Source organism: Sminthopsis crassicaudata, chromosome 1, assembly GCF_048593235.1.
Source record: "Sminthopsis crassicaudata isolate SCR6 chromosome 1, ASM4859323v1, whole genome shotgun sequence".
NCBI lineage: Eukaryota > Metazoa > Chordata > Mammalia > Dasyuromorphia > Dasyuridae > Sminthopsis > Sminthopsis crassicaudata.
This window is the reverse complement of record NC_133617.1, coordinates 23,077,305-23,221,483: the sequence shown is the minus strand read 5'-3', so window position 1 is coordinate 23,221,483 and position 144,179 is coordinate 23,077,305. Positions and strand designations below refer to the sequence as shown.

Sequence of the window (144,179 nt, the reverse complement as noted above, 5' to 3'; positions counted from 1 at the left end):
CTAGCACCCACAGGACCTCGCAATCCACAGGGAATCCCCTTGGATTCTGGACTGGATTTCCTCCATCCCCATGATAAAATATTTTGGTGAATACGTCTCCTTGCTTTATGCCTTCTCTGATATTTATGATCAGTGAGTCACTCAACAGAGTTATTTTTGGAACTACATCTTGTAAGAAATCTTTAATGATTTTAATGTATGGATGGGAGATGCCTTGCTGGAAAAGAGCCTTTAAGATGGTACTTTACACTACCAAATCAAATGCCTTTTTATAATCAACAAGCAATAAGCACAATGGGTTCTTGTATTCTCACTCTATTTGCATCAATTGTGAAAGGGTAAACATGTGTTCCACAATAGACCATCAATTGTGAAAGCCTGCCTCTTTCCTCAGACCCTCATTAATGATGTCTTCAATGAGTGTATAGATTATTCTCAATTTTTGTTAAATAACTGAGCTAGCAAGTACATAGGTGGGTAGTTACTGATGTTTTCATGACAATGTTTGGAGTATTAATAAGATCTGAGATCTGTTTTTCCCCACTTTGGCAAAAACCTTCTTCAAATACCTTGTGAACTGATTCCTCAAAACCCTCAAAATCATTTCACTGTAGCACAGTTATCCTTTAGATACATTTGTTTTTCACAAAATTGTTCTCATTTGTCCCATCCCTCTCTCCTATAAATATATCTGGGACTGCCAATGTTAGAATCCAAGTGTGGTCATTCTAGTGTGGATGATGAAAACAAATGTTATAAAAATCTTCACAGATCTTTTCCATTTTTCCTTAGTCTGTTGTCCTTCCATTTTCTTTTTTAAATACTTTTTGGAAGCTTTAACTGTAATAATCTTTCTTTAAACTGATTTCACTATGTACTGCTTTCCTCTATTATTATTATCATCAAATGAATATGCATTATCCAAACCTATTTCTCATTTGTAGGATACTGGAAAATTATTCAGAAATATAAAAACATTACTAATCTTCACCAAAAAAAATTTCCCTCCCCTTTGAAGCTACAAAATGCCTTTTAAAAAGTATTATTTTTCCATCCTCATCTATTCATAGAACCATAAAAATCATCATACCTGAAAATAAATGTAGAAATTGTTTATCAGGGGCAGCTAGGTGGCGCAGTGGATAGAGCACCAGCCTTGAATTCAGGAGGACCGGAGGAGGAGGAGGAGGAGGAGGAGGAGGAGGAGGAGGAGGAGGAGGAGAAGGAGGAAGAAGGAAGAAGAAGAAGAAGAAGAAGAAGAAGAAGAAGAAGAAGAAGAAGAAGAAGAAGAAGAAGAAGAAGAAGAAGAAGAAGAAGAAGAAGAAGAAGAAGAAGAAGAAGAAGAAGAAGAAGAAGAAGAAGAAGAAGAAGAAGAAGAAGAAGAAGAAGAAGAAGAAAGAAGAAGAAAAGGAACTATTCAGAGAAGCTACAGCAGAGGTTTCTAAACTTTTTTGTGCCCTGGACCTCTCTGAAAATCTGATAAAAATCCATTTTTGGATTCATGTTGTCTAGTAAAATCAAATAAAACCTGTGAGATTGCAAAAGAAATCAATTACACTGAAATGCAATAATAAAGTTTTTTTAAAAGTTAATAGATCCAAGATTAAGAACTCCTCATCTAGTCCAACCCTTACACATTACATGTAAGGAAACTGAGATCTAGAGTGGTTAGAAAATGATGACCAAAGTCATACAGGTGACAGTAAATAGCAGAATCAGGAGAGAAACTTACATCCTCTGTCTCCCAATCTACTAATTTCCACCAGTTCACAGTGCTCCTTTCTAAGAAAAGCTTACCTCCTTGTTTGTCCAGCTGTGATCACTGTCAAAGGGCTAAGATCATCATAGGTACCTACAGAAACTGCAGAGAAACAGCCATGCTTGAATTTGGATTGAAAAACTCCAGGAAGGAAATAGAAGAAAAGAAAATATCTTGCTAGCTTATGAGAAGAAGGCAGACAGTCTGAGGTATGGTGTGCTCTGCCTCCCTATCACTTTCAGTAGAGTGGTTGTGAGCTGAGAAAAGGCTCTCCTTCCTTCATAGTAGTGAGGAGGGAAACTGAGGCACAGCCGACAAGAGCTGCTGTTTCCCATACCACACCATGACCACCCCACTTCTGCCTTTTCTTGCTCCAAGCTCAGTAAATAGTGAGGCAATTTCTTCTCTCCTTCCAAGAAAAGTCTATCTCTAACCACTCTCTCCACCCTCATACATTTAAGGAGTTGACTTTTATTCCAACAAACCTGTTCCCTGCTTGTTTATTATATTTTTGATTACCTATCTATTTATTCCCTCCTGATAGAAAGAAATTTGGCAGCTGCCAAATCTGGCTCCTTTGGTCAAAAGGGGGAGGAGGAGAGAGTATTGGAGGATAAGAGATTCTTTTGCCCTGCAAGAAATAAACTACTTACTCCACTGAGAGCTAAGGTGAGAAAGAGAAAACAGAAGTTTTGCCATTCTTTAACAGGAAAAGAGATAATATTCCTTATCAGTATGAACTGGTAGTGGGGATAAATAAGGAGACCCCAGGGACACCCACAAGAAAGACACTGAATATAAATAAAGATCATTCCTAGACTAATAAAAGAAATCATTAACACACCGAAACAGAGGTAAAGTGCTAGCACAGTGGGTGGAACGCTGTGCTAGATGCAGGAACATGAGTTCAAATCCAGCCTCAGATACTTTGGAGTCACTTCATTTCTATTTGTCCAAATTTCCCCATATGTAAAATGGGGATAATAATAGCAATTGCCTCCTAGGGTTTTTATAAGGATAAAAATGAGATAATATTCATAAAGCGCTCTGTAAATCATAAGGTGCTATATAAGTTGTGTTTTTTTTTATGTACTCAATGTTATCCTTAGAATGCAATGCTCTATATTGGATTGCTTCCTGTCTAGGGGAGACAGTGGGGGGAAAGGAGGGAGAAAAAAATTGGAACACAAGGTTTAGCAAGAGTGAATGTTGAAAATTATCTTTGCATGTATTTTTAAAATAAAAATCTATTTTTTTAAAAAAAGAACGTAATACTCTTTGAGTAGAGGGTCTGTTTTTGCCTTTCTTTGTATTGCCAACATTTAGCACAGTTCCTGGCACATAGAAGGTACAGAAAAAAAAATGTCCATAATCACCATGAGATTCCATAGTTCAGGTCCTCATCTTCTCTGCCTTAGATTACTATAATTGCCTCCCAACGGGTCCCCCTGTTTCCATTCCCCACCCCCTTCAATTCATCTACCACCTAACACAGTCTCCCTAAGGCAGAAGTTTGACCCTATCCTTCCACAGTTCAAATACAATCAATGGTTACCTAGTGACTTGAAGATAAAATATGAACTGGGCGGTCCCTCCAAAATTTGGCTCTAGTGTACTTTCCCAAGCTTATTCAACAATACTCTCCCGCAGATACTTTAGACACAGTGGATTGTCACTTATTTCCTAAAATTCATATTCCATCTCTGACTGTGCATTTTCACAAACCATCTCCCAATATGTGAAACCCTTCTCCTCCGCATCTTCCTTCAAGGTTAGACTCAGGTATTACATGGTCTATGAAACTTTTTTTGCTGCCTCAATTGCTAATCATCTCATCCTCTACTAATTATCTTGTATTAACACATCTGTATATATGACAGTCAGTCAAATATTTATTATGTGTCAGATATTGTGCTAAGCATTGGGGATACAAAAAGAGACAAAAGGAGTTCACAATTTAATGGGGAAGACTGCATGCAACTACTGTGTTGTTGTTACTATGTTGTTCGTTTTCAAAGAGTAACAAAATGACATCACTATGTTAAAATCTAGTTACAGTGTGTCTGATCAGACCAGTACCAGCTCAAAATGCTCGACCACGGGTTGGATACAAATAGTCCATACGAACCTTTGGAGCAGTTTCTCTAATTTTGCCTATTTTGTGTTTCCTTTGAGCTAATTTAATTCTGCTTTGCTCATAGAATACAGCCCCTTCTCTGATAAAGGCACACGATGTAATAGGGAAACACTAAAAGGTTTCCCAACAAATATAGAAGTAAAACAAGGAGGGTATCTTTCCCCACTGTTACCTGTCAGTTCTAGAGAGATAAATAAGCAGTAAGAGAAATCAGTCATAAGCTTGGGTTAAAAAAAAAAGAAAAAGAAAAAAATTAACCCCATTTGCTGAGCTCACAATGATTAACTTGGATAATAGACAAAGCAATTAAGACCAAAGGATAAGTAAAATAAAGTCACAAAAATCAACAGCATTTCTTTTTAGCCATAAATTAAATTCAGAAGAAAATAACAGAAAAGGAAGTTCCATTCAAAATAACTAAAAACATCCATAAATATTTGCAGATGAGTCCATCATGGCACACTCAATAGTTGTAATTTAAAATGTTTTTCAAAGAATATTGACATAATTGGAGTGATATTTATTGCCTGTGGCTAAGCCACATCAATATTATAAAAAGTGATGCTATCTAAATTAATATACAAATTTAATATTATAATAAGATTCCCAAGAGACATTTTAGGAGCAAGACAAAATTTTTTAAATTGTTTAGTGGAATAAAATGTCTAGAAGCTCAGTGAAATGATTGGAAAAAGTAGGATAAAGAAAGACTAACACTGCCAGATTTTAAATTATACAATGAAGCATAATCATCAAAACTACTTGGAACTGGTTAAAAATAGACAAGGAAATCATAAAAGAGACTAGGTAAGGAAGAAACACAATTTAACTTAATATCCCAATGTTTAATCATCTTAAGGAAGCAAATTATTTAAGGGGAAAACTTCCTTTTTTAAAAGAAGTACTGGGAAAACTAGAGCGTAATTTGGTATGTTAGATTTAGACCAATACCTCACACCATATGCCACAATAAACTTAAATTAGATATGTGACCTGAATATTAAAAATTATATCATAAAAAAGAAACCAGATCAGATATGTTTCACACCTATGACTAAGGAAAAGAGGTCTATCACAAAAGATAGAATAGTTTCCCTTACATGAAAAGTTTGTGCACAAACAAAATCAAAGCCACTAGGATGAGGAGGGAAGTTGCCAAATGGGATAGGGAAAGGGGCAATTTTACACAATATCTATAATAAGGGCCTACAAGATATATAGGGAGCTAACAGAAATATGGGAGACAAATAGTGATTCCCAATGAAGTAATCAAATGATATTAATAAACAGTTCTCAAAAGAATTTTTGTTGTTGTCCAGTCATTTTAATCATGTCTGACTTCATTTTCTTGGCAAAGGTAATGAAGTAGTTTGCCATTTCCTTGTCCAGTTCTTTTTACAATTGAGGAAACTGAGGCAAATAGGATGAAGTGACTTGTAGAGAGTCACATACCTAGTAAGTGTCTGAGGCCAGATTTGAACTCAGGAAGATGAGAATTCCTGACTCCAGACCTGGCATTCTATCTACTGTGCCACATAATTTCCCCCTCAAAAAAATTATAAATTATTAAGAACCACCTGAAAGAACATTTCTTATCACTAATTACAAGAGAAATGAACATCAAAGCAACTCTGATATTTCACTTAACACCCAGCAAACTAACAAAGATGACAAAAAATTAGAAGTCAGTATTGGAGGGGCTACAAAAAAATATACCCGCTAATACTGTTGGTGGAGCTTCAACTGATCCAATTATTATGTTATGCTTTTTTTTAATTTTTCAAATTTAAATTTTTTAAAATTCCCATACCTTATGATCCTGAGATAAGTGTATACCCCAAGGAAGACAAAGATAGGCAGTTCCCATTACACCAAAATATTCACAGAAAAAAATATATAATAGTAAAGTATTAGACAAAAAAGCTGAAACAGTTGATAAGTTTTTCTGAATGGCTTTTTCCTCTCTTTCTTTTTTATCCTTTGTCACAAAGGATCACACTATGTGAAGGGAGGAGGAATGATATAGTTGGAAATGAAGATAATATAAAAACAAAGGATGGTAAAACCTACTTTTTTTTCATTTAAAACTCTGAATTCGCCATTTTACAATTCCCACATACTGTCCCCAGTTCTGCTGTCTCAGGCCAAAAATAATAAGAATCCCTCCTTCACAGGACAGCTATTCAATTATACAAAAACACCCATCATGTCTCTCCTGAGGTTTCTCTTTTCTAAGCCTGATATCTAGATTCCTTAAACAGATTTCCTTATAGGGTACAAATTTAAGGTTCTTCACCTCCGTAGTGATCCCCATCAGCGTTCCTTGCAGCTTGTTCAATATTCCTAAAATGTATCACCCAGAAATTAACATAATACTCCAGATTTCATCTGATGAGAGCAAAACAGAGCAAGACTATCACCTTTTTCCTGGAAGTTATTCATTCTTTAATAAAACCCAAGACCACTTTAGTTTAATTGGCTCCCTTGGATCACTGCTGACTCATTATGAGTTTGTAATACACTAAAACCCAAAGACTTTTGTCAGATGTACCAATTCCTAGATATTATTTTACCATATTATGCTCAGGAGTTGATTTTTTAACATCAAGTCTAGGCTTTACCTTTATCCACAGTAAATTTAATCTTATTACATTTGGTCTAATGCCATAGGCCATTAAACTTCTTTGGATCCAGTCTATCTTACATCGTTAGCTGATCCTCCAAGTTTGAAGTCACCTGAAATGTGCATGACGTCTATCCCTCATCTGAGTAACTGATTAATTACTGAAGATGCAGACTCCTAAAACACTGGAACCTAACCTCCTGCCATGTTGGCACTGAACCATTAACAACTACTCTTCCAAACTGGCCATCCAACTAGTTCTGAATCCAACAAATTGCATTGTCATCTGGTCCACAAGAATAAGACATTTCATGAAAATCTTAGTTAAAATCTAGGTAGACTATATCTATAACTATACCTAAACCTTGCCTTTTGGTTTAGTAATCCTGTTTAAAAAAAAAAAAGGTAATGAGATTAGTCTGGCATGACTCATCCTTAGTGAAGTCATGTTGGTTCACTGTTATTGCCTTTCTCTAGATGTTTTCCAATCATCTCTTTAATGATCTGTTCTAATATTTTCCAAGGCATCAAAGTCAAGTTTCCTGTCCTATGATTTGTAGAGTCTGTTTTCTTCACATTTTTCCAAAAATAGGGGCAATTTGTACCTTCCCTAATCTTGTGGAACATCTCCCAATTTCTATAATCTTTCAAATATCAGCTATCATCTCTGTCAGTTCTTTCCTATTGGAAAATGCAGTTCATTTGGACAAGGTAACTTAAATTCATCCTGACAATCTCTCCTTATTTATTTTGGGAACCCAACTCCCTCAGTCATTTGTATTCTATCATTCCCAGTACAAAAAACCATTCACAGTAAGAGTCAGAAAAAGAAGTAAAATAAAAATTAAACATCTCTGCCTTTTCTCTATGCTCATCATCTCATCTAACTCTTCTTTGACATTCCTTGTTCTTACGGTATCACTTCTAAAAATCATTTTCATTGTCCTTGGCTTTCCTTGCTAACTTCAACTCATTCTGAAACATTAGCACTCCTTGAATTATTGGTACATAGTCTTATAGTCATCCTCTCTTTTATCTGACCTTGCCTCCAATTTTATACATTTCTTTTAAAAATCTATTTGTTTCCCAATACTAATGCAAATAAGATTAGAAGGGAAGTAACAAATTGGGAAAATATTTTTAAAAGTAAAGGTTCTGACAAAGGTCTCATTTCCAAAATATATAGAGAACTGACCCTAATTTATAAGAAACCAAACCATTCTCCAATTGATAAATGGTCAAAGGATATGAACAGACAATTCTCAGATGATGAAATTGAAATTATATCCACTCATATGAAAGTGTTCCAAATCACTACTGATCAGAGAAATGCAAATTAAGACAACTCTGAGATACCACTACACACCTGTCAGATTGGCTAAGATGACAGGAACAAATAATGATGAATGTTGGAGGGGATGGGGAAAACTGGGACACTGATACATTGTTAGTGGAGTTGTGAAAGAATCCAGCCATTCTGGAGAGCAATTTGGAACTATGCCCAAAAGTTATCAAACTGTGCATACCCTTTGACCCAGCAGTACTACTACTGGGCTTATATCCCAAAGAAATACTAAAGAGCGGAAAGAGACCTGTATGTGCCAAAATGTTTGTGGCAGCTCTTTTTGTTGTAGCTAGAAACTGGAAGATGAATGGATGTCCATCAGTTGGAGAATGGTTGGGTAAATTATGGTATATGAATGTTATGGAATATTATTGCTCTGTAAGAAATGACCAGCAGGAGGAATACAGAGAGGCTTGGAGAGACTTACATCAACTGATGCTGAGTGAAATGAGCAGAACCAGAAGATCACTATGCACTTCAACAACAATACTGTATGAGGATGTATTCTGAAGGAAGTGGAAATCTTCAACATAAAGAAGATCCAACTCACTTCCAGTTGATCAATGATGGACAGAAATAACTATACCCAGAGAAGGAACACTGGGAAGTGAATGTAAATTGTTAGCACTAATGTCTGTCTGCCCAGGTTACATGTACCTTCAGAATCTAATGCTTATTGTGCAACAAGAAAATGGTATTTACACACATGTATTGTATCTAGGTTATATTGTAACACAAGTAAAATGTATGGGATTGCCTGTCATCGGGGGGAGGGAGTAGAGGGAGGGGGGATAATTTGGAAAAATGAATACAAGGGATAATATTATTTAAAAATATATAATAATAAAAAATAATTAAAAAATCTATTTGTTTCCTATTCTTCTAGTTTGTTAACATCACATAAATCTCATTTTTTCTCCTTGTTAGACTTGTTTTATTTTGAGTCTTCAGAATTCCATTCTTCAGCACCTTCTATTTCTATAAGAAACTGTAAAATGATGGTGTCACTTCCCCTCAAAATTCCCATCATTTTGATTCCAACAAATTCCTTTTCCCAATTAGTTAGAATCAGATCCACAGGAGAATTTGTCATTGTTTATCCCTCCTTCTTTTCAAAGATAAGTCAAGAAGTTATTGAGTGCATTGTTTTTGGCATAGACAGCTCCAGTATGACTGAATCCAACATGATATCATAGTTTTTTTGTCAGGCTAGTGATCTGTTTTTCAAATTATTCAACTATTTCCTCTAGCCAAAGTGATCTACAGTAATTTTTTTTTAAAAATTTAAAGGAAAGACTTTTTCTAAGAAGATGGGATTTATTTAGTTTTTGAAGAGCCAGAAGGGCTCTTCCATCAACCTTCAACTGAATGTTCCCCACCATGTTTCTTTCCTCTGGCTCTTGGATTTCTTCAAATGGCTATGTCTTCTTAATATACAAAACTGCGTGTTCCATTTTTACCTATCTTTTGTCACCTTTTGAATAAAGTCTACCTATCCAGAGCCATGAAACTCATGGCTAGCATGGCTAACTCATCCTATCAAGCCTCAATGGCACTGATGAGATTCCTAGTTTCTGGCATTAGGACCTCTACTGTTTCTTGCTCATTGCTTAAACTTGGGGTATTTGTGTACAAACATAGATCAGGCCTTTACTATTAGCTTCTTTCTTGTATTTTGCTTCCTATAAACTTCAAAAAATACAGAATCCCATGTGCTAACTTTCCTTTATTGTAGCTACTCTTCTTGGTATGTGTGTGTAATTTGAGCTATTATTATCATTTATTATTAATCTTACAGTACCTATATGACCTAGCAGATGGAACTCTGGCCTTGGAATAAAGAATTCAAATCTGGACTCAAACACTGTTTGCTGTGTGATACCAGAGAAGTCACTTTACCTCTCAACCTCAGTTTCCTCATATGCAAGACAGGCACAGTAGTACCACTAACTTTTTGATGTGGCTGTCAGGATAAAAATGAAGTGATATTTGTCATATATTTTGCAAATCTTAAAATACTATATAAAGGCAAGATTACTAGTAGTGATGGTGATGATGGTGGTAGGAGCAGTGACAGAAATGTTTTTTGTCCTTTGTTCTTGACATCAAGGAGGTGATGCCATGACATGCAAATGAATTTGGATAATACTAAAAGTAGTGGTAGTAGTAGTGGTGGTGGAAGTAATAATAATAGAAGAGTAAAAAGAAGAACAAGAAAAAGAACAAGAACAAGAGGAGGAGGAAGAAAGGAAGGAAGGAAGGAAGGAAGGAAGGAAGGAAGGAAGGAAGGAAGGAAGGAAGGAAGGAAGGAAGGAAGGAAGGAAGGAAGGAAGGAAGGAAGGAAGGAAGGGAGAAAGAAAGAAAGAAAGAAAGAAAGAAAGAAAGAAAGAAAGAAAGAAAGAAAGAAAGAAAGAAAGAAAGAAAGAAAGAAAGAAAGAAAGAAAGAAAGAAAGAAAGAAAGAAAGAAAGAAAGAAAGAAAGAAAGAAAGAAAGAAAGAAAGAAAGAAAGAAAGAAAGAGAGTAAGAAAGAGAGAGTAAGAAAGAGAGAGTAAGAAAGAGAGAGTAACAAAGAGAGAAAGAGAAAGAGAAAAAGAAAGAGAGAAAGAAAGAAAGAAAGAAAGAGTAAGAAAGAGAGAAAGAGGGAAAGAGAGAAAGAGAGAAAGAGAGAAAGAAAGAAAGAAAGGAAGGAAGGAAGGAAGGAAGGAAGGAAGGAAGGAAGAAAGAAAGAAAGAAAGAAAGAAAGAAAGAAAGAAAGAAAGAAAGAAAGAAAGAAAGAAAGAAAGAAAGAAAGAAAGAAAGAAAGAAAGAAAGAAAGAAAGAAAGAAAGAAAGAAAGAAAGAAAGAAAGAAAGAGAGAGAGAGAGAGAGTAAGAAAGAGAGAGAGAGAGTAAGAAAGAGAGAAAGAAAGAGAGAAAGAAAGAAAAAAGAAAGAAAGAGAGGAAGAAGAAGAGGAGGAGGAGGTACTAGTAATTATAGCTGTAGTACAAGTAGTAGTACTAGTAATAGTATTAGTCATAGTAGTAGTAGTAGTAGCAGTGATGGTGGTCATGGTTATCATGGTAGTGGTGGTGTTATAGCAGTAGTGGTAAAGATTGCTCTTTAGGACTCACATTTAGTGTCCAAAATTCTTCAGGACATTATTTATTATTTCTTTCTAAAAACTTATTTTTTCTTCAGCCAAGAATTACCTGAAGCCATTATATGTTGTGAATCATTTTTGAGCCATCAGATAATTTAGTCCAACCTCCATTCAGAGAAGAGAAGACTGAGAACCAGAGAAATTAAAGCATTGATTTGTCCAAAGTCACACAGGTAGTAAGAAGAGCCAAGTTTCAAAGCCAGATGCTCCAAATCTCAGTCCCATCTCTTTTTCCACTACCCCATATTGCTTACAGTGACTTTCCTAAGGCACCATAACCAATAAGTATTAGGCCCAGAATTCAAACCAGATCTCCAGGGTCCCCAAAACAAATATTCTGTTTCTCCATGCTGAAAACCCATAGGATTCTTTCCAACATAATTATAAATAACTAATAATCCCAGCATCACAGAACTAGAAAGCATCAAACCCCTTCATTTTACAAAGAATGAAATTGTAGACTAGAGAGATTGACCCACCCAAGAGCTGGGGTTTAAGCCCAGATTTTCTATCTATTCTATTCTATTCAGTATTCTATCTACTTTGCTACACAAATATTTAATATAAGTCCAATGATTTGAAGCCCCTTAGAGTTTATTTGGAATAATCCTGCTCATTTAACCAAACAGGAAAGCCAGAGAAATGAAGTGATTTGCTGAAAATTACAATAGCAAAACTAGAATCCAACTCAATGGTTTATTTCACTCTACTATCTGTCCCCAACTTGAGTTTACAATGAGCCCATCTAAGAGATGGTAGAAGATACATTCATCCACGTATAATACCCTTGGTTTCCTTTTACCCATGTGAAGATCTCTGCTCATTTGGGCACTTAGCAAAAATATCAACAAACTGCCAACACACATAATACAGCAGAACCATAAAGGCTTTCTTTTTCCTATGATCTTTTATGGGGATATTAGCTTTTCTTTTTGAAAAGCCAATACCATGGACAGTGCCTTCCAAAATCATTCAGCTTCTTTACAATAAGGGCACAGTCAGCTGATCCAACCACATTGTGTATGAATACTTGGGAGACCTGACATAGAAAGGCCTCCTGTCCTCCATTCCATCTCTCTCTCTCTCTCTCTCTCTCTCTCTCTCTCTCTCTCTCTCTCTCTCTCTCTCTCTCTCTCTCTCTCTCTCTCTCTCTCTCTCTCTCTCTCTCTCCACTGCACTAGAAAAACTTGAGCCATCTTTCCTTGGAATGCTTCCATCTGCTTTTAATCTGTAAGATAAGCATTCTTCTCCCTCTAGAAAAGAGGTCTATGAACTTGGTGGGGATTTTTAAAAAATATTTTGACAACTGTTTTTCAATAGAATTGTTTCCTTTGCAATCCTATGGATTTTATTTTATGCATTTAAAAACATTCATTTGAGAAGGCTCATACTGCCAAATGTGTCCATGATAAAAAAAAATTAGGAACTCCTGTCTAGAATCTTGGTATATCTATCTGTCCTCTCCTTCCCCAAATTCTTGAAATCTTCTTTTTGGTTCCCAAAATATTTATTTTTCTTTTATGATATTTCATCTATGATCATTGCTAAGGACAGCATTTTAGTAATGTAGAGGCATGTATTAGGATGTGAATTAGATGAGGCAATACACAGAACATCGGACTGAAACAAGAAGATCTTAGTTCAAATACTGCTTCAAGCACTGTCTAGCTATTCAACTCTGGCCAAATTACTTCATGCCTCTCGGCCTCAGTTTCCTCAACTGTAAAATAATAATCACACCTACCACCCAGGGTTGTTGTGAGTATCTAATCTCTCTGCCTGTGTTTGCTCATCTGTAAAATGGGGATAATAATAGCACATGTCTCCCAGGAGCAAACATAAAATGAGATAAAATTTATAAAATGCTTTATGCTAAATAAATGTTAACTATCACTACTATTATTACCAACAAGTAGCAATCAATCAACAATCATTCATATATGCAAAGCACTGTCCAATGGCCATTGACCATCTCATCATTATTTGGTTAGTTTGTGTTGTTTTGGTCTTGATTTCCTCATACTTTCTCTTCATTTTTATTTTGCAACCCATAGTAGCTTCCAGGAATAGTCAGGCTGCACATATATTCCTGCTTTTACAGCTGAATGACTAGGTGATTTGGGGCAAAGCAGTCATTCTGACCCTCTGTTCCTTCAATTGTAAAATACAGAATGACTGCTCATTGGTCACTACCCACTTGAGAGAAACTGAAAGGCCCAGACACACCAAGTTCACACACAGCTCAGGCCCTCTCAGAATAAAGCTGCCATCAGAACACAAAACAACATTACAATGCAAGGAGGCAGAGAGAAAAGAATCCTGGCCCTGGACTCAGAAGTTCAGAGTTCAAATCTTGCCTGAGACACAGATCATTTGGGTGACTGTGGGCAAGGTATTTCCCCTTCTGTTTCCTTAACTACAAAACAGAAAGAATACTAATAATTGCACTGCCTATTTTTCGTGGATATCATAAGCAAAATGCTTTATTGGCCTTAAAGTGCTTTAGTTTTGTCTTTCTCACATTTTATTTCACTCACTCCTAGCTATAGGAACAAAACTGTTCACCTATGGCAAGAACAACTGGGAGTGAAGTGGAACTGGGAGGAACAAAGCTATCCAGAGGGGCATCTAGAAAGTAGAAATGAATCTTAAAAGAAGGAGCCTTAGCTGGTTAGTGCAGTGTATAGAACATTCGGCTTTGTGTCAGAAAGATGAATTCAAATCTAGTTTCAAATACTTATTATCTGTTTGATTATGGGCAAAGTACTTGACCTTTCCCTGCTTCTGTTTCCTCAACAGTAAAATGGGATAATAAATGCACTTATCTCCTAAGGTTATCATAAGCATCAAAAGAGATCATACTTGCAAAATGTTCAGTATAGGACCTGGCATATTATAGGAAGAAGAAGGAGGAGGAAGTTAGGAGAGCCCTTGGCAGACAGTCACTGTGGGGAAGAAGTGCACCTACCCATGTCAGTATCCTGGGACAAAGTCCCATTCACTCCTCCCTAGTTATAGTTTGTCATCTTTCCTTTTTTTTTTCTTTTTCTTCTCTTTCTTCCTTTCCGATTTCTATATGCCTCCTCAAGTTGCTTCCCTTGCCCTGGAACTAGACTAGAAGGTAAAGGTTGGTTTGATCAATCCACCAACCAATAATCATTTATTAAATACTTAGTTGGAGTCAGGGACTATGTTAAGTTCTAGGGATAGGGAGCTTACAATCTAAAGGGGGGAGACAATATGCAAACAAACAAATGCAAAGCAAGAATAAATCAGAAGTAATTAACAAGGGGAAGGCATTGAAATTAAGGGAAGTTACTGGAAGTCTTCTTGTAGAAGGTGGGATTTTAGATAGGATTTTAAGGAAGCCAGAGAGGTCAGTGGACATGCAGAGGAGGCATGGGAGACAGCCAAAGAGAAAGCCAGAGTCCAGAAATGGAGTGTCTTGTTTGTGGAGCAGCCTAGATCTAAAGAACGTTTTGGTTATTTAGGTACCACTCTGGTAACCACTTAGGTTACCAAAAAAAGGTAAAAGATAGGACTAAGGCTGGCAAGATCTGGCACCAAGAAAGTGAGTGGTAGCCCTAGGCGGTCACAAATAATTAAGGAAGAATTAGCCTAGTTTTCTCTCCTGTGGATTTGGGAGAGCAGCTCTCAGGTGGCGTTTACTCTATAACATAGATAATGAAGGAGAAACCTCCATGGCCCATGACCCCCACTTTCACACTGACCAGAGCAAAGGATCCCAGTAGCTCCAAAAACAGGGAAAGAGGAAGCAGTCAAGACACAAAGTAAGAGTAGATGGCATTTCTATGCATGTAACATTTTGCAGAGCACTTCACAGACACTATCTCATACAATCACCATTTGAAATAGCAACTGTGATCCCTCTTTACAGAAAATATTAGGGATTTACTCATGATCCCATGGCTTGCAAAATGTCAATAATGGGATCTGAACCCAAGTCTCCCCTAACTCACTCTTTGTAGTATAGCAGATTGCCTTTGGGAAGGCAACTGAAAGATCACTGGACTCAATTGGAATCAGACTTAGATTCACATCCTGGTTCTGATGCTTATTAGATGTAGAAACATAAAGAAAAACGTACTTGTCCTTTCCAAGCCTCAGTTTCCTCCTCTATGAAATGGAGATAATGATACTTATACAGTCCATCTAAAGGAGTTCTATAAGACTTCAAAAGTGCCACTGAAATGACGATCTTAGTCTATATAAATTCCCTCAAGAAACTGGGGGCAAAAAGAGGATTTGACTACCTTCTCTATGCTTTCTCTGGAAGTTTTCAGCTCCCACGTCCCCAGCCCACTATCCCTTCCTTACAGAAAGGAAAGAAGCAAATATTTATTAAGTATTTCTTATACACCAAAGGGGCAGCTAGGTGCCATAGAAAATAGAGCACTAGGCTTGGAATAAGGAAGACCCATTTTCCTAAATTCAAATCTGGCTGTGACACTTACTGTTTGTGTGATCTTGGACAAGTCACTTAACCCAATTAGCATCATCTGGAAAATGATGTGGAAAAGGAAATGACAAAGCATTCTAGTATCCTTGCCAAGAAAACCCAAAATGGGCTAATGAAGAGTTGGACATGACTGAAATGAATCAACAATGATGACAACAACAACAACAACAACAACAACAACAACAACAACAACAACACAACAAGAAAATACAAGCGCCATACTAGGTGATTTGCAAATATTCTCTTTTGAGCCTCATCACAACTTTGAGAGATAAGTGCAATTATTATCCCATTTTCCAGTTGAGGAAACTGAGGTAGGCAGAGTTAAAGTGACTTCCCCAGGCTCACATAGCTAGAGAATTTCTAAGGTCAAATTTGAACTCATGAAGCTGCCTTTCTGATTCCAAGTATAGTGCTCTATTCACTTCCCCACCTATCTGTCCTTGCTTAAGATATAGTAAGCACTTAATAAATATTCATGAGAATATGTATTATTACCTGAGACTGAATTTGAACTCCAGTCTTCCTGAGTCATCAGCCAGTGTTCTATCTACTCTACTTCCTAGCAGCCTCTACAACTGCAGACTTTAAACTAAGGTACAACAGAATTATTGGCCCTTATCTATCACAATAATAAATAACTGGCATTTATATAGCACTTTACAGTTTGTAAAGAGCTTTATAAACATTATCACATTAGCTGACCCCCAAAGGGCACTTCAGAGTTTACAAAGAGCTTGACAGATATTACCACATTTGATGTTCTCCACAACCCTGGCAGACAGGTAGTCAGAGGTAGAATTTATCTCCTTTTACAGAGAGAGGAAATGAAGCCCAGGGAGATGACATGATTTGACCAAGATCATATAGCTCGGGTTGGACCAGGATCTCCTATGTTAAAGAGTGGGCTCCAAATTTAAGATCCCAGGATTCCTCCTTTGGCTTCCTATCTTAGGATAATGCCTTGTCAGATTGAATTTAAAATAGATAAAATATTTATTAAGTATTTATATACTTAATTATATTATACAATTATATGGTAAATAAAAAGTTCACCTGTCAGAGCTGAGGGACCCAGGGGTGGAGTCCAGGTAATATTAGATATGAATGCAAAAGGAAATAATCATAGGATCCTGGATTTAGACCTGGAAGAGATCTCTGGGGTCATGGGGTCCAAATCCTTTTACAAAGAAGAAAACTGAGACCCAGAGAAATAGCATGACTTACATAAGATTCCTCAGAGATTATCTAATCAAATGTTATCATTTTAAAAAGGGGAAACTGAGGCCCAGGAGAAAGAAAAAAAGTTGGCCAAGATCTTACAGACTATAAGGGGCAGAATCTGGATTTAATCCCATGTCCTCTGACACAAATTTAACACTCCAAATTCACCCCTGTTCCCTCTGATGCTATCAAGAGACTGAACTTCTGCTGAAAGTTAGAGTGTATAGACAAATGAGTATGTATGATTTTATAAATATAATTTATAAATAATATATGATTATTATATACTATAATAAATAATATAAATAAGTTTGTAAATATAATTTTAGGAGGTAACAAGCAATGAGAAGACTGGAAAAAGAAGATACTTAGAAGAAGGCACCTGAATAGAGTCTTGGAGAAGAGCTCCAAAACATTAGCAAGAGCTGAGAAAACACAGAACCATTAAACGGTGGGTCACACACGTGATCCAATAAGTCTGAAAACATCAGTCCTCTCTCTGCTCTACATTCGTTACTAGCTCCCAGTAGCCTCGTTGAGGATAAGGAACTCACCAGAACTCAGTCCACCATTCTGGATCTTCCATCACCTCCCTTCATATATTCTGCGTCGCAGACAGATCAGCTTTCCTATTATTACCCAAAATAGAAACTCCATATCATCTCACTTATCTTTACATATAGACTTCCTCCTCCTAAAATGTCTGTCTTCTATGACTCCAAATAGATGCCTTTCTCTACAGAAAGCCTTTCCTGGTGCATCAAGACTTTGAACTCTCTCCCTTCACATGCATTGTCATCCCCATTAGAATGTGAGTCCAGAAAGCAAGAACTGTCTTACTTTTTTATTGATTTCATCAGTTCTTAGCATAGCACATTGCATAGAATAAGCACTTAATAAATGTTTCATTCATTCATTTTCTCCTCAAATTATTTTGCAGATGCAACTTCTCTGTTTCATATGTTCCATTCAGCCCCAGCCCTACTACCAACTAAAGAACTTCTTTTTGTTATCACATCTCCAGCACCTGATTTGGTAAATGAATGAATGAAACACTTGTTAAGTGTTTCTTTCGTGCAAATCACATGGAAGGGGGATTCTTTAAGATTGTAACAAATCTCACTTAAAAACCATCTGGCAACTACTGGATTACAGTAGATCCTTCCCCTGTACTCATTTCTTAGAAAGAATACACAGAGAAGTGGAGGAAAGTGCTCCTGGATTCTCTATATGATTTAAGATCAACTCTCTCTTTGGACTCTAACAGCTCATGACTATAAGACCTGATTTAGAATGATACTTGCCATTTTTTACAGAAAAACAGAAAATTAATAATTTTTAAAATAGGGATTTTCTCCCAAATAGAGTAAACATAGTACTAATTACTTGATGACATTGTTATATGGCTTCACCAAAAAATACATTAAGCAGCTTCTTCATTTAATAAAAGAACTTTCTTCAATATATCAAAATGTCATTTAGAAAATAAGTATAAATTTTTATAGCATCCACCACTGTATTTACACCATATATGTTGTTACCACTTCTCTCTCTCACTTCTCAGCCCTCATTACTCAACTAAAAGTGCTCCCTCCAAAGTTATCTGTGCTTTCTTTTGGTTGGGGAAGGGAGAGGAATTGGAGTTAAATGACTTGCCCAGGTTCACACAGCTAGAAAGTGTCAAGTATCTGAGCCTTGATTTTAATTCAGGTCCTCTTGACTCCAGGGCAGTCATATCCACTTCACCCCTTAGGTGACTCCACCAGGGCTCTCTTAATTGCCAACTTGTAATTATTCCACAGTTTTCATTTCTCTTAATTTCTATGCTGTCCATGACACTGTTAACTGCCCTCATCTCCTAGATGCCATCTCTTTGACTTTTCATGGAATGATTCTCACCTGGTTCTTCTCCTACCTGTCTCTCTCACCTGGTTTCTTACCTGTCTGGCTAATCCTTCCCATTCATCAATCCTACACGTGATTGTCCCCCAAAGTTCTTTCCTTGGCCGCCTTCTTTCATGATATACTTTCTAACTGACTTCATCAGTCACTCATCAGCACTCCTAAATTCAATGATAACTTCTGGTCAGGTGGCTCACATATTTATATACTCAGCTCCATTCTCTTTCTTTAGTTCTAGTTCTCCATATCACCAATTACCTATTAGATAGTTCCAACTAGACACCCTCGAGATATTTCAAGTTCAATATGCCCAAGAGAATTCATTACCTTTTCCCCAAAACCTACCACTGAACTTTCCTATTTTTAAAAACTTTCCTATTTTTATTTTTAAAAAGACACTATCATTCTTCTGGTCTCCATAACTGAAAAAAAAGAAATTAGTAATTTTTTAAATTGAGTTCTTCCAAATATAGTAAACATAGTACTAATCACTTGATGCACAATGAATGATGATATCAAATTATATGACCACCAAAAAATACATTATTGATATTGGTGTTATCTTTGACTCTTTTCAATGTCTCATTTTTCTACATAACCAATAAATTATCTATCTTGCTATTTCCATATCCATAGAATATCTGTCTCTTTCTCTTCACACAGCTATCACTTATACAAACCACCATCACCTCACATCTACCTATTATAATATACCACCATATTCTCTTAATTGGTCTCCTTCCACCTAGTCTCTACCTAATCTATGGCACTCCCTTACTCAATAAACTGAGTTGGCTCCCTGTTGCCTCTACAATTAAAGAAAACTTTCTCTCTTTGGATTTCAAAGTCTTTCATAGCCTGGCTTCATTCTATCTTCCAGTGTTATTATACATTATTTTCCTTCTCACATTCTATGGTCCAACCAAGCCAGCCTGCAGTACTCCATTTCCTATCACTATGCCTGTGTATTAGTGGACTCCCATGCCTGAAATGTGTTTCCCCTCACTTTTAACTCATAGAAGCCATCATTTCAGCTAAAATATCACCTTCAACTTGAAAATTTTACTGATTTCTGTAACTATTTGAACCCTCCCTAACTATCTTGTATTCATTTTGTATTTCATTTGTATGTTCTTCTATATGCATGCAATTATCTCCTCTACTAAAATATGATTTCTTTAAGAATTAGGATTCCTTTGTTATTGCTGTTGTTGTTTTTATATCTCCAGCACAGTGCTTAGTATATAGAAGGTGATTAACAATGCCTGATTGATCAAATCTAGAAATCAAATACCTTAGTCTTCTCCAAGCAACACATATCAGGCATTAAGTTTTCAAGGAGAAAGCTATGTTAAGAGACATGCTAGCATCCTGAAATCAAAATTCATTAGGAAGGACACATTTAAAGTAATTAAGACCTTCACAAAACCAATACACTTTGAGGACAATAAAACAAACAACAATGGATTTAGAAAATATCCAAACAAAAAAGTGTCATATAGTAACTAATCATTCATGTGGAAGCTATAAAAAGATAAAGACTAGCAAATGCTCTCAGATAACATAATAAATAAGTTGAAAATTTACAAAAGCAAACAAACATCTGCAACAGACAGTATTTCCCAGAGTAGAGTAAAAGCTGATAATACTTTATGCCACTGAATTTATCAAATGTGATCAATGTTTACCTCCCATAGAGCCTACAAAACAGTTAAGATAGAGTGAAACCAAAAGGCTTTACATGGGAGATATCTTCTTTAAATGCTCAAGTAACAATGTGTGGACAAAGAAGGAAACAAAAGTAGATTTGCTTAGGCATCTAGGAAGTGCAGTGTTCAGAAATCCGAACCTAGATACAAGAATATCCAAGTTCAAATCCTGCCTCAGATACTTCGTAAATCACTTAATCTCTTTCTGATTCAATTTTTCTTCCTTAAAATAAGAATAATAGCAGCCCTCCATCCCAGCATTGTGAGGATTAGATGATACAATATTTATAAAGTGCTTTATAAACTTTAAAGTTCTGTATATACATATATATGTATACATACATATATATATTAGCTATTATTTATTTGTAGAAAATAAATATCAATTTGCACATATTTAACCTACATTAGATTGTTTGCTGTCTTGGGGTAAAGAAAGGAGGGACAAAAATTTGGAACACAAAGTCTTAAAAAAATAAATGTTGAAAACTATCTTTACATGTATTTGGAAAAATAAAATACTATTCAAAATAAAAAAGAATTATATCAGCTCCCCTTAGTGCTAAGTGAAATTACAGAAAAGTCATCCTCAAAGAGTTAATATATGGTGATCAAGCCAGAGTTTGTAAGCAAATGATAGAACCTCTGCAATATATGATTGCAGGTCACAAAATTTTATTATCTACTGAATTCCTGAAGTGGCCAGAATTATACCCCAAAGACTTGTTATAAACAGATAAACAATCTTAAAGTTATGAACACAGACTCCAAAATATACCTTGGGGATTCAGAAAATAAATTATATTGGAAATCAGGGATCATCATAGACAAAACAATTGCCTACATTCCCTATGACGTAACAGTAAGCCATAAAAGTTTAAGAACACTGTTTTTAAAATATATTCCCATATGAAATACTCAAAACCAACAAGCTACATGAATTGCAAAGCTTTCAAAATATGGAGATCTAGAGAAAGAACGCAAAACACGTAGGAAGAATGCAAAACACGTGGGAAGAAGATGAAGTACAAGTTCTTCCCATCACCCTCTCTGACACTGAAGTTGTACTAACTAGGCTTTGATGGATTCTCTAAAAACATGAGCTTACATCCCTCCCAAACCTTCCATACAATTATAAAAAACAACATTCTATCCTCAAGCACAGTGGTCTACCAAACATTGAACATGTAAGACTATCAATATTAGGAAAGTAACTTGTCCCACAATAATTTCTATCTGAATGAAGAGCAATAACAATAATAATGAAATATAAGCTCATTAAAGATGACCTGTCTCAATTTTATATTTATAGTCCTACTATCTTACAAAGTACTTAGTAGGTACTTAATAAATGCTCATCGATTGACTAGTTGAATATAGGGATGGATATATTTTTGCTTTTGTATCCTCATCACCTAGCACAGAGGAAGGACTTAACAAATGCTTGCTGATTGATTAAATAACCCCCAAAATAGAAATCTCAGCAGATCTCAATGCAATGCCAAGCTATGTCATGGTTAATTTCCCCCAGAGGTCCTGAGGCTTCTGATAGAAGTAATGAGAAAGTTGCAAAATGCCAACTGTGGGAGACTCTGCAGTGTTTGTTACCTGCCTTTCATTTAGGATCTTTGAATCATATTGATCACTCAACAAACATTTAATAAATGTCTATTTTAAAGTCAGAGAGAGTGCTAGGCAGGAGAGATACAAAGACAAAAATGGAATAATCCCTGCCCTCAAAAAGCTTAGATTCTGTCATCAGGGAAGACAATCAATCAGAAAGAGTTTGAAGTCTCTCAAGTTGCCTACACTCTCTATTTGCAGGCAGGACCAAGGTCAAATCTTATAGCTCCTGGTGTGAAGGAAAGGACAAGATTGGATCTCCTAACATCCCTCTATAGAATGTGGATTTTTATATTGTTCAATATCACTTCCATCATTTTTTGCAGGAGAAGGGGCAGACAGGGAGGGTACACAGGGCTGTAATTTTAGCCATGTAGAGAACTTTCAGTGTGAAAACTTTCTCCTGAAAGAAATGGATAACAAATCTTTAAGCTATCATCTGAGAATCCTGCCTATAGCATTGAAAGGTTAGGCGATTTGCCCAGAGTCACATAATTAGTGTATGTCACAAGCAGAACTCAAACTCACAGCTTCCTGACTTCCCCATGCTCAGTTGCTATTCCATTCTACTACTACTAAAAATAATAATAGCTATTTATTGCATTCATATAGCACTTTAAGGTTTCCAAAGTACTTCAGATAAATCAACCATAATGAGAGCAGCTTACATAGGGGATAGGGATATGGACCAGTGAGTTCATTAGTACAGAGAACTCCCAAAAGAGAAAGTCTCTCTACAAGTGCAGGCCACTTCCCTCTCTGCAACTTACCACTAGAGAGAGAGTTGCATGAAAACTGAGAGACACAATGACTCTTCTAAGACCACAGATATTATGTGTGAGTAACAAGATTTGAACTCAATCTTTAGGCTCCAAAGCCTGCTTTCTATTTGTTATGCCACAACTTCTCAGAGCATCCTCAAAGAACACTTTGCAAAGTGCTTTACAAGCATTATCTCCCTGGAGCTTCGAAGCAACCCTGTGAGGTAAGGATTATTATAACCTCTATTTAACAGAAGAGAACAATGATCCTCAAACTTTTTAAATAGGGAACCAGTTCACTGTCCCTCAGACTGTTGGAGGGCCGGACTATAGTAAAAACAAAACTCACACTCTGTCTCTGCCCCTTGACCCATTTGCCATAACCTGGGGGGCCACATCTGGCCCAAAGACCATAGTTTGAAAACCCCTGGATTAGAACATAGGTGAAGAGATTTATTTGGGGTCACCTAAGCATTAAGCATTGGAGGTTGGATTCAAACTCCCAGCCCACCATCTTTCTGTGATTTTTCCATCTTTTCCACTCCCTCATCTGAACTGCCTTGAGTTGGTTCATTAATGAAGGCCTCTTTTCCAGACAACAGGAGCAAAACAAGAGTCATCCTACAGAGACAAACAGTTGATTCCATCACCATCCTCTCCAACACTCCCAAAATGTTTTTTTTAAACTAGTAAGTCTTGACACACAGAGAACACCTCACCCCTCCAAGGCCAAGTTTGAGCCTCTGGACGTATCCCAGCCTGGACAGGAGGCTGGACACGAAGCTTGGGTCAGTAGCCAAGCTAAGGCTGCTTGAATCACTGGGGAGTTCAGGCCTCAGAAACTAGGAATTTCCAAACTCCAAGGCCAGAGATGGAGGACAGAGTCCCAGCATGTCTTTGCCTTCCTACCACATCAGCCAGAGGGAATGAGGGGAGGGAGCATTTGAAGCCCCTAGCCTTTGCTTCCAGATACCCTCCTGCAAACACCAGTCAAATCTTCCCAAGTTCCACATATATGGATGCTGATGGGAGGCTGGGAGAGTGGAGAATGGGGGTGTGGGGGAGGTCCATTCTGCAGCATCTTCAACTGCATCCTGAACTAAGCCCAAGGATGGTAGAGAGATATTTTTATCTTCCTCTGAATCTCCCCACCCCAAAGGCCTTCTGAAACTGCTTCCCTAACCCTCTCTTATACTCTTTTCTAAGACTATTTCCTTAAGTAAGGCCACTTTCCCCTTCTTTATCATTCCCTAAACCTCTTGGAGAGAGGGTTGCAAAATACTTATAGAGATGATCCCCCTCCTCTCATACACACATAGTTCCGCACCCCAAGGGGAGATCCCCCCACACCACCTGTATTTAGTGGTATGGTTAGGATTCTATTTTCCTTTTCCATATTTTTAAGCATGAAATAAAATCATTTGAGCAGAGATGTATGATGAATGAGGAGAAAATTCATACCTGCCTCCTGCCACAGAACAGAAAGCAAGCAGAGGATGGGGGAAGGTGGGGGAAGGTGGTTAAGAGAAGAGGAGAAAAGAGTGGGGGGGGGGGGAAGCTCTATATTTATAGATGGCCACATTTTGCTATCCAAAAAAACACCTTCCGACCACCTGCAGAATGCGCAGGCTCACATAGACTCACTGCAGCTCCTTAATTTATTACACTGCACACAAGCCCCCATTGTATATAAACAAATCCACAGCTAGAAAGAGAGAGGACTCCCTAGGAGGAGGAGGGGGGCGCACAATGACCAAGCCGAGCAGAGAAATCAACACAAGCAAGGTGTAGAGAAGAGCCACTTTATAAGGTGATAAATCACAGAACCAGAAACCAGCCACGAGCGTTTCACTCCTCCAGCTCCCTGAGACCTTGCCTCCCCCCCAGCCCCCACCCCAAGCCGGTTGATTGGGAATTCAGAGAATAGGGAGGGGGGAGGAATTTTTTTTTTTTTTTTTTGCATAGGCAAGCCTACCTCCAGGGTCCTGATTTCCTTCTGGGTCAGGTCGTTGGAGGTGGCACATTTCGTTCGGAGCCCCTCTAGGTTCGAGATGCTGATGTCGATCATATTTTGGACCAGCTCGCACTGCTGCAGGGCTTTCTGCAAACTCAGATGCTCTTCGCTTTTCGTCATGTTTTCCTCATCCATCGCTTGCCCTGCAAAACCCCCTCCCGTCTCTCCCCCCACTCCTCCTCCTCCCAGGGCCAAAAAGAGAGAGAGAGAGAGAGAAAAAGAAAGGGGTGGTGGTATGCTTGCACACACACACACACACACACACACACACACACACACACACACACACACCTCCGCCCCTCCAGCCACTTCTCAACCAGTCAACCTGAAGAAAAAAGCTCACATCTCACACAGGGTGGGGGGTGGGGGAAGATTTTTTTTTTTTTAAAGAAAGCGAGAATTTATTGTTTTATTGGGCATCCAGTCAGCTCCATCACAGGGTCTCTCCTCTCAGTAGCTGGCTCCAGAGGAGATGCTTAATGTAGCTCAGGAGCCAGCCAGGTAGTGGGTAGGGTGATGCTGTGCACTTAGGGAGGAGGAGGAGGAGGAGGAGGAGGAGGAGGAGGAGGAGGAGGAGGAGGAGGAGGAGGAGGAGGAGGAGGAGGAGGAGGAGGAGGAGGAGGAGGAGGAGGAGGAGGAGGAGGAGGAGGATGGAGAAGATTGGAGGAGGAGGAGGAGGAGGAGGAGGAGGATGGAGAAGATTGGAGGAGGAGGAGGAGGAGGAGGCTGATCGAGGCTCACTCTTTACCCCCCGGCTCCATGCAGGAGAGCCCAAGCTGGAGTAGCCTTGGTTGGCTGGAGGTCAGAGAACGAGCTGCCCGTCCTCCCAGCAGTGGCCTGGACGGGATGGCATGGTCCGCGGGGCCGGGGCGCCGGCTCAAGATGCTGTCTGCCTCGCTCCCGCCGCCGCCGCTGCCGCTCGCTGTGCCCTGGCTCGGGCGCCGGCTGCTGCATCCCCTTCTCCCTCGCACCACACCGACATCTTGCCTGTCAATCAAAGGGCGGGCGGGCGAGAGATACAGCGGGAGGGAGGGAAAGAGGGAGGGAGGGAGGGAAGGAGAGATGGATGGAGAGCGGGGGCGCGCGCGCGTGCCTGGAGCCAGCCCCTGCAGGGGCGCGCTAGTATGCATGCATGCGCCTGTAGGGCCAGCGTGTGCTACAAACCAGGAGTTGGGGGTGGGGTCAGGGGAGAGGGGAGTGCAAAGGGGGGAAGGCGGGGGGCTTGCAGAAATTACTACAGTGCATGTGCGTGCGTGTCTGTGCGCGAGCTTCGCTGGGGGGGGGTGGGGGGTGGATGGTGGGAGGGGGCGGGCCAAGCGTCAGTACCGAGGACTAGAAAAGGGAATGGGGGGGGGGGGTGAGAAAGCTACTATTTGCACGAGTCTCGCGAGACGAGGCAGGACTGTTCAGCAGGTGCATGCTACTGGCCGGGAGCAGGTGTCTGCCTGCCTTAACTTGGGAGTTCTGGGTGCTCGTTCTAGGGATGTGCCAGAGGAAAACCGAGATGCTGCCTGGCTGCTTCTCTTCATTATCATCATCATCATCTTAATTATTCATATTCATATTGCTCGTTATTAGTATTATAGTTTTTTTGGGTTTTTTTGTTTGTTTGTTTTTCAAAAGGTTGCATTCCCTTCGAGAAATATTCTGCAGAATGTAGGGAAGGGATGTATTCCTCATATGTTGTCAGATTGCTCTGACAGGCTGCTGAGAATTTGGAGTGTCCCTTACTTTTACTCTGGGTTTGGGGTTAGTTTTATTTCTGTCTTTCCACTCGTTGGAAGGCTGAATTATATATTAATAATATCTGGCATTTCATTAGTTCTTCAGTCCTTAGATTCATATATATATATATATATATATATATATATATATATATATATATATATATATATATATATATATATATAATATTATATTCACATATATTGTTCTTAGGGTCTGGGATACATAGGAGATCACTTCTTTCAGGAGAAGAAGGTAGCCAGCCTCCTATGGGAACATTGGGCTTAGAGAAATCTGGATTCACTTGCAGGCTCTACCACTTGTAACTTTAAGTAAGTCATCTAATCATGCTGGAGTTCAGTTTTCACCCAGAAAATTAGGTGATTGTACTAAATAATATGGAAGAGCTCTATCTGTAAATCTAGGCTACTAAGGGATATTTTGCTTTGCATCTTGTCCTAGCCCTCCTGCTGGACTGTAAATCCCTTGAGTTAAATACCTTGTATTATCTGAACTTAAAGGTCTGTACATAATAGCTCAAATGGTTGTTGAATCAACAAAATTCACCAAGGAACTATCCACGTTTCATTAAGTTCCCCTTGTAAATTTCCAAGAATGCTATATATTGACTGCAGATCCTCCTCCAGGATCCTGAAACAGAAGGAAGATGACTGATTTCCTTCTGGTACAGTTTTTTTTTTCCTCAGGCTCTTCAAGTAGTGAAGAGAGGGCCTCAAAACTGATTTTATTAACGTGGAATCTACCAATGCAGGTCAGTACCTTTCTCTGCAATTTAAAAGTTGTAGAGTTTTCCAGGGGCATTGGGATGTTAAAGGCCTCACATCGGGAGATGGAAGTTGAACACAATAAGATAAGCTCTCTATTCAACGCACCACTAGTAATAACAGCTCACATCTCTTTTCCATAACATTTAATAGCATGTAAATAAAAGTTTTAACATTCATTTTTTGAAAATTTGAGTTCCAAATTTTCCCCCTCTCTTTCTCTCCTCTTCCTCCCTAATATGGTAAACAATTTGATATAGGTCATATATGTGCAATCATATAAAACATATCTCCATATTAGTCATGTGTTAGAATTCTTATTACAGTTTCATTGTAAAACAGTCACATTCCCTTCGAGAAATATTGTAAGAATAGCAGCTTGCTGCTGAAAGAAATAACAAAAGAAAAAGAAAAAACATGAAAAAATAGAGAAAGTAAAATATTGTAAAAATAGCAGCTTGCTGCTGAAAGAAGTAATAAAAGAAAAAGAAAAAACATGAAAAATAGAGAAAGTAAAAATCAATATGCTTCAATCTATATCCAGACTCCATCCAGTCTTTCTCCAAAGGCAGATAGCATTTTCCATCATGAGTCCTTTGGAATTATTTTGAATCATTGTATTACTGAGAAGAACAAAGTAATTCATAGTTGATCTTTGCACAATGTTGCAATTGCTGTGTATAGTGGTCTCCTGTTTCTGTTTAGTTCACTTTGTATCAATTCATGTAAATCCTTCTAGGTTTTTTCTGAAATCCACCTGCTCATCATTTCTTATAGCATAATAGTATTCCATTGCATTCATATACCACATTTTGTTTAGCCATTCCCTAATTGATGGTCATCCCCTCAATTTCCAGTTCTTTGCTACACAAAAAGTGTAGCTAACATTTCTAGAGCTTTTTCTTCACTACGACTCTCTAATTTAGGAATTATGTGTATTATTATGCCCATTTTTCATAGTAGATAATACATAGGATTTATTTTATTTTTATTATAGCTTTTTATTTACCAGATATACGCATGAGTAATTTTTCAGCATTGACAATTGCCAAACCTTTTGTTCCAACTTTTCCCCTCTCTCCCCCCATCACTTCTCCCTTATGGCAGGTTGACCAATACATGTTACATATGTTAAAGTATAAGTTAAATATAATATACGTATACTTGTCCATACAGTTATTTTGCTGTACAAAAAGAATCGGACTTTGAAATAGTAATACATAGGATTTAAATCCAGAGCTCCTACTCTATTCCTCTCTCTCTCTCTTCCAAGTCACTAAATACATGATTACAGACATGGAATGGAAGTTACATTAGAGATCAAGACTTCTTATTTTAAGTCAACTAGCATTATTAAATACCTACTATTTATCTGGCACTGTGCTAAGCACCAGAGAAATACAAATAAAGGCCAAAAAAAAATCAGTCTCTCCTCTTAAGGAGCTAATGGTGTAACAGGGAGACAACATATAAACAATTATATACAAAAGATAAATTGGATAAATTAGGGATAGTTTCAGAGAGAAGATACTAAGATTAAGGAGAAGTGGGAAAAGCTTCTTATACATCAAAACTTCTTACCCTGTAGGTCTTAAACTGAATGTGAGAGGTCATAAAGAAATTTGGTAACAGTAAAAAGTGTCAAATATTCCACAAGACTTAATTCTTTATGTAAAAACAAACAAGGAAATCCATCTCATTGATATGCAAATTTGCGTTTGTCTTTAATGAATAGTAAAATTACATGTATACCAAAGAATTGTTTTAAAATAAATTTTCTTATTTATTTTTATTATTTTTATTTATATTTATTTATATTATATTTATTATTATCAGTAAATATTTGATTTGTATATGGATAGCCAAAAGAGGTAAGGACAGTGGTAGTGAACACATGGGTCTTCTGACCAGGTGTTCACTAGGGAACCAACAAGTCAGGGCATCAGTCAGGGCATCATGTGAGTAGGTATAATAAAGGCTTTTAAGATTACACGTGGCTGTTCTTGAGTGCGCTACCGGTTGTTAAGCTATAGATTCAAGAGATTGTGGCCAGAGACCTTTGAAGGTCTCAGAGGAGGCGAGCCGGGTAGAGTTCACACTGCTAAGGACAGTGGTCAAAGGTACTCTGGTGGGTCTAGAACAGACTAATAATTGTAACTGCCAGGAGAGCACGTTAGGATCAAGTAAAAATTTCTTGGGCAATTTCATGAGCAGAAAACGTTTAAAAAGTTCTGGAGATCAATTTGGAACTATGCTCAAAAAGTTATTGAACTGTGCATACCCTTTGACCCAGCAGTGTTACTACTGGGCTTATATCCCAAAGGGAAATTAAAGAAGGGGAAGGAACCTGTATATGCCAAAATGTTTGTGGCAGCTCTCTTTGTAGTGACCAGAAACTGGAAACTGAGTGGATGCCCATCAGTTGGAGAATGGCTGAATAAACTGTGGTATATGAATATTATGGAATATTATTGTTCTGTAAGAAATGACCAGCAGGAGGAATACAGAGAGGCTTGGAGAGACTTACATGAACTGATGTTGAGTGAAATGAGCAGGACCAGGAGATCATTATACACTTCAACAACAATACTGTATGAAGATATATTCTGATGGAAGTGGATATCTTCAACAAAGAGAAGATGTAATTCAGTTCCAATTGATCAACTATGGACAGAATCAGCTACACCCAGAGAAGGAACACTGGGAAATGAATGTGGACTACTTGCATCTTTGTTTTTCTTCCCAGGTTATTTTTTACCTTCGGAATCCAATGTTTCTTGTATAGCAAGAGAATTGTGCAGATCTGCACACATATATTGTATCTAAGATATACTTTAACATGTTTAACATGTATGAGACTGCCTGCCATCTAGGAGAGGGGTGGAGGGAGGGAAGGGAAAAGTTGGAACAGAAGTGAGTGCAAGGGACAATGTTGAAAAATTACCCATGCAATGTTCTGTCAATAAAAAGCTATAATTAATTTAAAAAGAAGAAGAAGCCCTGTTATAGATGGTAGAACTTTAGCTGAGACTTTGAGACTTGAAGATCATGGGAGCTAGAAGGTTGCTCTGAGAAAATAAAGAGGTGACAACCAGGAAAAATGTACAGATTCAGAAGGAATAGCAAAGAATATCAGTGGGTCACAAAGTACATGGTTGAGAGTAAGCTGTAAGAAGACTGGAAGAGTTCTGTGGGGCAGGGTATAAAAAACATTAAAAGTCCAACAGAATTTGAATGTGATCCTGAACATAACAGGAAGCCACTGGAACTCAGCATGGTCAAACTTTGACTTTAGGAACATCATCTTGACATCCTGAGCCCACAATGGATTACAGAGGCAAGTAGACCCACCAGTAGCTATTATGATTGATCTGTAGTGAGATGTTTTAAAAGGAACTGAACTCCACAAAGGTAAAGTGGGCTCTCTTAGGTATCACAGAAAGTGTTAGGGCTGGAAATTAAACCCAGGACCTTCCACTCCAGATCCTTTGTTTAATTTAATTTCTTTAGAGAAATCCCCTTTAAAGAAGTAACATAGATAAGAGCAAGATGATCATTCACCTGCTTTTATTTCTGCCTTTCAGCTTTATTCCTTTATTCAACACACAAAACAAACATTGGAATTCCACTTTGATGTTCTCATGATTTCTCCTTTAACCTCTTTATTCCTGCAAAACCATAAGCAAAGCCATAAGCCTGTTGCTTCCCAAAATTCCAAGCCTGTCGACTCATGTCTGTCAGCTCTTTGGATATACAAATGTCCTCAGGCATTAGCATCTGAGTTTCTGATGTTACACATCATTCAAGCCCTATGCCAAGGGACAATTTGGCCCAGCTATTTGATCTAGCTTTGCAAATTAAACACCCCTAAAATCCCTGGCTTTCTACATGAGAGTCTGAAACAGCCTATTTGAGCATTCAAATGCTCTTAACGTGCCATCTAAGAATTTTAGGATCCAAAACTGATGGTATCATTGAAAATGTGTCATTTGGTGGTAACCAATTTATTTATTCAACTCAATAAACATTTATTACTATGGCCTACTATGGCCAAATCACAGTGTTAGGCACTGGTGATACAACACAAATTAAAAACACTTCTTACATTACATTTTGAGATCTTCATGGGCAGGGACTGCCTTTTGCATTTTTTTGTATCCTCAGCACTTAACATAGTGCCTGGCACATAGTTGGCACTTAATAAATGCTTTTTTTCCCGACTGACATTTTACAGGAGAAATGAGGAGCATACATAGATAAGTAAATACAAAGTACATAAAAAATAAGTTTAACAGGGAGAAAACAGAAGGAAAGGCTTGGGGTAGACCATGGTCCCTAAGTTGTATGTTAAAGGAAACTGGAAATAATAGTAATATGGTTTTTAACAAGCCTTCTAATGTCCTGAATTAAGCTAGACTGAGGATTTCTAGCTGTTATGTCCTGAAAAAGATCTGGGATTTTCCTGAAGTTCCTGGACTTTCCTAAATTTTAAGTTACAGTCTCCTCTTCTCTTATAGCCTGAGTTTCTTCATCTATAAAATGAAGTAATTAAATATATGGCCTCTAAGTTCTTTTCCAGATCTAAACTTTCTCTCCCTTTGTCTCTCTGTCTCTGTCTTTCCATATCTCTCTCTGTGTCTCTTACTCCATCTCTTCTCTCTTTGCAGCTAAACTCCTCAAAAAATCCTCTACAATAGATACCTCTACTTTCTCTTGTTTCTCTGTTCCAAACCTCTCACAATCCGACTTCCAGTCTTATCTTCTCACTGAAACAACTCTCTCTAAAGTTACTAATGATCACATAGTGGCCGAATCCAATGGCCTTTTCCCAGTCCTTATTCTCTTTGGCCTCTCTAAAGCCTTTGCCACTCTCAATCACTCTCTCCTCCTTGATATTCTCTTCTCTTTAGGCTTTAGGGACAGCAATCTCTTTTCTTCCAGACTGTCCCTCAGGGTTCTTGTCTAGGCCCTCTTCTCTCATCCCTCATACTACTTCATTCGGTGACCTTATCAGCCCCCATGGATTTAATAAGTATCTCTAAGCTGATGATTCTCAAATCTATCTTTTGTACTTCAATTTCTCGACTGACATCCAACCTTGCATCTCTAACTACCTTCCAGATATCTCCAAAAGGAGGTCCAGTAAACATTTGAAGCTCAATATGTCCATAACAGAACTCATTATCATCCCCCCTGAAACCCTCCCCACTTTTTACTTTCCTATTACTGTAAAAGGCAACTTCATCCTCCCAATGCCTCAGACTCACAGCCTAGGACTCATCCTGGATCCCTATAACAAAGCTGTTGTCAAGACCCCTTAATTTTATTTTTGTAAAATCTCTCAAATAAATAAATATATATGTATAGATATGTATATATATCTGTATATAGATATATATATACATATATTATATATGCTTTTCCTCTGTTAGTTATGTGTGTGTGTGAGAGAGGGGGGGGAAGAGGGAAAGGGAGAGAGAGAGAGAGAGAGAGAGAGAGAGAGAGAGAGAGAGAGAGAGAGAGAGAGAGTGTTTGGATATTGCCTTCCCTATCAGACTTCTGAACTCCTTGAGGACTGGGATTGTCTTTTACCTCTTTTTATATTCCCAGAACTTAACTCAATGCCTGGCATGTAGTAGGAGCTTAATAAATGCTTATAAATTGATTTACTGATTGACTTAGTCAGGTCACATAAATAATTTTTAACTGACCCCATAAGACACAAGGACCGCTAATATTCCTTACCTTCCAAGATTCTTGTGGATATCAAATAAGACAATATATTTAAAGTACTTTGAAAACCCCAATATTCTATAGAACACTAATCATCATCATCATCAACATTTAGAGGAATTGGAAGTAGAACTGTTATCTTACTCATGTACAGAATGTATATATGTTGAAACTCTCTCTACTAGGGCAAATTGGCACCTTCTCATCATTTATAATCTTAGAAATACTAAAGTGCATTTAACCCAATTAAGAAAGATTAAGTCAACTGTCCACAGACAAACAACCCAGATGCTTGAACCAGGTTCAAGCATCTGGATCAACCTGACTTTGAAGGCCCAGTTCTCTGTCCACTGTAGAGTGATTATTATTATTGTTGTGTTGTTACCATCACCTAAATATATTGATTATAAATCAAATAATAATATAATTTAAATAATACATGCTTACATTTATATAAAAATATATTTAGATATCTAACAATATTTTATATGACCAAGATCTTTATAATTGATGTGTTTATATTATAAAGTTTCCTCTGCTATATAATTATAACTTAATATATGGTTACATACTATCATATAATATTTCTTATTAATTATAATAAATATATTTAAAGTTCTATTGTCTTCACAGTTTGAGGACTCCCTCAATTGATGTAAATTGTAATCCCTCCATTAGTTGACATTTTGGGGGGGACTTCTATTACTGGAAGGTTTTCTCTCCCTTTTTTTTCTGCCTTCTTCTGCTCCTGTGATCACAAGCATAGTCTATCTTAAAGATTTACTTAAAGTCTCTTCAATTCATGTCAGTCAGATCTCAAGATCCTCTGACCATCCCCATCAGGAATTCGGGCCATGAAGACTCCATTATTCCTTGAAGAAAGATGTTCTTTTAAGAATCTCCAAATCTGAAAACTTGAACCTCAAAAATCATCAGGTCCAAATGAGACCTGAGCAAAAATACCTTCTAGCTCACATCCCCAAAGAGCTCTAGGATCTCTAAAATACTCTCCTGATGACGAATCCATGAGGTAGTTTGTGCTCCTCTGATTTTATAGGCGAATATCAAGAAGTTGTGACTTTCTATTACACAGAACTGGGAACAGAATTCAAGTATCTTGACATTTCCCATAATGCCTCTGCAAAGGATCTGTTTGAAGACCTGCCAATGAGGATGGAACTACTTTTCTTTTTTTTGGATGGCTTTATTAGGAAAGTAAGCCTTACATCAACCTTCACTCTTTCATCCACTGCCCCTAATTCAAGTTTTTAAATGCTTCTTAGTCTCATATATTCAAACTAATTAAGAATCTCTTTAATCCTAACTCAGGCTTCTTTTTCTCTTTTAAATTCTCTTTGGAAATTTAAAGCAGGAGAATCACAACCAGCCATTTTTTGTCTTGAATGAAAAGCAGTCTGAGGATGGAGAGTGGGCAAAATATATGACTTAACAAGAATGTAATGTAAAAATGTCCTAGGAATGGAACATTTAAGAGGTGCAATGGATTAAAAAAAAGTTAGATCTGAAGATAGGAAGACCTGAGTTTAAATGGTGACCCACATACTTCCTAGCAAGCCATTTAAATTCTGTTTCTCATCTTCCTCAACTGTAAAATGGTTTGCATCAACTTCCCAGGGTTGTTGTGAGAATCAAATGAGATAATTGTAAAGTGTTCAGCACTTTAGCTGGTGTATAATAGACAAGATATAAATGTTTACTCCCTTCCCACCCATAAAAATACATTTATTAAGCCCTTATTACATTATTGGTATTAATTATTATTTAATATAATTATATATTATATAATTGGTTATTATAAAATATAATTAATAATATTATAATATCTTAATAATAACATATTATATGCCAGATATTGTGATAAGCATGGGAAATGCAAATACAAACAAGACAATCCCTTCCCAAAAGGAACTTGCATGCTAACGAGGAAGAATGAGAATTATGAAGCAATTTACTACGTGTCAAAAACTGTGCTCAATTTCAAGCCAAAATCCAAGCAAGCAGAACTGGTTTTGCCCTCTGTGAACTAACATTCTCAAAGGAAAGACAATTTATGAGAATGTGGCTAAAAGGAGTATTTTGGTATTATTGCTTTGATTACTGTTCTCAGAGCTAGATAAGATAGGGAAAGGGAGGTAGAGGAAGAGTGTATAAATGTCACCGAGATGACTATCACAGGCACTTTGGGTATATGTGGGGGCAGAGGATGAGGTAAGAAATAAGCACTGTGCTAAGCACTTTACAAATATCTCATTTGATATTCACAAAAACCCTGAGAGATGGGTACTATGATTATTCCCATTTTACAGATGAGGAAACTGAAGTAGATAAAAATTAAGTGACTTGCCAGAGTCACATAGCTAGCGTCAGTTTTCCTAATTCCAGATCCAATGCTCTATCTACTTTGCCACTTAATTACCTCTAAGTTAGGTGTCCTGTAAGGGAAGGCTGGAGTTGATAGACATGGCACGTGAAAGAAGAGTACCAATAAGGAAGGAAAGCAGCAAGGTAAATGGAGATGGTTCATACTGGACAGGGAAATGGAACATCTCCTCCTTAGGGAGGGCTGCACCCCAAAATGTCACCATCCTAGAACAAAGGCCCCCATTCTCCTTGCTGGTTCCTGCTTTAAGGGAAGAGACCACTTTCATTTTTGTCTTTGCATTTCCAGTATCTAGTAAAATACTGGGTACATAGTAGGAGCTCAATAGTTTTTAGACTGAACTGAATTGTAGTGGAAAGAACTTTAGACTTGGAGTCAGGAGACACCTGTATGTGACTCTTCCCTCTGACACTAATTATATCACCTTGTACAAGTCATTTCACCTCTTACCCTCAGTTTCTTCCTCTGTCAAATGGGAATAACCATATCTATATTGCTGATCTCACAAAATAATTGCAAGACTCAAATAAGATGGCATATGTAAAACACTTTGTGAGCCTTGAAACATTAGAAAAACATCAGCTCTTCATGTCTCCAGAGATGCCAGGGCTGCTCTCCTGTCCTAACACCCACCCAGCCTCGTGAGTGAATATGGGATTCTCAGATCACATTTGGTGGGGGAGTCAGTTGCTTTGTTATCTAACAAGTCATCCTTCTTCCATCCTGGCTGTAATCTGCCCTTCTAAAAACTGCCAAAATACACATTTATTTAATTGGTTTGAATGGCTCACTCCATGGAACCTAACCAAAAAAATTTGATCAGGGGGCAGCTAGAATGCCCTGGAGTCAGTTCAAATTTGGCCTCACACATTTAACACTTACTAGCTATGTGACCCTGGGCAAGTCACTTAACCCCAATTGCGCCACACACACACACACACACACACACACACACACACACACACACACACACAATTTAATCAGCTACCCCAATCTGGGATAGTTGACCTTCAGGGGAGGCTTAATTGTCTGCCATGTAAACATACAGTATTGCAGGCAATAGTTCAAATCCAGTCTCAGACACTTGCTGTGTGATCCCATGCAAGTCACTCACCTATATTTCTCAGTTTCCTCATCTGTAAAATGAAGATCAGAATAGCACCTATCTCCCAGGGTTGTTGTGAGGATCAAATGAGATAATTGTAACATGCTTAGCATGGTACCTGACTCATAGAAGGTGCTTAATAATAAAGGTTCCCTTTCCTCTTCCCCCACCCTTCCTTTAGGATGACTCCTCTCCAAAGAGATATTAAACCATCATGTGTGGCACTTAGGATACACATCTTCACTGTGATCCTTGATATTGTCCATGACATTTCTTCAGTGGGAGCTGTCCAACTTCCAGTATAGAAGTATATGTTTAAAAACAAACTGGTGTGGCTGTGTGAGACATCTTGGAGATGCTATGGCTTCCATGATTGCTTCTGGTCATAGCTAAACAATTACTCTCTCCCACACTGACCTGTTGGGCCCCACTTTGAGAAGCCGGAGTTTTCCTTGCCAACTTTGTGGCCAGCACCTATCTCTGATCTCGATGTGCCCAATATTAGGGCTCTGTCGCTCCTCAGATCACCTCAGGTCATAGATTTAGATCTAAAAGAAACCCAAGGAAGTTCAATCATTTTACAGATGGGGAAATTCAAACCTAGAACCATAAAGTGACTTGGTCAAGGTTATGGAAGCATTGTGACAGAGCCAGGATATGAAAACCCAGTCCTCTTTCTACCACATCAGGCTATTTCCCTTAGAATGGTTCTATGAGTTTCCCTTCCTGCTTGAGATACACCACATGGGGACTTTAGAACCTGCTTCTGGTCAGATGGGATGACACAGTGTGGAAAGAAGTTCGGATCTGGTATGTTGGTCCTCCCCTGGCCAAGCCAGGAGAACAAGATACGATAGAAGGTAAAAGAAGAAGCACGCATTAGATCCCTTTGTTTTGAGTCTTCTGTGTGATAAGCAGATGCCAATGAAAGGATTTAAGGGAAATGACCATGTTTATTCCCTCTATTCCCTGATGTGAATCAGGACTGAAATACACAACCTTTTACCTAGGTCCCCGGCTGCCTTTTTCTTTTTCTTTTTTGGGATTTTTTCCCAAACCAACAAACATTTATTAAATACTCTGCACCTGTGCTTTTCCATTTTATGTTTTCTTTACTGAGTAGTTGATTAAGTAAAAACAGTTCTCAAGTGTAGATTGTCCAAACTGAGAGGTGGCTTACTAATGTCAAAGGATCTGGAGGTCCTGGTACTAGTGAAAGGAGAAGGTGGTTGCAGAAAATGCAGGACAACTTTTTAGGTTGTCACAGATCAGGAGTAATATGGTTCAGAGAAAAATTGGGTTTAGAGTGGCTGATAATGGAGAAGGGATGTAAAGTGACTGCTCAGCAATCCTGCAAATGCTTTATGTTCCGATGAGGTTAAATATTAGTCTCCCAGGAAACTGTAACAATAATTATAAGTCGTTACCTAAAACTATGTGGTTATGTGTCAGGAGTCCTTTTGTGTGCAGGAATAAATTATCTGTGACATACCTTATTCTTGTTGTACCTGGAGTAACTTTTTTTTACTCACCCTTTTTGAGGAGGACTTAAATAAATAAAAAAAAAAATAAGCAGATAAATAAATATATAAATACATAAATAAGTGAACAAGCAAAGCCCAAAAATAAATAAATAAATAGATAGATAGATAAATAGATAGATGAATGAATGAATGGATAAAATATATTAAACTATATTTAAAAAATAAATAAAAGTAAATAAGTAAAATTATCATCAAGGGTTCACGACTTAATGAATCAGTAAGTATGAAAAGAGAATCCTAACCTCTCTGATTATAGACAAGCTCTCCTTCCCCTTCAAGGACTGAACTTAAATATGCTTAAATACAAAACAGAGAAAAGTGTAGTGCTCCATGATGGGTGACACTTAATGTTTAACAATCTGCTAACATGTTCAATTTCACATACACCACTAAAGAATTATTTCATTTGTGTCTTTGTCCCTGGAACAATGTCTCTACAAAGTCATCTTCTACTGACAAAGGTAACAAAAAATTATCTTCAACCTTTGTTATACTAAAATAAGGCAACCAAGACAACATTGAGAAGCAACTGGAATAGTGGAAAGGGAACCAGGCTCAGAGTCAAGGAAGATGAGTCCAGCTGCTGCCTCTGACATTTAGTAGTTGTGTGTATCTTTGGAAAAATCATGTAATATTTTCATGCTCCCAAGCAATTCACTAAGACTAGAGCATCCATGAAGGAAGTTTTATCAGGATCCTCTATACAGATAAAAATCACAAATTCAATTTTAAAAAAACATCTGGGGAAGCTAGATATACAGTGGATAGAGCATCAAATCTGGAGTCAGGAAGATCTGAGTTCAAATCTGATCTTAGACACTTAACACTTCCTACTTGTGTGACCCCAGGCAAGTCACTTAACCCCAATTATCATACAAAAAAAAAAAAGGAAAAACAAAAAATTTACAGCTACTAATTTATATAAAATTTCTCTTCTATATAAAATTTGAGCAGAATTATCTACATGCTTACCGAAAGCATCCTCAGTGAGGGTAGGGGACAAGCAGGCATTCGTAAGTATTATTCTGCAGTGGACCACACTTTTATCATCTCCCAACTGATGGAAAGATGCCATGCTTATTGTTCATTGACCATAATAAAAAGCATTTGACAGAATCATGTGTTGCTTTAAAGACTTTCTTCCTACAAAATGTCTTTTATCCACACACCAAAATTCTTCAAGACTCCTTGAAAAACATAACAGAAGTAACTAATCTTTTTTGGCAACCTTCTGATCCTAAATATCAGGTGAGTCAGAAAGCAAGGAGATTGTGATGGCCAAAGCTGATTACCACTCCACTGGAGGAGATCCAACATGATGTTCAAGTTGAATCTGTGGATAATGGAGCCCTAGAGAACCCTCCAATTTGTGGATAACATCATGCTGATTGCAACACATCCCCAGAACACTGCAATGTCTCCCAGAAGAGAATTGAAACTTCTCAAAAGAAACTGACCTGACCATCCACAGAGAAAAAACTAAGTGGATGAAAAATTTCTGTGGACCATATTCTAACATGCAGTTGGACAGACTATATATAGTGCTTTTCCATTTATGTCTGGAATCACTAGTACAAATGTATACAAGTTGGATCCAGAATTAGGAGAGAGGAATTAGGAGATGGATTGCCTTCAGAAAACTATAAAGCTCTTTTTAATGACCCCAAATTTTTCTCTAAGCCTCCCCCAATATTCTACCAATATGAAACATAATATTGGATAAACTGAAAATTAATATCACACAGAAGACACTGGAAAAGTATATAGTATGAGCAGGCTACAACATAGAACCAATGAGGAATTGTGCATAAGAACAGGAATAAAGGATGTCATCAGATATAAAAATAGATGATGTGGGTATATTTAAAGGAATGGATATGGATAGATATAGAGATGGGGAAAATAGAATAGAATTAGAATTAGAGATAGAGATAAGATAGAAAGAGTCTAATTGGTGTCCTCCTGATAGGAAGAGAAAGTAAGGAAGACCAAGCCTCATTTTCCTCATATGTAGAATGGGGATAATTATTCTTGCTCTTCTCACACCACAAGGTTGCAGTAAGTAAAGTGTTTTGTAAGGCTTAAAGTGAGAAACAAGTGTGAGCTTTTCATATGTATTTATCATCTGTGACTTAATCTAACCTTTTGGGGGAGATTTTTACTTTCAGTCTGTACCACCTTGGGGGATAATGAGCTCCATATGTTTCCTCCCCTCTGTGTAAAATAGTACATGGTTCTAAATTTACCCCTCTTAAACACCATGAGGTGGTCCTCAGTCCTCGTATCCTAGGATTTGGTAAATAACTTTTCATTCCCCTTTCTAACCCCTTGATGATTGTAGAAATTTTGCCTCTATTTCACGTCAGCATGTGTCTAGTTGTGCTGAGAATCATCATCAATAAAAACTACTCATATGACAATTCCCCCAAATAGCCCAGTCGCCTACCCTCCTTCATTCCTTCCGTGAAGGAAATTTTGGTAGGGATCCTTTACATAGATAAAAGCACAAATCTAATTTTTTTAAAAAATCTGATTTTTTTAGGCCTTCTCTAGTTCTGTTACTCTGTTCTTAGTAACAATAATATGGGCTTCACTCATTTATTCATTGTCAGTATTTATTGCATACCTACTGTATGCAGAGACTTTCTACAGGAAACCCTAACCCTAATCCTAAATTCGTGCCTTTCCTAATTTCTCTTAGTTCTATCACCTTCCCTCTATTATTTTTTATTCATCCTGTCTAGAGTTTGTACAGTCATTCACATGTCTCCCCTTTCTGAGCAGATATTGTCTTTTACCTTTCTTTGTACCCCCAATGTACCCCTTTAAGATAGTGCCTACCATAAAGCTTAATACATGTTTATTGATTCACCATCAAATGCTTGGCTTTGGAATAGAGGAGACAAATATTCTTGGTGCTATTTCTAGTACCCTTTACGCCGATGTCCCACTTATTACCCTTTATACAGATGTCCCACTTCTCCAATGAGCTAACAGGCTTTGCAATTTTTAAAGGGCTATGTAGGTGATAGATATTATGATCACCAATAATAATGATCAGATTCTTTTCACTGTTCTAAAGTAGTACAGCAAAGATTTAAGGGTAAGAGGGAAAGAATGTTCAGTTAGGTAGTGCAGTGGTAGTGCACCAGGCTTGAAATCAGAAAGACTCATCTTCCTGAATTCAAATCCCACCTCAGATACTAGCTGTGTGACTCTGACAAAGTCACTTTAAACTGTTTGTCTCAGTTTCCTCAACATAAAATAACCTGGTGAAGGAAATGGCAAACCATTCCAACATCTCTTCCAAAGAAAATCCCAAATGGGTCACAAAGAGTTGGACACAGTGGAAAAACAACTGAACAACAAAAAGAAAGAAAAAAGGAGAAAGATGAAAGGGGAAAAATAGAGGTATGATAATGAGCCTCCTACCTGGTAAACAAAGCATGTTAGAAATTTTGGAGTTTGTATCCCACAAACTCACTTACATGGGCTCTCAAATATTATGTAAAGAGCTTTAAGGTTTGCAATGTACTTTATGTACAATCCTTTGCTTCTTGCCACAATCCTCTGAGATGAATGCCAATATTTCCCCCATTTTATAGCTAATTGAGGCTTAATATGATCTGCTTAAAGATCACTCTGAGAATCTGAGACAGGTTTGGAAGTCAAGGTTTCTTGACTCAAAGTTCAATGCTCTACTCACTCCCAGCATTAAGTTTAAAGGTACAAAGGACCCTTAGAAGTCATTGGGTGCAATACCTATGTACAGACAAGGTTCAGAGAAATTTGAAAATCACTTGCCCAAGGTCACACAAAAGCAGAATCTCTGGTTCTAATTTTAGCATTATTTCTTTGTTTTTTTTCTCAGTTGTTTCAATCATAACCGACTTTTAATGACTCCATTTGGGTTTTTTTGGCAGTTATTGGAGTGGTTTGCCATTTCCTTCCTCAGTTCATTTTACAGATGAAGGAACTGAGGCAAACAGGGTGAAGTGACTTAGCCAGGGTCACATAGCTAGTAAGTATCTAAGACTAGATTTCAACTCAGGAAGTTGTGTCTTCCTAATTCTAAATCCAGTGCTCTATCTGAGGTACTACCTACCTGCCCAAGATTATTTTGCTCTGTGATAAAGCAGCAGCAGCAGTATATTTGGCTCACATCTTCTAGGCCCTCCCTCAACTGCTAATTTGATATTTTTAAATCTCCTACGGGATGAAAAACCAGAATGCCAAGTTTGTGGGGGGGAAAAAAACCTGTATTTTAAACAAGATCAGTTATTGCACTGATCAGAGTTCTAATATCATTCCATCCTGTTTTTTTGGTTATTGTGGTCATCATGTAAATCATCCTTTTAAGTCTGTAACTCTGTATTAGTTTATTCAAATCTTCCCAAGTTGCTATGAATTCATCATATTCATCACATGGTAACTTTCTATCATACTCACATGTTACAATGTATTCAGCCATTCCTCAATTGATGGGTACTCACTTTATTTCCAATTTGGGGAGAGAGTAGCCACCCCCCCCATTAATCCTAATGCAAATATTTTTGTTTATATGGGAACTTTCTATCTTTGACATCTTTGGCTTATATGTACAGTAATAGTATTCCTGAGTCAAAGGGTAGGCACAATTTAGTAGATTTTGTAATCTACTTCCTTATTATTTTGTAGACCCACCAGTGAAACTTATTATTTCCATACCTGTAATGTTCTGTTTCTCTAAATCGTAATCATTCTCTGAGAGCAGGATTTTTTGGGGAGCTTCTGGAGGCAGCCTTCCTTTTAGTTCCATTCAATAATCCCAAAATGCAGCCAGGAGTTAAAGTCCTATACTGTCTCTTTCCAAATCTTATCTCCAGATTCTTTATTTTCTCTTTCAAGCCTTATCTCCTTCACTTGGGGCTTGGCTAACTTTAATAGAGGCCTTCCTCTTTCTTTGGTTCCCCAGAGCTTTTGTCCGAATGTCTCCAGCCTCGTCTTCCCAATGTCTCTAGCCCGCACAGAAGTCTAAGTGGGAATGACTCTGACTCCACCTCTGAGAGTGTGGGATTATGGGTTTCCCAGAAGTCGATCCTAGTTGTGAATCTCCCAGAAGTACATGAGCAGGCTTTTCCTTTAGACTTGTGAATCTCCTGGACTTGCAAATCTCTCCACTGAAATCCTGGATCTCTGAATCTCCTTGAGCTTCCCTGAAGTTCTCCCAGGAAGTCCTCTCTTTGACTCCATCCAGACTTTGACTCTCCCCACTGAATCCTGGCTCCTTATATCCTCCCAGAGAATGGGCTTGTGGGTATTCCCTGGGCTTGTGGGAGCTCCTTAAAAGTATGCTCTCTTTAAAAGTGTGACTCTCATGTGTGGACCAATGAGCGAACTCCTTTAAAGGTGTAAGCTCCTTTAAAGGTTTGAACTCCTTTAAAAGTGTGAACTAAGTGCATAAGTACCTTGTAAGAATCCTAATACATACTCTCTCCAAATTTACTATTTTTATCTCTGCCAATGGGATTAATATAAATTGAAACCTGAAAACCTTTAATTTGAATTTTTTATCATTAGAAACTTTTTCAAATAGTTGTTGATAGTTTATATTTTACTTTTGAAAATTATTCATATACTATGACAATTTATCTATTGGGGAAGAGGTCTTGGTCTTAAATACTTTTATGAAGGGTATCAAATATTAAAACAATGTGCATGTGTACCTATACTCACATAAACCTACATGCAGCCTATATCTACCCAGGGAAGTTGAGGGAGCAAATTATGCATTTGGATATGGATTAACCAAGCCCTGGAAGTTGTAAAATAATCACAATTTTAAACCCATAAAAGGGAAAAGAGAGAACCAGGGTAGAGAAGGAAACACAGAATCTGCCTCAGAGCTTAGAGAGTGTTTGAGTTTAATAATGTTTTGAGTAACCAACAAAATTCCAGCCAGAACTAAAGAGAGAAATTTCATTCAATTATAGAAACTCTAAAAAATTTTGGAATGTATCCACCAACATTTACTCAGGTACAATATGGATCTAACTACAAATACTCTTTGCAGAAATAAAAGCAAACCTAAATAATTGGTGAAACATCACTCATAAATAGGTTGAAGCAATATAATAAAAATAATACTACTATGGGACAGTTAGGTGGTGCAGTGGATAGAGCACCAGCCTTGAATTCAGGAGGACCCGAGTTCAAATCTGGTCTCGGACACTTAACACTTCCTAGCTGTGTGACCTTGGGCAAGTCACTTAACCCCAGCCTCAAAAAAAAAAAAAGGAAAAAAAAACACACACTACTACTTTATTTACTTATTTAATGTTGTACCAAACTACCAAAAAATATTTTCTATATTGAGAAAAAGTAATTGCAAAATTTATATGAGAGAATGAAAGTTCAAAAATCTCAAGGGTGATAATGAAAAAAGTGAGAAGTGGAACAGATATCAAACTGTACTATAAAACATTAATTTAAAAGATTTGGCATTTATCAAAAATAGATATCAATTGATGGAACAAATTAGATACATAATATAAGAAATAAGTGTTTTATAAGAAGAAAGATCTTAGTTACTAAGGAAAAAACTTACTCTTTCACAAAAACTTCTTTAAAAAACTTCATGGCAGTCTGGCAGAAATTAAGTTTATACCAATACCTTAGAATGTATAACCAATATAAACTCCAAATCCATTCATGATCTTGATATAATCATATCCTAAATAGATTAGAGGGGCAAGGAAGAAATTACTTTTTGGATCTAAGAACAGAAGAAAAGTTCATAGTTAAGTATATGATAAAAAGGATAACAAAAAATAAAATAGACAATTTTTTATTATATAAAATTACAAAGCTTTTGCACTAACATATCTAATGTAGTAAAAATTAGAAGGGAAATTGTTAACTGGAGAAATTTTCATAACAAGTTTTTTAATAGAGTTCTTATTATCCAAAGTATATTAGAATTGTTTCAAATTTATAAAATTAAGAGTCATTCATCAATAAATGATTAAAGAGAATTTTAAAAAGTATTTTTAATAGAAGAAATCCAAGCTATCAACCATATGAAAAAATACTCTAAATCATTAAAATGAAGAGAAATGCAAATTCAAGCAAAATTTGAGGTTTTACCTTATATCTATCAAGACTGGCAAAAATGAGAAGAGCACAAATGTTGGAAGGGCTGTGGGAAAACAGGTGCTCAATACATTGTTGGTGAAACTGTGAATTAATCTAGCCAATCTGCAAAGCAATTTAGAACACACAATTTAGAATAATTTAGAACAGTTACAAAACTGTGCACTTTTTAACCTAACAATAACATTCCTAATTTTTTATTCCCAAAGAAATCAAAAGAAAAGGATCTATATGGACAAAGATATTTGTAGCATCTTTTTTTGATGATGGCCAAAAATTGCACCTGTCCTCTTATAAGGGAATAGCTAAGAAAACTGGGGTACGTACATGTAATGGGATATTATTGCTCCACAAGAAATTACAAAGTGGAAATTTCAGAGAAAACTGGGAAGTCATTTATGAAATTATCCAGAACAAAGTGGGCAGAAATAGAATAATTTATATAATCATAACATTATTGATCTGGAGAAGAGCTCATTTTACAGATTGAGCAAACAGGGTTAAGTGACTTCCCCAGGGTCACACAGCTAGTAAATATCTGAGGTTGGATTTAAACTCAGGCTCTCAGGCTCTGCCCAACTACTAGGAAAAATAAACAACTCTGTAACAAATATGCCCAGTCAAACAAAACAAGTTTCCATATCATCTTTGTCTAAAAGCATATTTAAAAAAAATATTTGGAACACAAGGTTTTGCAAGAGTGAAAACTACATGTGTGTTTTGAAAATAAAAGGCTTTATTTAAAAAAGGAAAAAATAAGAAATAAAAGCATATTTCTTATTCTGTACCTTTAGTTTCTATCTTCTCTATCAAGAAATGGATGGCATCCTTCATGAATCCTCAAAAATAATCACTGTTCATTGCATGGTGTAGAGATTTAAGGCTTTCAAAGATATTAGTCTTGATGTTTTGGTTATAAATTGTCCGTGTTTGCTCCCTTCATTCTGCATCACTTCGTGCAAATCCTCCCAGGTGTCTCTGAAACTCATCATTCTTTACAGCACAATTATATTTTGTTAATTTCCCCCTGGAAAAATAGGTAGATGAGAAAAGCTTGTTCCAATGGCCATGAAGGTGACTGAAGTAGGTGCACTAAGACTGCATCCCAGATCATCACTAGTTGTCTTGGTTTTTGCCTTGCCACTGGACTTTGATGATTGGAAGCTTTCTACATTTCTGCCTCACTTAATCCAATTCATTCTCAAGTCAAAATGTCATTAGTCCTCTTTGAAAACAAAGGGTGAACAATTTTGTTGCAATTACATACTATAATTTGTTTAGCCATTCACCAGTTGATGGGCATTCCCATAGTTTCCAGTTCTTTGCTACCACAAAAAGTTCTGCTTAAAATATGGATATAGTTCTTTTCCTCTCTTTGATTTCTTTGAAGAATCAATAGTATAGTGGTGTCACATTCTAATCTATACTAGCCTAAAAGGGGGAAATAAAAGGGGGAAAGAATTGGTATGAGAGTAAACAAGAAAAGATTTTTACTTAAGATATAATGGGAGATGAAATAATGAAGGTACACAAAATAAAAACAAAGCAAAGTAGATAATAGTATATTACATTCCATATATAGTTGTACTTGTGTGAGAGCTACAGAGACTTATTTTAATGAAGTTTAATAGATAGCAGATCTTAAACCAAAGAATTGTGCTATCCATCCACTGCCATTGTTGTAGTCATTAAATAGTCACACAATCACACATGATCAGAATTGAAAAAAACTTTTCAAATTTAAGATGAAGTATTATGTTGCTTACATAGTGTTGAAATATTTGGGGAAAAATGAAAAATTTAATCTGTTGCCAAAATATTCATTTGGGTCCCAAGATATGTCCCCATGTCAAGTTCTCATTTAGATATGAGTTCAAATTCTACATCAGATGCTTTACTAGTTGTATGACTTAAAAGAGATTTACTCTGTTTTAGCCCATTTCTCATCTTTAAAAGGGGAATAATAGCACCTACTGGCCAGGGCTGTGAGAATAATCAAATGAAATGATATATGCAAATCCTTGAAGTGCTATATAATTGTTAGGTATCATTCTTAGCTATTATAAATCCTTTTCAGTGTTCATATCACAAAAACGTCAGACACAAGAGTAGAAAAACCCAATTTATGTTATGGTGGCTGTTTTTCAGACACAGACTGTATTTTCTGAGCGAGAGAAGTAACGATTTCCAATTGGGACTCTGCAAACATTATTCATTTTTTAATAAGCAATTGGGATTCAGACATTATCTTTTATATAACCACATACTAGGGCCATTAGAGCACTTGAAAGAACAGCAACCATAGCCAAATCACTATTGGCTTTATGACCCTACTTTGAGGAATAATTGCTGAGAACTTTACTTTTAATTATCTCTTCTCTGCATGCTACAAATCTATCAGTCTGCTAGTGTGTTAGTCAATCAATAACATTAATGAAATGCTTGTTGCACATAGACTTCTGCCTAGGTCCTGTTAGGAGATATAAAAGAAATAGAAGCCATGGTTCCTATCTTTGGGGAATTTATAATCTAATTCAGGAGCCATATATAAATGAAAAGATCTTACCCTGTTTTACAGATACTTTAAAAGTTTTACTGATGCTTTCGTGAATGGGGTTTATATCCCAAAAGAAACATGAGATACGCAGTTAGAGAAGCCATCCCAAATATTCATAGGGATTATTTGTGTCCAACCTATGGCAGAGAGCTCAATGGGTCTGATCAGCCACAGCCACACCATAATGGGATTATTTTGGTCCTCTTCAAGAAGGACAATAATCCAACCTTAGTTACTCACTTAGCATCCCCCAAGCAACTAAGAAATATAGTTGATCAAATCCAACCTGCCACAATGACCCTTTCCATAATCATAAAATGATATTTCGGTAACTTGTCCCCTCCTCAATCTCAACCTTCACTGAGAAAAGAGAGATGTTTCATCATTTGTTCTCTGTTCATTGCATTTGAAATGAGTTCTGACCTTTGGGGGTACTTAACTTTTTGAAAATCACATTTTTTCTCCCTCTACTTTCCTTCAAGGCTCAATTCCAATATCATCTACATTAAGTCACTGTTTTAATGCCCTCATCTCAGCTGTTATTATCTCTCCTGCCAAAATTACCTTTTACTTATGTTGCACATATTTGGTATATTTTCTCATGTACACATATTATGTCCCCAATAGAATATAAACTTCTTGAGAGCAGGAAGTGTTTAGTTTTGTCTTTATATCTCTAGTAATCAGCACTCAGTAGGTATTCAATAAATGTTTGGTTAATCAATTATATTAATTACATGTTTTATCTCCTCCTAATAAAATGTGAGCTCTTTGTCAGTCTTAATTTTTCTATTTGTACCCCCATTTATTGGCATAGTGCTTCATATATAATAAATAATTATCATTCATTCATATCATTTGAATGATTTGGAAATCTTATCAATGTGGGCATCTCTTCTAATGGTACAGATTGAAGCCCATGCCATATTCTCTCATTCTGTTTGACCTTTTTCCATGTGCTCTGACAAAGTTTCCAGAGGGGTCTACCTAATGAACTAGGTGGGGGAAATCCTGAGTTTTTTTTAACATTAACCAGATAATAATCTTTCTATTTGCTTCTTAGAGGACCAACTACTACAATCTCCTTTTCTGGTTTTATATCTTTTGGATGCTATCTTCTTTCCAGTTGTTGTTGGCAATATCCTATCATCCTTCTCTCCATTGCCTAGTCAGTGAGCCATGATTTGGATTTTTTGGTGATTCTGTCTTTCCACAATTCACAGGGAGATAGAATCTCAGGTAACTTCCTCTGATATCTCTTCATGCTGTGGTGGGGATCTGGTTTCTTTGAAAGCTTTAATAGCTAATTCAGTGGTCTGCAACCTCCAGCAAATTCTCCCATGGTGTAGGACCAGGTAACCTGTTTTTTTTTTAATTACATTTTTATTTATTTAATATTTCCAATTTATATGTAAACTAAAATGTATTTTAAACATTTTGAGTTTTGAATTCCTTCTCTCCCCTTTCCCTTTCTTAAGAAGGCAAACAATTTGATATAATTGTACATATGAAATTATATAAAACATATTTCAATATTAGTCATTTTGCAAAAGCAAACAGACCAAAAAAAAATAAAAATAAAGGTTTTTTACATGCTTTGAACTACATTAAGAGTTCATCAGTTCTTTCTCTGGCATGCTTTGAATTACATTTAAGAGCTCATCAGTTCTCTCTTTGGAGGTAGGTAGCATTTTTCATCATGGATCCTTTAGAATTATCGTGGCTCATTATCTTGTTCAGAGTAAGCTTTCACAGTTTTTCATCTTTCACAGTTGATCATCCTTACAATACTGCTGTTACTGTGTCCAGTAATCTTTTGGTTCTCACTCAGCATCAGTTTACATAGGTGCTTTCTGAAATCCTCCTGTTCATCATGTCTTACAGTACAATAGTATTTCATCACAATCATATACTACTTTTTCCTAATTGGAATAGGAATAGGAATTCTTAATTCCTGAAAAATCATTTCCTAATTGATAAGCATTCCTTTGATTTAAACTTTTTATCACCATAAAAAACTGTTATAAATATTTTTGTACAAATAAGGAGTTACCTAGTTTCTTGAAGGTTATTCCAGTGGTCAGCAATGTCCATCGAGTTCTCCCAAGTTGGAAAAGCATTGAAAATGGTGCTGGTAATAGTCTCTTTTTGGGAACTAGACTCAGTAAGTCAAATGAGACTCATCATTCATATGCTAGCTGTTTGGAAATAGAAATTATGAAAAAATAAAATATAATAATAGTAATAATAAGGTGGTCATTTATATAGCACTTTGAGGACTGAAAAAATACTTTACATATGTAAACTCATTCAGTCCTCATAACAACCCTATGGGATAGGTACTATTATTTGTTATCCCCATTTAGGACCCCAAATCCTATGCTGTACTCTCTGTGTTAGCAGGTAGCCATTTGATATGTCATTTGGATAGACTTACATATATGTTGCTTCCCACCAGTAGAAAGTAAACTCTTTAAAGTCCAGAAAGATGGTATGATCATATATTTCAGAGTTGGATGGAAGGAATCACTTAATTTGATTTCCTCATTTTTCAGTTGAGAGAACTGAGCCATAGAGGGCTAACTGACTTGTTTAGTCACAGAGTTGGTAAGCATCTGAGACAGGATTTGAACTCATCTTTCTGATTCTACATTCAGTGGAATACATTAATCTATCTCTCCATAGACAGAATGGTTAGGAAACTTGATTCAAAATCAGGAAAATCTGGGTTCTACTGCAGCTTCACCACTTATTGATCCAGTCTCAATTTCCTAATCAGTAAAATGAGGAATAAGGTCTTTTGCAGCTCTAAAATCTGTGATCTAAGTCAGGAATCATTTTGTTCTTGCCTTGATTCCTTGGTGCTGAGCACATAGCAGGTACTTATCAATAAATGCTCATTGAATTGAGCCCAATAAGTACAAATTCATGTGATCCACAAGTGCTAATGAGACAAAACATAGAAGAGAGATTGGAATCTGATTGTTAATCAGGGAGGACTTACTGGAAAACAGTAAATTTTACTTTGGACCTTGAAGTGGGCAGAGAATATGAACTGTTTTGTGATTTAGGAGGTCTATTTTAGCTGCAAGAGATGACTGGAAAAGATAGCTCAAGGATCAGTGATTTCATTGGAATGGATACATGCCCAGTGCAACCCCTCCATGCCTTAATAAGGGGCAGAATGGTATAGTGGATAGAGCACTGAACTGGAGTCAAATAGTTAATCAAACAATAAGCATTTATTAAGCACCTACTGTATGGGAACGATTAAAACCCAGAGATACAAATCAAGATAAAAATTATCTTTGCTCTGAAGGAACTGATATTCTAATGAGGGAGACATTATGTCAATAACCAGGCCTTTACTAGAGATAGAAAAAGTAGTTAGAGAATAGCTTCAGAAGGAAAGGATCCAGAACCTAGAGTTTCTTAGAAAGACTTCCTGCAGAAAGTGGCATTTCAGTTAAGTCTTGAAGGAAACTAGGGAAACTAAAAGGTGAAAGTGAGGGGGCAAAGCATTCCAGGTATGGGGCAAAGTACACAGAGATGAGATATGAAGTATTAGGTTCCAGAACCAATGAGAAGACCAGTGTTACTAGATAGTATAGTTCATTGAGAAGAGTAAAGTGTAAAAATATCAGAAAGGTAGGAAGGAGCAGGTTATAAAGAGCTGTAAAGGCCCAAAAAGGATTTTCTCTTTTATTGTGAAGGTAATAAGGAATTCATTGAGCATGGGAGTACCATGGTCAGACTTCTGCTTTAGAAAAATGATCTTGGCTCTGAGTAGGGGATGGATTAAAGCTGGAAGAGACTTGAGGTAAAGGTACAAAACAGAGACAGAGACACAAAGAGAAACAGACACAGAGAAACAGAGAGATTGAGAAGCAAAGAGATGGAGAGACAGAGATGTCAACAAAAAGACAGACAATGGGTAGGGAAAAGTAGGAAAAGCATCCCTGTCATGAAGAAGATTGAAAATGCCAGGAATTGGGAAATGGAATATCTTGTAAAAGAAACAGTCAGTCACTGGATCATAAAGTATCCAAAGTTAGAAAGGAGCCAGGTTAATTCCCTCTGCTGGGGAACTTAACCTTATCAATAGCTTGTTTGTTCATAATTATTTGTGTATTGTCTCCCTCATTAAACTGAGAACTCCTTCGGTACAGGGACTATTTTTGCCTTTTTTTGTCTCCTAGGACCTTAAAACAATGCCAGACATATAATTACATATTATAATTAATATATTACTATTAATAATTATGTTTAATTATTGTAATATTACATTATGTATTATAATAATAATATAATTAATGTAACTTAATAAATGCTTGTTGGCTTGATTTGATTTTGCTCTCTGTGCTAGGCAACCTTCTAAAATGAAAAATTACTGAGAAGGTACCACTTAGCAGTGGGATGGAGAATCTCCTCATCTAGGAGTTTCTTAGATGAATGATATAACAGGTTGTGTCCCTTTTCCATCCTTGTCTCTGCCCTTAAGGAATGGATAGCCAAGTAGTGGGAAATGACCTTTGCCTAGATAACTACAACACAGACATCATGTAATAAATCCTAAAGAGGGGTAAAAACAGGTCACTGTGCAAGGTCTTTTACCTAAGGGGTTCAGAATCTAGGGAACTGATTTTTTGCTTCCCAGCCATATAAGAATTCTTGATAAACCACAGATGACAGTTTATTAATTTACAGTTGGAAATATAGCTGCTGAGTTGATTGAATACTCATGTCGGTTGGCCAGAACACTCTCTTCCTAGTAACCAAGTCTACTTAAGACATTGAAAATTCATTTTAAATAAAAGATTGTTTTGTAATCACAGGACTAAGATCCAGAACTGGGAACAGGAAAAAATAGGGAGAGGATGATCAGGAGCTACAACCAAGTGAAACTTTTAATGTTGCTTTTTATAAATGAATCTGTTTTAATGTCAGGAAAAGCACTATGGATTTTCAATATTTCCTTGTGGTAAATCATGTGTAAGGTTATGTCTTCCAGTGGACAGTGATATGAGGGATATGATTTTCAAACTTTAACAAGGACAAGCTAATATCTTGCTCCAGCTCTAACACAGATTCAGAGTAAAGGAGTTGAGTGATGATGATGAAGAGGACCATCACTCCATCATAGTCTGATGAGCCCATTTCTATTTTGTGATGGATCTCTACTGGAAAGCCATCAGGGTCCTCTCTCTATCCAGTTGTCCTCACACTTTTTAAATAGGGGGCCAGTTCACTGTCCCTCAGACCGTTGGAGGGCTGGACTATAGTAAAAACAAAAACTCACACTCTGTCTCTGCCCCTCAGCCCATTTGCCGTAATCCAGTGGGCCGCATAAATGTCTTCAGCGGGCCACATCTGGCCCGTGGGCCATAGTTTGAGAATCCCTGCTCTATACGATAGCACCTAACTGTCCCAGACATCTACTACATTTTCATATAGTCATATTCTTAGTCTTTGCCCATGAATTTTCTACTTCCATGTTCACAATATTCAAAATTCCTTTATCTGATAAGAATATTTTATCATTCCTTGGTCACTATTGTTTCCTATGTCTAATGATCTCTCCCTCTATATTTTTTCCTCATTATAATCTCTCTCTCTCTCTCTCTCTCTCTCTCTCTCTCTCTCTCTCTCTCTCTCTCTCTCTCTCTCTCTCTCTCTCTCTCTCTCTCTCTCTCTTCCTTGCAGAAGATGTGATTTTATCTGGGAACTGAAGAAAGTTGGAGAAAAGGAGGGCAGGCATTCCAGTTATGAAGTGCAGTGAAAGTGCTTGGAGCTGGGAGATAAAGTGTCTTGTATAAGGAACAGTCAGCCCCCGGACTGCATGTAAAGGTAGAAAGGGGCCAAGTTATGAGGGGCTTTAAAAGTCAAAGAAAGGATATTACAATTGAATCTAGAGGCAATAGGAAACCACTGGAGTTTGGTAAGTCTAGAGGGCTTTGCATTGTAGGAAGATTACCCTGATAAGTAGACTAGACAGTAGGAACTAAAGGCAGGGAGGCCAGTCAGAAGGCATTTTTTGAGATGATGAAGGTTTATGCTTGGATGGTGACATAGGTCACATAGATGACCCATGTCACATAGCCAGCATATATCAGAAACAAGGCTTGAATCCAAGTCCTTCTCAATCATTCTGACCTTTATCTTGCCCCAGGCCCCAGATGGCTCCAGAGGAGAGAGGCTGATGACTTTGTTGTCTCTTACTTAAATTCAACTGACTTGCATATCATGGCATCCCTTCCCTGATGTCATGATTCTCTTGCAGAATGAAGGACAAACAATAGCAATAATCTGATCTATCCTCAGTATCTCTTCATCCAGGCCACCCTCACTGAGTGTGCATGTCTCTCAAGGCTAAATCATGGGTCCTCCTTTCTTTTTGCTCTATAGTCTCACTTGTAGATCTCATCAACCATCATGGATTCTACTATCATCTCCATGTAGATGATTCTCAACCTTGATTTCATCTATGCTAAAATTACACTGGGTCTGATCACCTTGAACTGGATTCCTATAGGATCGCAAATGAACATGTCCAAATGGATCTCATCTCTCTCAAAAACTCTCCTCTTTCCCAGATCTACCTATCACTATTGAAGGAACCATCATCCTCGTAGTCATTCAGATCCATCACCCAAGTGTCAGCCTTTGCTCCTTATTCATGCTCATTCCATATATTTAATCTCTCAACCCTGATCTCAACTCTGCTAAAATCACATGGCTTTGATCACCAGATTCCTATAGGATCTCAAATGAATATGTCCAAATGGATCTCATTATCTCTAAAACTCTCCTCTTTCCCAGATCTACCTAACACTATTGAAGGAACCATCATCCTCATAGTCATTCGGAACCATCACCTGAGTGTCCTCCTTTGCTCCTCATTTATTATTATATTTATTATATTATATTATATTATTATTATTATATTTAGATTACATCTAATCTCCTCCCAAATTATTTCTAGCTCCACAACATCTCTACTATCTACAGCATCTTTCCTCCCACATCTGCCAGTTTCCTCTACTCAGATAGACATCACCCTAGTTCAGGTCCTTAGCATCTTCAACGTGGTCGGTAGCCTTTTGTCTTGTCTCAGTTGTATTTAAGAAGCCCAAGGCAGCCCTCTAAGCCTGGCAGTCTCCTTTTATGAACTTTTTTCATATATAGTCTGATTATACTTAAATCCAGAATATTGCCTTGATGCTTCATGGTCCAAGGAACACATGTACCCATTTGTACACATCTGTTCTACTGCGTCAAGATCACAAGCCCATTAAGCGCAGCATGGGAAGATTGATATTTGTAGTCTAGGAATGCTACTGGCAGAGGGACATCATCATTAATATTACTCATCCTGACTCAGAGCTGCTCTGGAATTTCTCATTTACATAACAGCAGCTGCAAGATAGATGAGGATTAGAGTGGTTGTATTAGTAAGAGCTGTCCTTAAAGGTTAACACTAAGGAAATTATAATCAAATTACTAAAAATAATAGAAACGCATGCAGCGGACACATTGTTGCTGAGTATCCACATGCAGTCTTTTCCCACAATACTCTTGAATCCAATTACTTTGGATAGAGTAGCATTTTAAGTGATGCAATGAATAAGAGTGCCAGTTCCAGAGTCAGAAAGACCTGACTTCTCATCTTGCCCCAGATGCTTAGGAGCTGTGTGCCCCCGGTCAAGTCATTTAGTCTCCCTCAACCTCAGTTTCCTCATCTGAAAAATGATTAGAATAGTATTTACCTCAAGAGGTTGCTATAAGAATAAGCCAAATAAGATAGGATATGGAAAGCCTTTTGCAAAATGCATTATGATTACTCATATTAGCTAATGGATTTACATGAAATTAAGAGCCACTTGTTCCTAAGAAGGAAAGCTATGGCAAATCTGAACAGCAAATAAAAAGCAGAGACATCAACGTGCTGACAAAGGTCTATATAATAGTTATTTTTTTAAAGTAACATATGGCTGCGAGAATTGAACAGTAAAGAAAATAGCATTGTAGATTCTATGGTTTTGAATTGTGATGCTGGAGGAGGCTTTTGAGAGTCTCTCAGACAGCAAGGAGATCAAATCAGTCAATACTTAAAAGAAATTAACTCTGAATGTGTACTGGAACGTCAAGTGCTGAAGCTGAAGCTTAAATACTTTGGCCCCATCATGAGACTTTGGGACTCATTGTAAAAGATCCTGATGTTGGCAAAGATTAAAGGCAAAAGGAAATAGGGAGAGGGTGGTCAGGAGCCACAATCAAGGGAAACTTTTAATGTTGCTTTTTAATAAATGAATCTGTTTTAATGCCAGAAAAATACCATAGGTTATAGATATTTTCTTGTGGTAAATCATGTGTAAGGGTTATGTCTTCCAGTGGACAGTGATATGAGGGATATGATTTTCAAACAGCAGAGGGTGGTATGGATAGAGAGTGTCATGAAAATGATGGGCACATATTCTGGAGAGCAATTTGGAACTATGCTCAAAAAGTTATCAAACTGCATACCCTTTGACTCAGCAGTGTTTCTATTGGGCTTATATTCCAAAGAGATCTTAAAGAAGGGAAAGTGCCCACATGTGCCAAAATGTTCATGGCAGCCCTCTTTGTAGTGGCCAGAAACTGGAAACGGAGGGGATGCCCATCAGTTGGAGAATGACTAAGTTATGGTATATGAATGTTATGGAGTATTATTGTTCTGTAAGAAATGATCAGGAGGATGATTTCAGAGAAGCCTAGAGAGACTTACAGGAACTGATGCTGAGTGAAGTGAGCAGAACAGCAACAAGAAGATTATACAACAATCAGTCCTGATGGACATGACTCTTTCCAAAAATGAGATGATGGCTACCAGATCCAATAACGAAGAGAGCCATCTACACCCAGAGAGAGGACTATGGGAACTGAATGTGGATGACAACATAACATTCTCACTCTTTTTGATATTGTTCACTTGAATTTTGTTTTCTTACTCATTTTCTTTCCTTTTTGATCTGATTTTTCTTGTGCAATAAGAGAATTGTATAAATATGTTTATACATATTGGGGAAAAAAAGAAAATTATGAGAATGAACTTGAACAGACTTCAAGAGATGGTAGAAGATAGTAGGGCTGGGTGTGCTATTGTGCAGGGGTCACAAAGAGTCAGTCACCACTGAATGTCAGAACAAGTTAATGATCCGTTTTTCTTGTCATCTTTGTTAAACCTGTAACAGCACAGAAGAGTTCCAAATTGCAGAAAATCTCTACATTGAAGAAGCAATGACACCTTGGTCTATCTATCTATCCATGTCCTTATCCTTCAGTCTCCTAAATATCTCTGTTGGAAGTGGCTTTTGGCTTTGGTCATCCTCCTATTGTCACCAGCTTCAGCACGTTAATGAATCCCTGATCCCATTGGTTTGGATGCTACTTCCTGTGATATAAAGCTCCGTCCATCCATGTCTTCTCTTTCTATGTAATTCTTAAACATTCTTCACCAGATATGCTGGAGGTATCCGCCAGTATGAGAAGGAAGGATTTTTACGTCTTCCACTCCTCCTTCCTCAGTTGATATAAACAGATGTTAAGTTATTAATGTATTGAAAAATGTTAAAACCCTGTTAATTTTTTGTGCTTTTCTCTTACTGAATCAGAAAAGGTAAAACCATTACCCATGCTGAAACTAGTCACATTTCTGAAAACCTAATTTAGTTAGAAAAATCTGGGGTCAGTCATACAGAGTTTAAGACAATCTATGCTGGCCTCTAATAGGAAACTGTTAATGAGGGAGCAGGAGAAAATATTTCTCCCTCTCCTCAATCCAGTTCTCTTCTTCACTACCAGAAGACTCCTTCCTGGAAGCTGTTTAAATGTAGCTTCCATGTGTCACCCAAACTCTCCAACTATACCCACATTTAACTATTTAAAGACCTCCAAGGATTTGACCAATTTTCAGCTGGTCTCTTCATATTCAATCAGAGAAAGGTAATCACGCATCCTAAAAGAAAGTAATAAGATGGGGCAGCTAGGTGGCGCAGTGGTTAGAGCACCAGCCTTGAAGTCAGGAGGAAGAGTTCAAATTTGACCTCAGATACTTAACACTTCCTACCTGTGTAACCTTGGGCAAGTCACTTAACTCCAATTACCTCAGGAAAAAAAAGGAATAAGATAGTAACATTAATATGTAATATAGTAATACCTCATTATCTCTATTATATGTTCCTGTTCTCCATGAACACATGGGCAGGAGGAAAGATTTTCAAATCACCTAGCCAAAGACCACCTACTAGTTCCTGAGACTGAGCTGCCTAGTTTGATGAGTACAAATTCACCTAGCCTACTATATCTAACTGGGTCCAGACCAAAGCAAGCTTCACATTCCATTTAACTGTATACTCGGGCTATATTGCCATCTTCCCTGCAGCTGTCCTCCTAATTCTCCCAGAAACACTTTCTACTTCCTGCTCTGGACATAGTATACAGATCAATACTATCATTTCTTCTGAAGTGTGTGCCAATCAGCTGACTCTATGGAGCATCTCTCCAACTATGATCCTCCAGCATCGGCTCTCTACAGATTTATGTTAAAGTATCCTCAAATGAGCCCTGATTAGAGCAAAGCAATCCTTTGTGTCTTCTTAATCAATTAATTCACTATTTCACTCAATGCAGAAATCATTCCAAACCATTACATCTCTTTTCAACCCTCCTTCCACAGCTCCTAACTTAGCCCTCTTATCTGAGGACTTTAATTTATAATTCACAGGAAAAAAAAAAATAAGGACTCTGTTTTCTCCTGCTTCTCCTTTTACCTGCCTGGCCATTCCTCAGATTCCATTTCTGATGTTTACAAAGGTCACAACAAGGAACCATGAGTATTTCCCAAGACTCTGTTCTGAAATCTCGTCTCTTTTCCCTCTCATCAGCCCTACAGGTTCAATTATTATTACTATGTAGATACTTCCCAAATCTATATATCTAGATCCAACTTTTCTCCTGAATTCTGAATTTCAGTCATTCTCACCTCACCAAATGCTTTTTAGGCATCTTGAATTGGATGTTCCATAAGCATCTCAACTCAATGTGTCCAGATCAGAACTCATTATCTTTCTCCCTCAAAAAAAAATCATGGACTGATGCTGAGTGAAATGAGCAGGACCAGGAGATCATTATATACTTCAACAACAATATATGATGATCAATTCTGATGGACGAGGCCATCTTCAATAATGAGATGAACCAAATCAGTTCCAATACAGCAGCAATTAACTGAACCAGCTACACCCAGTGAAAGAACTCTGGGAGATGACTATGGACCACTACATAGAATTCCCAATCCCTCTAATTTTGTCCACCTGCATTTTGAATTTCCTTCACAGGCTAATTGTACACTATTTCAAAGTCCGATTCTTTTTGTTCAGCAAAACAACTGTTTGGACATACATATATTATATTTAATTTACACTTTAACATATTTTAACATGTATTGGTCAAACCTGCCATCTTTGGGGGGGGGAAGGAGGGGAAAAATTAGAACAAAAGGTTTGGAAATTGTCAATGTTGTAAAATTACACATGCATATATCTAGTAAATAAAAACTATTAAAATAAAAAAAATCATGGGCATGTTGCTTCATATTTCTCAGCCATCGGTACACCACCTATCTAATAGAAATAATAGCACCTCCTCTAGTACTGTGCAAAGCTCAAATAAAAAAAATGCATATCATTTACAAAAAAATAAAACATTATAAATGTCAGCTCTTAATGGTAGTAATACTATCTGATTGTCAATCATTTGGCAGCAAGAGTATCAATCTCTTCAAACTCTCAAAAATGCAATTCCTCTAGCTGTATTTCTTCTGTATATTCTGTAAGGGACTTTTTTTAAAGGAAGAAAAAAATGTAAAGAATATAACCCAATCCCAACACTGGCCACCCTTGCTTAAGATAAGATAGGTCATTGAGTAAATGGGCCTTTTTTTAAAAGGAGAAAAAATATAAAGGATATGATCCAATCCCAACACTGGCCACCCTTGCTTAAGGCAAGATAGGTCATTCAGTAAATGGGCCTTTTTTTAAAAGGAGAAAAAATATAAAGGATATGATCCAATCCCAACACTGGTCACCCTTGCTTAAGGCAAGATAGGTCATGAAGTAGATAGATCGCAGCAGTACTACATGGTAGTACTCCATGCAGTAGATGGAGTCAGGGAAACTTATATTTGAATACAACATCAGACATCGTTTCTTCCTTCTTACCAATGTGACTTTAGTGAAGTCACTCGATCCCTTTCGATTTCAGTTGGTTTATCTGTAAGCTGAATGGAGTCATGAGAACCTGAGTTCAAATCTTCAAATCTGTCCTCAGACACTTGTTAACTGTGTGACTCTGTGTGACCCACTGTCAACTTCCATTTTATTCCTCTGTAAAATGATCTAGAGAAGGAAATGGCAAAGCACTCCAGTACCTTGCCAAAAAAAAAAAAATAAAAAACCCTCCAAACAATGGCTTCAGAAGAGCTGGAAGTGGCTGAATCAACTCAAAAACCACAACTACAAAGACAACAAAAGGTGTGGGTTGAACCAGATGACATCCAAAGTCCTTTGTAACTCTAAATGTATTGTTCATTGAACATTGAAGAAAGCAAAAACCAAGATCTCCAATAATTGCCCATCTGGTTCTTTCACTGTGAGAGCCTGAATGATTAAAAAAAAAAATGTACTAGATTTGGAATCTGGATTCAAATCTTGCCTCTTAATACCTGTGACTGAATAAGTCAACCTCTCTGGGTCTCAGTTTCCCCAGATGTAAAGTAAAAATGTTGAATGAAATGAGTTCTTGTAGTTCTAAATCGACAGATCCTATTTCTGCCATTAACTACTAGAGGAACCCTAGTGAGTCACTTGATCTCACTCTGGGTCTTAGTTTCCTCCTCTGTAAAATAGACTCTATTATTACATCTAAATCTCTGATTCTATAAATTGCTTTGTGCTGTGGTCATGGCAGGGTGGGTTACTTTTTTTTTTCTTTCTGCTTACAGTTTATTGTAGGCTTAGAGTAACTTTCAGCTCCACTCATTTTTTTAAAGCTATAACGCGATTTGGATTTTGTAAACTTTGATTACACCAAGTTCTCTTATTCTGGCACACCAAGATCTTACCACTGAAACTCTTCCTGGTGTTAAAACAGATGGAAAACTCTGAAATAAGTACGTATGGAATTCTGTTTCGTGACTATCAAAATATGCCAGCTAGTTCAATGGCATTTGGAATTATGTAATCAGAAATGTTTTCAGGGATGCCTTTTGATGTGTTAAATTAGCAAAATAAATCCCAATTAGAATTTCAGATCACCTGAGAGAGAAAAAAAAAAACTTGAAGATCTATTAAAAGAGTTTACTCAAATTTGGCAATGGAATAGTGTCACGTTTTAAGGAAAGATTTAATTGCCACAGACTGCAGACAATTAGTATTTAGCTAACCAGCCCTTGTTGGCATTTGATAACTCTTGTCACTCCAAAAATGCTACTTCCTTCCACTGCCCAGTGAATTTTTAAAAAATAAAATTAAAAAGCAGAGGTGTGGCTCTCTGGAAAGTTACCTGGATCTAGTGTCAAAGAAGATGGGTTCAAACCCCAAACCTGACACCTATGACTTATGTGAACCTAGCAAATCACTCAACCTCCTTTGCCTGCAGCCTCTTCATTGCTGCATAAAATTGCAGCAAGAAACAAGTGACTTTGAGAAGATTCTGAGACCCCTTCCATCTTTAAATCTGTGATTCTATGTATAATTTTGAACAAGACACTGAATCTGCTTGGGTCTCAGTTTCCTCAACTGTTAAATGCTGCTCAGTGATTGGATGGATCAATAGGTCAATGCAATGCCTTCCACATAGAGCCCTAAGAGCCCTAAAATGCTGTGAAACTGGTATTTAGGAAAGCAATCTGCTATAGGATGATTCTCTTACTTTGCTCCAATCCAAGCATAGATGACCTATAGAATATCAAATATTTTAGGGGAAATTATTATTTATGCTATTGTCATATTAATGAACATGCCAGATATTTTAATTTAAAGCAATCTGCTGTAGAAATGATGCTCTTACTTTGCTTCGATCCAAGCTTAGATGACCTGTAGAGTATCAAAGATTTTAGGGGAAATTATTATTTATGCTATTGTCATATTAATGAACATGCCAGATATTTTAATTTAAAGCAATCTGCTGTAGAAATGATGCTCTTACTTTGCTTCAATCCAAGCTTAGATGACCTATAGAGTATCAAATATTTTAGGGAAAATTATTAATTATGGAATTGCCATATTAATGAACATGTCAGATATTTAAATTTCCTTAAGATATGTTAAGTCTCAATAATTTTAAGGCATTTTTTTTTAATCATTCTCAAAAAATAAATAAATAAATCACTCTTCATGGTGAAAGCCTTTTTTCTCCTTATTATACATTACTTTGAAACATTGAGAATATCCTCCATTTTGAAAAATCTTCCTTCACACTCTGACTCAGGGTAATCTAGCTTCAATTTTCGGTAGTTCCTTTGCTTTTCAACATTATATTGCTTTAAAATGTGTTACTTTAAAAGTGTTGAAGTGTTGTATAATTCTGTCAAGCTAGAGAATGACAGTAATTTGCATTTTCTTATTAACACTCATGTAAAAAAATCTCCAAGTTTTGATGAATTTTGTAGTCCATTACTCACTTTCTCCTTCAGCATCCTTCATCCTTCAGAGCATATGAAGAGAAAGAGCTTACAAGGTGAGAGGAATTATTAGCTCAACTCCTTTGCCAATGGCCTTAGAGATACGTGCAGAACCCAGAAAGGAGTTCAGCCCATGACAGAATCAATATCTGAATATTATTCAGGGATGCATAGCAGCTACATTGGGGCTACCTCTTTTCTGCTATTGGTTGCTATAGGGACCGCCTCTCTAAAAACACACTCAACTGAAATTGAGGAGGGAACAAAAATTAGAGCTTCAGAATACCCTGACCTCTCAAAGGCTACTCCTGTAAAATGAGGAGGATAACAGCCCCTCTGTCAAAGGGTTGTTGTAAGAATCAAATAACGTAAAAATAAAAGGCATTTGGGGGAGAAGAAAAAGCAATTCAATAGATACAAAGTTAGAATTGGAGTCAGGGAGAGCTGAATTCAAAATTCTATGTTGGACACTTTCTAGCTATGTGACCCTGAGTATGTGAGAGTAACTTCTATCAGTCTCAGTTTCTTCAGCTGTAAAAGAGAATAATTTCCTATTTCCCAGGGTGATTGTGAGGTTCAGATGATATAGTTAATGTAGAGTGCTTTTCAAACTTTAAAGCATTTGTGAATGTTAAAATATTATTCTAAAGAGTAGATGGCTAAGATGGGAATGTTTTAAGAAAGGATAAGATGAGAGGGGGATGGAGAGGGAGGGAGGGAGAGAGGCAGAGACAGACAGACAGAAACAGAGAGACAGATACAAAGAGAGAGACAGAAACAGAGAGATAGATACATAGAAAGAGAAAAGAATGGAGAGAAAGAAAGAGGGAGAGGGAGGAAGGGAGAGAAAGAGGAAAAGGTGGGAGAGAAAAAAGAAAGAGAAATGGAGAGAGGGAAAGAAGGAAAAGGAGAAAAGAAGGAAGACAGGGGAGGGAGGGAGGGGAAAAGAGAGGGAAGGAAGAAGAAGGAGAGAAAGAGAGAGGGACAGACAGAGGAAGAGAGAAAGACAAAGGAAGGGAGGGGAAGAAGGAAGAGGAAAAAGGGGAGAAAGAGAGAGAGGGAGGAAGGGGGGAGAAAGGGAGGGAGGGAGAGAGGAGAAGAGAGGGGCAAAGGAGGGAAAGAGGGAAGGATAGAAGGAGGAATGGGGAAGAAGAGAAAGGGGAGAGGAGGGAAGGACAAAGGGAGAGAGAGGGAAGAAGGAAGAGGGAGGGGGAGGAAGGGGAAAAAGGAGAGAGAGAGAGAGAGAGAGAGAGAGAGAGAGAGAGAGAGAGAGAGAGAGAGAGAGAGAGAGAGATTCTAAGAACATAGTCATTGAAATTGGAGAAGATCATCATCAAATTGGCCACAGGTAATTTTTTCTCAGCAACTCACAAAGACTTATTCAAAAAGCAAAAAATAATTGATATAGATCACCTACTGTCTGCATCAGAGGAGTGTCTATACTAAGGAGGCCATAAATCCATTGGGTATTTAAATAAGTGGAGAAAATATTTTAAGCCTCTTTCTCCTATTAAAGAAAAGTATGATACTTTTAATTTCTCAATGTTGTTAGAGAAGGGGGAGAATTAGGCTAGATTACTGATAGGGAATATATAGTAAGGGAGACTGGTGTGAAAGGAGACAACTAATGCTGAAAAACATCCAGAGGCTTTTTACACATAAAATAAGTCTATAGCCCCAATTCAAATATTCTACAGAACATTTATTTTCTCTCCTTTTTCTTAGACTAACAAAGAATTTTAGAACTGAAAGGTATCTATATCAAAGCCTACTTAATCCAAATGACTTGCCCAAGATCATACACCTTTCTAGTACACACATTTCCATTCACAACTAAACACCCAAACATGCCCAGGGACATTTGTCAAGACAACTTGGTGGTAACAAATGTTGAGAGTATAAAGTATTTGGGAATCCATCTACAAAAGAATAGTCAGGAATTATATGAGAAAAATTACAAAACATTTGCCACAAAAATAAAGTCAGATTTAAATAATTGGAAAGACATTCAGTGCTCTTGGATAGGCCGAGCGAATATAATAAAGATGACAATACTCCCCAAACTAATCTATTTATTTAGTGCTATACCAATCAGACTCCCAAGAAACTATTTCAATGACCTAGAAAAAATAACAACAAAATTCATATGGAAGAATAAAAGGTCGAGAATTGCAAGGGAACTAATGAAAAAAAGGCAGATGAATGTGGTCTAAGTGTACCTGATCTAAAGCTATATTATATAGCAGCAGTCACCAAAACCATTTGATATTGGCTAAGAAATAGACCAGTAGATCAGTGGAACAGATTAGGTACAAAGGACAAAAAAGAGTACATCTATAGCAATCTAATCTTTGACAAACCCGAAGATACCAACATTAGGGATAAAAATTCATTATTTGGAAAAAACTGTTGGGAAAACTGGAAATTAGTATAGCAGAAATTAGACATGGATCCACACTTAACACCATATACCAAGATAAGATCAAAATGGGTCCATGACTTAGGCATAAAGAATGAGATAATAAATAGATTAGAGGAACAGAGAATAGTCTACCTCTCAGACCTGTGGAGGAGGAAGGAAATTATGACCAGAGGAGAACTAGAGATCATTATTGATCACAAAATAGAAGATTTTGATTACATCAAACTAAAAAGTTTCTGTACAAACAATACTAATGCAAACAAAATTAGAAGGGAAGTAGCAAATTGGGAAAATATTTTTAAAGTTAAAGGTTCTGATAAAGGTCTCATTTCCAAAATATATAGAGAACTGACCCTGATTTATAAGAAATCAAACCATTCTCCAATTGATAAATGGTCAAAGGATATGAACAGACAATTCTCAGATGATGAAATTGAAACTATATCCATCCATATGAACGAGTGTTCCAAATCACTACTGATCAGAGAAATGCAAATTAAGACAACTCTGAGATACCACTACACACCTGTCAGATTGGCTAAGATGACAGGAACAAATAATGATGAATGTTGGAGGGGATGTGGGAAAACTGGGACACTAATACATTGTTGGTGGAGTTGTGAAAGAATCCAGCCATTCTGGAGAGCAATTTGGAACTATGCCCAAAAAGTTATCAAACTGTGCATACCCTTTGATCCAGCATTGCTGCTATTGGGCTTATATCCCAAAGAAATACTGAGGAGCGGAAAGGGACCTGTATGTGCCAAAATGTTTGTGGCAGCTCTTTTTGAAGTAGCTAGAAACTGGAAGATGAATGGATGTCCAGCCATTGGAGAATGGTTGGGTAAATTATGGTATATGGGGGGCAGCTAGGTGGTGCAGTGGATAGAGCACCAGCCTTGAATTCAGGAGGACCCGAGTTCAAATCTGGTCTCAGACACTTAACACTTCCTAGCTGTGTGACCCTGGGCAAGTCACTTAACCCCAGCCTCAGAAAAAGAAAAAAAATTATGGTATATGAATGTTATGGAATATTATTGCTCTGTAAGAAATGACCAGCAGGAGGAATACAAAGAAGCTTGGAGAGACTTACATCAACTGATGCTGAGTGAAATGAATAGAACCAGAAGATCTCTGTACACTTCAATGTTGTATGAAGAGGTATTCTGACGGAAGTGGAAATCTTCAACATAAAGAAGATCCAACTCACTTCCAGTTGATCAGTGATGGACAGAAACAACTACACCCAAAGAAGGAACACTGGGAAGTGAATGTAAATTGTTAGCACTACTGTCTATTTACCCAGGTTACTTATACCTTCGGAATCTAATACTTAATGTGCAACAAGAAAATGGTATTTACACACAAATATTGTATCTAGGTTATATTGTAACACATGTAAAATGTATGGGATTGCCTGTCATCAAGGGGAGGGAGTAGAGGGAGGGAGGGGATAATTTGGAAAAATGATTACAAGGGATAATGTTATAAAAAAATTACTTATGCATATGTACTGTGAAAAAATTATAAATAAATAGAACAATGATTAAGAAAAAAAAAAAGACAACTTGGTGGTTCAGTTTCATTTCTACCAGCTCCTTCCTAGCAAAATTTAAATGTTTTCAGGGACCCTACCTACAATTGTTTTATTGTTGTTGTCCTTCCTTTTCCTAGAGATCCAGAAGGACATCACTATGTTAGGCTCAAGTTAATGTGACTGATCAGATCAATAAAAGCTCAGAATGCTCTGTCACAGGTTTGACACAAATAATCCTTAAGAACATTTGGGGCAGCTTCTCTAACTTTGTACTTCTCATGTTCCTTTTGAGCTAATTCAATTCTGCTTTGCTCATAGAGCATAGTCCCTTCTCTGATGAGGGCACCCCATGAATGGGCAGTCCTGTGACAGTGTCTCCAGTGTCATACAATCAGTTCCAAGGTTCTTGAGACCTCAAGAGTATCCTTGAAATGCTTTTTCTGACCATCCTGTGAGAGCTTGATTGCTTATTCTGCCAGGTGATCTTGAGAATCTTCCTAAGACAATTTATATATTTATTTTAATTTATTTTTTTAAATTAATTTTTATAATTATAACATTTTCTTTGACAGTATATATGCGTAGGTAAATTTTTTTTACAATATTATCCCCTTCTGTTCCGACCTTTTCCCCTCCTTCCATCTACCCCCTCCCCTAGATGGCAGGCATTCCCATACATATTAAATATCTTATAGTATATCCTAGGTACAATATATATGTGCAGAACTACATTTTCTTGTTGTTATTGTTGTTGTTGCAAAGGAAGGATTGTATTCGGAAGGTAAAAATAATCTGGGAAGAAAAACAAAACAAAACAAAAAAATGTTCACAGTTTACCCTCATTTCCCAGTGTTCCTTTTCTGGATGTAGCTGATTCTGCCCATCATTGATCAATTGGAATTGGATTAGCTATTATCTATGTTGAAGATATCCACTTCCATCAGAATACATCCTCACACAGTATCATTGTTGAAGTGTATAATGATCCCCTAGTTCTGCTCGTTTCACTCAGCATCAGTTGATGTAAGTCTCTCCAAGCCTCTCTGTATTTCTCCTGCTGGTCATTTCTTACAAAACAATAATATTCCGTAACATTCATATACCATAATTTACCCAACCATTCTCCAATTGATGGACTTCCATTCATTTTCCAGTTTCTAGCCACTATGAAAAGGGCTGCCACAAACATTTTGGCACATACAGGTCCCTTTCCCTTTTTTAGTATTTCCTTGGGATGTAAGCCTAGTAGTAGCACTGCTGGATCAAAGGGTATGTACATTTTGATAACTTTTTGGGCATAATTCCAGATTGCTCTCCAGAATGGCTGGATTCTTTCACAACTCCACCAACAATGCATCAGTGTCCCAGTTTTCCCACAGCCCCTCCACGTTATTCATCGTTATTTGTTCCTGTCATCTTAGCCAATCTGACAGGTGTGTAATGATATCTCAGAGTTGTCTTAATTTGCATTTCTCTGATCAATAGTGATTTGGAACACTCTTTCATATGAGTGGAAATAGTTTTAATTCCATCATCTGAAAATTGTCTGTTCATATCCTTTGACCATTTATCAATTGGAGAATGGCTTGATTTCTTATAAATTAAAGTCAATTCTCTGTATATTTTGGAGATGAGGCCTTTATCAGAACCTTTAACTGTAAAAATGTTTTCCCAATTTGTTACTTCCCTTCTAATCTTGTTTGCATTAGTTTTGTTTGTGCAGAAACTTTTTAATTTGGTGTAATCAAAATTGTCTATTTTGTGATCAATAATGGTCTCTAGTTCTCCCTTGGACACAAACTCCTTCCTCCTCCACAAGTCTGAGAGGTAAACCATCCCATGTTCCTCCAATTTATTTATGATCTCGTTCTTTATGGCTAAATCTTGGACCCATTTTGATCTTATCTTAGTATGTGGTGTTAAATGTGGGTCCATGCCTAGTTTCTGCCATACTAATTTCCAGTTTTCCCAGCAGTTTTTGTCAAATAATGAATTCTTATCCCAAAAGTTGGGATCTTTGGATTTGTCAAACACTAGATTGCTATTTTTATTCACTATCTTGCCCTGTGAACCTAACCTATGCCACTGATCAACTAGTCTATTTCTTAGCCAATACCAAATGGTTTTGGTGACTGTTGCTTTATAATATAGTTCTAGATCAGGTATAGCTAGACCACTTCCATTTAATTTTTTTATTACTTCCCTTGAAATTCTCGACCTTTTGTTGTTCCATATGAATTCTGTTGTTATTTTTTCTAGGCCATTAAAAAAGTTTCTTGGGAGTCTGATTGGTATAGCACTAAATAAATAGATTAGTTTAGGGAGTATTGTCATCTTAATTATATTCACTTAGCCTATCCAAGAGCACTGGATGTCTTTCCAATTATTTAAATCTGGCAAGTGTTTCATAATTTTGCTCATACAATTCCTGACTTTCCTTTGGTACATATATTCCCAAATATTTCATACTATCAACCGTCATTTTGAATTTCTCTTTGTATCTCTTGCTGTTGGATTGTGTTGATAATGTATAAAAATGCTGAGGATTTATGTGGATTTATTTTGTATCCTGCAACTTTGCTAAAATTCTGAATTATTTCTAATAGCTTTTTAGCAGAGTCTTTGGGGTTCTCTAAGTATACCATCATGTCATCTGCAAAGAGTGATAGTTTGATTTCCTCATTTCCTACTCTAATTCCTTTAATCTCTAAGACAATTTAAATGGAAGTAATTCAGTTTCCTATCATGGAGCTGGTATACTGTCCAGTTTTTTACAGGCATACAACAATGAGCTCAAAACAATGGCTCTGTAGACCACCAGTTTGGTAATCAGTCTAATACCTTTCCTCCCCCCCCACTTTCCCTTAGAGCCTCCCAAACACTGAGCTAGCTCTGGCAACGAGTGTGTAAATCTCATTATCAATTTAAACACCAGTTGTGATGACTTAAGGAATAGTCCTGTAAAATTTCAGAGAAAAGCAAAAATGTAGCATTAAAAGAACACCCAATAAATTATGGTATATGAATGTTATGGAATATTATTGCTCTGTAAGAAATGACCAGCAGGATGATTTCAGAGAGGCTTGGAGAGACTTACATCAACTGATGCTGAGTGAAATGAGCAGAACCAGAAGATCACTATACACTTCAACAACAATACTGTATGAAGATGTATTCTGATGGAAGTGGATATCTTCAACATAGAGAAGATATAATTTAGTTCCAGTTGATCAATGATGGACAGAAACAGCTACACCCAGAGAAGGAACCCTGAGAATTGAGTAAACTGTTTGCACTATTGTCTTTCTACCCAGGTTACTTTTACTTTCGGAATCCAATTCTTAGCATACAACAAGAAATTTGGTTTTACACACATATATTGTATCTAGGATATACTGTAACACATTTAACATGTATGGGATTGCCTGTCATCTGGGGGAGGGAGTAGAGGGAAGGAGGGGAAAATTTGGAAAAGAAGTGAATACAAGGGATAATGTTGTAAAAAAAAAAAATTACCCATGCATATGTACTGTCAAAAAATTATAATTATAAAATTAATTTTTAAAAACTACAAAAGAAAAAAAAAAAGAAGAACACCCAAGAACCCCTCCAAACAGATCTAGATACACCAGACTAAATTCTGATGGAGAATTCCTAGAAGTCACAGCACATCATTTTTAGCTCAGCACAGGGAAATTGAGAAGTCTATGGACACTGAAACTTTAATACTCAGCACCATGGAAGCTGTATAATAAAGCAAAGGGGAGTCCAGACATGTTAGGATTACAAGGTGATAATTCAGGTTGTCTAAACAATTCTGTAGCTCAGAATTTACACCTTTGGTTGAGGCCTTTGAAAGAAGTTTGCACCTTTGGACTTCTGGGGGAGAGTTTACATGTTTAAAGGAGTTTGTACCTTTAAAAGGAGCAAGTTCATTGGCTGTAGGAGTTCTCACAAGCCCCATTGACTTCTCACTAGCCCAATCTCTGCTAGGATAAAAGAGGAGGGCAGTCGGGCAAGGAGGAGTTAGGCTGGGAGAGTGAGTTGAGACAGCAGTCTGGAAGGATAACTTAGAGACGACTGGACCTTTAGAATTTGGCGCCCAACGTGGGGCCAGGACTTATTCTGAGCCCTTCAAAGGAGCTAGCCCAGACCTTCACACAGACCCATACCAAGGCACTGAGACAGGAACAGGTTCCGTTGGCCACTTTGTCATCCGCCACTTGTTTTAAGACACAGATCCAGAGTAGACTGAGGAGGGAACCTGTGCCAAAGGACAGCATTCTTGGGTAAAGAGTGACAGGAAGACCAGAGTGGTATATAGAGAGAAGGAGTTCAGAATGAAACATCTACAAAGTAGATTAGAATCCCAGAAGCAGAGAAGGGTCTCAGTTCAGCTTCTGAAGCCTGCAGCAATCTCATACCAAAGGGGAATGGCTGCTTGCCTATAATTACTGAGAGTAGCCCCAATCTACCAATGCACACACTCAAATCCAGTTCAACAAATTGCAGAGCTCAGACCAGGAATTTAACAATCAATCTTTGTCACGGATCAGACAGACAACTTTGGGAGTACCAAAAAATTGCAGATTCTCCAGTCTAAGTTGGTCCAGAGAGTATCCCTGGAATAACACAACATTCAATATTCCAAGCAATAGAAACAAGCCAGACTTTCCTTCCAGAAGTACACAGAGCCAGGACCTACCATAAAGTCCAAAATCAGAAAAATGAGCAAACAAAAATGCAGAAATTACATATTCATAACAGAAATTTTGTTGTTCTTTCATTCTCAATTACAGGAAGTTATGTTGGAGTGAGATGGGGAAAAAAGCAGATTTTTGCTGATTTAAAAAATTAAATATAATTTTAAAAATAAATATTTACTGTTTAAAAAAAACAAACATACTACACAAATCAAAGTAAATTACTTTCAAGAAAAGTTGCATAGAAATAACTTAAAGATTATTAATCTTCTAGAACAAAGCTTCTTAAATGCTGGGTCACAATGCTATATGGAGTGATATAATTGAATGTAGGGGCCATGAAATTATGATTTATTATCAATGAATGATTTTATACCTATTTTATATACTTACATAATTGGCTTCACTGAGATGAAAAGGGGTCATGAGGAGAAAAAGTTTAAGGAACCTTGTTCTAGAAGAATACAACTAATGAAAAAACCTCCATGCAGGAAATTGTCTAGAATTTCAGAATACAGAGGAAAAAAATATAGGTCAAGAGATTAGATTACCACCAGAAAAACAAATCCACCCACATTTCAAATGCCAAGATTTATAGTAGTTAAATGTATTAATTTTGGTGACAAGCATCAAACTTTGCAAATGGCCTAGAGAAAGACTTTCATGTGTGAATTAGAGTAAATTTGACTAAAACCATAGTTATGAAAAATAGTAGAGCAGAATAGAATAGTATAGTTGAAAAAGCAGAAGAGCTTAAACGGCAACTCAAAATAACATATCCTGCAAACAAGAAGTTAAGGATCAATGGGGGGAAAAGGATATTCTACAAAAAAAAGTCTCATTCCAGACACTCCTGGGGAAAGAAAGAAAATCTAGGCAAGAGTAGAATAATCAATTTACAAATATTCAGGTGTAAATAAGGTAAGGATGAGGTGATTGATTTACTCAACCTCACCACACTTAAAGTAGGTAGGATGGATGTCCAGTCAATTCAATTACATACTTAAGACTAAATGCAAAGATAACTGTATACATATGTATACATAGATATATGTATTCCTACCATATTTAGCATATATTGGATTACTTGTCATCTATAGGAGAGGATGGGAGAAGGGAGGAAATTGGAACACGGGGTTTTGCCAGGGTTAATGTTGAAAAATTATCCATGCATATGTTTTGAAAATAAAAAACTTTAACCACTTTAAGGATTTACTCCCATCTCCTCAAGGATATCAATAAGTACTAAAAAGGGAGCTGTAACCTTGCCCTAGGAGCAGAAATTCATCTGTTAAAGTGAGAATTGGGATAAGAATCCCTAGACATGAGGAAGAAACATTAAAAAAAGGTAAATGAGTACAACTATGAAAAAAGGGAAATGAAATCATTTTCTTCATGTTTAAAAGTCATTATTTGAAAAAGACTATATTTGACCCACAGAGCTAAAAACAATAGCAACAAAGCAAGATCTCCAAGGCATCAAAAGAAGTAACAAGGTTATAAAAGTAAGAGTAGTTGAAAGAAAAAAAGAAAAGAAAGACCAAAGAAATGAACTGAAGCCCTCGTGATAGGTTTAGTTTAGGGGGGAGTTTGTGTACTAGAAGACTTCTTGGAGAAAGCACTGTGTCTTCATGGACAGTATCCTATCCCAGGAGAAGAAATAAGTGAATTTTAAGGGAAAGATGCTAAGCACAGGACACAGATTTAGAGATGAGATAGTCTTTGGAAAGAGACTTAGTTAGGCTTAGTTAGGAATGAGCTGCATGATTTAAGAAAGAATAATTCCTAAATGTAGCATTGCCTTTCTCCATGGTTAATTACTTTTAAGAATATTCCTAAGAATAAAGCACAGCAGAAAAAAGAAAGAAAATGGCAAGATCTATAAAGGCAATAATAGTGAAACTGGCTAGAAGAAGGAATTCCAAGTAAAAGTTTTTAACTCCAAGAAATACATAAAGAAAGATTAAGAATGAATAAACAAAGAAGTAACCCATAGATCAGAAGAAAAAAATTAGAATAATCAGAAAGAGAAGAGAAATAATGAAAATAACAAAGCCAAAATAATCACTTAGAAAAAAAGAAAAGAGTTATAAGGAAGGTGTGAGAGATTTTGACTATAGTACCTAACAATGAGGAAAGAGAAAGACAAAAAGAGGTGAAGAAAACAATTATGTAAATAAAAGAGAAAATAATTTAAATAAATACCAGGAATTATGAAAAGGATAGGCAAATGGGCACCAGAAAAGAGGAAAGAAACTGTGGGATTAGTTCAGCATCAAAATAATATAACCAGGGGGGGCATCTAGTAATGTAGTAGATAGAACACCAATCTCTCAGTCAGGAGAACCTCAGTTAAAATCCAGTCTCAAACAGTTGAAACTTACTATGAGAGTCTGAGCAAGTCACTTTCTTTAAAAAAAAAAAAAGTACTCATACTTTGAAATATGAATGTACTAAACACCAGTGAAATGAAATATAGTAACTAGTGATTAACGGATAAGGAAATGGATAATGGATAAGGAAATAAAATCTGACAATCTCTTGTTAACAAGAAATATAGCTAAAAAGTAAAGACAAATACACAATGAAGATGAAAAGCTAAAACGAAATTTACTATGAATCAGGTTAATCTTAAAAAACAAGAGTTACAACCATATAAATAGACAAAACAAAAATAAAAATTCATAATATCAACAGAAAGGGGAAAAAAAGAATGCTATGCTTAAAGGTACCAGAGAGAGAAAAACAATATCATCAAATGCATATATACTTAATGTTACAGTAAGTTCATAAACAAAAAGTTAATTGTATATTAGATTACTCCCTGTCTAGGGGAGGGGATGAGAGGATGGGAGGGAGAAAAATTTGGAACACAAGGTTTTGCAAGAGTAAATGCTGAAAATTATCTCTGCATGTATTTTGAAAACAAAAAGCTATTATTAAAAAATTAAAAATACAAATTTTTTAAAGTTAACTGACTTCAAAAAAAAGTGTAATAACGATACAAGATATTAGAGCTTCTTTCTCAGATCTGGGTAAAGCTAAAAGAAAGATATTTAAATATATGGGAAAATATAGAACTGAACACACTTTTGAAAACTTTAGAGTTCAAAGATTTGTGGTGTTTAATTGTAGTATAATATGGCCAGGTCCATACATTACTGGGAGGAAGCCGGTTTTAAAGAACAGCTATAATTTCAAGGGGAGTGTTCCGAGGCTTTGGTGTGGATGAAATTTCAAAGGGAAAGTCGTCAGCCTATAAAACAGTTAAGATTATAAGTCCTTGGGAATTAATGAACACTAGCCCCCTATCACGTAGACAGGTAGAGCATTAAGTATCATTATTTCATGAAAAAAGAGAGCTTTACATTGATGACATAGTACCTATGTTGTCATAGTACATAGTAATCTGATCCTATAGAAAGCTTCTCTGGCCTATGAGATCCTCTGTGTACTGGCCACATATGGCACAACCCTAAAGTGGAAAAAAGTGAGATAAGAGAAGTCTTGACATTCAACTCAAATGAACATAACTGAACCAAAACTGAACCATAACTACAACTATTAACATTTGTTTTTCCTCTGTGTTTGGCAACTGTATTCTCATAAGCTAAGAAAATGCATTTTTTCCTAACCCTCTGCTTCTGTTAGATCAGTCATTTATACCATCTCAATATCCAAGGTTAAAATGTTTGCCAGCAGCTTACCCACAAGACTTCTAAATGGAAACATTAAAGAATTTACCTATCTTTTATCACTACATAACAATACTATTTTTTAAAAATAATGTGCTAGGAGACAGAGAAAAAAATGAATTTTTAAAAGCAGAAATACTAAACATATTCCTTATAGATCACAATTCAAAAAAATAGTAATTAATTAATAAAGCAAATACAGCCAAAAGACACAAGTCTAAATGTACAATTAATAATGAAACCCTATATAGTAAATAAGTCAAAGAACAGATTATTGAAACAAAAACTATGTGAAAAAAAATCAAAATTTCTGGACACAAAGCAATCATGAAAGAAAAGTTATATCCTTGATAATATGTATTAACAAAATTTAAAAAGAACAGATTAATGAGCTAGCTATACATTTTTAAGAATTACAAAATCAACAAATAAACACAAAATATTCCCAAAAGAATAAATCTTGATACCATTACACACCTGTCAGATTGGCTAAGATGACAGGAACAAATAATGATGAATGTTGGAGGGGATGTGGGAAAACTGGGACACTGATACATTGTTGGTGGAGCTGTGAAAGGATCCAGCCATTCTGGAGAGCAATTTGGAACTATGCCCAAAAAGTTATCAAACTGTACATACCCTTTGATCCAGCAGTGCTGCTACTGGGCTTATATCCCAAAGAAATATTAAAGAAGGGAAAGGGACCTGTATGTGCCAAAGTGTTTGTGGCAGCCCTTTTCATAGTGGCTAGAAATTGGAAGATGAATGGATGTCCATCCATTGGAGAATGGTTGGGTAAATTATGGTATATGAAGGTTATGGAATATTATTGTTCTAAAGAAATGACCAGCAGGATGAATACAAAGAGGCTTGGAGAGACTGACAGGAACTGATGCTGAGTGAAATGAGCAGAACTAGGAGATCATTATTATACACCTCAACAACGATACTGTATGAAGACATATTCTGATTGAAGTGGATATCTTCAACATAAAGAAGATCCAATTCAGTTACAGTTGATCAATGATGGACAGAAACAGCTACACCCAGAGAAGGAATACTGGGAATTGAGTGTAAAATGTTTGCACTATTTGTATTTCTACACAGGTTACTTATACCTTTGGAATCCAATCTTACCGGGCAACAAGAAATTTGGTTTTACCCACATATATTGTATTAAGGATATACTGTAACACATTTAATATGTATGGGATTGCCTGTCATCTAGGGGAGGGAGTAGAGGGAAGGAGGGGAAAATTTGGAAAAGAAGTGAATACAAGGGATAATGTTGTAAAAAAAAATTACCCATTGATTTTTACTGTCAAAAAAATTATAATTATAAAATTAATAAAAAAGAATAAATCTTGAAAATTAGATAAATGGAAACCAAAAAGGACTGTAGAATTGAAAAAACTTTGGAAAATACTATCAAAATCCAAAAACATTTATAACTAGATTAAAAATCAGTACCACTATCGATGTTAGAAGTTGAAGAATTTAGATAGTATGAGTAAAGTGGAAGATACATCCAGCCTCTAGTTAAGAGTTATAAATGGAGAGAATAGATTAAGGATTGCTTCCTGCAAGATTTCAAACCTTTCTGTCACTCTGTAATTGTATTTATTATCCAGCTTAAAGTTCATTTACAAGAAAAATTTTAAACAAAAAAATATATGAATGAAAGTAAATGAATCAAAAATTCCCTAAATCTAGTAGGAAATAAGATCCTTAGGAAACATGTGTCTTTTGGGAATGAAAGAAGGGAAAGAAGGCATCTTTCATGGGTTTGATATTAGTTTCTATTTTTTTTTTAAGAATTTTACCAATGGGGGAGTGAAAGGCTCCCCTCAGCTTATTCACTCATCACTGTACCACAATGCTGGCATCTCCTTAGATATTTATCTCTATCTTATATATGAAGGCCACATCTAGTGGAATTTTTATTAGTCTCTTCCAAAAAAAGTCCATTTAAAACTTAAATACAGGAGATCTGGGGTAAGCCAAATCACCCTAATCACCGGAACTATATATTTTAAGCTATCAAAGGAAAGAAAACTTGATCAAGATGGACTTATGCAAAAATTCTAGCAAACTGTTAAAGACAATTGATACCATTGCTAGATTTAATTATTCTAAAAGATTTAGAAAGAAAACATACTACCAAGCTTTTATGAAATGAATATAGTCTTTCTATTTAAACCAGAGTAAAATAGAAGCAAAATAAAGACAGCTATAAAGCAAGATCATTAATAAATAATAATTCAAATTTTTTCAATATATAAATATAAATATGCATAAATAAATATAAATATAAATATATAAAATCCTGGATTTAAAAAAAGAAAAGACTAAAAGAATATAATCAAAAAAATATTCACTATGATCAAGTTGGATTTATACTAGGAATACTAGCATTAAAAAAAACATAATTAGTATAATAAAACATATTTTAAAATGAAAACATTCAAAATCATATAATTATATTAATAAATGAAGAAAAGGGCTTTGACAAAGTACACAATCCATTTATAACAAAAACCCTACAAAGCATAAGTAGGCAGTGACCTTTTTAATATAAAAAAAAGTATACATCTAAGAAAAACTAGCATCATTATGCAACAGGAAACCTTTCCCAATAGAAGCTTCCCCAAAAATATGCTGGATTAATACAAGGATATTCCATTTTCCCAGCTAGAAATTTCCAGTTCTAGAAATGACAATAATGCCAATAAGATAGGGGAAAGTAATTAAGGAAACAAATAAAGGTTTTAAAAAATAATAATAAATTATTGTTTTTACTGAAGACAAAAAAAAGATGGTTTTCTTCAACAATCTTAAGGAATCAGCAAAAAAATTAATTGAGATAATTAATAGTTTCCATAAAGTAGCAGAATTCAAAATAAGCCCCAAAAAATCAAGAAGATTTCTAGATAAGCAATAACAAATCTAAGAGGAAATAATAGGAATGCAATTTCCATTCACAATAAATAGAAATGCATATATCTACAAATCAAACTATCAAGGAATATTAAAACCCTATATAGCTATAATTAGAAAATGTTTCTCAAATAATGACTTAAATAAATGGGAAGATATGTATTGCACAGAGTAGAATGGTGCTGGTTTAATAGAAATGACAATATTGCTTAAATTAATTTATAGATTTAGTACTCTAGCAAATTACCAAAAGAATACTATAATAGAACAAGAAAAAAAAATTGATTTGGAACAAAAGATCTGAAATTACACATGAAATAATGAATAATATTCAGGAGGAGTAGCACTTGAAAATATCCACTTTTTCTCTTCAATAATGCTTTTTTTGTTCTTTTTCTCTTTTCATGAACTACTCACAAACAAAACTTTGTACACCTAATAATAATTTATATAAATATATACATATACCTATATACACATGGATGTGTATATATGTATATACATGTGAATATAAATGTCTATACACCTGGCTAAGAGCTCTTTAGCACTCAATACAAAGATATATGATTTTTGACGTGATAAATAAACATAGGCTCTTATAGTCATTATATTACTGGTCATTCTCACACATGGAGTCAATGAATTGAATGAACAAGGTGATGACAGAAGATGTAGAACAGAAAGAGGGTAGAGGCTTAGTTACTTTTTGATCTGATCTGGGCTTTATACCTTGGAACTAGCTTTGGTTTAGTAGCTAAAATTTACATAACACTTCTAAACTTAATCATCAAGTAAAATGGGCATTTCCATATTTATTGTGGACAGAAGAAGATTGTATATGAACCTTCAAATCTCTATGATGTACAATTTGCTTTCCTTTTAAAGTACTCGATAAATTCAACACCTAACTTTCAATGCTTTCCTAATCATCTGTGGTTCCTTCTGGCCTTTCTTCTGTTCTCCTTTCATCTTCTATTTATTTTAGAAACTAGATTACATCAAATTATACTACAAAACACTAATCAAAAAAGTACTGCATGAAGTGAGCTGGGACAGCTGTCTCACAAGATGGAGAGGGTGTTCTAAAGCCTGAGTGAGGGTCAGCTGTGCTCCATGGCCAGATTTCTTTCTCAAGAGATCACATGGTTTACAAGGAGTGGGATCTTTTCTTTGGGAGACTAATTGGGACCACCTTGGCATTGAAACTCCCATAGAAGGTAATTTAGTAATCCTAAAGATGTGGTTGGTTGAGAAGTTTTTCCTCATTTATGACTTAGAATGTGATGTCATTTGTCCTGGCTAATCAAGGCAAAGATCCAGCCTAGGGAGTGTTAGCCCAAATTCCTATATAATTCTTGTATGTAACTGGGCTTTGCCTTTCCTTGCCCAACTGCATGTGGGGAGGGTTTCTCACGAGATCATAATAAAATTCCTTTCTGCTTTTGCCATGAGAAATCTCTTTAATTTATTTGTTTTACTTGAGCCAGTGGTCTTGTCACATGCAGTACTAAGCTCTGAGGATACAAAGAAAGGAAAAAAAAGATTCCCTACTCAAAGAATTCACAAATAGGGGAGATAATATGCAAAGAATTGTATACAAACAAGCTATATGTAGGATAAATTGGAAATAATCAACAGAAGGAATGAACTAAAATAAAGAGGGCTTGGGAAAGGCTTCCTGTAGGATTTTTGTTAAGACTTAAAGCAAGTCAAGGAGGCCAGGAGGCAGTGATGAGGAGAAAGTGCAATCCAGGCATAAGGGATTACCAGTGAAAATTCTCAAAGTCTAGAGGAGTATCTTGTTTGAGAAATAGCCAGGAGGTCACCGGATCAAAAAGTACATGATACATGTGGCAGAGTGGGGAAGCGGGAAGAAAGGTAAAATGTAATTCTGAACATTGGAACATTGGAAGGGCTATGAATGACAACTGAAAATTTTATATTTAATCCTGGAAATAAGAGATCAGATTTCCATTTTTTGGAAAGATGACTAAGTGGAGGATGAATTGGAGTGAGGAAAAACTTGTGATGGGTAAGCCAACTAGTAGTCTAATGCAGTAGACCAGCTATGGGACAATGAGGGCCTGAATCCAAGTGGAGGAAGCTTCAGAGGAGGGAAGGGGGTATATCTGAGAGATGTTATATAAGTAAAACTTGATAGACCATGGCAACAGAGTGAATGAGAATAAGAAATCAAAGACCCCACTAGGAGCCTGGAAAACTGAGAAGATGGTAGTACTTGAAACAATAATGGGAAAGTCTGGAGTGGGGGTAATAAATTCCATTTTTGGTCAAGTTGAATTTAAGATGTCTATAGGACATTGAAATGCCCAATAGAAAAATTTGAGAACCATCAGGAAAGAAAGTGTAATTGAATCCATGGAAGCTGATGCAATCACCAAATGAAATAGTATAGAAGGGGAAGAAAAATGAGTCCAGGACAAATGCCTGAAGAGCAGATGTGACTTGTGCATAGATCCAACAAAGGATACTAAGAGAAGAACCAGGAGACAGTAGTGCCCTCAAAACCTAGGGAGAAGAGAATGTTGAGGATAAAAGGGTGATTGGCAGAATCAGAAGGTACAGAGAGGTCCAGAAGAATGAAGAATAAAAATTGAGAAAATGACATTAGATTTAGCAATTAAGAGATAATTAGTCATTTTGGAGAGAACAATTTTAATTGAATAATGCAGTTGAAAGTTGGGGGGAAAAGAGGAAAAGAAATAGAAGTACCTATTGTATGTGGATAAATGACCAAAGGATATAAATTAATGGTTTTCAAAGGAATTGAAACTATTAACAATTATCCAAAAGAATGCTACAAATTATTAATAAAAGAAATGAAAAGAAAACCAACTCTGAGATTTTACTTCAGTTAGAAAACTGGTGACTAAAACAAAATATGATCTGTTGATAGGGGTACATAATATGAGACTATTACTGCACTATTAAAAATGGTAAATGTGGTTAAATACAGTGAAATGGGAAGTGACTTATATTACCTATTCATTGTGAAAAAGTGAAACAAGAAAATAAAAATAATGACTACATCAAAATAAAAGGAAATAGCAACAAAATTAAAACTGAATTCTATGAAATTATAATAACCAAGCTTGGTCTCAAAAAAGAAATGGGAGGCAATATATAATATTTAGGACTTGGTTGATGTTTTGGCTAGTTATCTGGAATTTTTAAATTATCGTTTTGTATTTTTTATTATAAGGGAATGCTCTCTAGGTAAGAATAGGGAATAGATAATAATGGGAAATGAAGGTAATATAAAAACTTACCTTTGTTAGGGGACATAGTAGGGGCAGAAAGTAGTCCACATCTGCTGAAATGAGAAGCACATGGAAAGCAGCAATATGTGATAAGACAGAAAAGATCAGGTGGTACCAGACTGTGGAAAGATTTGAATGTCAGAGAGAGGAATTTGAAATGGACTGGAGAGTATGAAACCACTAAAGATTTTTGAACAGAGGAACCATATTAAGGACCATGCCTAAGTGAAAGGGCAGGTCAATTCTCAGAGAGCCTCCACAGCTGTGAATCATAAACTTGAAGGAGTTGCAAAGCAGCCTTAACTAGCAGATATTCCTTGTGGATTGGGAATAAAATAAATTGGAGGCAAAAGGGAAGAGGAGAGAGGTCAGACAACGCAACTGCCTCTCAGTCTCCTATATCATCATCGTTTCACATGAAGAGATCCATGGTACAGGTCTGAGTTAGACTTCCAGCAGCCACTGGCAAGTAGCTCCCATATCACAACAGAACCACATGACGAGATCACAACTTCTCTGAGCCTACTAGATAATTTTATAGATTGCCATCAATTTAAAAATAATATTAGTCACCATTTATCAACCTTCTATTATGTATTATGTAAGCCTATTTCAATAGGAAGAGTACAGATATACTTAGACAACCTGTGACCTTGTGGGGCCTCTTACCTTTATTGAAGTGAAATTTCAGCATTTCATTCTTCAGTATTTTAATCTAACCCCTTACAAGTCCCCAAACTCACAAGGCTCCAAAATATGGAATAGTTTTATGTAATAAATTTAACAGAAAAGAAACTCAGAAAGTCAAAAACGTTTTTCTTCCAGAAGTGCATCCTCTTTCCTCTTAATTAACTAATATAGTCCCAATGAGTTATAGAATTACCCGGAGAAGCATCCAAGCTAGAAGGGAAGAAGGCAGTTTTGATCTTCCATATCAGTGCTCTCCAATGCCAGCAACCTGCCTTGGTCACAGTTGTCTGCCTGGGTCTCTATAACTAGCAGATATCATGTCATTCTTTTTTTTTTTTTTTTTTTCTAATTTTATTTTAATTTTTATTTACCAGATATATGCATGGGTAATTTTACAACATTGACAATTGCCAAATCTTTTGTTCTCATTGTTCCCTTCCTTCCCCCCCCCCAGATGGCAGGTTGACCAATACATGTTAAATATATCATAAGTCATTCTTAGTACTTCTTGTCCCTTCTCTGATCATGGCAGACAGATATTTTGAGTCATTTTTGCTGTTCAGTCCAGCTTCAGTTCAGCTCTTTTCCAGCAGATGGTGCTAATTATCTTCCCTCCAGTTATCAGGTCTCTTAACAGCTGGCCAGTGGGATAATTATACTGGAACTTCAGTCGACAATGTTACAATTCACATGTCCCTAACATAGAAAGCCTGTGACCTATTCAATCTATTTTATAACCAGGTCTTTCTTAGACCATTTAAATAAATTATTAAATAAATGAATCTGGTTTTTACACCAAGTAAACTAATGGTGGTCTATGCCTTTTATCTCTTCCTCTCCCCAGAGATAAGACAATATGACACTTTCACATCAACATTTCCTTTTGGAGTTTCACAGAAGGGAGCCCATTCTCTATTTTTTTTTCTATATCCATTATCTTCTATAGCAGTTGGACCATCTTATGCAAATTACCCTGGGCTTCTAAAAGAGATCTATCCAAGTCTTATCATCCTATGAAATTCTTGATCTTGTCCTCCCATTGGTTGGCTGATTATTGTCCTTTATTCTCAAGAGGATCAAAATGATATTACAATGTTGGGGTCAAGATAAAGGGTGTCAAACTGTGGTTGATCAGACCAACATAAGCTTGGAAGGCTCTCCCACAGGTCAGGGAAAAATAGTTCATATGAACAACTAGAGCAGAATTGTCTCTGATTTTCCCATCTCACAATTTTTTGAGCTACTGCAATTCTGATTGTTTACAATGCCTTCTTCGAAGTGGGTACACTCTGTTGGGCAGTCCTGCATCAGTGTCTCCCATGTCTCAAAATCAATTTTAAAGTTCTTCAGAAAGACCTTGAGGATGTCCTTACATCATTTGTTCTGACCTCTACACGAGCACTTGCCCTGTGTGTTCTCCATAAAATTGTCTGTTAGGCAAGTGTACATTTGGCATTTGAATAATGAGGCCATCGGAGCTGTGTTCTCTGCAGTCGAGTCTGAATGCTTAGCAGCTTAGCTTTAGAAAGCACTTGAGTATCTGTACCTGATCTTGCCAGGGGATCTTCAGAATCTTCCTAAGACAATTCAAACAGAAGTGATTCCATTTCCTGGCATGGCGCTGGTAGACTGACTGGGTTTCAGAAGCACACAACATTGAGGTCAACACAATGGCTCTGTAGACCTTCGGTTTAGTAGGCAGCCTAATACCTGCTCTCCCATATGTTCCTTCAGGACTTCCCCAAAACTGAGCTGGCTCTGGCAACATGCGCATCAACCTCATCATCTATGTAAACCTCCCTAGAAAATATATTGCCAAAATAGATGAACCAACCTTCTTTGGAAAGGGGAGGGAGGGAAGGAAAGAGAAAAATTTGGATATCATAAGGTATTCTTTTGACTTGCCTGTGAATTAGATTTACGTGATGTAGAATTGCACAAAGCTCTCTGCCTCATTCTTTCTTCCAGAGTCCAAGTCTAGAAGCAAGACAAAAGTCCAGACAACTTGTGATGGCCTGAGATGCAGTGGATGCCCTTGGCCTGTTTCATGTCTGACCAAGCTTTAAGCACTCCACGGTACTTACTTCATCCACCTTCGTGGCTGTCAAAACAAATCGTTCTCAACCACCCATTCTGCTGGGAGAAATCTTATTGTGTCTCCTGGCTAGATGTATCCTCACTCACCAATGGGTTTGAGGCCTATCAGTTAGCCTCAACATGTTTGAGCATATCAATGTGATGGTTCTACTAGCATGTGGCTGCTATACACCCTACAGCTTCCTGGAGCCACAGGTGACAGTTGTGAAAACACCAAAGGTAAATGAGAAGCTCTGAAAAGAGTGAAAGCAAGCCCTCCTCACAGAAGTTCTAGTCTTTCCCGAATACCCCATATACCCCAACAGTAGTACCTAACCAAGTTCAAATTGTCTATTATCCCATATTCTTACATGACAACTGATCTGCCTCCTTTTCCAGGTACACATTAACTCAGTCACATTTTTATGCCATTATTTGTCCACACAGAGATAAATTATACGATCAGTTCTATGTAGATGGTTCTCAGGTTTATTTGTCTAGCCCTAGATTCTCACCTAATCTCTGATCTCATATGCACTGAATAGTTCGTAGACATCTTCAACTTAACATGTCCAAAATTGAATTCATTTTCCCCAAAGTTCTCTCTTGTTCCTAACTTCCAAATTACTGCTGAGAATACCATCATTCTCCCAGTTCCCCAGGCTTGCAAAACCAGAAGTTATACTATACTCTTCACTCTTTCTCATTTCCCATATCTGGTCCCTTGCTAGGAATTTTTATTTATTTTTATTTTTTAAATTTAGCTTTATAGAATCACTTAAATACTTAAAATACTAAATACTTGATACTAAAATACTTAAAATACTAAAAATAAAAAAATACTTAAATAATTTTCTTTTGACACTGCCACCATCTTGATGTAGGCCCTCATCATCTCATATCTGGACTATTAGAATAATCTTAGAATTGGTCCCTGTTTCAAGTCCCTCTGCACTCCAATCCATCCTCAAGTGATCTATTAAATAATCTTCCTAGAGCACAAGTCTTAGTCACCTCCTTGCTCTCGAGTGCCAAAATATCATAGATCAAAATTTCAACCTCTTTACAAACGGTCTCCTTCCTATATTTCCAGTTTTCTTATTCTTTGGGAGGATGATGAGAGTACTAAAGTACAGATAATCCTAGGATCAATTAAAGATGAAAGTAATGTGTTATCCAAAGCAAAGAACAGTTGGGGAAAATAAAGGTTTTGTGAAGCATTTAAAGCATTGTGTGGAAAAGGAACAAAAGTCAAAAAGAGAATTGAGGGAAAATCTTTGTAGCAAATTTATCTAAGAGCCTGAAATTCAAGCATATAGAAATTGATACAAATTTATAAGCATAAGATACTAAAATACAGACAATGAACTGACATCCCAGATAGATAGGAAAACTGATACAAATTTACAAAAAAAAAAAAAAAAATTAGGTGACAAATCCACTTTGTCCCCTTCCAAAGGGAGATGGGAGCAGAAAGGATCAAACCCCTCCAACATCACATTGGTAGTAAAAGTGGAAGCATTTTCCAAGGAATAGAGCACTAGTCTTAAAACCAATAAAACTTAAGTTCAAATTCTACTTCTGATATGTGTGACCCTGAGCAAGTCACTTACCTCTCTGTGCTGTAAACAACGCTCTTTGAAGGACCAATCTGCCTTAATAAAGGGAGTTTCTTTATAAGAAAGTTGCTTTTTATATTACTATATTTATCATATAAGTACAATCTTTGGCATGCTATTTCCTCCTTTAGAAGGTGAACTCCTTAAGGATATGGACTATGTTTTTCTCCTTTTTTATTTTTAGCAATATAGATACTGGAACATTGTTGTTCTTTAGTAATGTCCAACTATCCTGTCCATGGGAGTTTTCTTAGCAAAAATAGTGGAGTGGTTTGCCATTTCCTTATCCAGTGGATTAAGGAAAACAGATCACACAGCTAGTGAGGACCTGAGATCAGATTTGAATTCTAATCTTCTTGACTGCGGTCAGGTGTTCTATCCACTGAGTCACTTAGCTGTCTGCTGGAACATAGTAGGCACTTAACAAAAGCTTGTTGACTAATGCCATCATAAACCCAGTCCTAATCCTTATCCTTACACAGGATAAATCCTCAATTGACAAAATGGTCAAATGATATGAATAGAGTTTTCAAAAGTACAAACTATCAAAGTTGTGCTTTGTATTGGATAGTTTATATTGTAGAAAAAGGCATTAATATTATCAAAATAGCTCAGAGCTTCTGGTTCTTATATATTTCTGTCGGTTCTCAGTGTATCTAGGAAATTATCATAAGGAAAAATGCTTCAAATTGCTAATAAGAAAAATGTGAATTAAAACAACTCTGAGGTTCTACCTCATATCCATCAGATTGGTAAAGATAACAAAAAAGGAAAATGACTAGTTAGAGGGAGTATGAGAAGAGGTAAATTAGTGCATTGTTGGTGGAATTATGAACTTGTCCAATTACTCTGGAAAGCAATTTGGAACACTACTCAAAAAATCACAATATTATATATTCCCAGTAACCCAGCAATACTGCTACTACTAGAAATATACTCCAAAGAAAATTAAAGACAGAGGGATAGGATCCATATATATATATATATATATATATATATATATATATATATATATATATATATATGAATACCCATTTTTGGTCACAGCAGTGAACTGGAAATAAGAAATATGTCCATCAGTTGAAGAATAGATGGATAAATTATCTGTTGATGAAATGGAATATTATTGTACTATAAGAAATGATGATAGGAATGAAAGGGAAGATTTGCACAAAGTAATGCAGAGTGAAGTAAAGAAAACTGGAAAAACAATTTCTACAAGGACTACAATTCTGTAACAGAAAACTTTGAAAGAGTCGGGAGTCGGGAGGCATTTAGGGTTAGAGTCGGGAGTCGGGAGGCGGGAGACTTGGGTTAATGCAATGACCAAACATAATTCCATAAGAATGATGACAAAACAACCTTGCCAGCTCTTGGCAATGGTGAAAGACTAAAAGTATCTAAAGAAATATACCATGTCACCCAGGATCAATGTGAGAATTTATTTTTCTTGATTATGTTTCTTTATTACAAGGAAGAGCTTTTAGTTGGGAGGAGGGAAAGAAATAATGGTAATATAAACAAAAAGAAAGGGCAACCTTGAAATAGTTCTAAAATATGTTAAGGGTAGTATAGGAGAGTCCATGTAATACAACATTCTAGGCTATCAGGAGATTTCAGACCCTTGAGGCTTTTTTCCCAAATTTCCAATTTTCCAATTTTTTCCAATTCCAATTTTTTCCAAGCTCCTAACATTCACCAGCCTGGTAACCACAAGCTACATTTGATTTCTCTGAGATTTATTTGCTATCATCTGTGAAATGCGTATAATAACACCTAACAGATCATGAGAGGCTCAAATAACATGAAACAATTTGTAAAAATTTGAATGGTCTATGTAAATATATTTCTTTATAAATCAATACATTATCTTCCCCCCACCTCCAGCTTCGTGTCATGTTTTCCAGGAAGAATATAAGATTCTTGAAGTTTAAGATGGTTTTTAAAATTTTCATCATTATATTCCTAGAAGCTAGAACAATGTGTTACATGAAATAGGGCTTAAGAAATGTTTGCTGCTATAAACTGTTAAACTATGCCTTCCTTCAAGTGTTTGATTTCAAATATTATTACAAGGTTACAAGATTAAGCAGATATCCCTTAGGTGTTGCATTAGAAATCTCCCTTCAAGGTAACATAAATTATTTTTAAATTTTTAAAGTAGTTTCAAACTGCTTTCTCCTCTTCCTCCCAACCCTACTATTTGACACAGATTTATAAATATATGTAAAAGCATGCTATGCATATTTCTATTTATCAGTTCTTTCTCTGGAGATGGACAGCATCTTTCCTCATGGGTCCTTTATAGTTGACTTGAGAATGGATAATATTCAGACAAACCTGGTTGTTCACAATCATTCTTTTATTATTATTATTATTATTATTATTATTATTATTATTATTATTATTATTATTTTATTATTATTTTGCTGAGGCAAGTGGGGTTAAGTGACTTGCCCAGGGTCACATAGCTAGGAAGTGTTAAGTGTCTGAAACCAAATTTGAACTCAGATCCTCCTGATGCTCTATCCACTGCACCCACAATTATTCTTCAAACAATATTGCTATTACTGTATACAGTGTTCTCTTGGTTCTTCTCATTTAACTTTCATTATTCATGCAAGTCTTTCCATGTTTTTTCTAAAAAATCAATTAGTTCATCATTTCTTATGCACATTAGTATTCCATCACAATCACATACCACAATTTAAATTAGTCATTCCCCAACTGATGAGCACCCCTCAGTTTTCATTTCTTTTCTACCACAGAGAGAGCTACTAAAAATATTTTAGAACATATGGGGCATCAAATTATTAATGGCTACTCTGGTTCTTAACATAATGAGTTCTGAATTCATTTTATTGTACTATTGTCTAGGCCACATCTTTCCATCTTTTCTACAAGAACATAAAAGATTTGTCAAATGCTTTGCTGAAATTTGAAGCATGAATAAATGAATTGAAACATTAGCCTCACTATTTGTCAGATACGGTGCTGGAGTTGCATCCCCAAATGCCAAGCACAAAGCCTGGTATGTGACATTTAATAAATGAATGTTTATTGATTAAATTATTGGAAATGCAAATACAAAATCGAGGGAGTTCCTATCCTCCTGGAGTTTATATTCTATGAGTGGGAGGCAACCCATATAAGGGAATGGTAGCAATAGAAAGGTGTTTTGGTTTGGGAAAGCAAGTATTTATCTAACCAATTATCCATGCATCCATCCATTTGCTTCTTTATCTTTTTTCATATCTCTTTCATATCTAGCACTTAGCATAGTGCCCTGGTACATAGTAGGGCTTTTAAAAATACTAGTTTACTTGACTTGAATATAGATTGTATAAAGAAAAGTAGCATAAATCAGTCAGGAAAGATAAGACCTAAAGAATTTTGAGTTCTGTCCTACAGGGAATAGGAAACACTGAAAGTTCTCAGATATATTGGTGACATGATCCTACTGGTGATATAAGAATATTCTTATAAGAGCTATGTGGATGATTTGTTGGAATTGATTACAAAATCACAAATCTAAAACTGGAAAGACCTTGATGGACATCATCTCATTTTATATATTACATCACAGATGAGGAAACTGAGGTCCAGAAAGGTTATGTCTTACTAGAGATCACACAGATACCAAGAAGCAGAGCTTTAATTAGAAACCAGATCCTTGGATTTCAAATTCATGATTTATTTCAATCTACCAGAGTGTCTCCAGTAGACCAGTGGTGGAGGGAGGAGGCATTGAAATAGTCCAAGCAAGAGGTGAACCCCTCCTGACTTTCTTCATTTCCTTCAAGGCTTAGCTTAAATCCTACTTTTTGCAGTATGCCTTTCCTAATCTTTTCACCTCTGATGCTTTCCACCTGGGTTAGAATCTTAGGAATCCCAGGTTCCAGATAGAATCCCTCCAAACTACTATACATATGAGGCACAGTGGATAGAAACTTGGATGAAAAATCAGATCTGAATTCAAATTTTAGCGATTGTGTGTCCCTGGGCAAGTCGTTTACATGTGTCTGCCTCAGTTTCTTCATCTGGAAAATGAGAATGATCATAGCATTTCCAAGGTTATTGCGTGAAAGAAAATGAGATATGTATAACGCACTATATAAATATTGTTATTTAAAAATATATTGTATGTATAATGTTTTATACATTGTCTTCCATTCAAATGCGAGCTCCTTGAGGACAAGGATCACGTTTCTGTTTTTCACTTTCTTTGTGTCTCCAGTGCTTAGCCCAGGGCATGGTTCTAATAAAACCTTGGTACATACATGTGTATTTGATTGCCTTACTGGTGGCTATAAAAGTAAGAAAATGGGAGACAGAAGCAAGAGGTATTGGGGAGGTAAAATCAATAATTACTTGGTATTAGGGAAGTAAACCTAAGGGAATAATCAAGCATCCTCTCCCAAAGGCACAAACTTGCATTTCTTGTCTAGATATCTTTAAGACAGCACAGTGTCTGACACTAGCAGTTACTGAACAAAAGCTTCTTATTATTCCTTCCTTCCTTTTTTCCTTCATTCACTCATGACTACATGAAGGCAGGAAGGAAAGAAGGAAGGAATAAGAAGGGAGTGAATGAATTAATAAATAGAAGTACTAATGATGAAAGGAGGGAATGGGAGGAGGGAAGGAAGGATGAAAGGAGAAGGAAAGGAGGAAAAAAGAAAGGAAAAGGGAAGGAAAGAACAAAAGAAGGGAAGGAGGAGGAAAGGAAGGGAAGAAAAAAAGAAGGAAGGGAGGAAGGAAGGAGGGAGGGAGGGAGGGAGGAAGGGAGGGAGGGAGGGAGGGAGGGAGGGAAGAAAAAGAAAGAAGGAAGAGAAAGAAGGAGGGAGGGAGAAATGAAAGAAAGAAGAAATAAAAAGGGAGAGAAGGGAAGGAAGGGAGATAGGGGAAGGGAAAAGGAGGAAAGGAAGAAGTATATGAATAAAGGAATAACCATTTATTAAGCTCCTTTACAAATATTTTCTTATTTGAGCCGCACAACAATCCTGTGAGGTAGATTTTATTAACAACCCATTTTACAGATGAGGAAACTAAGGCAAACAGCGTTAAGTGACTCGCTAGGGATCGCACCAGCCACGGAGTATCAGGTTGGATGTGAACTGTCTTCTTGATTGAGCCCCAGTACGCTAAGCACTGCTGCACCCGCTGCCTGGTGAAGGAAGGAACGATTACATGCGGCCCGCTTTAATGCGGCCCGAAGGGTAGCATCGTTGATGAATCCGTGCCGGCTCCTGGCGGTCACCACTTGCTTTTCCTCCGTACTCACCCTCATTTCCCCGGACCCTACTCTTCCTTCCTAACAGATACCGCCGAGTCTCCCCGGCCCTGGCCACACAGCAGGAAGAGATGGTCTTCTGCCCTTGCCTCTGATAGGCCCAGCCAGATTGCGCCTGACGAGAGCCTCGCGGTTACCTAGCAACCAACTCTAAGCCTTAGCAACTGAAATGGGCAGAGCGAACTCCTGGAATGGGGGGTGGGGTTAAGGAAAGGTAGCAGAAGGGCAGGCGCAGCGACGGTGGCCAAGCCTCGCGAGAACAGGGGAGGCGCGCGAGAGTAGGACTGGGCGCGCGCGAGTCGTGGCGGGAACTGAGAGGCAGCTGTCTAGTTGCTTCCGCGCGGTTCTCGGTTCTGTCCACTCACTGTCAGCGCCGGCATGGAGGCTCCGGCCGTCCGGAAGCAGCAGCAGCAGCAACCTGCGGCCAAAAGCAGGAACCTGCCTTGGTAGGGGGCTGCGTCCGGAGCGGGGGCGGGGCAGGGATCCCGGCAGCCTGGAGAGGGGCCCCGGTTTGGGTCAGGGGTCCGGGGGCGATTTCGGGAGCCTTGCAGGGGGACACCTGAGGAACCCTAGGCCCGGAAAGGTAGAGACACGTGGGGGTCTTAGAATTAGAGCTGGGGGCGACCCCAGAGAGCACCGAGTGAGACCGAGAGCAACGAAAGTAATTGAGGTCGTGGGCTGTCGGCCCCTCCCTCCTCCTTGACTGTCTATTCTAGGTTTTCGGGACCCCCAGCCGTCCCCCTCCCCCTCCAATTCCCCTGATTACTGTACTTGCTCAGCCCCAGACTCTGCTGGATCCTCTGTCCAGGAGCCTCTTCTCTTCTCCTTCCCATACGACTTAGTGATTAACTCGAATGAATCTAATGACCTATTAATTTAATGATGCATCGACAAATGCTGATGGTTCTCAAATCTTTTTTCTGATCCCAGACATGACACTCTACTGACCTCCAGTCATGTATCCAACTGCTTTCCAGACATCTTGAACTGCGTGTCTAACAGATTTAAAATTCACCATGTCCAAAGCAGAACTCACTATCCTTTCCCCCTTACCCCCTACCTTCCCTGTAACTGTCAAGGGCACTACCACCCCCTCCATCCCTCAGGCACAACTAGGAGTCATCCTAGGCTCCTCATCTATCTCTAACCCCTCTTCTCTCCCCATCAGATATGGTGCCAAGGCCTGTCAAATTCAGCATCTCTTGTCCATTTCACCTCTGCAACATCTGATCAATTTCTACCTCAAAGCATCTCTTGTCCATTTCACCTCTGCAACATCTGATCAGTTTCTACCTCAAAGCATCTCTTGTCCATTTCACCTCTGCAACATCTGATCAATTTCTACCTCAAAGCATCTCTTGTCCATTTCACCTCTGCAACATCTCTGTTCAATTTCTACCTCAGAACATCTCTTGTCTATTTCTCCTTTAATGCATCTCTTGTCCTTTTTCACTTCTGCAACATCTCTGGTCAGTTTTATCTCCTAGAGCATCTTTCATACATGTCCCTCTTCTCCACTGTCATTGTCTCCTGCTGTCACTGGTGCAAACCCTCATCAGTTTACACTTGGATTATTGTAATAACCTGCTAATGAGTTAGTCTGTTCCTAGTGCTAGCCCCTTCCTGCCTTTCTAGTCTCCTTTCACCTTTCTCCCCTGGACCTATATGTTCTTATATAGTGGTGCTCCTCACATAAAGACACTCCCATCTCTCAACTAGGCACTTTCAGGAGTTAGAAAGGTTTTCACAAATCCACTTAAAAAAGAAAATTACAAATCAAGACACTGAGATACCATCTCATACCCAGAGACTGGCCAAGTTAATAACATTGTCAATGTTAGAGGATCTGCTGAAAATCAGTGCCGAAAAATAGCACTTTTTGCACTTGCAAAGAACTGAGTCAAATGTCCATCAATTGAAAAATAATGATAAACAAATTGTGGAAGATCTGAGACTCATGGAATAGAATATTATTGTACCATAAGAAACAATGAATAGAAAGAATTCAGAGAAGCTGGGGAAAATATATGTATACTTGGGAGTGAAGTAAGCAGAACCAAGGAAGCTCAATGACTGCATTTCCCACCGGCTGAGTATGATCAGCTTTACCTCCACTGCATGTCTGGTTTCTGCCTCCACCCCTGCCCCCGACACCTCTTACTTGGGCAAATTCCTGCCATTGCTGTCTTCTTCACCATCCCCATCCCTTCAAACATCCCATAGCTGCCAAATGACTTTCCCAAAACATCTCTGACAGTGTCATACTTTTACTCACAAGATGTCAGGGGGTCCCTTTTGCCTTTGAGATCCAGTGCAAACTCCTGAGATTGGCACTGCTATTCCCCTCTATTCAGTCCAGTGGGATTGGCCTTACACATAATCTTCTATCTTCCATCTCCCAACCTTTCCTACCAAAGCCTATATAGTGCATTCTTTCACCTGCATCCCTCAGAATCTCCAGCCTCCTTCAGAAGTTAGCCCAAGTGGTATCTCCTACTTCCAGGACCTTTCCTGATATTTCATCAACTACCATTGCCTTTCTCCTCCACCCCCAAAATTACCTTGTGTTTATTTTATATATATATATATTTTTGTGTCAGTTTATGTGTGCATGTTGTTTCCCCTTTGAGAGCTTCTTAGGGGCATGAACTGCCTTTGGTTTTTTTTTTGTGGAGGAGGTTGCCTCTACTGTCAGGTTTAGTTCCTGGCATATAACAAGCTTTTAATAAATGCTTGTTGGTTGATTGATAAAACAATGTTAACAGAGCCCACCTATCCCACCCCACAGGAAAAAAAAAAAAAAAAAAAAACAATACTTTTTCATTTTAATGATCAAGTATCTCTTTGGAGAAGATTTGGGAAAATACTTCTCCCTCGCTTCTTTGCAGAGGTGGCACAATAGATATGGAATATGGAATATTGCATATACTTGGCTATATATACACGATTAAAAATTCTGACATGCCATTCTTTTTTTTTTTTTTTTTAATAATAATAGTTTTTATTTACCAGATATTTGCATGGGTAATTTTACAACATTGACAATTGCCAAAACTTTTTTTTCCCAATTTTTCCCCTCCTCCCCCCGCCCCAGATGGCAGGTCGACCAATACATGTTAAATATGTTAGAGTATAAATTAAATGCAATATATGTATACATGGCCAAACAGTTGCTTTGCTGAACAAAAAGAATCAAACTTTGAAATAGTGTACCTTTAACCTGTGAAGGAAATCCAAAATGCAAGCAGACAAAATTAGAGGGATTGGAAATGCTATGTAGTGGTTCACAGTCATTTCCCAGAGTTCTTTCACTGGGTGTAGCTGGTTCAGTTCATTACTGCTCTATTGGAGCTGATTTGGTTCATCTCATTGTTGAAGATGGCCACGTCCATCAGAATTGATCATCATATAGTATTGTTGTTGAAATATACAACGATCTCCTGGTCCTGCTCATTTCACTCAGAATCAGTTCATGTAAATCTCTCCAGGCCTTTCTGAAATCATCCTGTTGGTCATTTCTTATAGAACAATAATATTCCATATTATTCATATACCACAATTTATTCAGCCAATCTCTAATTGATGGGCATCCACGTAGTTTCCAGTTTCTGGCCACCACAAAGAGGGCTGCCACATTTTTGCACATACAGGTCCCTTTCCCTTTAAGATCTCTTTGGGATACAAACTCAGTAGCAACACTGCTGGGTCAAAGGGTATGCACAGTTTGATAACTTTTTGAGCATAGTTCCAAATTGCTCTCCAGAATGGCTGGATATATTCACAGTTCCACCAACAATGTATCAGTGTCCCAGTTTTCCCACATCCCCTCCAACATTCTTCATTACCTTTCCCTGTCATTCTAGCCAATCTGACAAGTGTGTAGTGGTATCTCAGAATTGACATGCCATTCTAATCATAACTTATCTCTCTGAGCTTTATTACCCCTAACTCTGCTCGTTAGGGAGTTAAGGAGTCATTTCCCATGAACTCCCCAGTGTACTTTCCCAGCAGTCACCCCTGCTATGGCACCACTTTCCTCCCTTCCCAATTTTGATCCTTTAATTCAATTACAAGCCTTTATCTACTCTTGAATTTCTTATATTCTTGTCCTATTGGAAGGAAGGGATGATTTATCTACTATGTGCTAAGCAGTTTACAAATATTATCTTGTTTAATCTTTATAGTAACTCTGGGTTGGTAGGTTTAACTATTGTCTCCACTTTACAATTTCAAAAGAAAATAAAACAAAAACAAAACAAACAAACAAACAAAACCCCAAGGCAGATCCAGGTTAAGTGACTTATCCAAGATCAGATCACTAGTGATTGAAGTCACATTTGAACTCCCGGGTCTTCCTGACCACAATCCTACCACTCAGTCCACTGAGCCATTGACTGCTTCCTATGTGCTGCCTCTTGTGTTCCCCCTAGTGTCCTGCTGAGCAAACCAGAACAAAATCACATCCAGCCAAGATGATCAGATCCACTATAAACTGATGTTATCTATTGCCAACAAGATCCTCAGGCCTATAGCTCCACCTCATTTTACTCCCTGCTCCCCAGTGATTCTCTTTTTACTCTTCTTAATGCCTTTTCCAATCTTTTCTGTCTTCAAGCCTGAACCCTCACATCTTCGGTTTTCTCACATCTCCTTTTTACTAAAAGAGTGGGAGCCTTTGCTGGGTGTTCCCTGTTCTCCACATCTCAGAATCCTTTAATATCCTCCCTCATTCTCTTATTTAATTCCTCCTTTCCCCTTCCTCTATTAAGAAGGAGAATTGGGCATATGGGGTGTTCAGGGAGGATTACCACCTCTGGTGGGAGCACTGCCAAGCCCCTCTTAGGGCCCCTCATCCACCTTTGATATCCATCTGTTCCCCAGTTTTTACCTGTGGCTCCAAGAAGCTGTAGCATTCACAGTGGCTACATCTCAGTAAAACTGTCTTAGCAAATGGGCTAAACCAGGTAGAGAGTATTCAACGAGCCTCAAACCCATTGGTGAGTTGGAGGGGGGTGTACCCCAAGCATGTGAAGACTTTCCCCAATGGGGACAGTTTGTTCCAGTGGCCATGAGGACAGCAGAAGCAGGTACTGTAGAGCACTTAAGACCTGGGTCAGACATTGGGTCAGACATTGAAGAAACCAGGGCCATCTGCTGCATTGCGGGCTGTTGCCAGATCATCTTGACTTTTGTCCTGCCACTGGATCTCCATGACTCCTGAAGAAGGAGTGAGGCTGAGGACTTTGAGCCCCATGAGTCAAGATGTTGCTCTGTGATGTCACTGGTCCTCTTGAACGAAGGACGAACAGTGTAGAAGGAGAATCTGCTTCCACCTCAGACTCCCCATTCTACTTTGAGGCTTTGATTTTTGGAAGTCTTCTTGGACTCAAAGCTAAATCTGCTTTTTTGCCATCTTTCCCAAGAGGATTCTTCAGATACAAACATAGGCTGCCGTGTCTCCATGCCATTTTCTCTTCTCTAGGCCCAATACCCCCTATTTCTTCCTTCAACAGGAAACTGAACCCAGGCCAGGGGAGCAGAGCCCACTTAGATGAGCAGTTACCCTATAACAAGAGGCTCAGCTTCCTCTCAGAAGGAATCCTAAGCATGAGAAAAAGGTTGGGGAGAGCAGAATGTAAATTTTAGGTAATAACAGTAAATACTTGATCCCAATTTGTGACTTCTTTCAGTGGTCTGTCTCCAATCCCTGTCAGTGATGGTAAGACTTTGGGTCATCAGGCCACTGCCCTAATTTAGGCCCTTTGGTCTCATCTAGATTATGACAATAGCTTCTTTATTGTTCTCCTTATTTTCCATCTCTTCTCTCTGAGCAATCCCTCACGTAGCTGCCAGAATAAGTCTGACTGTCACACTCCTGCTCTTGCCTCTAGGGCAAAATAATAACACTTAGCTTGGAATTGAATTGGTCCAGCTTCTTAGCATCATTGCACATCACTCCCCTTCCCAAAATTCCAATCAACTTGCCAGGTTTGTTTGCCAGACTTGGTGCTCTCTCTGCCAACTGTTTGTCCTTCGTGCATAGAATTCAATCCCTTCTCATCTGTGTCCTTTGCTTCTTGTGAGGTCCAGCTCTGATGGCACCCCCTTGTGGAAGTCTTTCATGACTGTGTAGTTCTCAGATTGCTGTGCATAACTCTGGGTCATCTTTCCCCTCCCATGTGAAGGTCCTTCAGAGAGAAATACAGTGATCAGGTCCATCAACTGTGATGAATGAGGAGCTTTTATCTCAAGCCTGAGCATAGTGCATTGCACATAGGAGCTTAATGAATATCTGTTCAATTAAATTCATTTTGAGGAAATTAGTAATTGTGCTTTACCAAGTAAAGGTCCGTTTATCCATAGTCAGAAGTTATTATCAGAAGTCCATTATTGGGGGCAGCTAGGTGGTGCAGTGGATAGAGCATCAGCCCTGAATTCAGGAGGACCCGAGTTCAAATCCGGTCTCAGACACTTAACATGTCCTAGTTGTGTGACCCTGGGCAAGTCACTTAACCCCAGCCTCAGAGGGAAAAAAAAAAAAAAAAAGTCCATTATTGTACAGATGAGAAAGTGGACCTAGAGAATTTAAGTCCTAGGTCATGGTAGTTGTGACAGAAGTGGGATTTGGAATCCAGAGTTAATGCTCATTGAACCACATTGCCCCTGGCCCACATCATCTTTGGGAACAAACAAGTACAGGTAAAATCCTCTGCCTCATGGGTAATAGTTTGTGTTCCACAAATAATTTAAAATGCATGAGGATTCTTAGTGGGAACACAATAGAATTTAAATTCTCATTATATGCTAAAATCTTTTATTCTTATTTCAGGGTTGAAAAATATCGACCACAGACACTGAATGACCTAATCTCTCATCAGGATATCCTAAGCACCAGTGAGTATCAATGTATTTCAGAATCATAGATTTAAAAGTCATCGATAACCATTGGCCTCCCCTTTGAAGAACTTGAATGTCCTGCCATAATCTTTCTAATGACATCATAAAAATAGTTTTCAGTGCTTTCTCAAGCTAGAATATGCACTAAAATTTCCACATCCAGGGAATGGGCTAAAGGAGCTCTTCACATAAGGAGGTAAATGTACAAGATTTGATGATTTCTCTCTTCTCTGTCTTCAGTCCAAAAATTTATCAGTGAAGATCGACTGCCACATCTGCTTCTTTATGGCCCCCCCGGGACAGGAAAGACATCCACCATTCTGGCCTGTGCCAAACAACTCTACAAAGACAAAGAGTTCAACTCCATGGTCCTGGAGGTGAGTTCACTCTCACTAGAAAGCTTCACATTTACAGAATGCTTTCCGTATCTTCTCTCATTTGAGCCTGTGACTCCATCGATATTCCAGCTCTCATTAACCTTTTGTTATAGATGAAGCAATGGAGGCTCAGAGAAATTACTAATAAGGGTCTGACTTGGGATTAAACAAGTACACCAAGACTTCTAGCGCTATCATCCATGTGGCTATCACTATGGCTATAGAATTAACCAAGATTTTCAGTCTGTCTTCAGATCTTCAGTAATGTAGTAGCTTGATTTATTTTGCTTTGAAAAGTAAGCCACATGGGCCCCATTAGTGTCCTGAGACCAAATTCATTATAAGACATTTCTAAGTTTACTTCTGCCAGTGACTTCACATGGGTGTAAGTTAGTACTGGTGAATAGAAAACTTCTCCAAAAGCTTCTGACCCAGTATTCAGGACTTTGCCACATTTTTGGGTCATCTTTTCCCTTGAAGTTTGTCATAACCTCTCCTGAGTTTAAAATGTTATATATTATTATATTCTATTATGTAATGTTACATTTCCATACATTCTGTTATTTGTTTGGCCATTCAGAAATAGTGTCAATATTATAACTGCCAATGTAACCATTGTTTGCTTTGTAATAAAAATTCTTCAGTTTATCAAAATATTCTCTATGGTATTGCATCATTTACTTCCTAGCTTTTTACATAACTGGAAGTGGGCGGCTGGGAATTTATGATTGTTATCAGTAGATGTTTGATTTGTATTCCTATTTTATATACCTATATCCCCAGGATCACATAAAAATTTCTCAGGTGAAAAGCAATCACAAGAAGCTCTTGTTTCTGCATTGCTTTCCAGTATGACCAGGCAATTCATTGTTCTTTAACTTATATGAGGGCACTTATCGTATAAATGAGAATGATGAGAAGAAAGAAATACAATTGATTTTTTTTATATTTTAATAGTTTTTATTTACCAGATAATATGCATGGGTAAATTTTACAACATTGATAATTGCCAAACCTTTTGTTCTAATTTTTCCCCTCCTCTCCCCCCCAAAATGGCAGGTTGACCAATACATGTTAAATATGATAGAGTATAAATTAAATACAATATATGTATACATGTCCAGACAATTGTTTTGCTGTACAAAAAGAATTGGACTTTGAAATAGTGTACAATTAACCTGTAAAGGAAATCCAAAATGCAGGTGGACAAAATTAGAGAGATTGGAAATTCTATGTAGTGGTTCATAGTCATCTCCCAGAGTTCTTTCGCTGGGTGTAGTTCAGTTCATTACTGATCTATTGGAACTGATTTGGTTCATCTCATTGTTGAAAATGGCCACGTCCATCAGAATTGATCATTATGTGGTATTGTTGTTGAAGTATACAATGATCTCCTGGTCCTGCTCATTTAGCTCAGCCTCAGTTCATATAAGTCTCTCCAGGCCTTTCTGAAATCATCCTGCTGGTCATTTCTTACAGAACAATAATATTCCATAATATTAATATACCACAATTTATTCAGCCATTCTCCAATTGATGGGCATCCACATAGTTTCCAGTTTCTGGCCACTACAAAGAGGGCTGCCACATACAGGTCCCTTTCCCTTCCCTTGGGATACAAACCCAGGAACAACACTGCTGGGTCAAAGATTTCATAATTTTTTGAGCATAGTTCCAAATTGCTCTCCAGAATGGCTGGATGGAAATACAATTGATTTTTAGAAATATCGCCCAATAATTAGCAGCTGTGCTTTTTCATTTAGTGTTTTCTTTTCCTCAGTATCTCTGAAGAGTTTGATCCTATAGGAATGAATTTGGAGGCTTTATTAAAGCCAAGTATTTGTATACAATAGATACAGTTTTCTATTCCCAATTGATTCTGATGGTCTTTTCTTTCTTTAGCTCAATGCTTCTGATGACCGAGGAATAGATATTGTACGGGGACCGATTCTGAGCTTTGCCAGCACAAGGACGATATTTAAGTAAGAACTATTAAGCACATTTTCTCCCTGAGGATTTTGAACAGTGAAGAAAAAAGCCTAACTTATTACCCCCTTTACCACTTCTTTTACCATCTTATAAAGATAGAATGACTTAATAAAATTCAGCCACATAAAAGAATCATTATATCAGAGAGAGTGGATGGTAGATAATAGACATGACAATCCTAAAACATTATCCAAAGCAAATTTTACATAACATTTCATTATTTATTTATTTGTTTGTTTTGCTGAGGCAATTGGGGTTAAGTGACTTGCCCAAGGTCACACAGCCAGGAAGAGTTAACTGTCTGAAACTAGATTTGAACTCAGGTCCTCCTGACTTCAGGGCTGGTGCTCTATCCACTGGGCCACCTAGCTGCCCCAACATTTTAAAATACTATCCAGTCATGGCCCCTATTAACAAATTCTTGAAGAAATAATTATCTTTGTTTTTATTGTTGACCTAGAACTGGTTGCCTTTTCATTAAATTTTATCATATAGTTGACTTTTTAAGAATTAAGGGTGGGAAAGACTAACTTAACATGACATTTGAAAAGACAGAAAAAAAGAATAAAGCACCTAAATATGTTCAGCTTGAAAAAAAGAGGTCACTCCTTAGGACAAGGGGTCATGACAGAAGTTATGGATACGAAGACTGAGGGGATAAATGTAGAACATAAGAGACTTGAAGGAAGATGGTAGATCCTAGCACATGGCCAGATATACACTGGGAGGCCGGACCCAAGAAGCAGGACATTCTGGGCAGAGGGCTTTGGGAGCGACTGCAGCTGCTTATTTTAAGTAATTATCTGCCAAAGAAGTTCCAGTAGCAGTTGGTTCCTTGATGCTGAAAGACTGAAGGTTCTGTGAGCATCCTCCACATGTCTTCACCCTGTGGCCAAGCCTGAGCCTAGGCTCCTTCCTGGTGGCCAGCTGCCTTTATTTACTGAAATTGGGCTGCTTGTTAGGAGCAAGCTTTGGATTACCATTTCCTGCCGGTTCCTTAGAGGTAGGGTTCCTTGCATGACCAAGAAGTGAAAGAAGATTGAAGAAATTCTTTAAAATTTTATTATTATTTTTTTTATAACTAGGAAAGGTTTTAAACTCGTGATACTGGATGAGGCAGATGCCATGACCCAGGATGCTCAGAATGCCTTGAGAAGAGGTGAGAGGAGCTAACGTGCTCTTACATGTTCTTTATTTGTACCCGAGTATCCCCTGTGGAATGAGAGTTCCGTAACAGTTGACCACAGCACGGTGCCGGGGAGCTACCAGATCACAGTGTGAAAGTCGTGCTTTCTCTGCTGTTTATTGAGAAGTTTGAAAGTAATCTTCCCAGTGGCTCAGGTCATTGGGGATTCTTCCATGACCAGGTACTAACTCCTTCGGCCACCTTAGCCGGCCTTGATTGTAGTGCCGTGAGTGTGTACAAATTCCAGGAAGCCTTTTGTGGGGAATGATGGATAATCCTTCATTCCTGAACTATTAGGATGTCTTTCTACTCTTGAATTTCTGAGATAAAAAATATGATCATAGGAACTCTCTTCACTGTCTGACAAATGGATGCTTTGACGTGAGAGAACCTCAAGTCGCTCTTCACAAAATGAATTAGCTGATTTCCTCCAAAGGAGTATTTATTAGCCATCTGTCTCCCTGTTAAGATTCTCAAGTGTCCTGGGAGATTTCTGATCTTTTCAGAAGTTTCTGTGGAAGTGTGTAAATTGCAATAGATGCTTATGAAGTGGCTAATTCCTCTTCGGCCTGGAATCTCCTCTAGCCCGAGAAGTTTTGGGCAGCTTTTCCCTGACATCTGGCTGGAGTGGAGTGACTTCCAGCGTGGACAGACACCAGCGTATGAGCCTAAGATTGTAGGTTCCATCTTCTAAATTATGGCTCCTGAGAGCCCTTTTAGAGTTCCCAGACCAAGTTGAAAGTCACTGTAATCTGTTGTCTCTCTTTATTCTTTGAGTTGAGGGTCAAGGGGAAAAGGAGGGTACATTATCATAGTCAATGAAGTCACATCAGGGAGAGGTTATCACATGTCATGTTTGGGAGGAGATGTGGTAGCACCGGTCGTTAAATATTTGCTGAAAGACCAATGGGGAATAATCTCTGTCCTCAGTGAGCTTGCAGTCTGCTGCTGGGGGACAAGGACAAAATGAGAGCCAGTTCCACTTGGCCTCCTTGTCCTGCAAAGGGGGAGCCCAGCCTACCAGCCAGCTCTAGGCTCCTGCAGCTCAGCCATCTGGCATCTTCCCTGTCTATTTACATCCCTGTTTTCTTTCATCCTTTGGATCCTTCCCATGATGTGGAATTCCAAAAGCCTGTGGAGCCCCTGGAATATTAATCCTGAGGTCTCTATCCTTCAGTCATCTCACTAGAGAATCCCAGGAAGTTTATTTGTGTGTGTTTCCCACCTCTCTTTCCAGTGATTGAAAAATTCACAGAGAACACCAGGTTTTGTCTCATCTGTAATTATCTGTCAAAGATCATCCCCGCCCTGCAGTCTCGATGCACCAGGTTCCGATTTGGTCCCTTGACTCCAGAGCTGATGGTTCCCCGCCTGGAGCATGTCATAGAAGAAGAGAAGTGAGTATGATGGAGCATTGGAAGAGCTTGATGTAGCAGGACGGGGTGTCCGTTGGCTGCCTTCCTCTTCCTGACCCATCCCCTTCCCCAGAGTGACTGAGCTCGTCCTTTTCCTCAGCTCCTTCCTTTTTCCTTGGAGGCCTTTCTGATTTACTCCTACTCTCCTTTTGTCAGCAGAGACTACATATGGCTAGATCTGTGTCCTTTCTGCTGCAGATTTCTCTAGATCCTCATGGCTAGCAGCGAAGTGTCTGAGATACTGTTTTCTACACAATCAGACTCAGAAGAGGCAGCATTTCTTCCCCTTTGGGCCAATGACTCAATGTGGCTGAGCCTCAGATTCCAAATGAGGGGCTTGAATGACAAAAGTCTGCTATCTCTGTTAGCTTGAGATCTGTGATGTTAGGCTGTCTGCAGACAAGGTGATCTTTGTTGTCTGAGTGCGTTGTCAGTACTTGAGGCACGAGACTAGAAAAATCTGCATCGTTTTTCAGTCAAGTCTGGAGCCTGCATTTTGGGAATCCTAAAATCTCCCTTTCTCCCTTTGGGAAGCATTTGCCACATTATTTAAATTTCTGTTGCTTCTTTTCTTGTAGTGTGGACATAAGTGAAGATGGAATGAAAGCTCTCATCACTCTTTCTAGTGGTGACATGCGAAGGGCCCTGAATATTCTGCAGGTACAATTGGTGTAATGTTCTGTTGTCTCTCAATTATAATCATATATTATAATTATATTTATAACTATATTATATATATAGTTATAATATAAGATTGGATTTTGAGTTACGTCCTAAAGTTGCCTTGGAGTGAGGTCCCCGGGGAAGGAAGAAACAGAACAGCTTGTCCATGAGATGGGGAGTCCACAGCGAGAAAGGCCCTGAACGAGGGGCAGTGTTATTGGAAGGTACATCGGTGTGCAAAGGGCACCTGTGGTGCAGATACGGTATTTTTGTAGCATTTTATTCAAAGAATAGACAGGTATATTCTGAAACCTCTTGTATAATTTTGTTCTGTCCCACAAAGTGATAAGGGGACTGGTTTTTTGTTATTTCAGAAATCTCATTAAATAAAATAAAGATGTTTTAAATACTAAGGACTTCCCCTTTTAACAAGGGAACCAGGACTCATGACAACTGTGAGTTCCCCTAAAATGTGAGGAGGAGAGGTACTGAGGAGCCACTTGGAAGGCAATCCCCCAAGATTCCTCGTGTCAGCTCTGGCTTCGGTCATGTTCTCTGTGCCGCAGGCTTGGAAGCCGTCTGTCTGTCCCGGCATCACTTCTCTGTGTCTCTTAGAGTCTTACAGCTCAGCCTTCTGATGAAGTTTTCAAAGCATGGACAGATATCTCAGACTCAGCACATCCCAAACAAAATTTAGCTTCTCCAAACCCATTTGTTCTCCCAATAGCTGTTTCTATTGATTATACTAGTATCAGCCACGTCTCAGGCCTAAAACTTCAGAGGCACTTTTGGTTCCTTCTTCCCCCATGAGTGAGTTTCATTCCACTGGAAAATCCCCTCCTTTCAGCTCAGACGCTGCCTTTCCCCACACCACCCTCTCTTCAGGCCCATGTGGCCTTGAGCTTTCACCATTTTCTAAGCTTCCCAGCTAATTTCTGTCTCTGCTGCTCCAATTCACCCATCACGCAGTTGCCACATGTTCCTCAGGTACAAATCTGGTCAAGTTATTCGGAGACTGGACAGGACCTCAGAGGTGGCCGATTCCCAATTCCTCATTTTATAGGTGGATCTGAGGCCCAAAGAGTTAAAAGCCGTGTCCAGGGTCACACAATGTCTGCGGCAGGACTTGAACTTGGTCTCTCTGCCCCCACTTGCAGTATTTTATCCACTGCTCCATGCTACCACTTATATTCCTTACTCAGAACTTCTGCAGTTCTGTATTGTCTGTAGGAGGGATTCTTAATGTGGAGTCCATACACTCCCAGGACATAGACAGACTCCAGGGGGTAGATTATATGTGAACTTGGATGAAAAATAGTACTTTTATTTTCTCTAACCTCCAACAGAAAATTGAGCTTTTCCCTCACTTAAGAATATTTTCAAGTATTATGCTGCCAAAATTATGAGGAGCCCTCTCTGATTAGAGGGAATCTAAGAGTCCCATTCTCAGCATGGAAAATTCTCCCACAGGGAGGTCTCATTTGGGGGGACGGAGTCTGGCCTGGATCCCACATGGCCTCTGGGTGAGCCTGGGACCCAGCAAGCTTCCTCTTGACTTGTGGTTCTACAAATCTGATTTCCTCCTCCTGGGCAGAGCACCAACATGGCTTTTGGGAAGGTGACCGAGGAGACGGTGTATACCTGCACAGGGCACCCGCTCAAGACTGACATCGCCAACATTCTGGACTGGATGCTGAACCAGGACTTCACCACGGCGTACAGGAGTATCCTTTGCCAAGGTCACCCAGGAGGCTCGGGAGAGGCGACCACGGGTTTAGCCGCTTTAGAACTTGACACCAAATTAAAGCTCTTTCCAGCTGAAATGGGATTGCAGCCGGGAGGAAGGAGGAGAGATGGTGTATATCGGGAGTGAATTGGCTGGAACAGAGCATCAGTGTCTAAAGGGCACCAATGGAGCAGACAATAGTATTTCTCTAGCACTGTTATTTAAAGAATAGACAGGTATATTCTGAAACAAATCTAATTTTGTTCTATCCAACAGTGATAAGGGAACTGTTGTTTTTATTTTCATGGTTTTTGTTTTGTTTTAGTTTTTTCAGGAAGCTCATTGAGTAAAGCTATTTTAAATATTAAGGGTAAGGGCTTCCAGAGAACAAACAGGCGAATGCATTTCCCTCTGTTTCTTTGAAAAGATACATAGACTTGTGGGTATCCTATCAGACCTGTTCAGTGTGACCCAGCTTTGCTGAACTTTTTCTTTTTATTTGTTATAAAGAATTGCTTTCTGGGGGCAGGGGAGGGATGCATTCATAAATATAGGTAATATTCACCAAAAAAAAAAAAAATAGCAATTCAAATATAGTTTTTTAAGAAAAGAATTGGGGCAGCTAAATGGTGCAGTGGATAGAGGACCAGCCTTGAATTCAGGAGGACCCGAGTTCAAATCTGGTCTCAGACACTTAACACTTCCTAGCTGTGTGACCCTGGGCAAGTCACTTAACCCGGGGGGGGGGGGGGGGAATTACAGGGCTCAGCTGCCTGTCCTGATATGTAACCAAACAAAAGGTTTAAAAGCCCATTGTAAAACTCAGAGTATGCAATCTAGGTGTTAGTTTCCACAATCACAGTATGTTAAAAGTCATTTGCTCAGTTTTGCTGCTGATCTTGTTGTGTTTCCCTTGACCCGGTCTCCTTTCTAGATATCATGGAACTGAAAACCCTCAAGGGTTTGGCACTGCATGATATTCTGACAGAGATACACTTATTTGTACATCGAGGTAATGTAGGTTCTTTCCTTGGAAACCACATTGTAGAAAAAGCAGGCTGGGAAGGGAAACGTGATTCTTTACTGGGAAATGGAAGGAAATGTCAGAAAATGTCAGAAGCATCGGGCTAGTGCTGTAGTTGGGAATGTGGCTTAAGAAGATAGTTCCTCCGTGGAAACCTTTTACCCAGAACAGTTGGGGAAAGGAGAGTGGCAAGGTTCATCTAGAAACACATTCATCACAGAAAAGTTCTAAATTGAAACTATCTTGAAATAGAAACATTTTAATGGAAATTCCACCGTGATTTATTTAGTATTTCCCCTTTAGATCACTTTCTGGAATTTGGTCTAAGTACCGAAACTCGATACTGTTTATTCCCTTTTCCCCTATGGGGAAGTATTCTGTCAGCAGAATAATGTGGCAAGCTAAGTCAGTAAAGCTGTTGATTGAAATAGTGTCTTTTGAGGCCTCTTGACTATGACTATGCCAGAGTATAGTTTTCAGAAGCACAGATTTCCCTTTTGAATTTGAAGTTTCTAAATGTCCCTTACTCCCATCCTCATTCTACTAATGGCCATCACCCATTCGTTTAATTATAAAAGTTGTTCTAAGGATATGATCATGATTGTTATTGTTTGTAAGTCTTTATGTCATACTGAGTTGGGGGGGCGGGGAAGAATTCTTGGTCAAATTAAGAGTCTTCTAGTAGGGCTTGTTTGAGGGGTTTTAGGACAATGAAAAAGAATTTGCTTGGCTATCTAGAACTAACTTGTATTCCTCTTGTTTGTGGGATGTCCAGGGGAGCCATAAGTTTTCATCAAAGATGATAACCTAGAACTATTTTAATTCTTGTCTTTCAGTGGGAGACTGATAGTCAGGGTCACTAAAATGCATCCTTTATTCAACTTCAACAGCTATTAAAATGCACAGATTGTATTTTCTAAGTCTCAGCCTTTTCCCCATCTGGTACTAGGTTTCTTATTGTCTTTAAAGCCAATAAATTTTGATTTAGATAGAAGAGCCCAATGTAAAAGACAGCATTAATCCTGTGAAATTTCCCTGGGCTTTTATTTCACCAGTATCAAATTTATGGTGTTGCTTGACTGATGTTGTCTGGTCTGTCAGTACCGATGGTCACAGAAGCACAGAATTTGAGCTAGAAAGGCATTTTAGCGGTCATCTAGACCAAAGCTTCTTAAACTGTAGGTTGTGACTCCATATGCAGTAACTAATGGGGGGGAGGGGGGTGTGCAAAATTATGATTTGTTATCAGTAAATGTTTTATTTGTATACCTGAGATCACATAAAAATTTTTCATCTGAAAAGGAGTCAACAGTTGGAAAAAGTTGCTAAGAAGCCCTTATAAGAATGGTATCAAACTCAATTAGAAATGGAGCCAATAAAACCATACAGAAGGATCCCTAGGGAAGCATATTGACTTAGAAAACATAGCCTTTGCTCTATTGTTTTTTATTTATTTTGTGAAAATAGTTTCCAATTACATTTAATTTGGGATTCAGGCCCAGCATCTGTTTGACACTTCTGATAGAGACCAAATCAGCTTTCAAAAATGAGAATACAGTTTCATCACTAAGGATTGGAGGTGAAACTGTCTATTTGATTATCCAGTAGGAATAGCACCCATATTCTAGTTTGGTGTAAGATAAATTAAGTGTAAGATACCCATATTTGTTTTAAAACAAAGATCTGAAATAAATTTCATTTGATGTCTTCTAGAAAGGGCAGCACTTTAAGGATGGGGAGTAACTCACTCTTGCTTCAATGTTTCTTTCTCTATCCAGTTGACTTTCCACCTGCAGTTCGAATACACTTGCTGATCAAAATGGCAGATATTGAGTAAGTATCCACATAATCCACCTAATTTTTATATTTTTAATTTTTTACACTGGTATAGCCTGTTGGGGTTTTTTTTTTTTTTTTTTTTTAATTAAGATTCATTTGTATTGTTTTGAATTTTTTTTTCCTCTGAATTTAACGGCCAAGACTTCCATAGACCTGCTCTTGATTATCAGGTGTGTGGCTGAATGAGAAATAGATTTAAGAGTAGAAATGGCTCATTTAAAGATCACAAAATTTGAATAAATGACTAGTGGAAATAAGTTAGGTAATGGTACTTACTTCCTAAGGCTTCAAGAGGTTGGCCCACATGTTTTCTGAAAATGTGCTTTTTGTGTTGGAAGTCTGCTTCAGAGGAAAATTTGTGATAAGCCTCAAAAGTGGGCAGATTTCCTCAAGGGATTTGGACTTAAAGGCTATTTAAGCAACAAGTCGCCCAACAGTTCCGTAGGACAAAGTATACAGAAGCTGCATTTAACCATCAGGTCCAACAAATATAATTAGCTTTCCTTTAAAGACAGTACATAAACAAACAAGCTGTGAACCAACTAAAAACAAGCAGTATATATCCTCGTGGGACAGCTGATCTAATTTCCTCAGGATTGATGGATTATATGTTCCTTATATGGTACTTCTGAGGTTACTTTGCCTATACTATAATATCCATATTGGTAGTACAGGAATCCGTCCAGAAACTTAAGTAAAAACCAAAGTGTTAACATACAAGAGACCGTGAAGTACCAACATAGAACATCACTAACATAATCCATTCCTTGACCAGTGTTCCCATTTGAAACTCCTGCTTCCATACCAAATACATAAGACAATCAAAAAGTTATTTTTGCTGCATAGGAGATGGGGTGGAGAAAGCGAAAATTTTGTTTTGAAACTCTACTGATTAACTTTTTCAATTGACTAAGAATAACTAAACGATTGAATTCAGACAGCCGTTACCTAAAACTAATGTTTAAATTGGTTCGAGTTTTGTTTTGCTCTGGTCAGTGGCTCATGACGCACATCTTATTTATATCATCTTGGAGGGAGGAGTGACCAAAAGGTATAATTTTTGTCCGAACAATCTTCCCTTGCTTCCTTTGCTCCAAATTGTCAGGATCCCTAATGATTGGCTCCCGTTTAATTTTGCTTTGTTGTAGACACAGACTTGCTGTTGGCACAAGTGAGAAGATTCAGCTAAGTTCCCTCATTGCTGCTTTTCAAGTCACCAGAGATTTAATTGTAGCAGAAGCCTGAGCAAAAGCAGTTTCTAAGCAAGTCTTCAGCAATGATTAGAAAACAAGACTCCTACTTCTCTAACTCTTGGGGTGAAGCAGTGGCCCCGGAGAGCTGGAAATGGATAAGATCTAGAAATGTTGACTTTCCCCATTTGGGTAATAAGGTAATGTGAGTGTTACAGCTGCTGCATTGTTTGGAGTGGGAATAGGCGGCTATTTCATGGTTTGACCGTAGGATGCCCAGTTTATTGAAGGCCTTTTTGCCTACCTGAGGCTCTGGTAGAGGGAGAATAATCCCTAGGTGTGCCTGCCCCAAATGGAGCTGTCCCGGAAAATTAATATGTTATCTCAAGTGTAATCTATGATAAAATCTTGTCTATTTAAAGACATTATTGGATTTATGGTTGAAAATAAATTTTGTGCTTTTGTAAGACTGACCTTTAATAAATGACCAATAAAGGATAGGCGACATCCTCTTACTTTAAAAAATTTGACTTTTATTTATTTCTCATCCTTGAATTGTAAAAGTCACAAGCAGCATCCTAATTGTAGTGTAGAAAGGAAGGGAAAGAATTTAAAATACAACTAGTCTTAGTGGCAGCTAGGTGGTGCAGTGGATAGAGCACCTGACCTGGAATCAGGAGGAAATGAGTTCAAATCCAGCCTCAGACTCTTGACACTTACCAGCTGTGTGACCACCTTGAGCAAATCCCTTCATTCCAATTTTCTTACACACACACACACACACCAAAAAAAAAAAAAAAGAAAAGAAAAGAAAACCAAAGCCTACAACTCGTCTTTAAATTATTTCCCATGGTACCGGTGGCTGTATGAAGATCACTTACGGACACAAGACACTTGAAATATTAGTCACTTAAATTTTAGTCTTATGTACTCAAACTGCTACTTTAACTATAATTTTGCTGCATTTCATATTCTCAATATCCGATAAAATCAGTAAATTGGACGACTCATTTGTTGAAAAAGGTTCTATGAATTTTCCTGCACTCCTTAAATCAATAGAGAATGTTGACTTGGATTGATCCTTAATATAAGGGTCTTGGAACTTGGTGAATTTTTTTTTTTTTTTTTTTGGATGGAATCAATTTCTTGGAATTCTGTTGTGTCGATTCCCCTTTACACTCCCTAATATAGATTGTAAATGATATATTCTTTGAAAAGGAGGCTCCCCATTTGAGAATACTTAGGAAGTGACCTCCATTAACTTCCTCTTGTGCCTCGGCACAGTGTGAAGCACAAGTCCCACTACCAGACCACAAAGTGTTACGGATGGGAGCTGCTTTTTAGCCTCTCCACAAAGCTGCAGAAGGGTTACCAATATGTGCTAGTGGCACAGTACAGTTCCATGAAATACTAAAACTTCTTGAGAGGTGATGAATATTCTTGGGTCCTTGGATGGCAGTTTAAAAACATCACCTCTATTTAAGATAAACTCTTTCTTCCATGATTCCACGAACAATAAAGCTGTGGCTTCACTTTCATCTCTCAGCAGTCAGATTTTCCACATCACAAATCTGAGAGGAAGGGCTCCCAGAGACCTAATTTGGTAGAGAAGAAAGCCAAAAACCACAGGACCACATGGTGTCAAAGGTAGAAGTTGATCCCAGGTCTTAAATTGAGTATAGTCCCTCCTTTGAACATCCCACAGATGAAAGGGATCTTAAGAGTCGAGCAGTAAGCCGTACACCAGTATTCTATCAAAATAATACAAGTAAAATGGGGGAGGGACAGGGTCCAAAGAAAAGAATGTGTCCTTTCCTTAAAAAGAAATGCAAAAATTGCATTTTAAAAGGATTAGATGTAAACTCTCTAAAGACGGGGTCTACTTTTTGCCTCTTTGTATCCATCCATTCACAGCACTAAGCACAGTGCCTGGCACATGGTAGGTGCTTAATAAATGTTTACTGATTGACTGGCTGAAGGAAAACCCTGAATCGTAGAAATTTAGTTTCATTTGGGAGGCAGGGCTAGAAACTGAGTTAGGCAGCAAACTCTGATCTCATACATATATTATAAAAATACCATTTGAAGCACTGAGAAACCAGATGCCTCCATACAGCTCTGGCTATGTTATGGTTTTCATTAACCATAGAGAAAAACAAAATTGTACCTTAAACAACTTATGCTCAGAAAGCACAAATAAATATGTTGTTAATGGCAAACCACTGAAAATTCAGTAGCAATGACTAGTCATGCAATTAGAAATGCACCCTTCTTGTAATCTGACACTGTTTCCTCCTTTACATGCACACCATTATTTTTAAAGCCAATTAGAATGTCTTCATCAGTCCACACCACACCCTCTGATTTAAATAGGCTGTCCATTCAGTTTAGCTCCAATGTACACTCACACCCAAGGACCGCCCCCCTCCCCCCAACACCCCCATTAAAGCTCTGTCTGGTTTGTCAAAGTCAAAAGCAGAAGAAAAACAATGACAAACTTGACTTTATAAATTAAAAGTATTTGCACTTGGCTAAACAAAGGCATGGTCCCTGATACTCTGAACCAAGAGCAAGAGAACAATTTAAATGTTTAGCTACCACTGCTTTTAAGGACTAAACTGAGACAAATGTTGGGCAGAAGTCAGATTTCCCTGTGAGGGAGATTTTGCTTCTTTCCTTTACCACTAAAGAGAGCTCAAGGCCCAGTTACTTTTATAAGCAAAACAACATTATTAACTGCACTTTGAATCAAGACACCAAGAGGATTAAACTGTGCTGTTAATAAGTGGACAATTTCAACTAAAACTCTGTAGCCATGGAAATGGAACCACCTCTATTACTGGATTTTGAACATTATAGATAAAAAGGTCCAGGACCAGTCCACCAGGTTTTTTCCTGGCTACAGTCTATTAACTGCTTGTTTACAATCCAAAACAATTCTAATTCAAAGAAGAATCATAATTTACAAGCCCATCTTGTTTCCATTCCATGATTTCAGCTCCACCTTGGCAGAAAAGTTAATCTTGTTATTGGAAGAGAATGGGTCTCCAGGTTCTCTTTTTGTCTTTGAACAAAACCACGTGACATGGCTCAGAAGGTCCTGTAAGTGAGAAACTCTTTCATTTTCTTGGGTATTGGCAGTGCTAAGACTTGGTAAGTTGTGAGAAAACTACGAAGGGCTTTCCGGCATAAGTGCTTCAGTGATGATAGGACCCTGGGTGCTGTCCAAAACTGGACGTGGCCATCTCTTGTCCTGAAAGGAAACAGCAATCAAGGCACTGGGGTATTTTTAAGCCAACAAGTATGAACAACAACTACTGCATGTACAAAAGGCCAATTTAAACGCCAGATCTGAAACATCATGAAGGCCAAACAAAACGTTTGCATTAGAATCTATAGGATGAAGTGATTTTCAATAATCTATCTTTGTATCCCAACAGTAATAAGGAAGAGGGCCACCAAACAAATGAACACTACTTCTAACTAGATTCTTGATCCTGAGAAGTTTCCGTGCAACTTCTATATCATTTCATAATATTGTGGTCTTTCAGTATAAGGACATATGACTAAACCTATTAAGCCTTCTAGATTAAAAAAAAAAAAAAAAAAAAAAAGATTAATGTGGTAGTATGGCAGAGAAACAAATACAATCTTATATACTTACCTCTAACTATACAAATCTAAAATCAAGTCATCAAGAATGTTCACAACCTCTCTGGTGCCTGATCTTTGAGTTGTTGTGGCTGAAAAAAAGTCATCCTAGAGGAGCTGCGATCTGCTATGGACCTTCTAATTCAACAAGAAGCCCCTTACTTCCTTTCTTCCCAGCATAAGCCACAGAAATACAGACAATGTTCTGCAAAAACAGCTACTACTTAAGTAAGAGATATGCATACCCTGTGGCAATAATTCCACCATGTGGAAAAAATGTGCAGCAAAGACCATTGGTCATAGGAGCAAATGCAACTGGAGTTTTCAATTCCAAAGCCCAGATCCTGAGCAGTCTAAATGAAAGAGAAATATAAAGTTATTTATGACTTTGGTGACTGAGATTCGACTGTAGACAGAATTGCAGACATTTGTGCAGACTCCCTCAGGAGTTCTCATTGACAATTCAATCCTCCTCTGCATCCATCTCTTACCTGTCATCTGCCACTGTAGCAAGGTATAAGCCTTCTGGAGAGAAGCGCACTGATCTCAGTGAGCTGGCATGGACATCACGGGTATAATCCAACTGAGAGTCTAACACGTGCCTGTGGGGAGGAAAAGAAGCAGGACGATTTGCTGTAGTTGTGACCGAGCCTCCTACTGCTTCCTCCCGGCAAACAGGCAAGCCCAAGGGAACATCTCAACCAGTTGTCCAAAGAGACAGAAGTGCCTACTGGGTGTCTTAAGGGAACGGGCACAGAAGAACCCTAACAAACTGATGGGGTTCCGCTTAGGCCAAGATATTGCTATTTTGCCAAAGTATGCATTTCCTTGTGTAAAATGTGTCAAAGTTCACATTTGCACCACATAATCCTACACAACTGTCTTATTCCCCTAATTATGATGGTCACAATTACATTGTGAACCACAATTCTTATGTAAAATAGAAAAAAGAAAAGTTTGTAGGAAAGCACAATCCATTTTGGAAACCATGGTTTAGCTTAGAAAACCCTACTCTTGACAGTACTCTGATTAAGCGAACATGTTAAAACTCTGGTGTTTCCCAGGGTCAGTTCTAAAGGAGGGCAGGCCCCTTCAAACATAGAGATGGCCAGAGAGCTCATGAGTGACGTCCCAATCGTTCACATACCCCTGCTGCAGAGTCGCATTCTGAAACCATCTTTCTACCCAAGGGTCTCTCTGGCTGCCCCATCCCTTGCCTCAGACCACAAGGTTCCCATGGAGGCTCCAAGGCGGGTCTCACATCATCTAGCCCACTGGAAAGTTCTGAGCAGGGGTGTGGTCCTTACTGAAGTGTCCTCAGCTTCTCTCCAGTGTAGGGATCCCACATGATGACACTGGTGTCATAGGAAGCTGTGACAAGCAGTGCCGAGTCAGGTGAGAAGTCACAAGAAACCACGCTGCTCTGGTGCCCCTCTAGCTTCCTAATTAACGTGTAGGACCGCATGCTCCAGAGAAGCACCTGAGAACAAGAGCAGTAGTCAACAGGAGAGAGCAGGGCTCTCACAGAAAAGGAGGAGGCTTCCCATCGCCCTCCCCTCGCTCTGAAGCCTCACAAGGGGCTTAATCAAAGTTAATAACTCTGACTCCCTAGCATCCCCCATCCACCCAGGTTACATTCCCCAAATGAAAGAGCTGAGCAGGTCTGGCCTCAGCAAACTGAACCGGACTAAGGGTTAAACCCCTCCAAAGTCCTCCTGATTCTGACAAAGAACATTCTGTTCTCACTCAGTCCCAATACTTCTACTCAAAGCCCCAGGGTTTCCCTCACAAACATAAACACCTTTCTCCTAAATGGCCAAGAGGTCCTCTAGGAGCCACGGCGCCCCACAAAAACAAATCTGGCACTGGCTGTTCTCAGCCCATGGGGGCTCTCTATCAGCCTGCTAAGCTAAACCTGAGAAGTAGCCATTAAACTGAAGTGGGGCTCTGGTGACTCCCCCCACCTCCCACGGCTCTGGCCTTCCCCAACCTCATTTAGTGTGTATGACACAAGACTCCATATAAATGCGGCATTAAAGCAAAAACAAACTACTCCCAAACTCAAACCTGATTTTCTGGGTCCTCGTCACTGACTCAGTCATGCGAAGTTTGAGAGCCAAGCTGAAAGAACACTTCATTACTTTATCACATAAAACATCCATTAGAGAGTATCTCTGGGCCTGGATCCTATTAGCTGACTGTAACTACATCAAGTGAAATGGAAAAGATGGGCTCGCATCCATGTCCTCACTTTAAACTCTGGACCCTTCAGCCAACATTTTGGAGAGCCTGCTTCTTTCACAATGCCAAACAAAGAGCTCTCCTTTGGGGAAAGGCTCAGCTTCCCTGCCTTCACCTAATGCCAGGAGCCTCCTACACGCAGACGCCCCTTCGTAGCCCAGTCCAGAGGCCAGCAGAAAGTCCACAAGAACCTCATTGTGCCTTTCATTATCCCGGTTTGTCCATTCTCCAGCACACCTAAGGGTGCTGTGGACGCCTCTTCTAGCTAAGCTCAGGCAGTGGGAGAACAGCTCTTAACATGGTGACTTACAGACTTCTCTCCTGCTGCAGAACACAACATGCTGCAGTCCGGGGAGATGGAACAGCAATAAACCCATTGCAGATGGCCAGATAGCACCTGGATCTGTTTGCCTGTCAAAGAAAGAGAAGCAAACAGTGATTCCGTTGTCAGGGAGACTGAGGAAGTGGCGACAGGGGCATCCAGGCCTCACAACCGCCATCCCACTCTCCACTGAGCGTGAGATTCTTTATGCTGTTAAATCTGCTCACATATTTAGTCACCAGAATACATGAAAAGTAGGCCAAATACTCCCTCAGGGAATCACAAACACTTTCCTGGGAGCTCTGGAGCACAGCGTGCTTTTCATGTCCACCTGTCCCTCCTCAAGTAATCTCCAATGGCTGGTCCCTTTCCTTACCCCTCATTTCTTAAAGTCCTTAACAGAGTGATTTCTCATTGCTCTAAAAATCAAGTTCAAATCCCAAAGACTCAATGGTTTCATTTTTTAATTCCCTTTTTACTGATAGAGAACACTCTAATGAATTATGAAAAAGCCATTACAATTATGTATGGCTGTAACACATTTTAACCTTCAAGTTATAATTATGATCAAGTTAGCAACTCTTCAAAGAGACGACTTAGATGAATATGCTTATGCAATTTCCCTCAGAGGAGTGATATAGGAGACTATAAAACAATGGAAAAAGAATCATTCATTTCACTACATTTTTTCAATAAAAAAAAAAGAAAAAGAAAAAAAGTCCCCCATTTCCCTGGAGATCCTTGAGCGTTCACTTCCCCACTTACCTCAATAGGTCCTGCTCCATCTGAGGCCACATATTGCCCTTTGGCCACTAAGCATTCCCCAAAGATATTCCTTTCTTATCCCCCCACCCAAAATCTCTGACAGCTTTCTCATACTGCCCAGATAAAGACAACTACTTCCATTCACCCTAAGTGATAAGAGTCTGGTGACAGGGTCACCTGTCGCTGCTCATACTACCTGTGGGTGTCTGACCTTTGGCAGTTGCTCTCTACACAATGCTCCAGTTCTTTATTTGCAAAGCAAAGGACTTGAACTCAGTCATTTTCAAGTTCCTTTCCAGCTCCAAATTTAGCCCAAACTCTTCCCCCAGAATGCCACTTTATTTATGTACTTACCCTTCTGCACCCCCTGTCTCAGAAAACTAAGTTAATCCTTGGCATGTACAGAATGCCCGTCTTATCGACAACTCATTCTATCTGGAAGTCTCACACAGCATCTTCATAAGATCCTGGGACACTTTTAAATTTAAAATAACTAAGGCTGTATAATAGGATGTATATCAACAGCATTTAAATGAAAATGTCTTGAAAACTTAGAGTAACTATCACATAAGATAAAATGCATTATTTCCAATCCTTCTGAAACAAAAATGGCTATGACAGAAGATAAACTGGAAGCAGGATTTTATAAACCCAACACAAAAGAAAAATATAATTTGTTCTCAAATAGCATTTATAATCTGCAGCTAAACAACCGACTACCAAAATTATTCAAGTTTGAACACTGCACAGGGAAGGCCCTTTCCTCAAGGCTAGCTATCAATATCTCATTTGTTCCCTAATTTACAACATCGGCCTGTTTTAAATTATGAAGGGCAGTGACTCCCAAAGAGCACAAGGCCGTCACACAGCACCAGGACCTCCAGTGGCTTCCCCGGGCTTCTAATAGAGGAGCAAGACCCTTTCTTTCAATGGTGTGAAGGGAGGCCATTTGGCCATGGGGGGGAAGCTATGGATCAACTATGCCAGGAATGCCTGGAGGGGAGGGGGGTTGCCACTCAGTTTTCTGCTTCTCATAGAGTCACTTCTTCTTTCCTACTCCTAGTCCTTTGGGGAAGAAAATATATGCAAATGTATTTTTTCATAATGTTCTCCCTCCAAGTAGGGACCAGCACTGTTAGCCCACTCTATGGGACTTTGTTCTAGGTATATTTCCCTAAAAAATATGAAACCTTTTTTCCAAGGAAAATTACACCAAGCTCTGAATGCTCTTCAAGGAGTTTATTGGTAGACTTTTTTTTTTTTAAATATTTCTAATAAGGAACTTAAGTTGTAGTTCAGCACAGCTATTATTATTAAATTTCTAAAAAAGATTTAGATCCAGATAATAGTTTTCCATTTTGCAGATGGGAAAATGGGCAGTATTTTCTTATAACTCAGGTAGTTTTATCCCATCCATACCATCTTTATTTAGATCCCAGATTCGAAGAGTTTTATCTCTTGATGCAGAAACTAAAATTAAGTTTCCACTGGGTGTGAAGCTCAGATCTCTCACCACATCCTGGTGACCAGACAGATTCAAAAGCAGTCGCCCTAAGGAGAGAAATACATTCATTAAATCTTTTGTGCAGGTGGTGTGACTCTTTTGCATGTTATTCAAGAAGGAGAGTAAGAGGGTCACTGCCACAACCAAAGGCAAATCAGCAACCAGCGTCCCACTAGAAATGGGTAAGTCATTCACCCTGGACCTTAGTGTCTCTCATGGGCTTCCAAACCTACCTGTCTGCACCTCCCAAATTTTGATCTGTCCATCGTTGAGTCCCGTAGCAAGAATAAGGCAAGAGAAATCCAGTGCTTGGGGGCAAACCCGTGCCCAGAGCTTTCGACTAGGTGGTGATGGCCACGGACTGAAGGCCAAACCCCAGACAATCTGACCACAATCCAATGTCTTTTCCTTTGGGCTGCCTCGCCCCTTGGGATCTGTTTTGCTGCTTCGGCTTTTAGGCTCAAATCCTCTGGGGATGCTGTAGGAAGAAGCAGTTTCTTAATTATTCTTTAGTTTTGACATTAGAAGTTCTAAATCTTTAAAGTTACAAGAGAACAAGTGGGCTAGATGACTCTACTTTTTATTCCTTCTGAGAGTCTCACTGGCCTTTGCTCACCTTCATTCACTCACCAGAGGCCTGTGGGAAGGCCTGGGCTAAGGTTAGGCATGGCACCAAAGAAGCACCTATCCAGGGAGTTCTCTGGAGTTGGGAGTGCAGAAAGAAAAAATGCAATTATCTTTTCGTAAGGAGAAACTGGTTGAAAGACTCCAGGCCTGAATGTAAAACTACCATACTCTATAGCCCCACTTTCTTAAACTATGGTTCATGACCCCATAGAGGCCTTATAACTGAATGTAGGGCTCGCAAAATTATGTTTAAATTGTATATCTATTTTCTATACCTTTATAGCGGGGTCACATAAAAATCCCTCAGGTCTTTGAAAAAGGGTCATGAGTGGAAAAAATTTAAGAAGCCCTAATCTACGGGAAACAAGCCAGACCTATTGGGGATTTGCAGAGGCAAAAAAAAATCTTGGCTCATTCTTATTCTGTTGAACAAATCATAATAAAAAATAAAAATTAAGGTTTTTAATGTGCCTTAGAAAGACCCAAGGAAATAAAATTCTGTCCTTGCTAATGCAGCTAGTTTAGCAAATTTTCGGTTCCCCTCTTTTCTCCACTATGCCTAAGAAGGAACATCTTTTTCCTGATTTCTCTGGCAGATTCTAACCAGGGGCAAAACCAAAGAAAAGTTTCACTCTAAAGTCACAGAGATCACACAATATTCTAGCGATAAAAGAAACTTCAGACATCAAATGACTTGCCCGTATCATAATCTAGTCAGTGAGAGAACCAAAATTAGGACTCATCCAGCATTCTCTCAGCGACATCATCTCACAAAAGACAATAGCCAAGTAAAAACATAAGCTGTGGAAAACTGATTTCCCCAGGGTTTTAATCTAGATCTGCTGGAGTTTATTCCTGTTGCCCTTCCTTCCCCAATTCCAAGACCAGAGACCTTCCAAAACTTCCAATGGGGTGAAAATCCACTCTGGACTGCAGTGTGCCACGGGGCAGAGCTAGAATGGCCTGAATACTGGAGCCTCGGTTCTCATAACTATGACCTTGTCATTTGCCTAGACATCTTTGTCCAATTGAAAATTTTTTCCCAGCCAGGAGAAGATAAACTACTCTGGGGTGGGTTCTGGGATAGAAGTCAATCCCAGAATTCCAGACCACAGAACTGACTATCAGGCAAGTCCAAGAAGAATTAGGCTTAGAAACAGGGTTAGATACAAAATTATGCCGTCTTTCCTCCCTCCATGCCACCCTTCCATCTTCTGCTTATAGACTGATAATCTAATTCACATGCTGACTGTTACTATAAAAGGATCAACAATCCACTGTCCCTAGGCCACTTAAAATTCAAAGCTACAGATGATCAAGCTAGATGTTTCCTTCATTGATTACTACATCATATTCCTTCATAACCATCAGTGCCAACCCCATCCTTTCTATGACCCTATTCTACTCTCCACCTACCCTCCTAGTATGCTCCCTGGGTTTTTCATACTACTGCTATAGAAACTATTTTATTTATGTTTTGTATTTTATTTCCTACATTCTCCCCAATTGAATGTAAGCTCCTTGAGGGCAGGACCCTTTTTTTGGCTTTTGATTTTATATCCCCAGTACCTATCAAATAGCAACAAACTCAAATAAATGTTTGCCAAATTGATCAAACTGAAAATTATCAAGAAGCTTAGCATTTAAGTTAATTTCTATGTTTACAGAGATCCTTAAAATTTAAATATGTCAGAGGATCCTCAGACATATAGGCAGCAGGACTAGAACCCAGCTCCTCCACTGTTCTCTATGCTACAGTGAGACTCAGTGCTCCCTAAGAGTTTCAGGCCAGCTTTTTAAAAACATGTCTCCTATTTCTATGTAGATAGTCTTCTCTTCAAGCAAAAGCCTTATTCCTGAAAACTGTCCCAGAAACCACATAATCTAAATGTACTCAAAGAAATACTTTACTGGACCTCATTTTCCCCATCTATAAAATAAGGAAGTTAGATCATGTGATCTTTAATACTTCCCAGGCCCCAAATTCTGGGATACTATTACTTGATATGGTGAATTCTTTTATTAAGCAAATAATTTTTTTTTTATCTGTCCATATTTTCACCTATCATAGAGGGCATATTTGTGGCTATGATTGTCTAAGGAAATCATAACCCCTTCCCATATGCCCTCATTTAACTTCAAGCCTTTCTTATTGAAAGATAGCAAAAATCTCCATTTTGCAAAATTTAGCTGGCTTGCCCACAAGCATTTAGCTAAGAAGTGGGAAGTATTACAATTATAGCCCCATTCTCTCAAATCTTAGTTTGATATATTCCTCTCTAATCTAATCCTAGCAATGGTTAGTTTTGAAAGAGAAAGGAACAGAAACAAGAGACTTACTTTGGAAGTAAGTTTTATAAAAACTAACGCTTCTTTTTTATTGATTGGAAAGCTCCAGGTGTAAAAAGAATAGCTCTCAGAGATCTACTCCAGGGCAAAATCAGTAACCCAGAAGGATGGACATTTGGTCTAGGAGCTCATGGAATTCAACTATAGTATCTGCAATACTATCATTATCCTAACAGGTTATTAATAAACTTTTGACTTCTGGTTTCTGAATTTGGCCAATATAAAAAATGTTAGTAGTAGTTTAACACAGTACCACAATATACTGAAAAATATTGGATTTGAAGCCTGAACACCTGAGTTCAAGTATCAGCCTTACCTCCCTGAGCCTCAGTTTGCTCATCTGTAAGATAAGGGAATTGATCAGAAGACCTCTGAGATCTTACCCAACTCTAAATCTACAAGACCTACAAGAACAGCCTTATATATAATTAGCATCAAAAGCTGATTAATCACACCTAATTATACCCATCCAAACAATAGGTCCTTAATGAGTGTTTGTGCAAATGTTTATGAGAGATACTAATCCTTCCTCTCCATCACTGTTATCAATTTTTGGACCATTTTCAGCTCCCCCATTCTTCTGTAGGGAATACATCAGAAAGGATTTGTTTTTAAAAGTTTAAAGAGGACACATGTTCAGAAATAATCAAAACCAAGCACATCTAAACACCTCTAGTATTTTGAGCAGCCCTTCCCTTTTAAAAGAGGATGGCATACTACTTACAACTGTTCCTCAAGGGGCCATGGAATCAGCTTGACAATACAATGTCCTTGAGACCAGGCAAACCAGGAACCATCAGGAGAAAAGGCAACACTCCAGGTCTCACAACTTGATTTCCAATCAAACTGGTGTGGGCGCCCTGGTTTCAGCTCAGCCAGTAGTAGGGGAACCTCTGAGGAAGAAAATAGCATGGTAACTGAAACCAAACTGTATTTGAACCTGGAGCCCCAAAGAACACATCCTCTCTACCTAACTAGCTCAGAAATTCTGTAAATAGCCTGCCCTGGGATTGATTACCTCTGTTTCTTTCAGGGTTCTTCTATTTTTTTGTCCCTAAGCAATAAACAGGAGCCACAGTTCACATTCCATCCCAATTACTCAAACTCTGGGCAAAGCAAACTACCAGTTAGTCATAACTTAAGACTAACCTTTGGACAGGTGACTATTATAAACAAATGTCAAATGCTTTCTTTCCCTAGATTGTCCAAAAGAGGAAAACAGCAAAGGTAAAACCTGAAAGCATTAGAATATTAAGCACGTTGCAGATTCCAAGACCTTGGGAAAACAAACAGAAAGGCCCTCTCATATAGTTATTTCAATCACATGCCCAAAGAAAATCAGACTTGTAACTTTTCCAATCAACTAAAAAAAAAAAAACAAAGATGTAGAGGAAAGGAGTGATATTCAAGTTCCCATAGTGCCTACACTTTCTTGGCACTCATGGAGTTGACAATGGACTAAAGGCACCCAATGTTCATGAGTATGTCCACTTTTACTTTATATTCTAAAACATGATCATAGAACTACAGAAGTAAACATCGAACCCCTTCAATACTAAGGATCTGAATGCCAGCAGGGCAGCATCGACTCCTAGGTAGAAAAGAAACTGACCATACATCATGAAGTCGTTACACTAGCGCTGTCTTAGGTGGCTATAATCCAAGACAAAGCATCCTTCTGGCCCTTTTGAGACCGGTTCTGGAGTATGTCCAGCCCAATTCTGTTTATCATATTTTAGGAAACCCACAGACAAGTTGGAACTTCTACAGATAAAAAGCAGGTAGGTTAGAGGCCTTAAGAATATGCCAAATGAGAACTGTGTGATATGTGGTAGTTCTCATCTGGGGATGACTAAAAAGAAACATCGTAATTATAAAGGGTCTGTAAGAAAAGAGAGTAGCCTTATTCTGCTTGGTCTCAAGGGCAGAACCAAGATCAAAAGGGAAAGCTGCAAAGAAAAAGATTTAAGATGATTAGGAAGCATTTCTCAACAAGGAAAACTGCCAAGTGGAATGAGCCATCTTTTTAGAAGTTGAATTCGCTCTCCCTGGAGATCTTATAAGAAGAGCTAGCAGTCATAAAGCACTGAGATTTGCAAAGGGCATTACATGTTATTTCATTTGATCCCCACAAGAACTCTGTAAGGCCAGTACTACTTCCTCCATTTTACAGATACAGAAACTGAGGCTGAGATAAGACTTCTGCCCAGGGTCACAGAGCTATTAAAGGACAGGATTTGAACTTAAGTCTTCCTGATTCCAGATCCTTACTACCAAGTTTCCACTTCCAGTAGAATGTGGATGATTATTTATTGGGGGGGGGGGGGGGGGAGGTGTCATAGAAGGATTTCTTGGTCAGGACTGACCTGGACTAAAGAGCCTCCAAGGCCTCTTTTCTAGCTCATTGTAAGATCTGGAAACCCAGGGTCTCTAATTTAAAATCCAACCTGATATTACAATTCATGTAGTTAACAGTTCAACTCTTAGCAGATGTTGATTTAATCTAGCTGATTAAAGATCATTTTAGGGGCAGCTAGGTGGCGCAGTGGATAGAGCACCAGCCCTGAATTCAGGAGGACCTGAGTTCAAATTTGATCTCAGACACTTAACCCTTCCTAGCTGTGTGACCCTGGGCAAGTCACTTAACCCCAGCCTCAGGGGGAAAAAAAAAAAATTATCATTTCAGTGCTTCCAAAGATCTGTGATTCATTTAGCACAGGCTTTCCCCATATACCCGAGAGATCTGACAGAAAAAATATAATCTAATATAACATGCATATAGGCATAAGACATATGTATAACAACTGAATTTATGTTTTCACTTGCACATCAGTATAAAATAGAAATAAATGAAATGAAAATAAAGTGAATAATTCACTGGACAATATATATCTCAAACATGCATATTTTGTTTAGCATTTTTTGGGCCAATTCCTTATGTTTTCTTCAGTTGATAATTTTTAAATGCTTCTTTATCCGAATGATAGTAAATCCACTCTTTATATAATGCCTTATTATGTCCTCACTTACAGTGGTGTAGCAAACATCAACTAATCTAGGGGAAGATCTCTTTATTCAATCCTGGCCTATCCCTAAGTCTCCTTGCAAGAAAAAACTATCTACACTCTGTCTATGCTTCCTCTGCCCTCCCCGCTCAACTTCTTTTCAAACTGGCTTCCAACCTCATCATTCAACTCCCACGTTAATTTTCCAGAGTTAACAGTGATCTCTTAGTTGCAAAATCTGGTTGTCTTTTTTTCAGTCCTAATCTTTCTTGACCTTTTACTTCTCTGCTGCATTTGACACCATTAACCAACCTTTCTCCAGGATTATCTTTCCTCTCTGAGTTTTCATGACAATCCTCTCTCCAGGTGCTCCTCCTACCCAGTCTCCCCAAGGCTCAGTTCTAGTCTTTATACTAGTTCTCTAGGACAAAATTAGCCCTTAGGGAATGAGGTTTGATTATCATCTCAATGTCAGTGACTCCCAGATACAGTCCCAGACTCTCCCTAAACTTCAGACCAGCAACCCCAATTGTCTATTAGAAATTTCCAGCTCAATATCCCATAGACATCTAAAATGCAACATGTTCAAAAGAAACTCTATCTTTCCCCACTAATCTACATGTCTCGAAACTCTGTTTCCATCCAAAGCATCATCCCTCTTCCATTGTCCCAGGTTGATAACCTTGAGGTTATGATGGACTCCTCATGTACTCTCCCTTACCCCCCCCATATGTACAATTGATGGGGTACAGCTCCTAGGAGAAACATAGCAGTGATGGGGTCCTCTGAATTTAGAGTGATTTTGTTCTAATAACATGTCTGTTCTTTGCTAAGTTCTTGGAATGTAGCCTCTTCAACTGGCATTATAAACGTTGCTCTTTGACCTGGAGATGGGTTTAAGCCCGCAAGTTCTTTTGAAACACCACACAACACTGGATTGCTACCCACAACCTTTTGGGATCTCCTTTCTGAACCTCAACATTTGGTGGCCTTGTATGACGAGAGAATGGCCTCCCCTGGCTTGATTCCCTCTTTGTCAAGGTTAAGTCCCCCATTTTTTCCCTCTCAATCCTATAGCTGGGACACCTCAAACAACCTGAAGAAAGTTTGTCTGGATTGTCTTGAGCTTTATGCTTAGCAAATTTTCCTTGACTGGGGATGACGAGACTTGGAAATTCTTGCAAATATTGGCAAAGTTCCTAGGGAACCTTTGCCATCTTTCCACCTTCTCTGGGATGCTAAAAAAGATGAAGCACTATAGGATGCTTTTGGCAAAGATGGGACAGAGCTCTTTCATGTCATTTTTGTATGTGTCTGTGTCTCTGTGAAGAATGTCTTTTTCATGTGTGTTCTGTGAACTAGATTTTGTTACCTAGAAAGATTTAAAACACAACCAGCAAGAAAAAACTTTTATGCTGTAGTCAGAATGCTAGGAAAATTTCTTAACATCCTTGATTCTCATCTTAAAAAAGGAAAAAAACCTAACTTTAACCTCAGCTCTGGCCAAACTGGGGGCTACAGAAATAAAGTTGGCTAATTAAAATTAAAATAACATCTTAGCAGATTCTCAAGGTTTTGAGAGCAATGATTAAGAAATTTGACAATTAATCATTGTAAGACTGCAAGAAAAAAAAAAAAATCCTGAAACATTAGGGGTAATTCCAGGAATTCACTCCATTCTGAAAGAAAAGAAATAGAAAAAAAAACAAATGCAGTAAATAGCAACTTTTTGCTAATCTTTCTGATAGGGTATGGCTTCTAGAGGAAATATAGCAATAATTTTAAGGTCCCCTGATCTTAGAGTACTTTTGTTCTAACAATCTGTCAATGATTCTAAAGTCTTCTAGTTTTAGAATAGATGATCCTGAGACCTTAGATTGCTATTGTTCTAACAATAATTCTGTTAGTGATTGTAAAAATCTTCTGGCCCAGGAATATAATATTTCTTCCCTTAGACTTTAGGGAAGATATATTAAGGATCCTGAGGCCCTCTGACCTTAGAGTGTTATTATTCTATATCAGATACATAATCTGCTGGTCAGTGATAACCAAATTCCTGAGACCATTCCTCAGTTCTGCTTTTTGGCTATAAAATTAACATATCAATCACATGAAGAACTGGATAAATTTGTCTCCTTGCTCCTGGTTTTTTGCTAAATTCTTTTGGAATTAGCCCACTTCAAGTGGCCCTACAATTACAATAAACTTTGTCTTTTGTCTTAGAGATGGGTTCAAGCCTGGAAATTCTTTTGAGACACCTCAAAACACCAGTCTGTGAACCCCAACCTTTTGGAGTCCCTTGTGAACTTCAACACTTCCTTGACTCCTATTTTGTCTGGGGGGAGTCCCCTTCTGGTCCTTTGGGAAAGCATCCCAGAAGGTATTAAGAGATCCTCTCCACTCTACTCCCCAGAGTCCTGAATGTATCTCGGTTGTGGGGATTGCTAACAAGATCAATATAGTCCAAGTCCCTCTATTTACTAACTCCTCTCATCTCAGATCAGATTAAGAAGAGAATGCTAAAGATCTGTAAGGAGTTATTGTCATCATGTTAAATTTAAAATTGGCTTTATATGTGGAACAGGAAGGATAAGGTGAAAAGCCTCATCAGTTCACCTCCGAGTATGAGATGTAGAACACCTTTTTTCCCCCTTTACAGAGTGGGGAGAAGTATCAAACAGCACAGCCCATGAAAACACTAAAGAATAGTTGGGATGGGCAACAGCAAATTCCGCTGTTATAAGTTTGTAAGCAGTTGTAAGATTGCCAGTTTTCTTGAAACCATCAGTGTAAGCAAGGTCTTCAGCCTTGAGAAATTAACCTGTTTCAGATGGAGAGTTCCCTAACAAGGAATATGTTTACTAAGAAATTATAAGCTTGTTTAATAATTGAGCCTTTTGTAGAAGGATAAGTTTGAACATATAAAACACATTCTCCTATGGGTCCTGGTAAACTTTTTAAAATAATGTATCTACAAAATAAACCCACATAAATCATCAGCATTCTTATATGTCACTAACGAAATCCAACAGTTAGAGAGAAATTCCATTTAAAGTAACTACTGATAGTATAAAGTACTTGGGAATCTATCTGCCAAGGGAAAATCAGAAACTATATGAGCAAAACTATAAAACACTTTCCATACACACACACACACACACACACACACACACACACACACACACACGAATAATGTATCTAGCCCTAAGCTGCAAGTAGAATTTGCTATTAGAAATAAAATCTCTTGGGACTGTAACTGATATTCTTTTGAGTTCTGAATTCAATTGCCTGATCATTAAGTTATTAACCAACCATTCAAGAGAAATGCTATAAGTTACTCAGAGGAATGCCTTCCTGAACTGTCACAAATGGATGTCTTATCTGAGCAAGAGCTGGGAGAACAACCTTAGCTTTTGCTCAAGGTAGAATCCTTTTGACTCAGTTTCCCAATTCTCTTTCTTTCTTTCCCATCTGATTCATGAGATAGAATTGTTACTGAATGATTGGTTGTCAAACAGAACTAAGGATGTTTTATCCTATCATATAAGTGTGCACAGACTGAAGCTTAAAGGACCTATTTTGATGCTATTATAATCATGTCCTTGCTTTTTTCCTCTCACAAATTTCTATAATCAGAGTAACTGGTCAGAAGAAGCCATGACCCCAATACAAGTATCCCAGAGGATACTGGCACCACCTAGCATGACAGTGTGAAGTGAGGATTCTACCTTAGATTTTAAAAATACTTTCTTTTGCATACCATTGCATACTCACAATTTCATTTTGTCTTTGAAGGGGCAAATCCAGAGGGAACATAACCCCCATCAATTAACATGGGCAGTCAATGTTCATAACTTGGAGGTAGCTCAGGGCTTCCGTGACAGCCTTCACATATTTGGAAAGGCACTTGATCTGTAGCCCAACCTGAGAGGCTTCTCTGGGTGCAGCCATAAAAACCCTTAACTTTCTGGCTTCTTGGAGAGATAGTTTCTTTGTCTAAAAGCCCACTTTGCTCATCAGTCTGTTAAGTATTTGTGCCATGAATTAACTCCCATCTCCCCTTTGCTCACAGCAGGGAGGAAGCAATCTTATCAGAACCTTCCTGAAAAAAAAAAAAAATAGCTTCATACTTTCCTGGGCTTTTGTAGAATCTGGATAGCTAACTGTAGTTATTGCCAAGACCATTGATGATTCTATTCAAGACCCTGATACAATTCCCCTCAAGCTTTGATCAGGCTAAGGTTTTTAAAACCCTGAAAGCTAAACCAATCTCTTGCCCTGGCCTTATAAAGTCTTTTATGCTATATGTTGATGAAAGTTGGGGCCAGGTCCTAGGGGACTTGATTCTTGACTCAATTCCTAGGAACCTATCCCAGTCCCCTTGCTTACTTATCAAAGAAACCTGATGTCTTTAGGATGATCTCTCTGCTTTAAAGCAGTGGCTGCCACAAATCTTCTAAAAGAGGAAGCCTCAAAGCTTACTCTAGGCCTAAGCATTGAAGATTCTAACTCCATACTGGGTTCAGTGCATTTTTGCCCTCACAGAGCTTTAGAATTAGAAAAAGTCATGAGAGTGAAAATTTATACTGACTCCAAATATACCTTTCATGTTTTGCATACTCATTGAGCCTATATGGAAAGAAAGCAGACTTTTGACAGCATGCATGTATAAATAAATAGATACATAGATAGATAAATGAATGAATAATGAAGCCATCTTCAAGTCACATGCCTCCTCTCCTCAGTATAGACCCCCCTAAACAGGGACAGCTCTAGTCCCCTTATCAGAAAATGAGATCTCCGTCCCTTTGTCCCAAATGAATTTGGGGTTCAAAATGCCTAAGAGGGTTAATGATAGAGTTTAGTTCCTATGGGGAAATAGCACCAATGGGATCCCCTGAACTTAGGATGCTTCTGTTCTAATAATCTGTCTGATTCTAAAGTCTTCTTGAAGAAGGGACCCCAAAACTCCTTGAAGGAGAAATTCTCCTTGGATTCTGCTTCAGTGGGGGACCCCGCCTGAGGGAAACAAGATAAACAGCTTCATTCTGTTATCTAGATGTGAGGTTGGTTCAGTCCTGAGCAAAAGAATTCCAACCTTATTCAATTAAAGAAACTCATTCAATTCTATTCAAATTCAGCTCAAGCTGAAACCCAGCTTATAGCCAAAACTCCTATTATAAAAGAGCCAATCTAAAATCTTCTCTTTGCAGAGGTTCTAAACATACCATGCTATGCCATGCTATACTAAGGAAGCCTCTGCCCACTGGATAATATTATTTTCCAGTGTCACCCTCTCTTTATCCTCACCTATTTCTCTAACAAGACTTTATGCCTCTCTGTTGGGATTTCTAACCCTTACAATCCCTATTTGGTTTGTAAATTACAGAGAATCCCTGTGCCACCAGAAGGGGGTTCCCCAAAACTCCCTACCCTTGTGCCAAATCCAAGGGGGCACAGGGGAGTCAAACCTCTCCATTTGGTTTCCCAAACCCCAAATCTGCCACTAGACCTTACCACTTAGCTCCCTGACCACCAGAAACTCTAATCTCATTTTGGTTCCTTAAATATAGACCTCACCATATTTTTGGTTCCCATACCAGGAGCCCCCAAAACTAGACATCCTCATCATATTTTTGGTTCCCTAACCGGGAACCCTAAAAACCAGACTTCACCTCATCATTCTGGCTTTAGGATAGTCCTACAAACATTGCTGACTGTCAAATAGATAATGTGCTGGCCAATGATATAACCAAGTTCCTGAAACAATAGTGAATAGACAATAGATAGGCCATAAAATTACCGTATCAGTTACAAGAATTGGATAAATGTGTCTCTTTGTTCCTAATTCTTTGCTAAATTCTTTCGGAACTTAGCCCTCTTCAATTGGCATTACAATTACAATAAACTTTTTCTCTTGACTTAGAGATAGGTTCAAGCCTGCAAATTTTTTTGAGACAACCTCATGACACTGGTCTGCAACCCCCAACTTTTTGAGGTCTCCTTTCTGAATCGCAGCACAATCAGCTATCAAATCTTGTTACTTTTATTTCCATAATATCTCCCCCATCTAACCCCTCTCTTCTCTACTCAAAGAACTATTATCCTTCCAGTCTAATCCTAGTTAGGGTTAGGGAAAGACAACTGTCATATCATAGAACTTAAAAAAACAATAAGCATAACAAGGGACCTTGGCTTTGATGAAATCATTCTGAAAAAAACTCCTTCCTTGGAAAGACTGTGTCAGCATCAATCTTAAAAATAAGTATTAGAATCTGTCTGGACAATCAGGTCAAATGAACAAATGTAAGCATGTAAGGCACTAAGGTAGATACAAAATAAGAGTCCACTGTCCTCTAGGACCTTGAGGAATCTCGTAATGCAGACTGCTGTTAATAATGTTAAAATTGCTAGCCATATCTTTATTTTTGGTTAAAAAAAAAAAAAAATGAATGCATCTTATGCTATCTGTGCAAGCTCCCAAGAACTTTCCTCACACAGAGAGTCTATCAAGGACAGTATATAATCCCAGACACAATCCAAGAAACAAGTTCTTATAAAGCTGGTTTCACTTTTTTTGGAAAATCAATGGGAGTTGTGAATAGCAATTTGGAATTTCTCTAAAAATGTGACAAAAATGTCCATACCCTCTGGATCTCTTTGATTCTGAGATTCCAGTACAAAACTTTTATACCAAGGTCAATGAAAAGATAGTCCCCACAGACACTAAAGTATTTATAGCAGCACTTTCTGTGACTGCAAATAAATGTAATGGAATATGATTGTGTTGTGAGAAATGACATATGATGAATACAGAAAAGCATGGAAAGATTTATATGAACTGATACAAAAAAGTCAACAGTGTAAAGAGTCAAGAAAAAATATATTCAATGGCAACAATGTAAATGAAAAAAAAAATCTAATGTGAATATTGCAAAACTACAAAAGAACATAATTTGAAAGATATATGAACACACTCCCACTCCTAGTAGAGGTGGAAAGGTTTATGAGTGAAGCAATTTGCATATATTTTCAGTACTTTCCAATAAATTGGTCAGATTTGTTCTTTTCTCCCTTTTTTGTCTTTAAAAATAAAATCTGTTATGAGATGATTCCCTGTGAGGGAAAAGGAATCTGGAGAGAATTATGGTGATTATGGTAATTTTTTTAAAAGTGGCTTCAATAAAAATATATTTTAAAAAGGAGAAAGAAATTCAAGGAGAAGCTGTCAAATGCAACATCCTATCTGCCTGCATCTAATATTAAGGGCCAGGACAAAAAATTTCTTGGTAAAAGGTGTCATCAGTTAAGTATTAAATAAAAAAGAAATCATCAGATAACCCAGATAGGAAGGCTGGCAAAATTGCTATCACATACCTCCCTGAATACCTACCTCTTTCAGCAAACAAAGAAAATGCTATCTCCCGTATTAAAAAGCAACAACACCCCAGGGAAAATGCCCTGATTGAAAACCAATAAATCTACTGTAATCTCTATTTTTGATCAAACCACCTAGAAGCACATAAGTCTAGAGAATTGTTCTTCCTACCCCTAAAAACCAGAACTCTTTATCTAATTCAATGTTATTTTCATTAGAGTAACACAATATTCTGGGATGCTGCTGCCACCACCCAATTAGGTTTCCAGCCCGAAAGACTAAACAATTCTGAAAGTATGATCCAAGGACTACCAGGGTCCCCAAAAACACTTTCAGAGGATGTGTAAAGCCAAATATATGTTTTCATAACTTTTGTTTTTCCAATGTGGTGAATACCAATAAATATAGCAATCTACACGAATAAAAGTTCTCTGTAGAGATCTTCAATCCTGAAAAGGATCCAGAGAACCAATTTAGAAGTTCTATTTTCTTCTGAATCTCTCATCTTAACCAATCATGTTTCTATGAAGTGTTCAGGGTTTATAGCCATAAAGATCAATTCATCTGTATCTTTCTTTTCCCAAACAAGATTATCTACTTGCAAGTTCTGAGTTTCTGGACCAATCAAAAATGATATCACTTTCTTCAAACTGCATGAGGTATTGTGACTGATAAGCACCTTTGTACGTGGAAAGTCTAGTCTTCTCTACAGCAATGCTAGGGCAACAGTAAAAGCCTGGAGGGATTTAGTGTCAAGAGGTCTAGGTTTGGATACAAGATGAGCAACTCACTACCTATCTGAATTTTACCCTTAGGGTAAACGACAGCTCGTTACAGGTAAAACTCGTGGAATAGGCTCCGAGATGCTTTTTAATTCATCTATTGAATAATGAAGGCCCTAGACTAGATGATTCAAGAACTAGAAGACCAAGGGGCGAGTCTTCCCATTCTGAGGCTACACTACCAAACAAGAATTCACTGCCAAGTAAAATGGGAAAAGCATAAGCATATTTATTGACACTGAACATAGCATCATCTCATCTGATCAGCAAGTAGCCAAATTTCTTAAGACATACCCTGAACATGCAGGATAAAAAAAGAAGGAGCAGGTTCTCCGCGGCTAACTTTCTCCTTTGAACAAATTCCAAAAGGAAGAAGGGACTAATATGACCCCGCAAAGACTAAATGAGGAGCACACCCGATCTTCCTCATGTGGGTATTCCCATGACCACCTCCCATCAGCACATTTTCTGAATCAGTCTCAAGGGTTTCCCTGGAGAAAGCCGTCGGTAGAGTGCAGGTGGTACGGTTATTCTGCATCCCCCAAACCTCGGGGGGAAATCTGATCGACAGATGTGAGAAACAAGACGCCAGGTTGTCAGATTTGGTTTTGGCTTTGGGGTGGGGGGAGGGAAGAAATGACTTAACAGCCATCGAAATGCTTCTCAACCCAACCAGAGCCACCACCCCAGTGGGCTGCGGGTGCAAATATTGAGAAGATCTTGGAAAGAAGGTATTAGAACGAATGTGAGGGGCTGGGAAGGAACAGCTCGGTGTGATTGCAGAAATAGCCCCTGCCTGCCCTTGGTCTAATCCCAGCTCTCTAACTTCACTGGACCGGGGGTAAGAGAGGGTGAGATTAGTATCACACACACCAGGAGGGGTCATCTCACAGGACGGCGCCCGGGAGACAGGCTCCAGAAACAGCAGCTGTCAGCGATGTTTCCCGGGTAAAGTTTCAGATGCAGTGAGGATGGCAGGTTTGAGGCTGGACCTCTGACATCAGCTGAAGGACAGCTCCGGGAGTGCCCGGTCACTAGAGATCAGAAGGCTGAAAACTGAAGGGGAGGGAATGGGAATATTGGGGAAAGATACTTAAGGGTGAACCACCGCGAGGTCACGTGGCAAAGCCCACTCACGTGACCCTGGCCAGGTCACTTCTCCCTCTGGGCCTGTTTCCTCATCAGTGAAGTAAGGGCTGGATTAGGCGACCTCAGAGGTCCGGGATTCCAGAGCGGGAGCCTAGTTTACCGCCAGCCTCGGAGTAAACAGCCAAGGAGGGGACACCTTTTAAAGAGGAGGCTCTTCCTTACATCAACGCTGAGAAGAAGGGAGGGAGGGCTGATTGGCTAGAAGGGAAAGTAGAGGATGAGGATGAAGAAGAGGCAGGAGGGGGCCAGAGGAGAGACAGAACCGCGATCTTGTCCTGCCGAGCCACAAAAGGTCACAAGGAATCAGAGGGCCCCCCAAGACCCGCAAGGGGCAGAAGGGGGGATCCGCCCACAAGCCCGCATCCTGTGGACCAAAAGCAGATCGTTGGGAGAGCCCGGAGGAGCCAGGGATTCTAGGAAGAGTGGCGGGGGAAGGAGGGAGCTCCAGGGGCGGTCTGGGCCGCCCAGACTCGGGAGAAGTAGGGGAGGAAGCTGCCGGAGAAGTCTGGGACAAGAGGCCGCTCCTGGGGGCCACCCCACAGAGCAGGGAGGGCGCTAGCCAGGGCTGCCCCAGGGGAACAAAGAGAGGCCCCGGGGGAAGGGGGAGCACGCAGGGAGGTGGCGGGACAATCCTGAAAGAAGCCGAGGTCTGACCAGTGAGAGAGGCTGTCGGGGCGCACACAGCAGGGCACGAGGCCGTCGGGGCGCACACAGGGCAGGGAGGACACCGGACTCCTCATACCCGGGCAGGCAGACACAGGGGACAGCGAAGGTTATCGGGGAGGATTCCGGGGTACGCAGGACACGGGGAGGGGAGGCGGGCGGAGGGAGAGGACACGACGCGGGGAGATGGGAGGAGCCTGGGCGTGGCTCCCGGAAGGACGGCGCCCCCGGACCCCGGCCCGCCGCCTCTCACCTCCGGCCTCCGCGCCCCCCGCGCCGGGCCTGGCTTCCATGAGGCCGCGGGGCTGGCGCCGGGCCCGGGCCGCCGCTGCTCCTCCGGCCCCGGATCCTGCTCAGCGCGGGCGGCCCCTCATGGCGCGGCGACCCCGGCCGGGCGCTCCCCGCCCGCCGGCTCCGCTCCCGCTCACGGCCCCGCCGCCCCTCCCGCCTCCGGGAACGGCCATCAGCTGCTTCCCGTCACGTGGCGCGGGGCGGGCGCGAGGACGACGCCTCCTTCCGGCGCTGTCTCCGGGTGGGGAACGGGGCGGGGCTGGCTGGGGCGTGAGGACGGAAGGCGGGGCCAGAAGGGGAGCGCGGGATTGAAGGGGCAGGGAGATGGGTGGGGCAGAAGAGTAAAAGCTCCGAGTGAGGGAGCGGCGCGTGAAAGGGGTGGGGAGGGAGGGGACGGGTTAAGCCGAGAGGCGGGGCTAAGGGGGTGTGGGCGAGGCGGGGCCAGCAAGCGGAGGCGAGGGGGAGGGGCGAGGGTTGAGGCACGAGCCGGGGGCGGAGCCAGGGGAGGATCACTGATAAAGGGCAGGGCTGTAGGGAGCGGGGCAAGGGATGGGCCAGAGTGAAGCAGGAGAAGGGACCACACTATGGGATAGAAAATCATTCAGCCAGTATTTATTATGCATCTACTGTGTTCCATGCAGTAATCATCTATCAGCACCTGCCAAGCACCTATTATTTATTTACACGTCGTAGGGATACAGAGAAAAACAAGAATAGTCCCTTCCACTCTTATTGGGCAGAAAAATGATAACTGGGAGCAAAAAAGATAACCTCATGGTAGATGGAAAATTCCAGAAGGGAAGGCCCTAGGAGTGACCTTGAGGAAGTCATTTAACCTCTATCTGCCTCAGTTTCCCAATCTGTAAAATGAAAATAATAACAGCATTTATTCCCCAAGGTTGCAATGGAGATCAAATGAGATATTTGCCAAGGGGTCTGCACGCCCTAAAGAGCTGTGTCCCTTGTCAGCAGCCAGGGGTAAAAGGGGGCGATGGGGTTTCTTGTGTGAGAGGGGGGCAAATGCTCTGGACAGCTAGGCTGAAAATGCATTGGAAAAAGAGGAGTTTGAGTCAGAGACGTCACTGTGGGAGAATGGATTGCAATTATATAGAAGAAAAGTGATGAGGGCGTGGACGACGGGCGGATGCTGGGGAGAAGGGGACATATAGGAGAGAGAATATTATTAATGGTGATAGCTGGAATCTAGAGCTCTCTAAGTTCTGCCCTTTGCAAAGATCTCGTTTGTTCCTCGAAGCAACCTTGGGAAGGCGATGCTGTTACTATGGTTACTCTCATCCGCAAACTGAAGCAGATGTCAAATGACTCTAGAACCTTCTTTTCTGAGATTGGTCTCCATCTACCATGTGTGTATCTAGTCTGCACTGAATTACTACCATTTTCCCCACAATTAGAACGGAAGCTAGCAGAAACCACCAGATTTGGCCACAAGATGGAGGGAATGCAAATGAAGTTTGAGGGCCTGAGTAATTCAATAATAGGAATAGCCCCTCTCTCAACAGGGACCTCCCTGACCCACCCCACCCCCCATCGCTGACACTCATACAATTCTGATGAAATAGATGGAGGACTAGCAGACTTCGTCATCGGCCCGGTTTCTACTCCCTTTTGTCCCAGAGCACTGTCGTCTTACCTACTGACCTGACTTAATTATTCCTGCTTCTGGTCGTTTGTCCGTCCTGCATTCTTAGGATTTCCAAGTCTTTCTCCAGCTCATCTGTAAAATGAACTGGAGGAGGAAGTGGCAAACCATTCCAGTATCTTTACCAAAAACAAAACAAAACAAAACAAAACAAAAATTTAGAATAGGAAACAGTAAACTTTAAAAAAACAAATAAAACAAACAAACAATCTACCACCATGACTGAAATGACTGAAAAACAAAATGTAATGAAATATTATAGCGCCATAAGAAATAATCAACATATTTAGAAACCTGGGAAGATAGATAGATTGATGAAGAGTGGAGTCAGCAGAAAAAGTAAAATAATTTACACAGTAATCACATCAGTGTAATGAAAAGCCAACTTTAAAAGAATTAACTCCTTTGATCAACGCAAGGACCAAAAATTTCAAAGGACTAGTTGATGAAACTGCCACCTGCCTCCTGACAGAGTGATAACGGACTCAGTATAGACCCAGATACATTCGTTTTTAGACAGCCCGGGTGAGAATCTGTTTTTCTTGATGAGATAATTTTGCTACAAAACTCTCATTTTTCCCTTTTCATGTATGGGCTGGAGAGAAGTGTGAGGATTTTTGATAGGATTGCCAAAGGGGGAAAAAAAGAAAAGAAAAAGGAATAAGAAGGTCACTGCTGGATTTTTAAAGTTCATAGAACAAAACAGAAGAAAGGCTAGGAAAAAAAAAAACGAGAACAGCTAGGGAAAAAAAAACGAGAACAGCTTTGAAAGTTGATGATGAATTATACTTAAAAGGAAAAGTTAGTTGTCTGTTAAAACTCAAAGTTTCATAAATAATCCTCACCTGTTTGACTTGGCATATGGAAGTGTTCGTTTTATTTTTATTTATTTTATTTATTTGTTTGTATAATTTGGTGTTAAATTCAGAATAGGAAACAGTAAACTTAAAAAAACAAATAAACAAAAATCAAAAACAATCTACCACCATGATAAAAGGAGTCAGACAGTCTAATTTCAAACTTTAGCTCTACTTCTTAATGCCCATGTGATATTAGAGTCATCAGATTACTTTTCTGAGCCTGTTTTCTCATCTGCAAAATGGGAGTTGTACCTGATGACCTACAAGATCATTTCCAGATCTAAGTTAAAAGCCTAAGATAAACCTGAAATCCTAGAAACTGATGAAGGGAGGAATTAAGGGGAAAGAGCATGGGGATCAACAATCAAAAAATGAGAATATGAGTAGAGGTTATTTCATTTGTTTTATATCACCAGTATTTAGCACATCTGGCTATATGCCTAATCTATAGTAGATTTTAATAAGTATTTCTTAATTGATTGATTAAACAACACTTTAGAAAATGAAAGTGAGGGTTGAATTAAAGATTTATGAGCAGACGGGAAGGAAATACAACACAAAAGGAAATGAGTGGTGTCTGAGGAGATAAAATGAGGATTAGAAGGGAAAGAGATTCTGCTACAGAAGGAAGACTGTGGACAATTCACAAATCCAGAATTCAGTTAGTTCAGCTGTCTAATCAGGTCTGCACACCTCAGTCTTCCATTCCTCTTATTTACAAGAGGACAGCTAAACAGTGAAGTGTATAGAGCCTTAAGCCGGGAGTCAGGAAGACCTGAATTCAAATCCAACCCCAGACACCAGCTGTGTGATCTTGGGCAAATCACTTAACCCTGTCTGCCTCAGTTTCCTCATCTGTAAAATGAACTGGAGAAGGAAATGGCAAACTGTTCTAGTATCTTTTCCAAGAAATCCCAAATGGGATCATGAAGAATCTAATACAACAGCAATAGATATCAACGGTATCTCCCAGAGATATTAAATTATCTTAACTTTGACACCTTAAATATTTAAAGATCAATAAGGAAATATTTTTTATAATCTAATTAATCTTAAATAAGCAATCCACTTCTCAATCTGAATAGGCTATAGTCTAAAAGGGAGAGTGTGTGATGGACAAAAGAATACATTGTTAGGGGATGGAAAGGAAGAAGGCTTTTCTTAAACTATGATTTAATACAGTAACTGAAGACAGGCTCAATTAATTTAACATCTTTACCAAAATAAAGACAGATTTCTCATTTTTCTTCCATTAGGCAAGTACTAGTCAGGGAAGAGAATGTGAAATATTATCTGCTTGCCCTTTCTAGTGGCAAGGAACAGGAGATTGAGTGGATGTCCATCAGTTGGGGAATGGCTAAATAATTTATGGTATATTAATGTTATGAAATATTCTTGTTCTATAAGAAATGACAAGCAGACTGATTTCAGAAAAGCCTGGAAAGACTTACATGAACTGATGCTAAGTGAAGTGAGTAGAACCAAGAGAACATTGTATACAGTAACAAGATTTTGTGATGATCGACTGTAATAGACTTGGCTCTTTTCAAAATGAGATATTTCAAGACAGTTCTAATAGACTAATCATGGAAAATGCCATCCATATCCAGAGAGACAACTATGGAGACTGAATGGATCAAAATATAGTATTTTCACTTTTTTGTTGTTGGTGGTAGTGTTTGTTTGCTTGTTTTTTTTTTTTTCTTTTCTCCTGTGTTTTTTCCCTTTTGAACTGAATTTTTTTTTTTTGTGAAGCATAACAAATATGGAAATATGTTTTTAGAAATTGCCCATGCTTAACTTATATCAAATTGCTTAGTGTTTTGGGAGGGGAGACGGAGAAATATTTGGACACAAGATTTTGCAAAGGTAAATGTTCATATCTTTGCGTGTATTTGGAAAAATGAAGTACTATTAAAATTTTTTTAAAAGAAATATTACCTGCTTACATTTACTGTGTCATCATAATGATTTCCTAATATTGTCTTCCCTGCTAATAATTTATTTAGCACTTTATAAAGTAGCATTTTAAGCTTTGCAAAATACTTTACATATTATTTCATTTTGTCCTCATAAAAACCCCAAGAGTTAGGTGTTGATATTATCTTCATTTTACAGATGAGGAAAATACAGTTTAAATATTTTGCCCAGGTGTCACATCTAATACAAAGGCAAGATTTAAACTCAGGTCTTCCTGATTTCAAGTCTAACACTGTTGTTCCCTCATTTCAATCATATTTGATTCTTCATGCCCCACAGGCCTCTATCCATGAAGTTTTCTTGGCAAAGATACTGGACTAGTTTGCCATTTCCGTTTCCAATGGTCCTCTACAAGGTCACACAGCTAGCTAGGCATTTTCTTATAGTCCCAGTTCATTACTAGTCTCTCTTGTATATACAATTATATAGAACTACTTTTTGAGAATTGCCTCCAACGTTTTTCCTCTCTAATCATTTCATTCTACCAAAATCTTGAGGAAATGGCACAATAAATTTATACAAATTTTTTCTTTTCATTATTTCAAAATAAGCATAATTTCTCATCTGAGAATAATAATCTTCAAAATAAAGAGCTCACACTTTTGAATTCTGGTCTCGGCAATAGTTCTTAGGGAGTCAGGTTCCCAGGAGTCATCTCTTGTAGGTTTTAGAAGGGACTTGAGTTGATGTCCTGGTGACATCTTGTCATGAGCCTTATTGAATTGCAATGTTACTATGGGAGCCTTAAGGAAAATACTTGTTCAAGGCACCATTTCTTATAGGGTGGCAACCACCACTTTTTATTAGCTCAACCCTTAATTTTTAAATTAAGAATTTGGAAGCAATTTGAAAGCAAAGTCCCAAATTATTTTATATTATCCCAAGATTTGCAAATGATAAAGTTGCAGTCAGGGATTTAGATCCCTTTCCCAGACAACCCAAGGACCATTGATACCCCATCCTTGGCAAGTGCAAAACTAGAAAACCAAGGGTTAGAGGAAATAAGCCTTCTAGCCTCCTGTTGTCATAATTCTCTTTTAGTACATTTAACCACTTATCTCCAAACCCCACATACTTGCCAACATCAAAATCCCTTCAAATTGTAGAAAGAGGTATAGTCTCAGGATAATTCTTTCCCTTTTTTTCATTTAATACTTTTATTTAAACTTAAACACCAAATAAAATAGTCATGTCCATTTACAGAACAAAAATTAAAAGGACAATTGTGCATGATCAGATGAAGAAATTAATACCATTTATAGTCATATGAAAAAATACTCTAAATCATTATTGATCAGAGAAATGCAAATTAAGACATCTCTGAAGTTCCACTTCACACCTCTCAGATTGGCTAAGATTACAGGAAAAGATGAGGATGAATGTTGGAGGGAATATGGGAAAACTGGGACACTAATACATCGTTGGTGGAGTTGTGAACTGATCCAACCATTCTGGAGAGCAATTTGAAACGATGCCCAGAAGAATATCAAACTGTGCATAACCTTTAATCCAGCAGTTTCTCTACTGGACTCATATCCCAAAGAGATCATAAAAAAGGGATAAGGACCTCCATGTGCAAAAATGTTTGTAGCACTTTTTTTGGAGTGACTGGAAACTGAGTAGATACCCATCAGTTGGAGAATGGCTGAATAAGTTATGGTATATGAATGATATGGAATATTATTGTTCTATAAGAAATGACCAGTAGTGGGGGGGAGGGAATAGAGGGAGGGGGGGTAATTTGGAAAAATGAATACAAGGGATAATATTATAAAAAAAAATATATATATATATAATAAAAAAAATAATAATTCACATTTATATAACAAAAAAAAAATTAAAAAATTATTTCATGAGATTAAGGAATCTTGAACTGAAGCCTGCAAACTTTGTATTTTAGTATAAATTATTTTAGAATATACATGTAGACTTCATAATTCCACATATTTATGCATTAAAATTATTTTTAAGGATCTCAAAAAAAAAAAAAAAGAAATGACCAGTAGGATGATCTCAGAAAGGCCTGGAGAGACTTACATGAATTGATATTAAGTGAAGTGAGCAGAACCAGGAGAACATTGTACATGGCAACAGCAAGATTATGGCATGATCAGTTCTGATGGATGGCTATTTTCAACAACGAGGTGATTCAATTCAGTTCCAATGGTCTTGTGATGGAGAGAGCCATCTGCAACCAGAGAGGAGACTTTGGGGATTAAATGTGGATCTTAACAGCATTTTCACTTTTTTTGTTGTAGTTTGTCTGCATTTCATTTTCTTCCTTTTTATCTGACTTTTCTTGTGCAACATGATACTTGTGGAAATATTTATAGAAGAATTGCACGTTTAACATATCTGATTACTTGCCATCTAGGGGAGGGAGTGGGGGAAAGGAAGGAACTTATTTTTAACATCCTCTTCTTTAGATTTGAGTTCTAAATTCCCTCCTCTTCAATCCTACCCCTGCCTACTGAGAAGGCAACCTATATAACAACTGCTGAGATGCTGAGTAATTAGATGGGGTTGGCAGAAAACTTAAGTATTTTATCTAAGGTAATTATTATCTAAGGTAAGCAAAGAAGGGCACTGACGGGAATCAGTTTAATCTTATAGCCCCCTATGTATACATATATTGAATTTAATGTATATTTTCACATATTAATATGTAGGGGACTACCTGCCATCTAGAGGAGGGGGTGGGGAGGAGGGGAAAATTTGGAACAGAAGGCTTTGCAAGGGTCAATGTTGAAAAATTACCCATGCATGTGTTTTGTAAAGAAAAAGCTTTAATAAAATATAAATAAATAAATAACCTTATAGCCCCATTTTCTGTGTCTTCCAGTCAGAAATCCAAATTATGTCAAACCCCTGAGCTTAAATTTCTCCCATAAATCTGTCCTTGGTTCACACCATCTTTGCAGAACCCCTTTGGGTTATACCCACCACAACACTCACTCTGCCTGGTGTCTTTCCCCTTCCTTCTTCCCCATTCCCCATTCCTCTTATGCCCTATCATGACTCTATTCTTTCTCCTTCTTATAGTTAACTCTTTTAGGGTGCTAAATCTCTTTTGCTATTGAGCCTGCCAGCTAAGGGCATATTGCAACCTCAATTTGTTGTTCCCTTTCTCCTGGTTGTGAATTCCATTAGGGAACTTGTCTTTTCCATCACTAATTGTTAAAAGCTCTTTTCTTGCTAGCTATATGTTCTCCCAGCTCTTTTTCATGTGCACCATTCCTGGAGTCTTCATTTTGTTTGCAAACTCTTCTCATAAACAAACTTCCTTTTGCCAAAGAGAATGCCATCATGAATTCTTCACCTGACCTAACCCCAACATTCGATGCTTAAGATCTCATCATTTGATGCTAATCCCCAAACACATCATTTGGAATTTAGAAATTGCTCTCCTAAATCATAACACAACTATACAACTAAAATCAAAGCATGTAACTTTCGAAGTTGTCCTGCTAGTATGTGACTTCTTCCAGTCTTTCTTTTGTTCTCTCCTTTTTGGAGAGGGGGAAGAGTAAAAAAAATCCTTAACTTTCACACTGAAAACAAATAAACAAACAAAAAATGGCCAAGCAAAACAAATTCCCACATTAGTTGTGTCCAATCTACATCTGTAATCTATCATCTATCAGGAAATTGGGAATGATAGGAATTATTATTATTTTTGCTGAGGCAATTGGGGCTAAGTTGTTAGGTTCTTACTAAGTGCTAATGAGATAATGAGATATTAGGTTCTTACTAAGTGCTAAGTCAGGACTTGACAATTCTCTAGTTCCGGCCTTTACTGGGAGTTTTTACTTGTGAACTCCTGGGGAAGAGCAAGTTCATTGGTTGAAGTAATTTTTCCCAGAAGCTCTTGCATTATCCCGCGCCCATTCTCTGGGAGGATAAAAGAGGGAAGTCACTACTCTGGACCAGAGTTAACAGCAACTGTCTGGAGACAATGGCTCTCTACAGGAAGAAGAATCTGTCTGAGAGATTGAATTGACACAGCAGATCTCCTCCCAGAGAGCAATCAGCAGCTTCTGGAGACAACAGCACATTACACTAAGTGATTTGCCCAGGGTCACACAGCCGGGAAGAGTTAAGTGAGATCAAATTTGAACTCAGGTCCTCCTGACTGTAGGGCTGGTGCCCTATCCACTGTGCCACTTTGCCAGCCATAAGGAATTATTATTAATAATCAATAGTTTGGGGAGATGGAGTTCTATTCTTCTAAAGTTCTGATTTTAAAAGGTTAAACCTCTTGAAGGACATTGTTGATCACAGTACTGAACTTTCTTGCTTAAGACTTCACCCAGTAGCCATTGTGTCCTTCAAGCTTGGGTGGGACAATTTTTTTCCCATTTTTTAAAATTCTAATACTTTTCATTTACCAGACATATGCATGGGTAATTTTACAACATTGACAATTGCCAAACCTTTTGTTCCAATTTTTCCCTTCCTTTCCCCCACCCCAGAGAGCAGGTAGAGTATAAATTAAATACAATATATGTCTACATGTCCAAACAGTTGTTTTCCTGTACAAAAAGAATCGGACTTTGAAAGTGTACAATTAGCCTGTGAAGGAAATCCCAAAATGCAGGCAGACAAAAATAGAGGGATTGGGAATTCTATGTAGTGGTTCAAACTCATCTCCCAGAGTTCTTTCGCTGGGTGTAGCTGGTTCAGTTCATTACTGCTTTATTGGAACTGATCTCATTGTTGAAAGTGGCCACATCCATCAGAATTGATCATCATATAGTATTGTTGTTGAAGTATACATCGAACTCCTCAGCATCAGTTCATGTAAATCTCTCCAGGCCTTTCTGAAATCATCCTGTTGGTCATTTCTTATAGAACAATAATATTCCATAATATTCATATATCACAATTTATTCAGCCAATCTTCAATGGATGGGCATCCATGTAGTTTCCACGGGACAATTTTTTAAAATAAGATTGCCCAAGGCTGAAGGTCTGGATATAGATCAATTTGTTCAAGGTTGACTTGATGTCCCCCTCAGCCCTTCCTTGAACACCTTTTCCTGCTGAAGTCCAGTTGCCATCATGGTTTTTGGTCTAAGAAAGCCAACTGACCATCCTTTCATAACATGCTGGCCTTATTATTAAAATAACTCTGTCTCAAACCTTTTTAATCTCATAGTAGTGTGAGTTATTCTTGGTCCTATAGAATCATGATTGTTCTTTACACTGATCAGATTTAAGTCTCTAAGGAAGTTGTGTTATCTTTATTATGATGACATCTTATGTATTTTCTCCTAATTCCATTCACTTCACTGCAGCATTTCAAAGAAGTCCTCAGGAAAGTTCGGAGAATTAGATGGGTCTCATCAAAAATGAATACAGACATGAGGGTGCATATGGATAAAAGAAAAACAGACTAGGCCCAAAAAAGTATGGTTTCTAAGGGTGATGATGTAGGAGAGACAGGGAATCGGGCTACAAGGGGAATGTAGAGGCTTACAAGGCTGTATGGAGAAAGCAAAGAAAAGAAATTTTGGCAGACTAGGGAGATTTTCCAAATTTATCTTCATAGTTGTACCAAAATATATCAAATGAGGACACAGACACAGTAGATTATGCAACATCTTAAATTCTTAAATAAAGCCAGTGGAAAATACCAACTTTTTTTTTTCTTAAAGGAAGGACACCAGATCTAAATAAAGATAACAAAAAACTACTTATTGAAAAATAACTTTATTCAAGGATCATAAAAAAAAAAACCACAGCTCTCAAAACTAATTTCTCCTCATACCCACCCTTACGTATCAAATTATTTAGACCAGAGATACCTGTGTGTTTTAAGCCCTAATAGCAGAATATGGCTAGTCACAGAATGGAAGATTTACACTGGTTGGCATTGAATGCCTAAATATAGGAAGCTTTACTCAAGAAGTCTTCCCAATTAGTCTGTAGTGCTTTAGTAATCCGAGTGTCAATACCTTCCAGTGTTTATTGCAGTC

General features: G+C 38.2%; 4 protein-coding genes across 6 annotated transcripts in view; 1 reads left to right on the top strand and 3 right to left on the bottom strand.

Annotated features, from left to right (window-relative positions):
- The window catches only part of KSR2 (kinase suppressor of ras 2), a 600,040-nt gene extending 574,786 nt beyond the window's left edge, over nt 1-25,254 (bottom strand). For both annotated transcript variants that reach the window (XM_074296724.1, XM_074296733.1), the window contains exon 1: nt 24,677-25,254. In XM_074296724.1, coding sequence (XP_074152825.1) covers nt 24,677-24,850 — 174 coding nt within the window. In that variant the 5' untranslated portion in view covers nt 24,851-25,254. The remainder of the gene's footprint in view (nt 1-24,676) is intronic.
- A 65,669-nt stretch (nt 25,255-90,923) lies between these two features.
- Nucleotides 90,924-109,499, top strand: RFC5 (replication factor C subunit 5). The gene is made up of 11 exons (XM_074296711.1): nt 90,924-91,114; nt 97,498-97,562; nt 97,806-97,942; nt 99,845-99,924; nt 101,017-101,090; nt 102,355-102,514; nt 103,111-103,192; nt 104,790-104,919; nt 105,856-105,933; nt 107,724-107,778; nt 108,933-109,499. Exons 1-11 carry the CDS (start codon nt 91,047-91,049, stop codon nt 109,027-109,029), a joined length of 1,026 nt encoding a protein of 341 aa, XP_074152812.1. The 5' UTR covers nt 90,924-91,046; the 3' UTR covers nt 109,030-109,499.
- Nucleotides 109,500-110,916: 1,417 nt separating this feature from the next.
- WSB2 (WD repeat and SOCS box containing 2) lies at nt 110,917-133,806 on the bottom strand. 2 transcript variants are annotated; one of them, XM_074296694.1, is made up of 9 exons: nt 133,664-133,806; nt 121,158-121,326; nt 117,691-117,935; nt 117,373-117,504; nt 115,177-115,277; nt 113,933-114,105; nt 113,117-113,227; nt 112,871-112,978; nt 110,917-112,227 (listed from the first exon to the last, which is right to left on the bottom strand). In XM_074296694.1, the coding sequence occupies exons 1-9, from the start codon at nt 133,701-133,703 to the stop codon at nt 112,065-112,067; spliced, it is 1,242 nt and encodes a 413-aa protein (XP_074152795.1). In that variant the 5' UTR covers nt 133,704-133,806; the 3' UTR covers nt 110,917-112,064. The 2 variants fall into 2 exon arrangements, with proteins under 2 accessions (XP_074152795.1, XP_074152798.1); XM_074296697.1 differs by lacking the exon at nt 133,664-133,806 and adding an exon at nt 132,472-132,608.
- Nucleotides 133,807-143,897: 10,091 nt separating this feature from the next.
- Nucleotides 143,898-144,179, bottom strand: part of VSIG10 (V-set and immunoglobulin domain containing 10) — a 35,646-nt gene continuing 35,364 nt past the window's right edge. The window contains exon 9 of the mRNA XM_074296684.1: nt 143,898-144,179. This exon is cut by the window's right edge and continues 3,103 nt beyond it. The gene's annotated coding sequence lies outside the window, so the exon portion shown is untranslated.

Excerpts from the sequence above, each read along its gene's own strand:
- WSB2 (XM_074296694.1), bottom strand. The coding sequence starts at position 133,703 with ATGGAAGCCAGGCCCGGCGCGGGGGGCGCGGAGGCCGGAG. Across the intron at positions 114,106-115,176 it reads CTGCAGCAGGAGAGAAGTCT|GTGCTTCTCTGGAGCATGCG; the intron begins GTAAGTCACCAT and ends TCTTGTTCTCAG. Across the intron at positions 112,979-113,116 it reads GCTACAGTGGCAGATGACAG|ACTGCTCAGGATCTGGGCTT; the intron begins GTAAGAGATGGA and ends TCTTTCATTTAG.
- RFC5 (XM_074296711.1), top strand. The coding sequence starts at position 91,047 with ATGGAGGCTCCGGCCGTCCGGAAGCAGCAGCAGCAGCAACCTGCGGCC. Across the intron at positions 99,925-101,016 it reads AGCACAAGGACGATATTTAA|GAAAGGTTTTAAACTCGTGA; the intron begins GTAAGAACTATT and ends TTTTATAACTAG. Across the intron at positions 101,091-102,354 it reads TCAGAATGCCTTGAGAAGAG|TGATTGAAAAATTCACAGAG; the intron begins GTGAGAGGAGCT and ends CTCTCTTTCCAG.